Here is a 144,179-nt window from a genome sequence, read left to right as displayed (position 1 = left end):
GTAATAAATTAAATTTGGTTAATCGTGTGTAAAATATTAGTTAATAGAATTAATAATTTAGTTAATGAATGTCCAGACATAAAATATAATTTTAAATAATAAAATAAAGTTGATTAATTGAGTGTAAAATATTGGTTAATATAATTTATATTTTTAATTTTTTTAAATAATAAAATAAAGTTGATTAATTGAGTACAAAGTTGTAGAACCAGCCACATTGTTGTACAAGATTTTCCTCCACTACATCATTTGATGTTCTTATTTTAAAGCCATGCACATTTCCTTCATGTTGAACTTGTCTCTATGCTGCATATTATTCCAGATCTGCATCTGTTGGACAATCTCTCTTTGCTTTAAAATTGCCTTCATAATCCAAGAGCAGTTCAATTTCAAGTTCACTATCATCAATTGTTCTTTTTTGATATAGTACGGGTGAATCCATTTGATCCAAAGGTTGTTTATTCTCCCACTTAGATTCCACAATAGCTTCATCCTATTTACCTTGTTCCACACTTCCAGTGAAACAATATTCATCTCACCTTGTGTTTTTGGGGCACAAACCTAATTCCAAGCTATTTGAGATTTTCTGCTCGCAACATTCCTATAAGTCCACAAAAATGTCCTACAAAGGGTATCAATTTTGTGGATGACCTGCTTTGGAAGAGGGAAATATTGCATCCAATAATTTGTGATAGTAAATGTTACACTCTTGATAAGCTGAATTTTCCTTACATAACTCAGAAGTTTGGCACTCCAATGTGTGATGCTCAACACAATCTTTTCAATTAAGCTCATATAACGGTGAGTAGAAAGCTTTTTGCTTGTTAAGGGAACACCAAGATACCAGAAAGGGAGGGGCCTTTCTTGAAAGATATAAGCTGCTTGATGACTTCTTTTTCATGGTCTGCTACTCCTCCAAAATAAATTATGCATTTATTTGGATTAACTTTGAGGCTAGTGGACCTAGAGAACCCTGAATCAACTCATAGGCTAGGAAAATGTGGTCATGAATATGTTGCCCAGACACAAATGTTGCTTTGTTTTGATTCACAATTATACTTAGTGCTTTCCCCATCATTGTAGTGAGAATCTTTGAGATAACTTTGTAGATTGTGGTACAACATGATATTAATCTATAATCCTTTATAGCTTTTGCCTAAGAACTTTTAGGAATGAGAGACACCAGTGTGTAGTTGATTGCCCTATACATCCTCTATTTCACAAAATGTCCATAATTGCAACTATAACATCTTGTTTCACTGTGCTCCATGATGCTTTAAAGAATTTAGACCCATAACCATCCATTCCAGGTGCCTTCAAGTCTCCTATCTCTTTTAGAGCTTCCAAGATTTTTTTCCAGACACACGTACAATCAAATTCTCTCTCTTCTCATTAAGTATTAATACAAGGAACAAAAGCTGAAAGTGTCATGGTAAAAAAATACAACATCAAGAGTACTAATACATAAACTCCAATAGAACAATTCTAAGGAGCTTAAAACATAACATATGATATTCCACAGAAACATCCCTTAAGCCGACTAAGACATCTTACCCTTGCATTTGTCCTTCCTCGAGCAACCTGGAAAAGATTAAGAATATTGGGGTGAGGTTATTAAATCTAAGTTCATCCCCTATCTTATGGGTCCACTCAGCTCTACAAGATGCATACTCATATACGAATCAAACATTGATTTGAGGTTTCCTTACTTACCATTTCAGGAATGCACAAATAACACATAACATCGAATTGGAAGTCTCATGACTACCTAATTCAAAAATCACTAACTTATAACAAATTTAGCACCACACGCATGCATATTTGTACCCACAGATACCAGAGTAGTGTACGCCTCCTACTAGGCCATGCAAGTACATAGTCGATGAGTAACCAAGTACCTAGCGCCAAGAGAGCTGCACAAGCTTACCGCACAATGAGTCAGATGAGTAACCAAGTGATTTAAGCCTAAGTGTCTACACAAGCCCATCCGTGATGAGTAACAAAGTGTCATTACCTATGTGGAGACACGGCCCTATCAATCATTAATATGCGAGAGAGTATCTGCAAGTGAAAAATGCCTACATGACTGCACGAGCCCATCAGGTGATAGCTTTGATGAGTAACCAAGTGGTTTATGCCTAAGTGGCTACACAAGCCTTCCTGTGGCGAGTAACAAAGTGACATTGCCTATGTGGAGGCACGACCCCATCACACTGATACTCTAGATGAGTATCCAAGTGAGTAATATGCCTATTCAGGCCCCACGAGCCCACCTTATCGATAGCTCAGGTGTGTATCCGCAAGCGAATTACCACCTAGTAATATATGCCCACTATGTATTCTAGCATATCAAAGCAAATCATGTCCGAACAATCAACCGGAATAAATGGACAACATGGAAAGAAGTGGAAAGACACCATAATCTGCACTAAGTTTTAGTGCTCTAAGTTAGCTATACAACGCAAAATATGACACTCCATTCCGAGTTACGAAACTCAAGTTAGGAAGAAAATAGTGTTTGGACAAAATCTGCTTCATAATTCGAATCAAGTGTAAACTTTGGTTCGAATCAATTCAGTCAGTGGCGAATCAACGAGCCATTATTCGAATTAAGTGAAAACTTTGTTTCGAATCAAATTAACTAGGGGAGAGCCAATAGGCTATGATTCAAATCAATCTAGTCAGTGTTAAACCATGATCCAAATTAATTTAACCAATGGTGAATCAAAAATCCTTCTGATTCGAATCATAACTCCTCTGATTCGAATCAAACCTGCGAAATCCATATTTTTTTTTGCATATTTACATGCTTTTTTCAATCCAAACTCAAAGGGAAACACATGGAAATCAAGCCCTTATGAGGTTAACATATTAGAACAAGTCATGGATCAAACATACATCAACTTTTTAAGGCATTTTCAAGGAAATCCTCTCACAACCATTTACATGATTCATGATGAACTAATGGTGTATATCCCAATCAAAATTTGTGATACAACCCATTTCATTTCATACAAGCAATGACATATCATGAAAAATAACCAAATTATAACATGCATGTATAAATTAGGACACCTTTGAACAATAGAATCAAGTAGAATGACATGCTTTATGACGTATCTCACAAACCCTTCCCCACATCATGCAATCCCAACAATTCCCCCAAGGTCCTATCTAGGACTCACTTGGGTGATTAGAGGATAATGATGATTCTACAGCAGAATAGGGATCAAGATTGTGATGATTTTCTTTTGAAGCATGCAAGATGATAAAGCTTGGAGTTGGTTACTCTCCCTCTTGTTCCTTCCACGCTTTCTCCACTTCAAATATCTCAATTCTAGTTTTTGCTTGGGAATGATTGAGGAATACCACTTTACATAAGCTATAATTCATATTTAAGATGGGAAATGATAATAATGCCCTTTCTACCTAATTGGCCAAATTTCTAAAGAAGGGAAAACTTATAGAAATTAGTACCACTAGTCTCCCAGTTAATCACACTAGTAGATCATTAGTGCGTTAATTAGTTAGTAGTTGTAATGGGGTGTTACATTCTCCCTCCCTTAAATAGAATTCATCCTCTAATTCAAAAATTACCAGAAAATATGAGGATAAAGTTCACGCATCTCTTATTCAAGCTCCCACACGGCTTCATTGGGACGCGATTCCTCCCACAGAACCTTCACAAGAGGTATTTCCTTGTTCCTCAAGGTTCTACTAGCATATTCCAAGATGTGTTTGGGTTGTGATTGAAAAGAAAGGTCTAATTCCACTTCAACTGTGTCTGAAAGAATAGGATGTAAGGAATCAAACACAAACTTCTGAAGTTATGATACATGGAATATGTCATGTAACCAGGATAGTGAAGGCGGAAATGCTAAGTGATATGAAACCTCACCTATCTGACTCACAATCTAATAAGGTCCCACATATCCTGGACTGAGTTTGGACGTCTTAAACGGTCCTCTCAGCTTCAACCTTGGGGTAACTTTCAAAAATACATGGTATCCTTCTTCAAACTCTAAGGGGCTCATTCACTAGTCTACATAATTTTTCTGGCCATCTTGAGCTTTCTTTATCTTATCTCTAACCAACTTGATCTTTTCAATAGTCTCTTAGATTATCTCAGGTCCAAGAATTCCCTTCTCGCCTACTTCTGACCAGCACAAAGGTGATCGACATTTCCTACCGTATAAAGCTTCATATGGATCCATTCATATACTGGAATGGTAACTATTGTTATACGCAAACTCCACCAAAGGAAAATGATATTTCTAACTTCCTTAACTTTCTAGGATGCACTCCCTCAACATATCTTCAATAGTCTGGATGGTCCTTTCTGTTTGGCCATTAGATTGAGGGTGGTTAGCAGTACTCAAATTCAAACTTTTTTCCCATTTCCCTGTGGAATGCTTTCCAAAATCTTTAAGTAAACTTTAGATCTCTTCCCGATACATTGTTGGATGGTACACCATGCAACCACACAATCTTTGCCACAAAAAGCCTTGCAAGATTAACCACCTTATACATTCTCTTAACAAGTAAGAAATGGGTTGGCTTAGTCAATCTCTCCAAAATCAACAATATAGAATCATGCCCACTAAGAATACGGGGTAATCCAACTATGAATGTTATCCTACTTCCACACGGGTATCTCTAATGGTTGCGACATACCGCTTGGCCTCTGATGCTCCATTTTAACTTGTTGACAAACCACACACTGCACCATATACTGTGCAATGTCTCTCTTCATGCCGGACCACACAATGTTCTTCTTCAAGTCATGTTTCATCATCGTCGAACCAAGGTGAATGGAGAACTTACTCTTATGAGCTTCATCTAAGATTAATCTCTTCAACTCCATATCATCGGGTACACACATCCTTTTCTTGAAAATAAAAATTACATCAGATGCTTGAACGAAATCAGGAAGATCTCCATTGGATTATAACTCTGCATTTGATCACTGAGCTTACTGAATCATTTCTCGTAAATCATTCTTGACACTCAGGTTACTAATCAACACACCCATCGGTGTCCATTCAAACTAGAGATCTAGGTTCCTAAATTTCTCTATTAAGTCATATTCTAGCACCATTAGCTCTGCAACATGAATCTCTTTTCCACTCAAGGCATCTGCCACCTTGTTAGCCTTCCCAGGATGATACTTAAGCTCGAAGTCATAATCCTTAATATATTCCATCTATCTCCGCTGACGCATATTTAGTTCCTTCTGATGAAAGAGTTACTTCAAGCTCTTATGGTCGTTGAACATCTCAAAATGAACTCCATACAGATAGTGTCGTCACACCTTAAGTGAAAAAACAATGGCAACGAATTCAAGGTCATGGGTAGGATAGATCTCCTCGTGATATCTCAACTATTGTAATGCATAAGCTAAAAACTTCCCATCTTGCATCAACACTCCACCCAATCCCTTCTTTTAAGCATCATAGAAAACCCCGTAGGGTCCATTCGGATATGGAATTACCAACACTGGAGTAATAGTCAACTTCTTCTTCAACCTCTGAAAACTCTTTTAACATTTTGAGTCCAACTGAAGGAAACTTCCTTCCTTGTAAGTCTTGTTAACGGTAATGCCAACTTGGAAAATCCCATAATGAACCTTTGATAGTAACCTACAAACCCAGGAAATTCGAACTTCGGATGCATTCTTAGGCTGTTCCCGAATCACCATAACTTCCACTTTTGAGGGATCCACGACTACACCTCCTCTAGATATAACATGACCAAGAAAACTCACTTTGTACATCTAAAACTCACACTTACTAAAATTCACAAATAACTGCTTCTCTCGAAGGATAGATAACACAATCCTCAAGTGTTCGACGTGTTCTTCAGGAGTCTGGGAGTTAATTAAGATGGTGTCTATAAAGATCACCGCGAACTGGTCCAAATATGGTTGGCACACCCAATTCATGTAATCCATAAAGACGACAAGAACATTGGTTACTCCAAACGGAATAACTAGAAATTCATAATGGTCATACCGTGTCTTGAAAGTGGTCTTAGGTGTATCCAAAATTCTCACCCGAATCTGATGGTACCCTAACCTTAGAATAATCTTCGAGAGCACACAGGCTCTTTTAAACTGATCCAGGAGGTCATCAATTCATGGTAAAGGATAATAGTTCTTTATAGTAACCTTGATCAAATGGAGGTAGTCGATGCACAACCGCCAACTACCATTTTTCTTCTTAACTAACAAAATCGGAGCTCCCCACGAAGAAACATTGGGCCTAATGAAATGCTTTGCTAGCAGCTCTTCCAACTGGTTCTTCAATTCCCTTAACTCGATCAGAGACATTCGATATGAAGTGATAGAAATCAGAGCAGTTCCTAGAATAAGATCAATAGAGAATTCCACTTCCCTTTTTGGTGGGAGATAAGTGACATCCTCAGGAAAGACTTCGGGAAGTTTGCACAACAACGGGAATTTCTGACACATCCATCCTATCTTCCGAATCTGTGGTGAGAATTAAAATAAAGAGTTTCTCTTGTACAAACAGATAATTGAACATATTAATTGTACCTTCAATCAGTTTATCAATTGCATTAATTTGGGAAGTCTCTCAGCAGGAATAAATATGGCATTTTCCTTGTAACCGATATACACTGAATTTGCGGATAACCAATCCATTCCCAATAAGACGTCGATCTTCTCGAGGGGTAGGAAAATAAGATCAATTAAGAATTCATGGTCGTTAAAAGAAACGAAACACTTCCTACATATCAATTGAGCTTCAACAATGTCATCCGTAGCAGGAGAAATAACCATTGGGTTAAAAAGAGGAATAACTTTAAACCCAAGTCGGTGCACACACTGGTTAGAGATAAAAGAATGATTGGATCCATTTTTAACTAACACAAATAAAGGTTGATTGTTCACAAAACACGTACCAGCAACAAGACTGGTGTTACCCTTGGCCTTTCTGGCATCCAAGGTATAAACTCGACCCATAGCTTTTCCTGGAACACTCTAAACTAGAAAATCACTTTCCATGTGACCTGGAGCATCACATCAGTAACATCTCATTTGGCTTGGCCTGCAACTCCCATAATGCATTCTGTTACACTTATCGCACTGAGGTGGTTGGGTTGACTGATCATTATAAGTCTAGTTCCTCTTTAATGGAGAGTTTTAGGGTTTCTGATACTGACCTGATCTCCCTTGCTCCTTGTATCCTGGCCTGTTTTTCTCCCTTTCCTCACAGATCCTCTTCAAGCTATTCTCATCCACATATCATTTCCTTAAACATTCAACATAAGTGGTAAATTCCCTCTGAGACACACTGTGCACAATGTCTTCCCTTAGCAAAAAATCTTAAAAAGCCTAATTCACCCTCCTAGATTGCACTATATACTTATAATTTATATTAGAGTGGGTTAAATGAACTTGCTCCTAGATTCGGGTAAAAATTTCTTCCAATAATCATGTTTTTGTAGATGGTGGCAACAACAACAACAACAAAACTCCATGTCCCATTGGTGAATATTATGACTTCTGGAAAATTTGCATGCAAAGGTATCTAGAAGCACAAGGAGAATAAATATGGGATGATGTTGAAAATGCTTCATTCGTTCCTACAATGGTCATAAACAATGTTGAACAAGTAAAAGTGAAAGGCTCTTGGAACAATGAAGACAAGAAGAAAGCGTTGTATGATAAAAAGGCAAAGAACATTCTTGCATCTGCACTAGGTATGGATGTATTCTTTCATATTTCAAATTGTAAAACAACAAAAGAAATGTGGTATATTTTAGAAGTAACACATGAAGGTGCGGTAGAGATAAAGAGATCCAAACTTAACACTTTATCACGAGAATATAAATTGTTTAGAATGCAGATCAGTGAATCAATTCTTGATTTACAAAAGAGATTCTCACACTTGACAAATCATTTGATGGCCCTTGGATTTTTTTTTACAAATGATAATTTGAATCTAAAAGTCCTTGGATCGTTTACAAGGGTATTTCAACCAAAGGTGACGACAATATCAGAAAACAAAAGTCTCTCTAAAATATCTTTGGCTATATTATTCTGTAAACTTCAAGAACATGAGATATAACTTGAAAGGCTATAAAGGAATGTGAAGCTAGCGAAAATGTACCCGAACGTATCGCACGCTCGAACATACAACAAAGTCGCCATCAAACTTTATTTTTCCCCAAAGGGAAGGGAAAACATCGATAAAACACGGGGGAAAGAGATATGATGGGTGTAAGACCCCAATTTTGACCCTAAGATCCCTCATGCAATTTCATCATAAGCATTAGCATTGGGGTCATATCTTGGCATCCTCCTTACCCCTCCTCCATTGGGTTTGTTTTGGGAGAGATCACCAAGCACTTTGTGATTATATCATACTTGTATATTATCATTTTACTAACTAAAATACCAAAAATATGTCTTTGCATTTATCTAACTCTTTTATAGGTAGGGCATGATCTCATTGATTCATCACGTTCACATCTAGGGTTTGAGACCCTCATAAACAAAGAACACAACCAAGAATTGATTCAAGAATGGTTATAAGTATCATATATAGGTCCCAATGATCTCTACATGTTATATTGATCAAGTTTTCTTCAAGAGTTTGATGGTGATTTGCCTTGGAAACCCTAGTTTGACTAGGTATCTTGAGTAACTTCTCCAACAAGCTATCTCACCAATTGATCAAATTTCTCAAGGGAAAATTCAAATTTCATCATCTTATGCATATATTATCTACCATAAGCCAAGAAGGTCAAGAGAATTGAAAATTAGCAAGTTGGTTGATGGTGGTTGGCCAGATGGTTTCATCTAATTAAAACTGGGTCTCCCTAGACCCTATCTCCTACAATTTTCACGATATGAAAATTATTCCAAGATAAAACTTACTCTAAATTACATTATAAACAACTTTCATGTTTATACCTAGAGCTAGTTTTGCTTGGAAAATCATTTTCTACGTTGAAACATTATAGGTCATTTTGTCTAAACCCTAATTTGAAAGTCAACTTCCCAAGGCTATAACTTGCTCAATTTTTATGAGATGGAAGATTTACAAGTTGAAAAATAAAATTCAATGAGTATAATTCAACTTTGATGTTTGGAGTGGGAGCTAATTCAACTTTTTTGAGCATGTGATATGAGGCTACATTATAGGTCACTTTTGACCTATACCATTGATCAAGTGATTTTTCCAAACTTCAAAAATGCATAACTCTATCATTTCAAATCCAAATGACATGAAATTGGTGACAATTTTGAGGGTCTTTAAGAGATATACAACTTTTATGAAGACACTTTTCTCATTTGAAGCTCATGTAAACATTTAAGCAAGGTGAAATATTGAGACATATGGCTTGACACTTAGAAAAATTTTGATATGTCAAAAATTTCCAAACTTCCACCTCAAATTTCTCCAAGTTCCAAGCTCCAAATGAAAAAGTGTTGGACATGAAAGTTGTTCCTCTTGATCTCACCTTTCCAAAGAGCTCAAATTCATTCATTTTGGACAAGAAATGCATAGGCTGCGCATGGCTTAAACAGAGTGACATCACTTGGCATGGATCAAACTCCAAACATCAATGAGCATTTGCCTTGCAATCCAAGCTTACTTCAGAGCATCTGATGTTCATTTGTGGACCTCAAACAATCATTTCATGGGCCTATGCGCGCCCATGCACCATTACATCACCATTTGCCAAAATTGGAAAGTGAATGAGAGTGTGCAATTATCAACCATTTCAGCTATAAATAGAGCTTCAATTGCTCATAAATGAATAGACAATTGCGCCATCTTTGATCCCCCACTTCAAACCCTCAACTCTCAAAGGATAAGCCTGGAAAATTCTCTTGAATTTGATCTTGAATCTCCACTATTTTGGAATTCAATTCTCCAGGAATCCATATATTTTTAACCATTCAATCCTCTTCCTACAAACAAGTGGAGTGAGATCAAGCACAAGCAAGAGCAAGATCAACTGAATTCAGACCTCCATTGAAGGTATTTTCCAGAAATTTTAAACTCTTCGATTCTCTCAAATTCTTGCTCAATTCTATTGATTCTTTGGTTGTCTGAAGTCCTACCAATGTAGGCAAGAAGATTGAGTTGCTTTGAGGTCAAATCGGAGTAACTCAGTTCATGTACCTCAAATTTCAATTCCATGTATCTCTCAATATATTTGGAATTGGAGTGAATGAAGGTCAGATTCGAGCTCAGTGCCATTTTTTCTTCAAGATCATGTCCTTGTTTTTTTATTATGGTGATGGTTCATGGTGGACCAGTCCGGTGAGGTCCACCGGAGAAGATGACCGGAGCTCTGGCTCCGGCGATGACTTGGCTAACATCTGAACCACATGATCCGTCCCTCACGTTCTAATCCTGAGCGTTGGTGTTGATTACCACATTTGCCACGCGCTGACTAAGGTCCGTGGTGGATAGCGCGCTTGGGACCATCTGATCTGCCACCTCAATTAATGAGGGAGATCTGATGGTCCAGGTAATTTAGATTTTCTGAATTTTTATTTTAATTGCATTTTCTTCAATAATTCATATTAAATTCAATATTGATCCAAAAAATATGGGACTTTCACCAAAAAAATTCAAATATTTTTCTCTTTCATATTTTGAATTAAAATTATTTTTTGGATCATTATTAATATTTTTCATGAATTAATTGATTTTGAATTTGTTTTTAATTGCTTAAAAATATTTTTAAATGTCCAAAAATTATGAATTTTTTTCTCCAAGGTCCTTTGACCTTGTTTGACCTATGATAAATCTCATGGCCATTTCTTTGGTGTTTTGATGAGATTTTAGGAATTGGACAAAACATATTTGATTTAAATGCACTATTTTATTATTTTTAATTGAATAAATGCCAATTAAATTTTGTTGACCATTTGTATTGACTTGTATGAGCTTGCTTATTGTTGTTGGGCCTTGGTCAAGGTTGATTTGACTTTGTCAAGTTAATATCATTGGATTTAGGGGATTGATGGAATGTACATTCCATCTCCCAAAATGAATGAATGATATTAATTTGATAAAAGTCCTCCTTTGACCAATTTGTGATCTCATTCATCCCCTTCCCACTTCATCTCATTCCTTTTCTTAATTCATTTATTCCATTTGGCCTATGACATGTCAAAGTCCTAATGCTAGTTGATTGAAAAATTAACATGAGTATGGATGAGATTAGGCCACACCTTTTGCGTATTCTTTTTTGTGTGTGGTATGTTTCATGAGCATAATCCATTATACTATGTCTCTAACATGCATTAACACCAAAATTCTATTGCCCGACCTCAAATAGTTGTGACTTTTACATAAGTCCAATTACAATTGCTTAACATAGCGCTAATTTTTTGACATAAAAGGCATAAGCATTCTAGTTAGTGAGATTGTAAGTCTCCCCTCTTTCATGGTATTGTGTGGAAACTTGGCCTTCTTTCCTTCCTTTGGAAGATATTTTGGTTCAAGGATCCATGCTTGTGATAAGTGGATTGAGTGTTCTCCAAAGAATGTCTTGAAAAAGCAAAAGCAAAACAAAACTAACCTCTAACCTACTAACTATTGACTTTTAATTTCAAGCTTTACTTTAATGCAATTTACTTTTAGCACTTTATTTCATTTGCCATTGTTCATATCATTCTAATTGTTTATGTTAATGCAATTTTCACTTTGTCCATTTGGACCATATTGTGTGATATATTTTGTTTGTATATACTTTGATTGTTTATGTGGTCTTTGACCATTAATGTACATAATAATCATAAAAACCCTAAAAAAAACTTTTGAGTGGACTATTGGCTTGATCTTGGACAAATGGACTTAGAATCTAGGCAACCTCCCTAAGCTAAAGGACTTGGCCAATGCCAATTTGTTGAGAACCAAGTGCTTGCAATTTGAAATTCATCTGATACATCTTTGAAGACCTCTCTAGGACTCATCTGCAACATGATCATTGTGAAGCTGTTATTTTGAACCTATGACTTGTGGAATTCATCTGTTACATGGGCTATTTTAAAGAAGATCATGGAATGGATAAGCTTAGATAAGGCCGTCTTTATTTGATGCCTTTGCTCTTCAAGATAATATAATTGTGCATTTGTGTGTTGCTTGATTCTAAAAGTCCAAGGGAATTCTGGGTTTCTATTGACATTTTTGTCTATTGGACTGCTACCCACTTGGTCAGATCTTTTCAACTCTAAACTTTTAAATTTTGTGCATAGGATAGTCTCTTCATCTTCTCCCCATTTATTTAATTTCAAAATCTCTCCCTCCATTTTTAAAATCTTCTTTGTGTGAACTATTTTTGTTCTAAACTATGACCACTTTTGCAAAAAGATAGAAACTTTGGCCTTATGCCATTGCATTTTCAAACTCATTTTCTTAAATCAAATTTGTAAATAGACTTAACTATACTTGACTTAAACTTTCAAAAAGCCAAAAAAAGAACTAACTCATTTAAACCATTTTAGGCCTTTGTGCCTTTCAAATTTAAATTTTGTTAAAATCAATGCATCCATTTTGAAATTTGTATCACGAACTACAAGGTTTTGATCCCTCATTTTTATGTTGGTACGTAGGCACAAGTCTGAAGGTCTTGTCAAACACAAAAATATAATTAATGAATTCTTTCCTCATCCCCCCATTCTATTTGTTTGTAAACATCACTTTGTACAAAAATGCATATGCACACAAAAAGGGCTCCCTAGGAGTACCTAGGACACTTTGGGTGCTAACACCTTCCCTCTGTGTAACCAACCCCCTTACTTGTGATCTCTGATTTTTATTAGTTTTTCTTTGAAAACTTCTTACTTATTGGGTTTTGTTCGTACTTTTCCCTTTTCCCTTGGAAATAATAAAAACGCGGTGGCGACTCTTGTTAATTGATCTCTAGCTTGTCAATAGCTTGATGATCATGAATTTCCCGCTACAGAAATTAAGTGGCGACTCTGTTGGGGAGTAGTCTCCAATGGGTTTAGCCTACTTTTTGTGTGAATATATTTGTATATATGTATGTGTGATATAATCTGCTTGTTGTGCTTGGTGATCTCCGAGTGGTGAGATAAGTTCTAACCTGAACTTGAGTGCAATTAAGATAGGAGAATGGTATAGTCATGTTCGACTTGTGTGGAGTAGTCTTTAACAAGTTGGCTTGAGATCCATATGCTCAGTGGAGACTCCTTTGGATTTGGGAATATCCCATAAGTATTTGTGGTTAGGAATTACTATTTCTAATTGGGTCTGAGAAGCTTGGGACCTTAGAACATTTAACCCATCTTGGCCTATTTAGGACGTAGTGCGGAAACTGTTCAAGTGTAAACTTGATAACAATTGTTACACGATACTATACTTAGACGAGTTTCTCTTGAGAATATTATGGGTCGATGAGTCAGTCATCTTAACCTGTAATATCCGATAGATGAAATTAAGACTCTGGGAACTTTTTAGAACATGATCTACAGGTTTTTATCCTTAGTCCACTCCTTTGGGATGGTTCTTACCTAGACTCCATGCTCGTGACTTGCAACAAACTCTTGATTCTTAGTTGATCCAATCAAGTCTTGTCAATATCAATGGAACTTGGGTGTTGATAAGGTGAAAACCATAATCCACCAAAATGGATGATTGATCTTGACAATGACTTGATTCATCCCTTGACCTTTGTTTGCCTTGTGTATGATCCCTTATTTGTGATTGTTGCATTCATGCATTCATGTGCATCATAACATTCATCACACGAAATTTCAAGGAGCTAAGGTATGATTTGCAAATATTTTCAGACCATGGATTGTGGACGAAGGAACACTAAGAAGTATAGTTTCAGATGTCCCGACTTGAAAGAGTTAAGGAAGCTAGCATCTTTTGTATTAGATCCCTTGGACTTCAAACAACGTCATGGGAAGCTTCTGTCCATCTTGTCTGCTGATGTGGTTGAAGGACTTTTGAGTGTATTGATGCAGTTCTATGATCCTCTCTACCATTGTTTCACTTTCACAGATTTTCAGCTTGTGCCTACCTTGGAGGAGTATTCTCATTTTTTTGGGGATACCTGTTTCTAGTAGAGTGTCTTTTAGTGGATTGGAGGAGATTCCCCGGTCTAGTATTATTGCTTAAGCTCTTCACTTGAAGAAGTCTGAGATAGAGGCTCATTGGGTGAAGAAAGGAGGGTTATTTGGATTGCCATCTGTTTTCCTCATCAAGGAAGATACTACTTTTGCTCAAGTTGGTAGTGTGGACGCTTTTGAAGCTATCTTTGTGTTGCTCATCTATGGATTAGATTTGTTCCCTAACATTGACGGTTTTGTTGATGTTAACGCCATTAGACTTTTCTTGATTGGGAATCCTGTGCCTACTTTGTTGGGTAATATGTATTTCTCTTTGCATCTAAGGAATTCTAAGGGTGGTGGAACGATTGTATGCTGCATTCCTCTTCCGTACAAGTGGTTTATTTTGCACTTGCCTCAGACACCTACTTTTGTGGAGAACAAACAATGTCTAAGGTGGTCTTAGAGACTTATGTCTCTCACTAATGATGATATAGTTTGGTATTATCCGTCCTTAAGCAGTTTGGAGATTATTGATAGTTGTGGCGAATTCTCTAATGTGCCTCTCATTGGTACACAAGGAGGAATTAACTACAACCCTGCTTTGGATCGTCGTCAACTTGGGTTCCCCTTGAGAGACAAACCTAATAACATGTTGTTAGAAGGTCTTTTATATCAAGAGGGTAAATATCCCTAACATTTGAAGTAGAAGATTATGCATGCTTGGCATAATATGCATAGGAAAGGAAGATCCGAGCTTGGTCCACGCAATTGTGTAGCTTTGGAAGCTTACACTCTTTGGGTGAAGAAGATAGCTATGGAGTTAAAAAAGCCTTATCCTTGTGAAAGACCTATGTCTATGGTTGTGGTTGAGCCATTAACTCTCCCTAACCAAGACGTAGAGGAGTTGGAAGACACGCTCGCCAGGATGAAGCAAGAGAATGATATGTGGAAAGAACATTTCCATGCTTTGAGCAAGAAGAATGAAGAGTTGCAGTTGGAGTCTAAGGACAAAGATGCACTGATTGAGCTACTTGAAGACCGAGTGACGAAGAGACAGAGAGAGCCAGAGGTTTCATCTTCTAGCATGCCTCAGCCCTCTGTTGCTTGGAAGAAGATTGTTGACTAGCTTGTCCTCGAGAAGACTCAGATGAAGGCTTCTTTTGAGACCGAGATCTGTCGCATTCGAAGGAAGTACGCGCCTTCATCCAAATCTTCTGACATTGTTGTTAGGGATCCTTAGGATGACTAGTCTCCTTTTCTCTTGTATCTTTTTATTTTGGTTTCTGAAATTGTACTCAGTGTAATCCTTCCAATTTATATAAATGAAAAGAGAATTTTGGTCATATCAAATTGTTTCAATTACCATTTAAATATTATATATATTTGCAAATGATATAGTAAGTTCCTTGGAAATAAAAATAATCAAGCATTGCATTTCATGCATCATTTGCATAAGCAGGTTTTGCCAGGTGTCTGATTGACATTTCTTCTGTGTTGTAGCCAAGCTGACTCACCGGTACAATACCAGAGCCAATCATCTGAGAATTATGGAGCATTTAGAGCAGGAGAACAGAGAGCTGAAGGACGAGATCGCCCGACTGACTGCCATGATGGAGTCAGTTCTTGCTGCTCAAAGCCAAGCTTCTCCAACGCCTGTAACTCCTCCCGCGAGGACTGTTACTTCAGAAGTGGTTACCTCTAACGTGCCTGCTGCTACCGCCCACTTCGTGCCAAACCTGCCTGCCGGATTCCCGTGGGGAATGCCGCCCAATTTTGTGCCAGAAGGATTTGCGCCTACCTTTGCTTCCATGCCGGCATCTATCCCGGTCATGTTCGTGCCACCTCCAGTTGTGCACACTTTGCCTCGCGTAGAGGACACCATCTATCATTCCAAGCCGTCTGAGGGTCCGGATGTTTATGAGAAGATGGACGAAATGAAAGATCAATTTCTTGAGCCACACAAGGAATTGTAGACGCTGAGAGGTAAAGATCTGTTTGGGAAGAGTGCTGCCGAATTATGCTTGGTACCCAATGTCAAAATCCCGGTGAAATTCAAAGTGCTTGACTTTGAAAAATATACAGGGAACTCTTGTCCGCTCAGTCATCTTGTGATGTATGCCCGCAAGATGTCAACTCAGACAAATAATGACCAATTGCTTATTCACTACTTCCAGGATAGCCTGACTGGTGCTGCACTCCGTTGGTATATGGGGTTGGACAGTGCAAGCATCCGCACTTTCAATGACCTAGGAGAGGCTTTTGTGAAGAAATACAAGTACAATATGGACATGGCGCCGGATAGAGACCAATTGAGGTCTATGTCTCAGAAAGACAAGGAGACATTCAAAGAGTATGCGCAAAGATGGAGGGAGTTGGTTGCCCATATCACTCTTCCTCTAGAGGAGAAAGAGATGACAAAGATCTTCTTGAAAACCCTGAGTTCATTTTATTATGAACGCATGATTGCTAGTGGCTCCAGTGATTTTACCGAAATGGTAAATATAGGGATGAGACTTAAAGAGGGAGTCCGTGAAGGACGTTTGTCAAGAGATGCGGCGTCAACAAGTAAGAAGTATGGCAGTAGTTTCAACAAGAAGAAGTACAGTGAGACAAATGCAATTTCCAGTGGGAGGCAGAAGAGGCCTCAAATCAGAAGAAATCCACCACCCTGTCAACATCATCATCATCAAGTATCTTCCGTTATTCCGGTATTTTCTAATCAACAAGCAACACCAATTCAACAACAATATCAACATCAACAACAACAACCGCAACAAAGAACGAACACCTACAACAACAACAACAATATCAACAATCTTCATCAGCAGAATTTTGAGAGGAAGAAGGTCTCTTTTGACTCGATTCCTATGTCATATGCAGAGTTGTATCCCTCGTTAGTTCTCAAGAACTTGATCCAACCGAGGAATCCGCCACAGATCCCAGAACCACTTCCCTGGTGGTATAAGCCTGAGCTTCATTGTGCTTTTCACCAAGGAGCACCCGACCATGATATTGAAAACTGCTATCCATTGAAATATGAGGTTCAAAAGCTTATGAAGAGTGGTATGGTGTCCTTTGAGGACCACGCGCCGAATGTAAAAGCAAACCCTTTGCCCGCTCATGGGAACTCTTCAGTGAATATGGTGAACTGTTGTCCTGCTGAGTTCAAGGTTTTTGACGTCTGGTTTATCTGAAGATCTTTGGTGCAGATGCATAAGGATATCTGTTTGGTGAGTGACTGTGAACATGACCATGATGGTTGTGTTGTTTGTAGCGTGAACCCAAGAGGGTGTGTTGTAGTGAAAAGGGACATCCAGCGTCTGATGGATGAAGGCATGATCCAGATTATTCAATCTCGTCATGTAGATGATGATGTCAATGTCATAGTGCCCGTTTTCAAGCAACAAGAGTGATTGATAATTCAATATGATAGCAGCAACAAGAATGTCAGTCAAAGATCAATATCGTCGTTGGTAATACGGTTAGCGGGCCCAGTCCCGTATGCATCTGATAAGGCTGTACCGTACCATTATAATGCTACAATGATGAAGAATGGTCAAGAGGTCCCATTACCTACGACTAGTTCAGTAGTACGCATTGCTGATGTTACGAAGGTGACCCGCAGTGGTCGAGTGTTTGGGCCGGTGGTCCCAAAGGATACAATTGTTGGTAAGAAGGTGGAGATACCGAATGTAGATCCAGTTGGTTGTTCAAAAGATAAGTCTGGTGAATCCAGCAACTTGAAAGCCAATGATGATGATGAGGTACTCCGACTGATCAAAAGGAGTGAATTCAATGTGGTTGAGAAGCTGCTCTAGACCCCCTCGAAGATTTCTGTGTTATCTCTACTTTTGAATTCCGAAGCGCACAAAGAAGCACTACAGAGAGTTCTTGAACAAGCGTATGTGGAGCAAGATGTTACCGTGGATCAATTTGATCACATTGTGGCTAACATCACTTCATGCAATAATTTGAGCTTCTGTGATGAAGAACTCCCAAAGGAGGGCAGAAATCATAATTTGGCTTTGCATATTTCAATGAACTGTAAGGAGGATGCTTTGTCAAATGTGCTAGTCGACATCAGTTCGTCACTCAATGTGCTTCCAAAGTCAACTTTGTCGAAGTTATCTTACCAAGGAGCTCCCATGAGATATAGTGGAGTAATTGTCAAAGCCTTTGATGGGTCGCGCAAAACGGTTATTGGTGAAATGGACCTTCTAATTAAGATAGGTCCGAGTGATTTTCAGATTAATTTCCAAGTAATAGATATCCACTCGGCCTACAATTGCTTATTGGGAAGGCCATGGATTCACGAGGCAGGGGCTGTTACCTCCACTCTGCACCAGAAGCTCAAATTTGTCAAGAATGGCAAGCTAGTGATTGTGGGAGGAGAGAAGGCGTTGTTGGTTAGCCATCTGTCATCTTTCTCGTATGTGGAAGCTGGGGATGAGGTTGGAACTCCGTTCTAAGCCTTGTCTATTGCTGCTGAGAAGAGAGTTGGGGCACCTATGTCCTCGTTGAAAGATGCTCAGAAGATTGTTGAAGAAGGTCCTGTTGATCAGTGGGGGCGCATGGTAGAGGTCTCCGACAACAAAGGCAGAACTGGTTTGGAGTTCCAGAAAGGCTCGTCAGCTGTTAGGTCTGAAGATATGCAACTTAGCTTCTGTAGCGGAGGGTTCATTCATGACAATGAACAACACTTAGCTGTTGTGCTAGAGGATAGCGAAGAGGAAGACTGCACCAACTTTGTAACGCATGGAAGGACATGCAACAATTGGACTGTCGTTGATATTCCTGTTATTTTGCATCAATCTAAGTAATTGCTTCATATTCTTAAATCCTTCTCCTATGCCTAAGGGAGAAGTGAACATTGTTTGGGCATTTTAAATTGATCATCAATAAAATTAATTCTATTCATCCACATCTTTGATGTTTATTTTTACTTTTTTGCTTTATTATGAAAATGGTAATCACAAAAAAAACATAAATAAACAATATAATTGTCCATCTGCATAATATTTGGTCACAAATTCACTTCTCTAAAATCAAAATATCAAATCATTATGCAGGTTGGTTTCTAACCCCATTGAATACAATAATCCTTCTCCTTCTCCAAATTTTGAATTCTCTGTGTTTGAGGCCGAGGAGGAAAGTGATGTAGAAATGAGTGATGAATTGTCTCGTCTTCTTGAGCAAGATGAAAAGATTATTCATCCGTTTGAAGAACAAATTGAGCTAGTCAACTTGGGTTCCGAAGATGATGTGAAGGAAGTCAAGATTGGGTCTCGACTGTGTCCAGATGCTAAGAAGGGGTTGATTGATCTTCTTCGAGAATATTCAGATGTGTTTGCTTGGTCCTATCAAGACATGCCTGGGTTGGTTTTCTGAGATTGTGGAGCATAGATTGCCGTTGAAGCTAGAATGCCCGCCAGTCAAGCAGAAGTTGAGAAGAACGCATCCTGATATGGCTGTGAAGATCAAAGAGGAAGTTCAGAAGCAAATTGATGTCGGTTTCCTTGTAACTGCTGAGTACCCGCAATGGGTAGCCAATATTGTGCTTGTGCCGAAGAAAGATGGAAAAGTCCGCATGTGTGTTGACTATAGAGATTTGAATAAAGCCAGTCCGAAAGATGATTTCCCTCTACCACACATTGATATGTTGGTAGACAATATTGCTAAATTCAAAGTATTTTCATTTATGGATGGATTTTCCGGATATAATCAGATCAAGATGGCACCCGAAGATATGTAGAAAACCATATTCATTACACCCTGGGGAACATTCTATTATATAGTGATGCCTTTCGGTCTAAATAATGTTGGTGCAACTTACCAGAGAGCAATGACTACTCTTTTTCATGATATGATGCATAAAGAGATTGAAGTTTATGTCGATGACATGATTGTTAAATCCATTGATGAAGAGGAACATGTCGAGCATTTTTTGAAGCTATTTCAGCGTTTGAGGAAGTATAAACTCCGTTTGAATCCCAATAAATGTAGTTTTGGTGTTCGTTCTGGTAAGCTGTTGGGCTTTATTGTTAGCGAGAAGGTATTGAAGTTGATCCTGCCAAGGTCAAAGTAATACAAGAGATGCCTGCGCCCAAAACTAAGAAGCAAGTCAGAGGTTTTCTCGACCGCTTGAATTACATTTCCAAATTCATTTCCCACATGGCTGCCACATGTGCGCCTATATTCAAGCTTCTTCGGAAAGATCAATCTTGTGATTGGATCGAAGACTGCCAGAAAGAATTTGATAGTATCAAGGAATATTTGCTTGAAAATCCGGTTTTGTCTCCACCTGTTGAAGGAGACCGTTGATCATATATTTGATTGTGCTAGAAGATAGTATGGGTTGTGTTCTTAGTCAGCAAGATGAGACTGGGAAGAAAGAATTTGCAATTTACTACCTCAGTAAGAAGTTCACCGACTGTGAGACTCGGTATTCAATGCTTGAGAAGACTTGTTGCGCATTGGCTTGGGCTGCTAAGTGTCTGCATCAATATATGTTGAATCATACCACTTGGTTGATATCCAAAATGGATCCAATCAAGTATATATTTGAGAAGCATGCTTTAACTGGGAGGATTACCCGTTGGCAGATGTTGTTATCAGAGTAAGATGTCGAATACCGATCTCAGAAAGCAATCAAAGGTAGTATCTTGGTTGACCATTTGGCTCACCAACCAATTGAAGATTACTAGTCATTACAATATGATTTTCCTGATGAAGAGATTTTGTACTTGAAAATGAAAGATTGTGATGAACCATTGCTTGAAGAAGGGTGTAATACCCCAAAACTTACCCTTCATTTTTCATGGAAAGCATGGGATTATTGTTTCACCTCATTAGCATCATAATAGGTCATACTCATTGCATACTGCATCAGTGACTTGGGAAATCATGGTTTGATTGATCACTCCTTACCAGAAGGAGCCCACACAAGGCAAGACTGAGAATTGAACTTCATTCTCCAAATATACAAGTCTCAAGGTGTTCCATATGTCTTATTATGGTCCTCAGTTCATCAGTGGAAGATTAAGAGCTCTCAGAGGGTGCATATGGATTTAATCAGGAAATTAAGGTTTCAGGGCCATCTGTAACAGGCGATGTTTGATTGGAAGTAGAGGGGCTCATTCATGTCATGATTATATAGGCATATTGGCCTAGGAAGTTTCACAATTATCACAGAAAGGTCCATTGGCAATCAGTGCAATCAGTTCCTAGTCATTTTTGCCCTAAAACTAGGTTTTGGTATAAAATCGGTTTATTTCTGATTCCTTGGATGAAACTCATTTCCATGGCCCTCCATATGTCCACAAGGGTCTACATACAAAAAATCAGCTCTTTATTTGAGCTAGAGGTGCTTCAATTGATCAATGGAATCGGGAATCAGACAGTTTGAGAAAAGTCAATTGTGGGGCCAGAAAAGTCAACTCCTGACATTTTGAAAGTGGAATCTCAAAATTCATGCCTAAGGGAGCCTACATGTGAAATTTGATCAAGGTTAGATCATGGATTCATCATTTAATCAGGAGTTGGAAAAGTTACTAAATTTGGAAATAGTTGACTTTCCATTTAAGGCAAGTTTTTATGGTTTTTGCACCCACTTTAAGCCTATATTCCATCAAGATGCAAGCTCCATTTTAAAATTTCTCCAACATGAAAGTTGTTACTCTTGTTCCAAGGTTTCTAGAGATATAAAGTTTGTTTCATTTGGATTAAAATTGAGAAAGTTATGCTTGGTCAAAGTAAGACTTTATTTTAGGACACTTAAAAAATTTTCTAAGTCCAAAATTTGCAAAATTTGTCAAGACTTATGGGCCAAATTTCTTGCACTTCAAGGCATCTTTTGAAAACACTTTCTTCATGACAGTTGTACCTTGATATGTCCTCTTTCACACCGTTTTGGAACCACCCCATTTGGATCATTGGCTAGGAAGATACACTCATCTAAAGTTGGTATCATAGGCTGAATTTTTTGACAGCATTTAGGCCAAACTGGCCCAACCCTTTTGCAGCTATGGGACCCGAACTTTATGGCCATTTTTCACCTCTTTTCACTCATCATTTCAATTTGTGTTCAACATGAAAGATGTTAAGCTCCATGCCCTCTTTCTACTGTTTGCATTGCCTTGCCATTTGGACATGTATTCATCAAGTTACAAAGCCTTAAAGTCACCTAGTTGGTTTGTTTTTATGCTGCACAAGAAAAACCAAGTCAGACCACAAAACCAACCAACATACTTTTTACCTCATTTGGTCATGCACTTTAATTTTCACTCACTTAAGCTTTGCCATATTTAGAGTTTCATTTCACACCTCACCTTTTGTGGCATTTTGCTCATGAACCAAAACCACACACTTAAGCCCATTAAGAGCACTTTAACCCACCATATTTAAAGGGCATAAACCCTAATCTGAAGAGAAGCTAATGCCATTTTCGAGTTAAGGTTGAAGGCTGCTATTTTCTAAGAGCAAAGCAACTTGGCAAGTTCAAGATCCATTCCTCACTTTCCATTTCTCAAGCACAAGCACCAAGAGCATTTTCCTTTTCTATCTTCTCCACTACCAAGAAGCAGTGGACTGTTTTCCACTAGGTAACCTCCTTATCCAAACCCTCTGTGGCCATGAATATCTTGCTTGCTCATTATTGTTTTTCATGCTTACCATGTTTATGCTTACTATTGTTTTCATGCTATGGCCATGCTTGTATCATGTTGTTTTTCCATGTAAATAATGTGTCATGTTTGTCTATGAAGCCCTCACCAAGAGGCATTGTGATTGAGCTTGATTTTGTAACATTGAATTTTTGCCGTATCCTTGCATGAGCCTACCTTGTTGTTCGCTTTTCTCTATGCTAGAGCCATTATTTTTCATAAAACAAATCACCATTGTGTTCTACATGTTCCAAACTCAAACTTTGATTTTTACATCATCTCATTTGGAGCCCTGAGTTGTGAGATATGTTGGCTGGAAGTTGGAAGAAATTTCATTCGCATTTACGTTTTTGCATGCATGGCTGTTGGCTTTTTTTGTGCTTGCATGAGAGAGGGCGACGTGGCAGCCTGCAGTCCGCCAGATCATGCGCGCCGGTTCGATGCCAGCCGTGCATTTTGTTTTTGTCATTTAGTTGGTTTAATGAGCTTGACCGGTTGGCATATAGTTACATGATTTAATTTGAATGATACATTTTATTTGGCTGTCACACATTTAAATATTCCGCCTGGGCTGGGCTTAGCGCCCCATTTGCTTCTTACACCTCCATTCGCCTGGCCCACTGTTATTACATTGTTATTTTCATTTATTTTTTAAATTCATTTTATTTTTCTGTTTTCATTTTAATTAATAAAAATATTTTATTTATTTATAAAAATATCAAAAAATATTTTTTACTTTCCTTATTGTCTTATTTAATTTATTTTAATTTTTATTTTCGTTGTTATTTAATGCTAATATTTTATTTCAATTATTTGTTTCAAATAGGCCATTTTAACACACTTTTTTTCATTTATTTTATTTTCATGACTTAAAATTATTTTTAGATTCTGATTTTTGGGATGAGGGTTGACCAATGTCTCATGGTCAACCTGAAATTTTATTGGAATTTTATTTTCCATTTTCAATTTATTTTGGATTTATTTTTGACCTAGTTTGCTTGGTTGACTTTTCATTTGACTTCTGTTTTATTTCAATTAATTTATTCACTAATTTTCATTATTTTAAAAATCTTTTTGGGGGATGATGATGTCCTGACCCCACCTCTTTTAATTTATTTTTTCATAGTTTATTGAATTAATTTACTATTTATTTGATAATTTTCAAGTTGACTTAACTTTTCAGTTGACTTTTCTATGATTGATGTTTGACTAAGGGATTGCTTAGGGCAATTGAAGAGATCTTTTGATCCTCCCTTGTTCATCTCATATGACATATATTAGAGGCCTCTCATCTTGATTTTATTTGATCCTTGCATCATTTCTCGATTAAATTATTCATTGATTCTTTGTGTGCATAATTTCACTTGTCTTATTCATCTGATATTTTTTACACTTGTTTCTTTCATCCATGCCTTTATTGTTTGATTGTTTAACATGTTTATACTTCTCATACATTGTTTAATGCTTCATTATTTCATTCTTTGATTATTTAATTTGATCATATACTTGTTTATATATCTTATTGTTTGATTAATTATTGCCTAATTGTATGGTGAATGAGGCACATATTTTTATTGTATGATTGCCATGAACAATCCCCATTCATAACAAATGTACCCCTCTCCCATGAAGTGTATAATGTTTATTCTTTCATTCTTCATTCAACTGTTAATACAAGAAATAAAATGAACATCCGATAACCATTTCAAATAAGATCAAAACCTCGATCCAACATCGAGTAATCATTTTCAAAACTTAACAGAACCAGCACGTATTCATCCATCCTTTTGTAAGTCGATTGCTTCATGCATCGCCATTTCTCTTGTAAGTCGATTGCTTCAGGCATCGCCATCTACCTGTAAGTCGATTGCTTCATGCATCACCATCTACCCTTATCCCTCACTCCTTTCCTTGCTCCATTCGTCGATTCTTGTTCCGTTTAGGTAGCACCCATTAGGTAGAACCCTTTGTATGATAACATAGGTAGTATTCCCTCATTCTTTTGTATGATAACATAGGTAGTATTCCCTCATTCTTTTGTATGATAACATAGGTAGGATTCCCTCATTCTTTGTATGATAACATAGGTAGAATTCCCATATTCTTTTGTATGATAACATAGGTAGAATTCCCTTATTCTTTGCATGCTAACATTAGGTATATATTCCCATTTGTAAATCCTAACACTTAGGTTCACATTTCATGACAACTCTAGGGCAGAGCTTCCCCATTCTTTTAGACCTTCGGTGCGTCTCCGATCCTGTGGCATGTACTCCGTTCTATTGCAAAGAGGTAACTGCCTAAGACTCGATTCAGTGAGGTACGACACCTGCTGCTAGGACGTGAACACATTGCCCACTCTCCTTTGACACAACTGGTGTCCTCCTTTGTAAGTCCATGTTTAGATGGCAATCCCTATGTAGCCGAACTACGGCAACTCTGATTCTCATGTTCAGATGAGATACGTAGGCACAAGATGCGATGTCTTGCCGAGTTTATTTTTGACTGATGACTAACAACTAATCCTTGTTTGCTTTCGCCCTTGTTGCGATTCTTTTCTCTCGCCCTCGTTGCGATCGAGACCTTCCCTTTCTCTTGCCCTAGTTGCAATCGAGACCCTTGTTCTCGTAGTTAATCTGAACTATGTTTTGCTCTGATTCTCATTCCAAATGAGATACGTAGGCATAAGACGCGATGTCTTAGCGAGCACACTTCTCTTTAACCCATAGGTAGCAGAGCTACGAAGACTCTGATTCTCATATTCAGATGAGATACGTATGCAGTGGATGCGACATCTGTGCGAGTCATTTTCTTTTAACGCTCTCTTTTAGTAAATAGTACATTAGATATTACACACACCCTTTAGACAAGAACAACAAGAGTGGATCCCGTAGAGTACTACGGATGCGTAGGGGTGCTAATACCTTCCCTTCGTATAATCGACTCCCGAACCCAAGATTGGTTGCGAGACCTTGTCTTTTCCTTTCCTTTCTCCAGGTTTACTTCGAGCGTTTCCTTTCCCTCCTTTGGGATAAATAACGCACGGTGGCGACTCTTCTGTTATCTCTTTTTTGCCGATTGTTTTTTCGCATACTATATTTTTTAGGCTACGACAGCTGGTGACTCTGCTGGGGACCCGGTTTCCCTAAGCGAGTCCCTCCTAGCTTTTGTAGGCTTCTTGTTTATTGGGTGTTTATTCTTTTGTACAGTATTTATTTACCTGCTTTACCTTATTGCATTCATGTACATACGTTTGTTGTATCTGTGGGTTCTGTGGGTTGGTTGTTTGTTGGGGTGGGATGTTCTATGAGAGATAAGCCCACTACCCAAGCTTAAGTGTACACACAGGTTTTAGAGTGGATAGTCATGAGGCTTGCGTGGCATGTTGCTACGTTAAGTCGTTCATGAGACCCACATCCAGACGAGGTTTCTTTTGGATATATTCTGTCCTATGGGTGTTCCATAACGACAGATGTTCCTCTAGAAATCGTCGACTCTGGTGACCATTTCCCGAGAACTCAGTCGAGGCCTCTCCTCCGAGACGCGTTTATGTTAGCTCTGGTGGGCGCATTCTCGCTGCTCAACCCGAGGACCCCGAGACTGAGAACTTGCTTTAGGATATCCTGTTGAGGGGAGTCAGTGGAGGTCTTTTATCTCGTAATAATGCAAAACCTTCAGTGGTAAACGTATTATTCGACTGAAGGGCTGAAGCTGACAAACTTCTGTTCTTAGAACCTACCAGTGAGGGGCGGGCTAAATTCAGGAAACCTTAACTTTCAACCAACCCGGTTTTCTGGAGCAGAATTTTGATCTTGTATTATATTCCTCAGTGGGTTTGTCTTCAGACAGTGCAACCCGACAGATGTCAAGCAGATACAACAGTCCTGATTTCCACGTCACTGCATTGCATCACATCATTTTGCATTCATATCATTTAATACATGTTTATCTATTTATAGGGGTTTACATCTTCTTCTTGATTCTGGTCGGGGTTCCCTGGTTCTCCTGAGATGGATATTGGCAGAAAGAGACATGTCGCTTACAAGTTTCCTGTGGTTTGTTTGGATCCCATTCAGCAGCTGATGAAGTTAATGGATCATGATTCGCTAGAAGGATTCCGAAAGGAGTATGGGTTGATTCTAAGTTTCATCACGGTTCTCTCCAAAGATCAACACGATGCTCTCTTTACACTGCTGCAGTTCTATGACCCTCCATTGAGGTGTTTCACGTTCCCAGATTATATTTTGGTCCCTACTTTGGAGGAGGTTGCTAATTTTCTCAGAGTGCCTATCAAGCCGCAGTTGCTATTCTACAGTTCCGACTTTCTGCCCGATCTCAGCATGGTTGCTTCAACCACATATTTGGGGAAATCAGTCTTGAAGTCTAATATGTGTCAGAAGGGAGGAGTCAGTGGTTTTCATTTGAGTTTCTTAGTGGGAGAAGCCAAGAAGAAGCTTGAAGATGGTGATCAGAGGGGTTTCAATGCTGTGTTGGCTCTTTGTGTGTATGGAATTGTCCTGTTCCCTAATGTTGCAAAATTTGTGGACGTAGACGCAATACGCCTATTCGTGTTGGGTAATCCAGTGCCGACCTTTCTGGGAGACTTCTTTTATTCAGTGCATTACAGGAATGAGAATAGAAAAGGAGGATTGGTGAATTGTTGTGCACCCTTGTTTTATAAGTGGTTCAGTTCTCACCTACCCAAGTCAAGAGCGTTCGTTGATCTCAAGGACTCGTTGAGTTGGTCGAAGAGACTGATGGGGATAAGAGCTAAAGGTATTTCATGGTGGTCAGACCAGAACTTGCTTCGGGCGGATATTATTCACAGTTGTGGGAACTTCCCGAATGTACCGTTGGTAGGAAGAAGAGGAGGAATCAACTACAATCCTTCTCTAGCAGTCAGACAGATCGGATATGCTTTAAGAACTCCACCTTTGAAAAAAGATGTGGAAGAATCTCTGTTTTTCCATTCTTCATCTGATTTGACTGTATCCCGTAAGGTAGTTGAGGCCTGGCTCAAGGTGATCAAGAGAGGAAGAACTGTGCTTGGAAAAGGAGATTGCAGGACTTACCCTCAATATGAAGATTGGCTTCAGGGAAGAGTTGAAGAGTTTGGTCTACCGTTTCCTATCGAAGAACCTTTGTATCCACCAACTCCTGAACAGTCAATAACGGTGAGCCGAGAGGAGTATGACAAATTGAAGAATGCCATGGAGGAGCTTCAAACTGAAAACTCAGAGTTGAGTGCGAAATTGCAAGACTGTACACATCTGTACCATGAGGTGGAGTATCAGAAGGGGGAAGCTGTCAGATTGCAAGAGGAAGCAGAGAAGAAATTAGATGTGGAGGTGGACTTCTTCAGGAAGACAGACAAAGCCTTGGGATCATCCAGTTCTGAGTTGAGACGAGTCAAGCATCAGTTAATGGACGCTCATGGTAAGTTAGCTGGGTGGCAAGAGCAGTGGGATGCGTTTTCAGCTTCTAGGAAGGCAAGAGAGGAGGAGATGGTGGCCGAATTGACTGGTCAGATGGAGAGATTGAAGACTTTGCTGAAGGAGAAGAACAATGAGCTCCTGTGCGCCCGTTCAACCAATGGCTACATCATAGATCAACTCAACAAGGCTCAAGAACAGATTGAAGAACTCAAGGTGCTGGCAGGTTTGAAGAAGTCTAGACTTGAAGAGGTATTCGGAGAGGATGATGGGAGTTATTACATAGAGCACATCAACAAACTGGATGGGGTTATTCACAAGAGGAATCTTCTTATCCGGCGTTTGACAGAATCTCCAGATCATCCCGACACGGTGGCGTTACTGGCTGAAGTGAGGAGCAGTCCTTATGGGTTGTATACAGGAGGCTGATTCCTGATTTTTGTTCCTCTCTTTACTTATTGTCTTATTGCTTTGTAGTGATGATCCACAGGCTTGTTGTGGAGATCCTCCTTTGATGTACTGTTGGCTAAGGCCCTTCTCTTTGGATTCATTTATATGATGGTTTTCCTTTATTGCATCTTGGTCTCCGAAGTTTATCCATGGCTCGGTCTTCTTGCACTTTCATCTGATGTGAGACTGGAATCAAGGGGGTAGAATACCTTTGGAACTGATAAACATGTCATTGCATTTACATATTCATTTGCATGTCTTGCATAACAGGTACCACCACGGTGTTCTCATATTATTTGGTGTTCTACTAGCAGGATAGCTGATTCAGGAATCCACCGGTACGGTACCCGCAGAAACCAACAGAGAGCTATGGAGGGCCTACAAGCAGAACTCGCCGAGATGAGGATCCGCATGAACCAATTCATGGATGTGGTTCAGGGAGTAGGTCAAGGACAGCAAGAGCTCAGACATATGATGCAAAGGAATCCCTCCACTACTCAACCAGAGATGTTGACTGATCCTCCAGCTGGAGAGGTTAACGGACCCAGTGGACCGGGGCCTACCCCGATCCCACATGTCAACTCCGGTCAACAGCCCGTCCATGATGATCAGGACGATCAGTTCACCCAGATGCAGGAAGACTTTGGCATGGGCCATGGCATGGACCCCATGTTTAGAAGGTTAGAGGAGAGGCTGAAGGCAGTGGAAGGACAGAATCCTCTGGGAGTAGACGTTGCTGACTTGGGATTGGTCCCAGGCGTGAGGGTGCCACCGAAATTCAAAGTCCCAGTCTTTGACAAATACAATGGAAGCTCTTGCCCAAAGACTCATGTGCAAGCCTACTTTCATAAAATGGTTGCATACTCTGACGATGAAAAGTTGCTTATGTACTTTTTCCAGGATAGCCTAGCTGGGGCATCCCTGGAATGGGACATGAGGCTGGACAGAGCCCACATCCGTTGCTGGAGGGATTTGGCTGAGGCTTTCGTGAAGTAATACCAATACAACGCAGATATGCCTCCAGACAGAACCCAACTTCATAATCTGTCTCTTAAAAGCAATGAGTGCTTCAGGGAATACGCTCAACGTTGGAGGGAGACAGCTTCCTATGTTCAACCTCCTATGTTGGAGAAGGAAATGGCTAACATGTTCATGAACACTCTTCCCGGACCTTACTTGGAGCGCCTGGTGGGTTGCAATGCCTCCAACTTTGCTGATGTAGTCTTTACCGGTGAGAGGGTGGAGAACTACCTGAAGACATGCAAGATCCAGAGTGGAGGTGGATCTTCATCAGGGGTGAAGAAGCCGTTTATTGGAGGACAGAAGCAGAGAGAGGGGGGTGTGAATTCTTTGTCTTCATATCAAAGCAGGGGTATCAGAAGGAACAATTTTCAGAACTACCATCAACAATCCTATGTTGCGGCTGTGACCATTCTGGCTGCAGCACCAGTGCAACAATAACAACCGCAACGTCAACAAGCTCAATACCAGCAACAACAACAGGGTAACATACCCGCTTATCACCTCAGGAGATTTTGGTGAACCAACTAGAAGGGATCGTTGCCAATGTTCATGCAAGCAACGGGTTGGGTTTTACTGATTCTAACTTAACACCAGCTGGACGCAATCATAACAAGGCTTTGCACATCTCGATGGAATGCAGAGACACTGTGTTATCACATGTTCTGGTGGATACGGGCTCTTCTCTCAATGTGCTACCCAAGAGAGCCCTGTCAAGGTTAGAAGTAGAAGATTTGGTCTTGAAGCCTTCAGATCTTATTGTGAGAGCCTTCGATGGTTCTAAGAGGTCGGTGTTCGGAGAGGTAGAATTGCCAATTCAGATTGGATCACAAACCTTCAACACCGTCTTCTATGTGATGGATATCAGTCCCTCGTACAGCTGTCTGCTGGGTCGTCCTTGGATCCACAATGCTGGGGCAGTCTCCTCAACTCTGCATCAAAAGATCAAATTCCCAGTCAATGGAAGAATTATCACCGTCTGTGGTGAGGAGGACATTCTGGTCAGTAACCTGTCTACATTCAAGTATGTAGAGGTAGAAGGTGAATTTCATGAGACCCTATGTCAGGCTTTTGAGGCAGTTCAGATCAAGGACGCAGCTCCGGTGGAAGAGGTCAAAGCGGGTGCCTCTATCTCGTCCTTCAAGTAGGCGCAGGCCTTGGTAGACTCAGGTGTTGCCCCCGGTTGGGGACGTCTGTTGGAGTTACCAATGAAAGGAGACAAGTTTGGGATTGGGTATCAGCCAGCTCTGACTTCTACAACTTCAACGCCTCAGTGTCGCATCCGCGAAAAACAACCGGCGGGCTAAAAACAAAACAACACAGAGCCGCCACCGTGCGTTATTTATCCCAAAAGAGGGAAAGGAAACGCTCGAAGTAAACCTGGAAAAGACATGGTCTCGCGACCAAAGAGAATGGGATCGGGAGTCGGTTACGCAAGGGGAAGGTATTAGCACCCCTCATGTCCGTCGTACTCGACGGGATCCACGCTCAAGCGATAGAAAAAGGTTGCTAAAACAAACATCACACACGCACACTGAAGACAACACAGGTGGAGGAAAAGGGGAGAGGGCTCGCTAGGATATCGCATCCTATGCCTACGTATCTCATCTGGAATGAGAATCAGAGCTACCGTAGTTCGGCTCACGCACGCCGAAACAAAACAAAACACAAAAAGGCGAACATGGAACCCGAACGCCAATCGCTGGACTTACATCAGCTTCCGAACCAAACAAACCCACACTGGAAACCAGATGCCACTTGATGGACTTATACCGGACTCCAAGCACACAACAAAAGGATACGGAATGCCAATGGCTGGGCTTACATCCATCTCCTAACACAAACAACAAGAAGGACAAACAACAGGTTACTAAGGAGTCTGGCACTCGAGCCTAGCAACTGTCAAGCAAACAAACACAAAAACGAAAAGGGTGCCCGGAGAGATCTCGTACGATCTCCTGCCTACGTACCTCATCTGGTATGAGGATCAGGGCAACGTAGTTCCCCTTAATAGGGGAGAAACTTTCTCCTAACCAGAGACTGGGAAATGACCAACTAGAAGGGAGACTGACTCGAGCCTAATAGTTATCATGTATTCCACAATGGTCCTAGGTTGAGTTTTCTATCTATCTTGCACAGGCAACAAGCTAATCCTAACCAGGCAAAGCAAAGCATGCAAGCATAATCAAAACAAAGCAAACATTCACAATTAGCACACACTATATACAGACAAAGTGGGCTCACACAAGGGTTAGGCTGCAAAAGCAAGCCAACTGTATCAGGGTGATGTTAGCTCTTAACCCTAACATTGAGAGTCAGGGTGAAGCAGATGAAATAGGAGGTGAGGGGTGTGCCTCACAGCTCTTATCCCTGGCCAGGGAGAGCTTTGACAAAGGAAGTGTGGGTTCAGAAAGTGGGAACCCTTCTACACTTATGACTGACTCAACTGTACAACTGTACAAGGATCTTGGGTTAATACCCACAATGCATTAACACCAGTTGTGTGAGCAGGGGGATGACACACTGAATAGTAGGAGATGGACTACACATCTCTTTTATCTACCAATTGCTTTATCAAAGGTCTTTTCCTGCTTGGCACAAAAAGTAAACAATCACAAGCATTGCCTCTTAAGGAGGACTTCAGACAGGTGCCTGACCAAATAACAGGCCAGGTCTTCCAGACTACATGAAGTTAGTGAGTTCTACCTCAATTGGTTAAGCAACCAAGCAACAGCAAAAGCAAGTTCACAATGAACTATAGCAACTAATGTACCTGAAAATAATCTAATTCAGTCAGTACACAACTCAAACAGTCAAACAGACAATTACAAGTCAACAGTTAACTGTACACAAGCAATAAGCAAGCAACAAGTGCAAGAACAAGCTCAACTCAAATGACTTAGAAGCCACCTACAAAACAAACTCAAGATTAGTTCAACATTGACCAATTGGTCAACTCAATCCATGTGAATCAACTCCTCAATGCCATATGCTTTTTGTCCTGAAAACACAACTCAAACATGAGAAGCAAACCCCTAGGACAAGGCCTAGGGTCAAAGAGGGAGAAATAATTCAAAACAGAACATGAAAATTTGCACAAATCAAATTAAATCAAATTATAACATCATCCAATTGGTCTCACATTCATATCACTCACCAAGATCATTTCATGAAGCATTTAAGGCAAAGTGTGCAATTTCAAAGCTCATTGGACCAAACATAATGAATCAATCCAAACTCAATCAAAAACAAATCAATAAATCTCCAGAAAATTCATGGCTAAACAGCACTCATTAAAGGATCATCACACCAAATTTCAAGCCATTTGGACAAGTGGAAGCAAGTCAATTAAAATCCCTAAGTCAAGGCATGTTCAAACAAGCTCACACAAGGCACAAAATCATGCATCAACTTCAAGCAAGCACAAAACAGAATAGGAACATGATAAATGCACCAAACCAAAACCATGGCAAACTTCAAGATGTCTAGATTGATCAGCTCGCTGCTACAGTAGTGGACCTGGACACGTGGTCCACTACATGAACCAATAACAACAAACGCCATGCAGCGAGCGAAAATAAAGATCAAATGGCTTGTTTGCCATGGTTTTGGTTTGGTTCATTTATCATGTTCCTATTCTGTTTTGTGCTTGCTTGAAGTTGATGCATGATTTTGTGCCTTGTGTGAGCTTGTTTGAACATGCCTTGACTTAGGTATTTTAATTGACTTGCTTCCACTTGTCTAAATGGCTTGAAATTTGGTGTGATGATCCTTTAATGAGTGCTGTTTAGCCATGATTTTTCTGGAGATTTATTGATTTGTTTTTGATTGAGTTTGGATTGATTCATTATGTTTGGTCCAATGAGCTTTGAAATTGCACACTTTGCCTTAAATGCTTCATGAAATGATCTTGGTGAGTGATATGAATGTGAGACCAATTGGATGATGTTCTAATTTGATTGAATTTGATTTGTGCAAATTTTCATGTTCTGTTTTGAATTATTTCTCCCTCTTTGACCCTAGGCCTTGTCCTAGGGGTTTGCTTCTCATGTTTGAGTTGTGTTTTCAGGACAAAAAGCATATGGCATTGAGGAGTTGATTCACATGGCTTGAGTTGACCAATTGGTCAATGTTGAACTAATCTTGAGTTTGTTTTGTAGGTGGCTTATAAGTCATTTGAGTTGAGCTTGTGCTTGCACTTGTTGCTTGCTTATTGCTTGTGTACAGTTAACTGTTGACTTGTAATTGTCTGTTTGACTGTTTGAGCTGTGTACTGACTGAATTAGATTGTTTTCAGGTACATTAGTTGCTATAGTTCATTGTGAACTTGCTTTTGCTGTTGCTTGGTTGCTTAACCAATTGAGGTAGAACTCATTAACTTCATGTAGTCTGGAAGACCTGGCCTGTTATTTGGTTAGACACCTGTCTGAAGTCCTCCTTAAGAGGCAATGCTTGTGATTATTTACTTTTTGTGCCAAGCAGGAAAAGACCTTTGATAAGGCAATTGGTAGATAAAAGAGATGTGTAGTCCATCTCCTACTATTCAGTGTGTCATCCCCCTGCTCACACAACTGGTGTTGATGCATTGTGGGTATTAACCCAAGATCCTTGTACAGTTGTACAGTTGAGTCAGTCATAAGTGTAGAAGGGTTCCCACTTTCTGAACCCACACTTCCTTTGTCAAAGCTCTCCCTGGCCAGGGATAAGAGCTGTGAGGCACACCCCTCACCTCCTATTTCATCTGCTTCACCCTGACTCTCAATGCTAGGGTTAAGAGCTAACATCACCCTGATACAGTTGGCTTGCTTTTGCAGCCTAACCCTTGTGTGAGCCCACTTTGTCTGTATATAGTGTATACTAATTGTGAATGATTGCTTTGTTTTGATTATGCTTGCATGCTTTGCTTTGCCTGGTTAGGATTAGCTTGCTGCCTGTGCAAGATAGATAGAAAACTCAACCTAGGACCATTGTGGAATACATGATAACTATTAGGCTCGAGTCAGTCTCCCTTCTAGTTGGTCATTTCCCAGTCTCTGGTTAGGAGAAAGTTTCTCCCCTGTTAAGGGGAACTACGTTGCCCTGATCCTCATACCAGATGAGGTACGTAGGCAGGAGGTCGTACGAGATCTCTCCGGGCACCCTTTTTCTTTTTGTGTGTGTTCGCTTGACAGTTGCTAGGCTCGAGTTCTCGACTCCTTAGTAACTTGTTTTGCTTGTTTCTTCTTGTGTGTGTTAGGAGATGGATGTAAGCCCAGCGATTGGCATTCCGTATCCTTTTGTTGTGTGCTTGGAGTCCGATATAAGTCCATCAAGTGGCATCTGGTTTCCAGTGTGGGTTTGTTTGGTCCGGAAGCTGATGTAAGTCCAGCGATTGGCGTTCGGGTTCCATGTTTGCCTTTTTGTGTTTTGTTTCGGCGTGCGTGAGCCGAACTACGGTTGCTCTGATTCTCATTCCAGATGAGATACGTAGGCATAGGATGCGATGTCCTAGCGAGCCCTTTCCCCTCTTTTCCACCTGTGTTGTTTTCAGTGTGTGTGTGTGGTGTTTGTTTTAGCAACCTTTTCCTATCTTTTGAGCGTGGATCCCGTCGAGTACGACAGATGTGTAGGGGTGCTAATACCTTCCCTTCGCATAACCGACTCCCGATCCCATTCTCTTTGGTCACGAGACCATGCTTTTCCCAGGTTTACTTCGAGCGTTTCCTTTCCCTCTTTTGGGATAAATAACACACGGTGGCGGCTCTGTGTTGTTTTGTTTTAGCCCGCCGGTTATTTTTCGCGGATGCGACAGCTGGCGACTCTGCTGGGGATGTGGAAGTTGACCTCATGCTGGTCCATCTTCCCTAAGCGAGTCTCTCCTAGCGTTCTAGGATAGTTTAGGTTGCTTGTGCTTTATTTATTGCATTTATTATTCTGATTGTGCATATATTTGCATAAATATTTGCATGCATCATACTATCATGTTGTTGTCCTCTGTACAGGTGGTTCCTCTGTCTTGGGGTGGGAGTTCTGAGTGGGGCTAAAACCCAGGCCCGAGTATACACCTAGGATTAGTGTGGTCTCATGTTGCCTCCTTCATGTTAGGTCAACATGTGTTTGGCAACTTGACATACCACAAGTCGGACGAGGTTCTTTTGAGGGAGCTTTTCCTTTGTGGAGTCTCCACTTTGGTTGAGTTACCTCATCTGAGCTATTGATTTTAGTGACCGATCTTTCCTGGATCTTTGGTTTAGACGATCTTAAGAGAGCTACAACGGCACACCCGAAAGGGCAAACCCGTTGAGTATCTTTGCCCGATTGTCGAGACTATTATCCGCCTTTAGGATAACCTGATTAGAATTTACCTGTGAGGGGAGGGTGATTCTTACAGATGCATGTTCAGATGGTGACTTTGACGGTGACTAATGGTTCCGTGGATCAGAGTCCTATTTATAAGTCGGATTTATGGATTTATTTCCGAGACGCCGGAGTGTTGTCCGTGTTATTTATCAGTGGGGATTCGTTTATTTCAGGATTCCCCGGGCCGATTCAGAGGTTGTTGTGATTATCTGCTCAGAGATTGTTTGATGATGATGGTGATGTATCTTTCAGTTTCGTTTATTTCGGAACCCTTGGGTTGGATTTGTGGTTACATTTTCCTTCAGATGGTTATGATCAGTTCAGAGATCAGGGTTTCGGAGCAACAGATGTTCAGATGACTTGGAGGATGGCACAATGCATTGCATTCATTCATCAGCATCATCACATTTTGCATTTACTTGCATCTAACACATGTTTATCCATATGCAGGGACATTTTTGATTGAGATCCTGGTTGAGAGATTTCTTTGCTCGGATATGAGGACCGGTTTGAAGGACGATGTCGTCTACAGTTTCTTTGACCCAGAGATCAGTGTGTTGAAGGATATGATAGCATTGATTACACCCGACCATGTGGGGATGTTCAGAGAGGTATACGGTGGTATTCTGAAGTTGGTTTTCAGGCTCACAGACAGTGACAGGAGCGTCATTCATACTCTTCTCCAGTTCTATGACCCGGGTTTGAGATGTTTTGTGTTCCCGGATTACTTATTGGGACCTCTGATGGAGGACTATGCTAGCATCTTGGGTATTCAGATCCGAGATTAGATTCCTTTCTGTGCCATTAGGGGAGAGCCTGACATCCGTGAGATTTCTCGTGCTCTTTATTTGAGCCCGGAGATGATCAAAGGGGGTTTGAAGGAGAAAGGAAAATGACCCGGTTTTCATTTGAGTTTCTTGGAAGCTAAGGCCAAGGAACATGCTGCTTTGGGTAATTGGAAGACCGTCTGTGCCTTGATTGCTGTGAGCATTTATGAGACCATTCTGTTTCCTAATCAGAAGAGCTTTGTGGATCATAATGCTATCAGGTTGTTCATACGGAGGAACCCTATTCCTACTCTGATTGGAGATGTCTACTACTCGGTTCATAACAGGAATGAGAAGCGGCGTGGTGGTTTGATCCGGTGTTGTGCTCAGATGCTATTCAAGTGGTTTATGGGGTATTTGCCTTCCCGAGGTACTTTTGCTTCTCTTGATCCGACGGTTAAGTGGTCAGTCAGGTTGATGGGTTTGCGGGCCGCTGATATAGCTTGGACTCATAATGGTATGGCAGGACGAGATTTCATATGTAGTTGTGGGAGTCTTCCCAATGTACCTCTTGTAGGAGTTCAGGGTTGCATCAACTACAACCCGGTGCTTCTCAGGAGACAGATGGGGTTTGCCGTGGAGGGTCCTCCTCTTGGACGAGAGATTCAGGAGTCCTTCTATTTCCCGATTGAGGGCAATCAGGCCAGGCCGAGGCAAGTGTTGGATGAGTGGCGTGACATTCAGAGAAAGGGCAAAGTTCCTTATGGCAAGGTCAATAGCCGGTATTTTCCTCTATTTGATGATTGGCTTCGGAAGAGGATAGAGATCACACATCTGCCATTTCCGGGAGGTGATCCTTGGTGTCCTATGATTGAGGGTCCGCGTTCTTCCGTCAGTATGGAAGAATTCCTCGAGATGAAGAGAGCCAGAGATCAGTTGATGGCGGAGAAGACTGAATTGGAGATGAGTGTTGCTCGGATTCAGATGGCTAATCAGGAGATCAGAGGGAGGATGGAAGATCAGGATAAGCGACATGCCCTGGAAGTGAAACGCTTTGAGATGGACACTGCTTACTATGGGAAGGTCAGCCAAGCGTTAGCGTCATCCACAAGGGAGCACGACATCACTAAAGAGAAGCTAGCCAGAGCTGCAAAGGTCATTGAAGATGAGAGAGGAGGCAAATTCTTGTGAGAGATCAGAGAGATGCTAGAGCCAGAGTCCTTGTTGCAGAATGGGAAGCGGAGAAAGCGAAGATTATCACCGAGAGAGATCATTACATTGCTGAGAGAGATCACTACTTCAGGCAGATGAAGATTCACCAGAAGGAGGTGGGGAGATTACAGCAAGAGAACACCGAGCTCAGGTTCGCCGCAGAGTTTGCGAAGTTGGTTGATGATATAGGGCCTTCGGTGGGACCTTCATCAGGCTAGACCTTTCTTATTTGTGTGGATTACCGTCAGGCCTGTTGACGGAATTCGTTTACTTGTATTTCCTTCCTGTTTCTGGAGAATTGTATTTGATTTGTGTCAGCTTTGATGTATGACTATGGCGCTTATTGTGCACTTTTGATATGCATGGTTATTTTCATTCAATGATTGATCTTCAAGCTTTATTTGCTTTACCGTATGCACTCACACAGCACACACATGGTTGGGGGTATTTTGCTAAATCATATATCTCTGATCTGTATGATGAAATCAAATGATGAAATGTCAGAATATTGCTGCCGGGTTATTATTTGTCTCAATGAAGCCAGGATCGAGAGACAAAGTGTTCCTCATGAGGATAAACACTGCATTTATGCCTGATCATTATAACGTGTTTTTATTTTGCAGGTATCAGTTCTAACGTGCTTAATTGTTACAGGAATCATTGCTCGTGCTCGTAGAGTTGTACCTTTGCACTCAACACGCCCTCACAGATATTTCACCAGACGCAACACTCCAAGGCTGATGGATCTCCCGAATGCAGATGTTCTCGAGTTGAAGGACAAAATGAATGAGCTGATCAACATCATGCAGGGTTTTGCAGTTGGTCAGAAAGCTTTGGCTGACAAAGTTGAGAAGCTCGAGCGGGCTTCAGCTGCTAATAGTGGTGTTAACCTGGATGGTGTCTCCAACCAGGGGCCGGGTGGTTCTAGAGAGGGCGGAAAAAGAACAACTGTGGTAGTGAATAACAATGCTGGTGGTTTTGGTGCTGCTGCAGGTGGTCAACCCGGTCAGATGGGCCATAACATGAAAGATAGTCTATTCCCGCCATTCTTTGGAGTTGAGGATGATAGGGAGGAAGACAGAGAAGCTGATCAGTTCTCTATGCACAACGAGCCGTTTGGGCAATATGGTGTCCAGCCACCTAACAAAGAGATCCAGTTGCTGGCAGAGAAGATCAGGGCTCTCGAGAGTTATGCCACTCCTGGGGTTGTGAATATGTCAAACATGGGGCTGGTCGAGGGGATTGTGATCCCACAGAAGTTCAAGGCGCCCGCGTTTGATAAGTACAATGGGAGTTCCTGCCCGGAAACTCACCTTCAAGCCTTCGTCCGTAAGATCTCTGCATACACTATGGACCAAAAGCTGTGGATGTACTTCTTCTAGGACAGTCTGTCTGGAGGATCCTTGGAATGGTACACCAAGCTGAAATCTTCTGACATCAAGAGCTGGCAGGATCTTGGTGACGCATTCTTTAAACAGTATCAGTTCAACGCTGATATGGCTCCCAGTCGTACCCAGCTGCAGGGTATGTCTCAGAAGTCAAACGAGGGGTTTAAAGAGTACGCGCAGAGATGGAGGGAACTGGCTGCCAGAGTGCAACCTCCATTGGTGGACAGAGAGATGTCTGATTTGTTCATGGGTACCTTGCAGGGGGCATTTGCTGAGAGAATGATGGGTTGTCCAGTGACCAATTTTGCAGACATTGTTGTGGCCGGGGAAAGGATTGAGAGTTGACTGAAGCTCGGAAAGATTCAGGGTAACGCTTCGTCATCAGGATCGAAGAAGCCCTTCGGTAACGGCCAGAGGAAGAAAGAGGGTGATACGAGTGCTGTATACGCCCAAAGAGGACAAAGTATGGATCGTTACTATCAGCACACTGCTGCGGTAACTATTCCTGCTGATAATCAGCCTGCACAACAGCAACGGCAACAACCGCAACAGCAGCGTCAAGCATTTCAGCAAGGGCCACAGAGGGCTGAATACCAAGTCAGGGGAAGAATGAACGACCGACAGTTCGACAGGCCACCTGTGACCTATTCATTCCTATTGAAAAAGCTGAAGGACTTGGGGTTGGTACAAATGAGAACTCTGGCACCTTTGAGACCTGATCAGAGGCCAGCCAATTACGATGAGAATGCAAAATGTGAATTTCATTCAGGTGCGCCCGAACATAACATAGAGAACTGCAAGGCTTTCAAGCATGTGGTTCAAGACCTGGTGGATTCAAAGGCGATCAACTTTGCACCGTCTCCCAATGTGAATGCTAATCCCATGCTCGTGCATGGTCAAAGGGGGGTGAATGCTATCTCTGAGGAGAACAGGATTGGGCTGTCGAGTGTTGATCAGTTGAAGACTCCTTTGGCTGAGGTCAAGAGGCAGTTGTTGTTAAATGGGGTTTATCCGGGCTGTGGTGATGATTGTGTTGCGTGCACTACTATTGAGGGGTGTACACTGTTGAAGGAAACTGTTCAGAGACTGATGAACGACGGAAGTATTCAGGTTGAGAAGGCTGGTTTGGGGAAAGATGAGGTCTCCACCATAACGATTTACTTCGACCCGGTTGATTTGTCAGCTCTGGCGGAGGCGGCTCTAGTTACCATCACGGTACCTGGGCCAATTCCGTATGACAAAGATGATACCGTGCCGTGGCATTATGGTGGGGAAGTCTATTGCAATGGAGAGAAGGTAGAGGATCAAGCTGCAGGTGAAACCACCGTTTCAAAGGTGGATAATGCCGGTCCCAGCGGTTTCACTTGCAGTGGAAAACTGTTTGCTCCTGATACGTTGAGGGGAGGAGAAGGAGAGAAAGAGAAAAAAGAAAAGACCGAGGCTTTAGCCAGGGCAAAAGGAAAACGAGCAGTGGTTAATGAAGGTACTCCCGTAGTGACACCGGCGCCTGTGGGGTCCGAGAAAGAACTTGATGATGATGCAGAAGAATTCTTAAGAATCATCAAGAAGTCTGAGTACAAGCTTGTGGACCATCTGCAGCAGACTCCTTCCAAGATCTCGATCTTGTCGTTATTGCTGAGCTCTGAGGGGCATAGAGAGGCTCTGTTGAAAATTTTGAAGAAAACCTATGTTCCTCAAGAGATAACAATCAACTAGTTGGAGACGGTAGTGTCTAATGTGCATGCCAGCCATGGGCTGGGTTTTACCGACATGGATCTGACTGTGGATGGGAGGAATCATAACCGGGCTTTACACATTGCAATGGAATGTAAAGGAGCCGTGCTTTCGCATGTGCTGGTTGATACTGGCTCCTCATTAAATGTGTTGCCGAAGAAAGCCTTGGCCAAGCTGAATTGTGAAGGTTTGATCCTGACACTCACAGACCTGATAGTAAGGGCGTTTGATGGGTCGAAGCGGGCTGTGTTCGGAGAGGTTGAACTCCCGGTGAAGATAGGCCCAGAGGTGTTTAAGTCTGTTTTCTACGTCATGGATATTCAGTCGGCATACAGTTGCCTGTTGGGTCGCCCATGGATCCATGTTGCTGGGGCAGTAACGTCGACTTTGCACCAAAAGCTGAAATATATATGGGAAGGACAGGTTGTCACCGTCTGCGGAGAAGAGGATATCTTTGTCAGCCATCTTTCATCTTTCAAATACGTTGAAATGGACGGTGAGATATGGGAGACGCCGAGTCAAGCATTTGAAACTGTTAAAGTGGAGAATGCGCTATTTGCAAAAGAAGAAGAAAAACCGTCCATATCTTCGTATAGGCAGGCCGCTGAGGTGGTGAAGAATGGAGAGGCTCCTGGTTGGGGGAAGATGATGGACATCTCCGCCAAGAAAGACCGCTTCGGAGTGGGGTATCAGCCGAGCAGAGGCTCGTTTGGACAAGGCAGAGGACGCCGTACGTCTGTCACATTCACCAGTGCCGGAATGCTGGATCCAGATCACATCTGTATGGTGGGTGATGAAGCTGATAATGACTGCGAATTGGATCAATGGATAAAGCCGGGCGCACCAGGGATGGGAATCCAGAACTGGAAGGCTGAAAAGATCATCACGGTCACTCTACTCGAAGAGTAATGATTTCTGTTTTTCAATTTTATGTGCATGAAAGCCATGCGTGTTGCCCGACACGTAATGGTTCATTATAAGGGCCACCTCATGTTTCATTTTGCAATTTCTTGCATCATTAATAAAAGGATGTTTTTCAGTTAAAAGCGGTGTTCCCTGTTTTTCATTTATTTTTGCAGTTTAAAAATAAAGCAAAAAAGTAAAAATGGCAATGTTTTCATTTTCTTTTCAATTTGTCTCGCTCCGGTTCTAAAGCAATGCATGAATCCACATTCATGCAGATGCGATCACTCTCCGGATCTCATTGATAACAATCCTGTTACACCCTCATATGACTTCGACAATCCGATCTATCAGGCCGAAGAAGAAGGCGAAGAAGATTGTGAACTGCCAGGGGAGTTAGCCAGGTTGTTGAAACAAGAGAAGAAGGTGATTCAGCCGCACGAAGAGCAGGTTGAAATTGTGAATCTGGGTACCGACGAGGTCATAAAGAAGTGAAAATCGGGGCTGCTTTGGAGGAAAGTGTCAAGGGCAGAATGGTGGCATTGTTGAAAGAGTATGTCGACATCTTTGCCTGGTCTTATCAAGATATGCCAGGGTTGGATACCGATATTGTTGTGCACAAGCTACCGTTGAGAGCAGATTGTCCTCCAGTGAAGCAGAAGTTGCGCAGAACTCGACCTGACATGGCGATGAAGATTAAAGAGGAGGTGCAAAAGCAGTGGGATGCTGGTTTCCTTGCTGTCACCAATTATCCACCTTGGGTCGCGAACATTGTGCCAGTCCCGAAGAAAGATGGGAAGGTGAGAATGTGTGTGGACTACCGAGATCTGAACAGAGCTAGTCCGAAAGATGATTTTCCCTTACCTCACATTGATGTGTTGGTAGATAATACAGCTCAATTCTCGGTGTATTCCTTCATGGATGGTTTTTCTGGCTATAATCAAATCAAAATGTCGCCAGATGATATGGAGAAAACAACGTTCATCACACCGTGGGGCACTTTTTGTTACAAGGTGATGCCATTCGGTCTCAAGAACGCCGGTGCTACTTATCAGAGAGCCATGGTGACTTTGTTTCATGATATGATTCATCATGAAATCGAATGCTATGTTGATGACATGATAGCAAAGTCCCAAACAGAAGAGGGGCATTTGGTAGATCTGGCCAAGTTGTTCGATCGGCTGAGACAGTTCAGACTGAGGTTGAATCCGAATAAGTGCACTTTCGGAGTGCGGTCCGGTAAATTGCTGGGGTTCATTGTAAGCGAGAAGGGAATCGAGGTTGATCCTGCTAAAGTAAAAGCAATAAGAGAAATTCCTGAACCGAGAACAGAGAAGGAGGTTCGTGGCTTCTTAGGTAGATTGAACTACATTTCACGGTTCATATCTCATCTAACAGCCACGTGTGAATCAATATTCAAATTGTTGAGAAAAGATCAAACGGTCAGGTGGAATAATGATTGCCAAGCGGCATTTGAAAAAATAAAAGAGTATTTGCAGGAGCCTCCGATTCTGATGCCTCCTGTGGAGGGAAGACCGTTAATTCTGTACTTGACAGTCCTTGAGGGGTCTATGGGGTGTGTATTGGGGCAGCATGACGAGTCTGGTCGAAAAGAGCATGCCATATACTACCTTAGCAAAACGTTTACCGACTGTGAAACAAGATATTCACTGCTCGAGAAAACTTGTTGTGCTTTGGTCTGGGCTGCTCGCCGACTGAGGCAGTATATGCTGGTTCATACCACTTTATTGATTTCCAAGATGGATCCAATCAAGTACATTTTTGAGAAGCCAGCATTGACCGGACGGGTTGCGAGGTGGCAAATAATTTTGACAGAATATGATATACAGTATACCTCTCAGAAAGCAATCAAGGGGAGTGTATTGTCTGATTACCTCGCTCAGCAACCCATTGAGGATTATCAACCAATGAAATTTGAATTCCCTGATGAGGACATCATGTTTCTCAAATCGAAAGATTGCGAGGAACCGATCCCGGAGGAGGGGCCTGACCCTGAATCCGAATGGATTCTGATGTTTGATGGGGCCGTTAACGTGAATGGTAGCGGAGTTGGTGCTATTTCGTTTACGCCAAAAGGATCCCACATTCCTTTTGCTGCCCGGCTAACATTTGAGTGCACCAACAACGTGGCTGAATATGAAGCTTGCATTCTGGGGATTGAAGAGGCGATTGATTTGAGGATCAAGAACCTTGTTATATATGGAGATTCAGCTCTGGTTGTAAATCAAGTTAACGGAAAATGGTATACGCATCAATCTCATTTAGTTCCATACCGGGATTATACGAGGAGATTGTTGACGTTTTTCACCAAGGTGGAGATGCATCATGTGCCTAGAGAGGAGAACCCTTTGGCAGATGCTTTGGCTACTCTGGCCGCCTTGATTAAGGTGCAGTGGTGGAATCAGTTCCCTAGTGTTGAGGTAGGACGTCTGGATAGACCGGCTTATGTGTTTGCTGTTGATACAACGCCTGATGATGAGAAGCCGTGGTATTACGATATCAAGCGCTATCTGGAAACCCAAGAGTATCCTGAGGGAGCATCGAAGAAGGACCGAAAGACTCTGCGGAGGTTGGCCATGGTGTTCTACTTGAATAAGGATGGGGTTCTGTACAAGAGGAATTTTGATTGGGTCTTGCTCAGATGTGTTGATGATAGAGAAGCAAGCCAATTGATGAAAGAGGTTCACGAGGGATCGTTCGGTACCCATGCCAGTGGGAATGCAATGGTAAAGAAGCTGCTGAGGGCAGGTTATTATTGGATGACCATGGAGGCCCAATGTTTCAATTTCGTGCGAAAGTGTCATAAATGCCAGATTTATGCTGACAAGGTGCACGTGCCTCCAAATCCATTAAGCTTAATGTCGTCCCCATGGCCGTTTTCTATGTGGGGCATTGATATGATTGGGAAGATTGAGCCTACGGCTTTGAATGGGCACAGGTTCATATTAGTGGCTATTGATTACTTCACCAAGTGGGTGGAAGCAGCCTCTTATACGAATGTGACGAAGCAGGTCGTTGCCCGATTTCTCAAGAGAGACATCATTTGTAGATATGGGGTTCCCGAAAGAATCATTACTGATAATGGTTCTAATTTGAACAACAAGATGATGGCAGAACTGTGTCGGGAATTCAAGATTGAGCATCACAATTCTTCTCCTTATCGTCCGAAGATGAATGGGGCGGTTGAGGCAGCCAATAAGAATATTAAGAAGATTGTGCAGAAAATGGTGGTGACGTATAAGGACTGGCATGAGATGTTTCCGTTTGCATTACATGGGTATCGAACGTCGGTGCGTACATCTACTGGGGCAACGCCTTTCTCGTTGGTATATGGAATGGATGTTGTGCTACCGGTTGAGGTTCAAATTCCCTCTTTGAGAGTCCTGATGGACGTGAAGTTGCAAGAGGCTGAATGGGTAAGGACCCGGTACGAAGAGTTGAGCCTGATCGAAGAGAAAAGGCTGGCGGCCATCTGTCATGGGCAGTTATATCAGCAGCGAATGAAACGTGCTTTTGACCGAAAGGTACGACCTCGGGTATATCACGTAGGTGATATGGTGCTGAAAAGGATCCTTCCTCCTCAAAACGATCGAAGGGGCAAATGGACACCCAATTATGAAGGTCCATTTGTGGTCAAGAAGGTTTTCTCTGGCGGAGCCTTGTTGCTAACGACCATGGATGGCGAAGATTTTCCATCCCCTGTGAATGCGGACGCAGTTAAAAAATACTTCGTATAAAGAGACCCGCTGGACGAAAAGAATAAAATAGTCCAGGCAAAAATGGGCATCCCGGCGAACCAAAAAAAGAGAAAGAAAAGGTTCGAGCAAAAATTAGGGATAAAATGAAAAATGTACACCCGGCAAGTCGAAAACCTGAAAAGGCGACTTGGGCAAAAAGGGGTATCCCAGTGGACTGAAAACCCGAAAGGGCGGTCCAGGCAAAAGAGGGATTGAAACGAACAACTGCGTCTAGCATGATCGTTTGCGCTTTGGTTAAGGCATCATGGATAATACCCGGTAGGGATCAATCAGAAGCGTCTTGTTCAGAAGGTAGAAAGCACGGAGAGTCTGAGGACATATGGGGTGTAACTGAGTTGGAACTCGATGAGATCACGGGTTTCACATTGCCATTAGGATAGATTTTTCCTTTTGTGCGCAATTACCTCTTTTCAGGAATTGCTTCCTTTGTATTGCTCAATTTTGAGCCACACTTTTTCAATCAATAAAATGCATATTCAGTCAAATAATTTTGTTTTTGTTTTCATTACCGCTTTGATTGCAAAAACATCCATTTATTGTGATAAAGAATCTTTGCATTTTAAGACATACAGGTCCCTTCCAATGCATGCTTATAAGATTGAAAGCTTGAGATCTTATTCGGAAGGTTGAGTGACCCAAGTGTTGAAATCTTGACACGCCTGGGGCACGGTTTTATCTAACGATCTCTTTTGCAGGTGCTGTTAGATATTTTTCACTCACTTGCAGGTTGTGATGTGGAAGCTTTTGACAAAACAGTCCCCACGGAGTCCAATCAGGGACGAATGAATAGAAGAACGGTGAAAAGACGACGACGAGACGTACGACGATCCTTGGAATTAATCAAGAAGACTCTTCAAAGTCTAAAGATTGAAAAGTCTGTATAAATCCCAGGATTTCGCTCCCCGTCGAGCGCGGAGCAGTTGGAAATACAAGGTGATGAATCAGAAAAGTCCAGACGAGTCTGGGAGTTCTCAAAATTGGAAAGCTGATAGTGGATTTGGATGATGAATGCCATGGTTCGACGAGTCGACGGGTGTTCGGTACTAGACTTTCCTCATCTCCCCAAGCAGAGTCGGAAGGACTAATTCCCCAGCAGATCCAAGGACTATGGCTTCCCTAGCAGGGTCAGGATGGTTATCCCCATCAGGTTTTAGATCAATGCTTCCCCAGTCGCTAGGCCTGAAGGTTGCTATTTCCCGGCGGAGGTATCTGTGGGTGGAGGTTTTCCCTAGCAGAGTCGGGAGTGTTGTATCCCCAGCAAGTCCGAAACCGTTGTTTTCCCCACTGTCGCATTACGCGAAAAACCGGCGGGAAAACAAGAACAACAGAGCCGCCACCGTGCGTTATTTATCCCAAAAGAGGGAAAGGAAACGCTCAGAGTAAACCTGGAAAAAGCATGGTCTCGCGACCAAAGAGAATGGGATTGGGAGTCGGTTATGCGAAGGGAAGGTATTAGCACCCCTACGCATCCGTCGTACTCGACGGGATCCACGCACTATAGGAAGGAAATTGGTTGCTAAAACACTGCTCAAATAAACATCTATACAGGCTGAAGGAGACACAAGAAAACAGACTGAAACGGACTCGGCAGGATATCGCATCCTGGGCCTACTTAGTCTATCAAGCATAGACATCAGAGTCTAAGTAGTTCGGACCGGGGAAACGACACATGCTCGCTAGGATATCGCATCCTATGCATACGTATCTCCTTTGGACGAAGGAGAATCAGAGCATTCGTAGCTCGGCTAACACGCACACAAACAAACACAGGCAAAGGCAAACGTGGAGCCTGAATGCCAATCACTGGGCTTACATCAGCATCCGAACCAAAACACACGCACACTGGAACCCGAATGCCACTCGATGGACTTACATCAGCTTCCAAGCACACAACAACACAAAAAAAGACACAGGCAGAAGAAAGGTCTCGATTGCAACTAGGGCAAGAGAAAAGAATTAGTGTTAGTTGTTAGTCAAACTCGACAAGACATCGCATCTCGTGCCTACGTATCTCATCTGGACATGAGAATCAGAGTTGCCGTAGTTCGGCTAAACTATTCCTGTTGGTTTGTGTTTTTTAGGTGGACAACGTCACTACGCAATCTACGGGATGCTCGACCATTGGAGACTTACTCACCTGTAGTAGAAGGAGTTGACGTATCCTTAAGAGGGGATAATGTTTGTTTGTGTTTTAGGAAAGCTCAAGCAAGAAAGGAAGTCCTATACGAAGGAACCGTGCTACCTTAATTGACACGCAAACGAGACTACGCGGAGTCTAGCAAACCTAGGGGATACAATCACACCATACAAACATATACAGCATGAAATAAACACACCAACAAGGGGCTCAAACATCAAGGCTAGGCTTTAGTCGAGGGGTCATATCAACCTCAACAAACAAGCCTCTGTATCGGGGTAAGGTTAGCTCTTAACCTTGCCATTGAGGGGCTAAGGTGAAGCTGATGAAAGGTGAGTGAAGATGAGACTTCACAGCTCTTATCCCTGGTCAGGGAGAGCTTCAGACAAAGGAGCGTGGGTCCAGAATGTGGGAACCCTTCTACGCTCAAGACTCTGACTCGATTGTACACTGTACAAGATCTTGGGCTTGTGTCCCAATGCATCAACACAGTAGTGTGAGCAGAGGGACGACTCAACAGAATAGCGGGAGATAGATTGCATATCTCTGATATCCGCCAATTGCCTCATAGAGGTCTTTACCTGCTTGGGGACAAAAGTAAACAATCACAAACATTGCCTCTTAAGGAGGACTTCAGACAGGTGCCTGGCCAAGTAACAGGCCAGGTCTTCCAGACTACATGGAGTAAGGAAATCATACCTCAAGTGGTTTAAAAACCAAGCAGCAGCAAGCAAGTTCTTTAAAGAACTGTAAGCGACTAAATGTACCTGAAATCAATCAAGTATCATCAGTACTCAGACAGACAAACAGTAAACATCAAATGTTAATCTATATAGACAACACAAGTTAATGCACACAAGTGCAAGCTATGAGCCCAAGCTCAAGCTTCAATCCCTACAACACAAAACATGTTAGTGGACAACATCAAACAAACTCAATTCAAATTGCCTTGAAGCAATCTCCTTAAGCATTGTGCATTTCATTCTGAAAAGTCAAACCAAATGTGAGAAACAAGACCACTAGGCCAAGCCTAGGGTCCAAAGGGGATAAAAAATCCTAAACAGCAAATACAAACCAACCAAAATCACATTCAAACAAATCAAAAGCAAATGCAATTGGTCCCATGCTCCTACCATTCACCATTATCATTTCATGCACAATTTAACATCAATCATGCAATTTGCAACTTCAAATGACCAAACAGAACTATCTCACTCAAAAGCACACCAAAACAATTCAATTAATTCCACATAAATTCACACCTAAACAGGACACATTCAATGTACTACATGTCAATTTTCATGCCATTTGGACAACAGGAAGTAGGTCAATGAAAATCATAAAATCAGCAGCAATCCAAACAAGTCAACACATGGTAGCAAAATGAGCATCAACTTCGATCAAATGCCAAGCAGTGAAAACAATTAAGAAATGGATGGGACCAAAGCCAAACTACACCTAAACATGTTATGAATCACTCCATCAAATTTCACATTCATATGATATGGTATGAGCATTCAACAACACATGTAAAGTTTGTTAAACAAGAAACAACCCAAAGATGCTAAATAGCAATCAAAAATCCAAATCAATTAGAAAATGGACCAATTAAATCCACAAAAAATCATGTTGAAAGTTAACATACATATTGTATCTCATGCAAAAAATCAGAGCCATAGGCCTAGGGGAAGCATGGTAAATTAATTCATGAACTCAGCATATCATAATGTGACACATATTGTCACACTCAAAAATAAAAAATCATATCTACAAATCCAGAGATCCAAAAATTACAAATGATACACCAAAATCTCCAGAAATGTGTCAAGAATCATCATATGAAATTTCATTAATTTTGGATAATGTATGAGTATTTGGTGATTAAAATGGCAAAACATACAATTATGTCACACATGTCAAAGATCAATATACCATTCAAAAAATTTTACCAAGCACAACATGAACTATCATACCTAAAAAAAAGTAGATAAAATTTGGAAACTAACAAAAAAAATCCCACCTAATTTGGACTAATATTGAATTTTTTATGAATTTTTTAAGTTTGTTAAATTATTGAAATGTTATTTTAATGTTATACGAATTAATTATGGATTAATTGAATTAATGTTGATATGGATTAAATAACAGCAATAGCAGTAACGTGAGTATGCAGCCAGGCTGGTCCAAAACACACGGTGGCTTTTTTAATGTGCTGGCAGCGCTCCATTGGCTACGCTCGGCGGGAAAACACATTTTCGAATTGGCAATGCAGGAAAGCGAATCAAACGCAGGATTTTCAGAATTTCCTGAAGCTTTTCACGTGTTCTTCGAGTTCGTCACCTTCGGCTGCGGCTTCGAACTTTTTCAACGAAAATGCACAAGCGAGATACCGTTGGAAAGGTCTAAACACGTACATTCCAAATATGCAAACGAAAATGTCCAGAAACTCGTGTACAAAGCGAATCGAACGAAAATAGTTTTTGCATCCAAACTTCAATTTGTGATATCTCTCTCAAATCTTAACTAAAATCAAAACTACAAGAAGCATGGTACTCTACAATGAACGCTCTACAAGAAACACATCACAATTTTGAGAATCGTTAGAGTCGAATTCCAACCTTAGTTCGAGTGCAGTTCCGGATTTGTGCTTGTTTTGCTTCAATTCACGAAAACAGATGATGTATGTTGATTAGGAAGATGATTGGTACAGCTTTGGTAGCTCAACAATACTCCAGGAGCTCGAATTCTTGATTTGCCATTGATGAACGATCTTGGACAGTTGGAGTTTTTGATAGTTTTGAGCTCCAATTTGCTTCAACAGTTCTTGATTAACACCTGCAAATGAGAACTACACCAAGAAGTTGCACGAAAATTGATGAATTATTGATGAATTTGAGAAAAAAAGTTTATGAACAATGGAGAAAAAGTGAGAGAATTGAGAGAGTTTTTTGTGATTTTCTGTTTGGATCTTGAAAAAATGATTAGTGATTAAGCAATACAGTTATAATTAACTATTTATACCAAGGCTTAATCCAAAATTAATTAAGATTAGCAAAATTGGAAGATTAGTGTAATATGCATTTTCACCACTTTTGGTCCAATATGCCCTTGGTTAATGCAGCTGGTTTTTCTCTCCAAACTTGGTTCCAACAGGTCACAAATGACATTTAGAATGTGTTGCAAAAAGCCTCATTTCAAAATTCCAAATATTTCTCAAATTGAACCATTTTGCCCTTGGATTTTAATTAGTGCACTTGAAAAATGGCCTTTTTGTGTGAATGCTTTTTATGAAAGTACACATTAAATGTGATTTGCTCAAAGAAAAACCATCCAATTTGGCCACTCCATGTGAAAGTTATGGCACTTTGATTTCGGGCATTTTTGGAAAGTGACTGGACCATATCTTGCTAACCACACATGGGAATTTCAAGTTCTTGGACTTTTTGGAATGGTGAGATTAAGATCTTCAACTTTCATGTTGGACAAAATTCCATTTGAAGCTTGTATGATGAAGTTATTTTGAGGAGAAAAAGTTTCCATTTTGGGCAGCTGAAATTACAGGTCACCTTCTATTTTTGGAAACTTTCTGTCTGACCTCCAAATCTTCAACCTTGGTCTTTGATATGTCAAATGAGACTTATATGGATATGAAGGAGGCCTTTCAAACCATCTCACACCTTCCAATCCGTAAAATCAGGCACAGTTGACCACAGTTGACTTTCTAGGGTTTCTGGTTGACTGAACAATGACTGATGCCTTCTGAGCATCCAATCTTTGGCCAAACCACTTCAAAATGATCTTTGGACCATACGAGCTTGATAAATCAACCCTAGGGCCTTGTCTCAATGGAAATGGCACTTGCTTGCTTGATTGACTGATTCTCCTGATCAGTTTGACCTAATTTGTCAGTGGGCTTGCACTTGGGCAAATGGCTATGCAATGTTATGCAATGAACTATGTTATGTTAATGACCTAATCATGAAAATGAATGTACAAAAGGTAGGGTGCAAATTTGAGGTGCTACACCCACAGAGTGCATTGGTGGTTACTTCCCCAGCGATTTCCCCAAGCGGATCGGGTGCAGAGGAGGTTTATCCCCAGCAAGGGTTGCTTTTTCCCAGCAGCAGCACTATTCCCCATCAGGTTGGAAATCGGAGTGTTGGCGAGTTCCTCAGCAGAGTGTCTCGAGCTCCCCAGAAGAGTCCCTTGAGGGGGATACTTTTTATACATTCATCATGTAGAATAAGCATAGCATATTGCATAATAAATCGCGTAGCATTTCCATGATTATGGAGCATTACGTTGAAAAAAAGTCATGCATCATTGCAAGCATAGGCTAGTCTCAAGCCGTGGTTACCGTTTGGGATGCGGTTTTGCCAGTGGGTGAAGATGCTACTCAAGCCGTGGTTACCGTTTGAGGAGTGGTTTCATTAGTTGGAAAACCATCAGCATTGCAAGTATCAGTTACTCGAGCCGTGGTTACCGCTTGAGGTTTGGTTTCGCCGGAGGGTGAAGATGTTACTCTGAGGAGTTTAACATCATGATGCCAGATCAGCAATGTTCTCCAGTAGTGCGATACTGGAGGAAACTTTTCCGTCGGGCGGAGATGGAAATGAAATCAAAGGACGTTACACGATCAGCGCGACAATTGGGGTCCAAATGGAGAAAGGGAAATGTTGAGACATTTTCTGGAGAGTGGGGTTCAAATAGAGATTGGAGTTGAAGAGTATATCCGGGATGAGGTCCTCAGGATTATCTTCTATTCATGTGTCACCTTAGACTTTGGCTGAGGCCAATGGAGGTCGTTATGGGTGTCTTCTGAGGAAGAGATGCACATGTTACCTTCCTTTTGTGAAGGTGTACCCTCTGATATGTCGCCCTCAGAGTGGTGTTTGGTGTTATTTCCGACATTGCCAGCGGAATTATCACAAGAAAGCGGAGAACGGGGTTCAAACGGAGAAAGGGAAATGTTGAGGCATTTTCTGGAGAGCGGGGTTCAAATGGAGAAAGGGAGACACGAGATGTTTTCTGGAGAACGGGGTTCACAATGGCGATCGCGAGCTATCGTCAGGCGACTGGGGTTCAAATGGAGAATGGGGTTCATTATTTTGGCAAACAGGATGTCGGGGTTCAAATGCAGTGATCCGGGATCATTTGCGCGAAGGAAAATTTCGGGGTTCAAGAAAACGAAAAAAGAGAAAATTTTCGGGGTTCAAAAAAAAGCAAAAAAAAAAGTAATAATAATCCCCAGCGGATGTGTGGTGTTCAGGCCATGGTTATCCCTGCGTTACCATTTATTTTGGTATCCAGGTCGACGTTCTTGTTTCGGTATTCAGGCCGACTTTCTCCGTACCAGACGGATTCTTTCTTTCAAGATTGTTTCTTTGCCGATTCTGACAGGTGTCGCATTACGCGAAAAACCGGCGGGAAAACAAGAACAACAGAGCCGCCACCGTGCGTTATTTATCCCAAAAGAGGGAAAGGAAACGCTCAGAGTAAACCTGGAAAAAGCATGGTCTCGCGACCAAAGAGAATGGGATCGGGAGTCGGTTATGCGAAGGGAAGGTATTAGCACCCCTACGCATCCGTCGTACTCGACGGGATCCACGCACAATAGGAAGGAAAATGGTTGCTAAAACACTGCTCAAACACACACACACACACTGGCTGAAAGAGACACAAGAAAACAGACTGAAACCGACTCGGCAGGATGTCGCATCCTGGGCCTACTTAGTCTATCAAACATAGACCTCAGAGTCTAAGTAGTTCGGACTGGGGAAACGACACATGCTCGCTAGGATATCGCATCCTATGCATACGTATCTCCTTTGGACGAAGGAGAAGCAGAGCATTCGTAGCTCGACTGACACGCACACAAACAAACACTGGCAAAGGCAAACGTGGAGCCTGAATGCCAATCACTGGACTTACATCAGCATCCAAACCAACAAACACACACAGGAAACCAACTGCCAATCGCTGAACTTACGTCGGACTCCAACCAGAAAAGGATAAACAACTCACACAAACAAAAACAAAAAAGGCGCCCGGAGAGATCTGCTCATCTCCTGCCTACGTACCTCATCTGGTATGAGGATCAGGGCGGCGTAGTTCCCCTACGGAGGGAAAAAGGATTAGCCTAACCCGATAACAGAGGGAGACACAACTAGGGAGACTACGACTCGAGCCTAGATGTTATCATGCAAATTCATCCCTAAGTCAAGGTTTCTAGCTAACTTGCACAGGAAGCAAGCCTATCCTAAACATGACTTGCACAGGAAGCAAGCCACACCTAACCTAACTTGCACAGGAAGCAAGCTAAACTAAACCTAACTTGCACAGGAAGCAAGTCAAATAAACACACAAGCACAAGTAGCACACACTATACACAAGCAATGGGCTCACACAAAGGTTAGGCATTGAAGCCAACTGGAATAGGGTTAATGGTGCTCTTAACCTTGACATTGAGAGCCAAGGTGAAGCGGATGAAAGGTGAGTGAAGATAAGACTTCACAGCTCTTATCCCTGGCCTGGGAGAGCTTAAGACAAGAATGTGTGGGTTCAGAAAGGAGGAACCCTTCTACACATTTGAAACTGACTCAACTGTACAATTGTACAAGATCTTGGGTTTGTATCTACAATGCATCAACACAGTGGTGTGTGCAAAGCAGATGACACACAGAATAGCAGGGGATAGATTGCATATCCCTTGGGTTCTGCCAATTGCCTCTTCACTTAGGAGGTCTTTGACTCTATACAAGGACAAATGTAAACAGTCACAAACATTGCCTCTTAAGGAGGACTTCAGACAGTTGCCTGGCCAAGTATCAGGCCAGGTCTTCCAGACTACATGAAGATAAGAAAGTTATACCTCAATGCAAATTGCTCTTAAGCAAAGCAAAGCAAAGTTCTCAAAGAACTATAAGCAACTAAAGGTACCTGAAACCAGTCAGACAACATCAGTATTCAATTCAAAGTTAAATCAAAATGAGATAGAAATCAACAGTCAACATAATCAGTTAAATGTGCAATGCACAAGGCTCAAGCATATGAGCCAAGCAACCTACAAAACAAACAAGTTAGTCATGATAATCAATCAAGCTCAACCAATTTGTATAAGTTTCTTTGGGCAATTACTTCTTAACCTGAAAAAATGAACTCAAACATGAGCAACAAGACCACTAGGACAAGCCTAGGGTCAAAAGGGGATGAGAAAGTCAAAACAGCAAGTGGAATCCAATCAAAATCATATTCAAACAATCAAGAAACAAACTCAATTGGTTTCACATTCATATCAATCATCATCATCATTTCACAGGCAAATTAGGTCAGGGCATGGCATATAGAAGCTCAAAGAAGTCAACAGCAAGACTCAACTCAAAACCAATCATAAACAATTCAATAAATTCTCAAATAATTCATGATCAAACATCATCCATAACATGATAAGCACACCAAATTTTAGCTCAATTGGATCATGGGAAGTAGGGAAATGAAAATCAGAAAGGCAGGGCAAGTTCAAACATGCTCAAAGAAGTCAACCAAACATGCACCAATTTCAATAAATCATAAACCAGTGACAACATATGAGAAATGAATGGGACTAAAACCATGATAAACCTTAAGATGTCTACTAATCACAGGTCAAATTTCATGTCCATCCAATAATGTATGAGAATTTCACAAAGCATATGGCATCAAGTGTCACAAAAGTCAACATTTTGGTCAAACAGGGGAGAAAATTCCAAACAATTAGGAAATGCCATCAATAATTCCATAAAAAATCACATGTAAGCTAGACATCCACAAGTGTGTTCATGCAAAAAATCAGACCAAATTGAGTTCATTAGGCATGGTAAATAAAATCATGAAGTTGGACATCAATGGTGTGACACAAATTGTCACACCCTAATTCAAAAAATCATAACTCACAAACCAGCAATGATAAATTCACAAACTCTACACCAAAATCACCATGAATGTGTCTAGTTTGAGCACAAAAAATTTGAGAGTCATTGGATAAGGCATCATCATTTCACAATTGATTTGGCAAAGTATACAAAAAATGGTCAACATGAACAAACCCTAGCACAATTAAAAATTCACTCATGCAAAAAATCTGGAAAAATCATGATAAAAAACTAGAGATCAAGAGGAGTAATTTGCAAAAAGTCCCATGAATTTTGGATCAAAAATGAGTGCTCTATGATTTTTGGAAGATTGGTCACAAAATGAAATAAAAATTAAGAATTAAAATGATTTAATGGAATAAATGGCACGACCGGTGGCAAAAGCGTAAATATGGGAGTCACTAAGTGAAACTCTGCGTTTCACTTAGTGACGTGTTGGCCAACGACTCGCTCATGGCTATGGAACAGTAATCCTCCATGCAAAACAGAAAAACAAACATGGCAAACGCGTTCTGGGTTCAGCATTAGGGTTCGTGGCTACTGTTCACCATGTTCATCAATGGTGATGAACAAAAATCCCAGAAATGGGAATTGAACACACTAATCAACTCATCTAAACATGTACAAGCACAATCCAGCCTTAATTTCTATCAAATCGTGCTACACAGTATGAATCATTCAAAAACAAATTTGACCATCAAACTTTAGATCCATGTAACTCACTCATTATGCAACCATTTTACACGATTTAAGTTTCATTGTAACCAGCAAAGCAAGCTCTACACAAAGCATAACAACATTTTGAGAATGGAGGGATTCGAAAATTTACCAAGTTGGAAGCACAGTCGTGATTTGATGGCTGTTAGGTCGTGTATGCTCGAAACAGATGCACATGAAGGTTCTAGGAGGTGAATGGAAGTAGGAATTTAACTCAACAACCTTGCTTCTAGCTGCAACCAAGATCTGCCATGAATGAAGCTTACTGGAACAGTGTTGGAAAATGCTCTTACAGTCGTGTTCTTGTGCTTGCAAAAGCTTGATAAATGTTGGTGAATGATGGAACATACAACAGGGCACGAGCTTCTTTGGAGTTTTTAGCAAGAAAGTTCCAAAATGAAGAATTGAATATTTGAGAGAAAAGTGAGTTTTGGTCTGTTTGTGAAGAGTGGCTAGGGCTTCAATTTACATAGGGTGTATGAATATGCACGAATTGGGCCTTGGATAACTTCTAAACATCATTTCTGAACTATTCCAAGTGGTACCAATCATTGGAAATGTTTATTTTGAAAGTCCAATTTTTCACTTCACTTAATTAATTCATGCTACTTTGAAAATGGCCATTTTGATTGGTAAACTTTTGATGAATTGTGATGACAAATTTGGAAAGAGGGCATCAAATATGACTTGTAGCAAAAAACCCCACCCAATTTGGCCAAATGGTTTGGAAGATATGCCACTTTGAAGTTCAAAACTTTTTGAGAATGATTTGATCATAACTTGCCAACCATAAATGGGAATTGAGTGTTCTTGGACTTTTTGGAAAGGCAAGAACAAGATATTCAACTTTCATGTTGGGCAAAAATTCATTTGAAGCTTGTATCATGATGTAATTTTGAGGATCAAGACTTTCCATTTTTGGCAAATTCCAATTACAGGTCAACTTTCTATTTTTGGAAATTTCTTGTTTGACTTCAAATTCTTCAATGTGGATGCTTGACATGTTATATGAGGCTTATATGGGCATGAATGAGACCTCTCAAACCAATTCCCACCATCAAATCACTGATTAAATGCACAGTTGACCAACAGTTGACTTTCTAGGGTTTCTGGTGGACTGCACACTGACTGATGACTTCTGAGCAATCAAACCTTGACCAAATCACTTCAAAAGGACCCCTAGGTCATGTGAACATGTTGGACCAACCCTAGGGCCTTGTCTCATTGGAAATTGTACTTGCTTGCTTGACTGACTGATCTCCTGACCAGTTTGACCTAATTCTTCTGAATGGCTTGCACTTGGGCAAAAGGGACAATGCAATGTTATGCAGTGGACCATGTTAATGCTAGGACCTAATATGAGAATGTATGTACAAGAGGTAGGTGCAAATTTGAGGTGCTACAACAGGCACTGTTAATTATTTTCCCATCAGAGTGCAAATTGTTCGTCTGTTCTTGGTATTCAATCACTCTTCACCCTGATCATCTGAAAGTCGAGGCTATTCATATTGACAGCTTCACAGTGGATTGAATAGGGGCAGTTGTAACACCTCAAAATTTGCCCTCCTCTCTTGGGACTAGCTTAGCATATTGCATATCATTTTTAGGTCATTAGTCATTGCATCTTTGCATATCATATGGCAACATTGGGCAAGTCATCCTCCTAGGTCTTGATCAGAAGATAAAGAGGTTAAGATATTCAAGCTGAGGGTCCTATTGGATTGATCATTAGCCATCTGAGGGTTTGTGATTCAAATTAGGGTTTCTTGGTTCTTCAAGGAGATTGATCATTATCTTGGTTGAGATGGTACATCATCATCATCATGGTCTTGTCATCACCAAGAGGTTCATTATGCTTGATCAGATACCTTGAGATTAGGGTTTTGACCACTGGTCAACCCTAATCATCTGCATTGTGCCAATCAGGGCTTGTCAAGGAGATGAGGTCTTTATTGAGATGGGGGATCATCATATGGTTTCATTGAGCTTATGGAAGCTAGGGTTTCATGTTTGAGCCATTTCATCAGGAGTTTGAGGCTCAAGATCATCAGTGCATAGCCAATTCATCTATCAGTCATCAAAAGTCAACCACAAGTCAAAAGATGGATTTAGAGGTGGGAGAGGGTTAGAGACACTTCATTCATGTCCAAACAAGTTTCATTTGACATTTCAAACATCAACAATGAAGAAAATAAAGTCAGATGAAAACTTTCCAAAAATAGAAAGTGACTTGTAATTCAAAATTGCCAAAAATGGAAAGGTTTTCTCCTCAAAATTACATGTCCAAAAATGCTTCAAATGAAATTTTGTCCAACATGAAAGTTGTATATCTTGCTCTCACCTTTCCAAAAAGTCCAAGAACATGAATTTCTCATGTGTGGTTGGCAAGTTATGATCAAATCATTGTCAAGAAAAGTTGAATTTCAAAAGTGCATAACTTTCACACCAAAAGGCCAAATGAAGTGGGACTTTTTGGAGCAAGTTTCTTTTGATCTCTTCTATCCAATTCATGCATCACATTTCATTAAAACTCATCACAAAAAAAAGTGCATTTTCCACTTGAACTTATTTTGAAAATTGGAGGGAAAAAGTCATTTTGCAAATTAGGCATGGCATTCACTCAATTCCACTTGCATTTGCCTCTGCATCACATTTCCAATTGAATTGAAACAGGAAAATGCACTGTTACATTGGTTTTATGCACTTGAGGGTGAAATGCTAAAATGCACCAAAACTTCCAATTCACTTAATCTTTAGCATTAACACTAAACATGATTAGCAACATGCTTAACATCACATATAAAAGCTAAATCACAATTGTTTCATTGCTAATCATAACAAAATTTGGAAATTGAGATCTAGATCCAAAACTTTTTCATTTTTCTCTCAACTTTCTTCATCAATTTTCTTCATTCTTTTTGCCTTGCCTTCGATCTATTCATCATCTACATGCATACTTGAAGTGGATTGAAGCAAAATCTTGGAGAAATCTTGGAGAATCATGGACTGTTGCAAGGGAACTCATCCATGGCAGTTCGAGTTTTCATCAAGATCAAGCACTGTTGAGCTAAAGCCTTGCATTCATTCATCTTCCTTATCATCATTGAGCATCTGTTTTGATCTTCCAGGCCTTGAAACAAGCTAATCAACTTCTGCCATCTCTTGAAGGTAAGATTTCGAACCTCACAATTCGTGCAATTAGGATATGTGTTTGATAGATCTTTTCATGTGGAGTAAACTGCAATTGGAATCATTGATTTTCATGCTGAAACAAGGAAGTTATATGGATTAGAAGATTCATGTGCAAAAATGTTTCTCTTCGAATCTTTTAAATTAGGAAGAGTTAGGTTAAATTAGTGTTAGTTTGTTAATGTACGTGGAAGGACGGTTCTAATGGTATAAGGTTTGTTGATTTTGGTGAAGAATTGTTCTTGAGCCTAGGGTTTGTGATGAACACGCTATGAATGTTTGAATTTTCGCTCCAGAACCTTGTTTGATCTTTATTTTCGCTCGCTGCATGGCGTTTGTTGTTATTGGTTCATGTAGTGGACCACGTGTCCAGGTCCACTACTGTAGCGCGTGCAGCATTTCAAAAGCGCTCTCCCTTCGATCCTTGGCGAAGGCAATTCCATTTTTACCTTTTGCATTTTTTCTTCATATATGCTATACATACTTTACCATGCCATTCTACATTTTTTTATTTTTTCACTCACTTACAAATTCCATAACTTCAAAAATAATAAACCAAATGAGATGAGATTTTTTGTGCCATGATCCTTGCCATGTCTACTATTTTATGGTGATTTTTATTAAAATTTTGTACGTGTGGATTTTTGTTTTGGCTAGGGAATGTTCATACATGTGGTTACTTGCACCTTGCTCACCATTTTGATTGTGAAATAATGATGCTTGATCCAAAATTCTTGAAATTTTGCATGTGTAAAATAGACATCTCAATGAACATTTTCGTATAGAGTTTGTGATTTTTGCTTTCCTGGTTTGTGAGATATGAGCTGATCAATCTAGGTGTGACAATGTGTGTCACACCATTTCTTGTCCAACTTGTGGATTTTCATTACCATGCCATATGAACTTGAATTGATGTGAATTTTTGCATGTTGACTCTTTTGGATTATAGGTTCACTTTTGAATATTTGTGGAATTTTGGGATTCATTTCCAATTTGTTTGAGAATTTCTCTTCTGTTTGACCAATTGTGGACTTTTTATGAGTCATGATCTTAAATGATTTGTGAAATTCTTGATATGTATCACATGGACTTGAAATTTTGTGGAGTGATTCTAGACATCTTGAAGTTTGCCATGGTTTTGGTTTGGTGCATTTATCATGTTCCTATTCTGTTTTGTGCTTGCTTGAAGTTGATGCATGATTTTGTGCCTTGTGTGAGCTTGTTGAACATGCCTTGACTTAGGGATTTTAATTGACTTGCTTCTACATGTCCAAATGGCTTGAAATTTGGTGTGATGATCCTTTAATGAGTGCTGTTTAGCCATGATTTTTCTGGAGATTTATTGATTTGTTTTTGATTGAGTTTGGATTGATTCATTATGTTTGGTCCAATGAGCTTTGAAATTGCACACTTTGCCTTAAATGCTTCATGAAATGATCTTGGTGAGTGATATGAATGTGAGACCAATTGGATGATGTTCTAATTTGATTGAATTTGATTTGTGCAAATTTTCATGTTCTGTTTTGAATTATTTCTCCCTCTTTGACCCTAGGCCTTGTTCTAGAGGTTTGCTTCTCATGTTTGAGTTGTGTTTTGAGGACAAAAGGAGTTGATTCACATGGTTTGAGTTGACCAATTGGTCAATGTTGAACTAATCTTGAGTTTGTTTTGTAGGTGGCTTCTAAGTCATTTGAGTTGAGCTTGTGCTTGCACTTGTTGCTTGCTTATTGCTTGTGTACAGTTAACTGTTGACTTGTAATTGTCTGTTTGACTGTTTGAGCTGTGTACTGACTGAATTAGATTGTTTTCAGGTACATTAGTTGCTATAGTTCATTGTGAACTTGCTTTTGCTGTTGCTTGGTTGCTTAACCAATTGAGGTAGAACTCACTAACTTCATGTAGTCTGGAAGACCTGGCCTGTTATTTGGTCAGGCACCTGTCTGAAGTCCTCCTTAAGAGGCAATGCTTGTGATTGTTTACTTTTTGTGCCAAGCAGGAAAAGACCTTTGATAAGGCAATTAGTAGATAAAAGAGATGTGTAGTCCATCTCCTACTATTCAGTGTGTCATCCCCCTGCTCACACAACTGGTGTTAATGCATTGTGGGTATTAACCCAAGATCCTTGTACAGTTGTACAGTTGAGTCAGTCATAAGTGTAGAAGGGTTCCCACTTTCTGAACCCACACTTCCTTTGTCAAAGCTCTCCCTGGCCAGGGATAAGAGCTGTGAGGCACACCCCTCACCTCCTATTTCATCTGCTTCACCCTGACTCTCAATGTTAGGGTTAAGAGCTAACATCACCCTGATACAGTTGGCTTGCTTTTGCAGCCTAACCCTTGTGTGAGCCCACTTTGTCTGTATATAGTGTGTGCTAATTGTGAATGTTTGCTTTGTTTTGATTATGCTTGCATGCTTTGCTTTGCCTGGTTAGGATTAGCTTGTTGCCTGTGCAAGATAGATAGAAAACTCAACCTAGGACCATTGTGGAATACATGATAACTATTAGGCTCGAGTCAGTCTCCCTTCTAGTTGGTCATTTCCCAGTCTCTGGTTAGGAGAAAGTTTCTCCCCTGTTAAGGGGAACTACGTTGCCCTGATCCTCATACCAGATGAGGTACGTAGGCAGGAGGTCGTACGAGATCTCTCCGGGCACCCTTTTTCTTTTTGTGTGTGTTCGCTTGACAGTTGCTAGGCTCGAGTTCCCGACTCCTTAGTAACTTGTTTTGCTTGTTTCTTCTTGTGTGTGTTAGGAGATGGATGTAAGCCCAACGATTGGTATTCCGTATCCTTTTGTTGTGTGCTTGGAGTCCGGTATAAGTCCATCAAGTGGCATCTGGTTTCCAGTGTGGGTTTGTTTGGTCCGGAAGCTGATGTAAGTCCAGCGATTGGCGTTCGGGTTCCATGTTTGCCTTTTTGTGTTTTGTTTCGGCGTGCGTGAGCCGAACTACGGTTGCTCTGATTCTCATTCCAGATGAGATACGTAGGCATAGGATGCGATGTCCTAGCGAGCCCTTTCCCCTCTTTTCCACCTGTGTTGTTTTCAGTGTGTGTGTGTGGTGTTTGTTTTAGCAACCTTTTCCTATCTTTTGAGCGTGGATCCCGTCGAGTACGACGGATGCGTAGGGGTGCTAATACCTTCCCTTCGCATAACCGACTCCCGATCCCATTCTCTTTGGTCGCGAGACCATGCTTTTCCCAGGTTTACTTCGAGCGTTTCCTTTCCCTCTTTTGGGATAAATAACGCACGGTGGCGGCTCTGTGTTGTTTTGTTTTAGCCCGCCGGTTGTTTTTCGCGGATGCGACACTCAGACTCGTCAGGGGCCGATTACTTTCTCCAGCGCTGGCGTCATTCAGTATGGCCAGATCTCTGCAATCAACGATGAAGACGGGGATAGTGATTGCGACATCAACAATTGGGTGCGTCCGAGGATCCCGGGTGAAGTCATCAACAATTGGTCTTCTGAAGAGATTGTCCAAGTCACTCTTCTTGAAGAGTAATTTTTCCTGTTTGTTCATGCATGTCCAAGTCTTACGTTCCGCCCAGGGCGTAATGACTCAATGTAGGGCTCATCTATGTGAATACCTGCATTATTTATCATAAATGAAGGACGTCTTTTTGCATTCAAATTTTTTGTTCACTGTCTTTCTATTTTTGCAGTTTTTCAAAATTCAAAAATCAAAAAATATTTGGCAATGTTTTGTTTAGTTTTCACTCACTGTTCACACTCATAAGCACATACCATCACTCATGCAGATGCACGTCACCGGATCCTATTGATAACTATTCTGCTATGGCTCGTTTCGACTTTGAAAATCCAATCTTTCAAGTTGAAGAAGAGGGTGATGAAGACTGTGAACTCCCTGAAGAACTTGCCAGGCTGCTAAAACAGGAGGAAAGGGTCATTCAACCGCATCAAGAGTCTACTGAAGTGATTAATCTTGGCACCGAGGATGTCAAGAAAGAAATCAAGATAGGGGCTGCTTTGGAAGATGATGTAAAGAAGGGGTTGATTGAACTGCTGCGAGAGTATGTCGACGTCTTCGCTTGATCTTATCAGGACATGCCAGGGCTTGACACAAACATTGTGGTACACCGCTTGCCTCTCAAAGAAGGTTGTCCTCCGGTCAAGCAGAAGCTCAGAAGAACAAGACCAGAGATGGTTGTCAAGATAAAAGAAGAAGTGCAGAAACAGTTAGATGCAGGATTTCTAGCAGTTACAAATTATCCTCCATGGGTTGCAAACATCGTTCCCGTATCCAAGAAGGATGGAAAGGTACGGATGTGTGTGGACTACCGTGATCTGAACAGAGCTAGTCCCAAAGATGATTTCCCATTACCTCACATCGATGTTTTGGTGGATAACACAGCTCAGTTCTCGGTATTCTCCTTCATGGATGGTTTTTCTGGCTATAATCAAATCAAGATGGCACCAGAAGACATGGAGAAGACAACTTTCATAACACCATGGGGCACCTTCTGCTACAAGGTGATGTCGTTTGGACTGAAGAATGCTGGGGCAACATATCAACGAGCTATGGTAACTATTTTCCATGATATGATTCATCATGAGATCGAGGTTTATGTTGATGATATGATTGCCAAATCTCAGACGGAAGAAGAACATTTGGTGAATCTGCGGAAACTGTTTGAGCGCTTGAGGAAATTCAAGCTGAGGCTTAATCCAAACAAGTGCACTTTCGGGAGGTTGAACTACATTGCAAGGTTCATCTCTCACCTAACAGCCACGTGTGAGCCAATTTTCAAGTTGCTAAGAAAGGATCAGGCTATCAGGTGGAATGATGATTGTCAAAGGGCTTTCGAGAAGATAAAAGAGTATTTGCAGAATCCTCCTATCCTCATGCCTCCAGTCCCAGGGAGACCGCTGATTATGTATTTGACAGTACTTGACAAATTCCATGGGTTGTGTCCTCGGTCAACACGACGAGACAGGTAGGAAAGAGCATGCCATCTACTACCTAAGTAAGAAATTCACAGACTGCGAGTCGAGATACTCAATGCTTGAAAAGATATGTTGTGCACTTGCATGGGCTGCTAAGCGATTGAGACAATACATGCTGACTCACACAACCTTACTGATCTCCAAGATGGATCCAGTCAAGTACATATTCGAGAAACCATCTCTCACCAGAAGGGTTGCTCGTTGGCAAATGGTACTGACAGAGTATGACATCCAGTATACATCCCAGAAAGCCATCAAGGGGAGTATTCTGTCAGACTATCTTGCTCAACAACCGATTGAAGACTATGAGCCGATGAAGTTTGATTTCCCAGATGAAGACATCATGTTCCTCAAGATGAAAGACTTTGAAGAGCCAGTTGTTGATGAGGGACCTGATCCAGATGAGAAGTGGACTTTAACGTTTGATGGGGCCGTCAATGCCAGAGGAAGTGGAATTGGTGCTGTCATTACCACTCCGAAAGGCGCTCACATGCCTTTCACCGCTCGTCTGACTTTCGAGTGCACCAACAGTGAAGCTGAGTATGAAGCTTGTATCTTGGGAATTGAGCAAGCCATTGATTTGAGAATCAAGACTCTGGACATATTCGGAGATTCAGCTCTGGTGATCAATCAAGTGAATGGTGATTGGAACACTCTCCAGCCTACTCTGGTCCCCTACAGAGATTACACGAGAAGACTGTTGACTTTCTTCACAACAGTAAAGCTGTATCATATACCTCGTGATGAGAACCAGATGGAAGATGCTCTTGCTACTCTATCCTCCATGATCAAGGTGATTCGGTGGAACCATGCTCCCAGGATCGACGTTATACGCCTTGACAGGGCTGCGTATGTGTTTGCTGCTGAACTAGTAGTTGATGACAAGCCCTGGTATCACGACACCAAGTGCTTTCTGAAGAATCAAGAGTACCCTGAAGGGGCATCCAACAATGACAAAAAGACTTTGAGAAGATTGGCAGGCAGTTTCTTCTTGAACAAAGACGGTATGCTGTATAAAAGGAACTTCGACATGGTTTTGCTCAAATGTGTGGATAGACACAAAGCGAACATGTTGATGCAAGAAGTTCATGAAGGCTCCTTCGGTACTCATGCCGGTGGACATGCAATGGCCAAGAAATTATTGAGAGCGGGTTATTACTGGATGACCATGGAATCTGATTGTTTCAAATACGCTCGGAAGTGTCATAAATGCCAGATTTATGCTGATAAGGTGCATGTGCCGCCAAATCCTCTGAATGTGATGTCTTCACCGTGGTCGTTTGCTATGTGGGGCATTGATATGATTGGAAAGATTGAGCCGACTGCTTCCAATGGGCATCGCTTCATCCTTGTTGCCATCGACTATTTCACCAAGTGGGTCGAAGCAGCATCATTTGCGAATGTCACCAGACATGTGGTTGCCCGATTCATTAAGAAAGAAATCATTTGTCGTTATGGGGTTCCCGAAAGAATCATTACTGATAATGGTTCCAATCTCAATAACAAAATGATGAAGGAGTTGTGCCAGAACTTCAACATTCAGCATCAAAATTCTTCCTCTTATCGTCCCAAGATCAACAACAGCAAATAAGAACATAAAGAAGATTGTGCAGAAGATGGTTGTTACGTACAAATATTGGCATGGGATGCTACCCTTCGTCTTGCATGGGTACCGTACTTCAGTGCGTACATCGACCGGGGCAACCCCGTACTCCCTTGTGTATGGTATGGAAGCAGTCCTACCTGTTGAAGTGGAGATTCCTTCTCTAAGAGTCCTGTTGGATGTCAAGTTAGACGAAGCTGAATGGATTTGAACAAGGTTCAATGAGTTGAGTCTTATCGAAGAGAAGCGAATGGCAGCCATTTGTCATGGGCAGTTGTATCAGAGTCGGATGAAGAGAGCCTTTGATTGGAAAGTGCATCCTCGGTGTTTCCAAGTTAGAGATTTGGTGTTGAAAAGGATTCTTCCTCCTCAGACAGATCACAGGGGCAAGTGGACTCCTAACTATGACGGACCATATATTGTCACTAAGATTTTTGATGGTGGAGCCTTAATGCTTTCAACTATGGATGGTGAAGACTTCACTTCCTTTGTGAATTCAAACGTAGTTAAAAAATACTTCGCATAAAATAGACCCGCTGGACAATAAAAGGAATAGTCCAGGAAAAAAATGGGCATCCCGGCAAACCAAGAAAATGAAATAGGTTCGGGCAAAAGTTAGGGATTAAAAATGAAAAGATTGTACACCCGGTAAGTTGAAAACCTGAAAAGGCAACTTAGGCAAAAATGGGTATCCCGGTGGATTGAAAACCCGAAAGGGCGATCCAGGCAAAAGTTAGGGATTAACCGAATGACTGCGTTATGAGTAGTTCTGAATCCCATCTCGTATCGATGACTAGAAACTTTCAAAGGATAGGAAACAGTCCAATCACCTTTTTCAGAAAGCTGATCATCTGAAGGATCTTGAAGACGAGCGAGTCATAGCAGAATTGGAACCCGATAGAAATCCATTTCACATTGCCATTAGATTAATTTCTGTTTTTTTATCTTTTGTGCGATGACCTCTTTCCAGGGATTGCTTCCTGATGTAAATCCCTATTTAGAGGCCATTCAATCAATAAAATCATGATATTCAGTATATCTCTGTTTTCATTTTCATTTTACTGTTTTGTTTGCAAAAAGGACGTCCGAATTTTTGATAAACATTGCATCATGAAACATAAGAGCTTTACAGGTACATGCTTGATAAACATTTAAAATTGCTGTAAATTTTAAGTACTTTGGATCGTCTATTCAAGACAGGTACACTCGGGGCATTTCCTTAAGGTTCCCGGCAGATGATCGCGATTGTTTTTCCTCAACAGTTGGAATTTGGTATCTTATCCCTGCAGAGTTGGTCCAAGCATTGGATTCTTCAATCCCCAACAGGCTTTCTCGCTACTGTGCTCCCCCAAGCGGTTGTTTCAGACTATACACTCCCCAGTAGAGTTGACAGTGCCAGACTGTATATCCCCAGCTGAGTTGATAGTTCCAGACTGTATCTTCCCAGCAGAAGCGGATGCTCCTCAGAGTTCAATGCCAGATCGATGACCTCGACGCTAGACCCGTGGTCTCTTTCCTTGAAGCAGAATCTCGGTACCGTATCAGTGTTTTCTTCCCCTGCTGAGTTGTCTCTCTCGCAGATTTTGGTTGCCAGAACCACTGTCACTTTCCTCAGCAGTAAGCTCTCAGTGCCAGTCTCCCCCCAGTCAGAGTCTCGGTATTTTGTTATGGCCAGAACACCGCATGGCCGGTCATTTCCCCACAGAGTTCATTGTGCTGTGTATCTCCAACAGCATCGCATGGGTCAAGAAGATTGTGATCATTTCCCCTGCAGAATTCCTTGCCTCGACTTGGCATTCTCCCCAGCATTTCGCATCCCTGCATGAAGAATCATATTGCATTGCATCCTCCCAAATCGCGTAGCATTTCCATTTTCATGGAGCATTACGCCATCGAAAAATTCAAACATACGCATGTGAAGCATAAAACATTCTCGGTATCCCAAGTGATAAACCAGAAGCTTGTTTCCAGTACTCAGACTGAAGGTTATTCATGACTTATTATCCCCAGCATGGGTCGTTGGCCTACGTGCCGCCTCAATTATCATTCTCCTTATTTCTGCCGATACTGACAGGCATGAAAAGTTTTCCGGTATTCAGACCGAAGTGGCATTCAGGCCAATCTTCCGATATTCAGATCGAAGAAGTTTTTGACGTTCAGGGCGACGCAATTTATGGCATTCAGGCCAATTTTCCGGTATTCAGACCGAAGTGGCATTCAGGCCAATTTTCCGATATTCAGATCGAAGAAGTTTCCGACACTCAGGTCGAAGCAACTTGTGGCATTCGGGCCAGTTTTCCGGTACTCAGACCGAAGTGGCATTCAGGCCAATTTCCCGGTGTTCAGACCGATGTTAATAATCTCAAGTTTTCCGGAACTCAGACCGAAGTGGCATTCAGGCCAATTTCCTAGTGTTCAGACCAATATTAATAATATCATATTTTCCGGTACTCAGACCGAAGTGGCATTCAGGCCAATGTTAATAATCTCATATTTTCCGATACTCGGATCGAAGTCATTTCCGGTATTCAGACTGGTGATTGGCATTCAGGCCATAGTTTTTTCTCTGTTACCATTTATTTTGGTATTCAGACCACCTTTCTTTTTCGGTGTTCAGACCGACTCTCGCTGTACCAGACGGATTCTTTTTCAAGACCACCTCTTTTCCTATTCTGACAGGCATTGTTACTTCACTTCACTTCAGTGTAAATTTCTGGGTTTTTATTGTATTCAATCCCTTGATACCTCGAAAGTACGAAAGCTGTTGCTATCTTCCTTTCAGGTCTCTAGTTGATTGAATAGGGGCAACTGTAATACCCCAAAATTTACCCTTCATTTTTCATGGAAAGCATGGGATTATTGTTTCACCTCATTAGCATCATAATAGGTCATACTCATTGCATACTGCATCAGTGACTTGGGAAATCAGGATTTGATTGATCACTCCTTACCAGAAGGAGCCCACACAAGGCAAGACTGAGAATTGAACTTCATTCTCCAAATATACAAGTCTCAAGGTGTTCCATATGTCTTATTATGGTCCTCAGTTCATCAGTGGAAGATTAAGAGCTCTCAGAGGGTGCATCTGGATTTAATCAGGAAATTAAGGTTTCAGGGCCATCTACAACAGGCGATGTTTGATTGGAAGTAGAGGGGCTCATTCATGTCATGATTATAGAGGCATCTTGGCCTAGGAAGATTCACAATTATCACAGAAAGATCCATTGGCAATCAGTGCAACCAGTTCCTAGTCATTTTTGCCCTAAAACTAGGTTTTGGTATAAAATCGGTTTATTTCTGATTCCTTGGATGAAACTCATTTCCATGGCCCTCCATATGTCCACAAGGGTCTACATACAAAAAATCAGCTCTTTATTTGAGCTAGAGGTGCTTCAATTGATCAATGGAATCGGGAATCGGACAGTTTGGGAAAAGTCAACTGTGGGGCCAGAAAAGTCAACTCCTGACATTTTGAAAATGGAATCTCAAAATTCATGCCTAAGGGAGCCTACATGTGAAATTTGATCAAGGTTGGATCATGGATTCATCATTTAATCAGGAGTTGGAAAAGTTACTAAATTTGGAAATAGTTGACTTTCCATTTAAGGCAAGTTTTTATGGTTTTTGCACCCACTTTAAGCATATATTCCATCAAGATGCAAGCTCCATTTGAAACTTTCTCCAACATAAAAATTTTCTACTCTTGTTCCAAGCTTTCTAAAGATATAAAGTTTGTTTCATTTGGATTAAAATTGAGAAAGTTATGCTTGGTCAAAGTAAGACTTCAATGTGCTTCCAAAGTCAACTTTGTCGAAGTTATCTTACCAAGGAGCTCCCATGAGATATAGTGGAGTAATTTTCAAAACCTTTTATGGGTCGCGCAAAACGGTTATTGGTGAAGTGGACCTTCCAATTAAGATAGGTCCGAGTGATTTTCAGATTAATTTCCAAGTAATAGATATCCGCTCGGCCTACAGTTGCTTATTGGGAAGGCCAAGGATTCACGAGACAGGGGCTGTTACCTCCACTCTGCACCAGAAGCTCAAATTTGTCAAGAATGGCAAGCTAGTGATTGTGGGAGGAGAGAAGGCGCTGTTGGTTAGCCATCTGTCATCTTTCTCGTATGTGGAAGCTGGGGATGAGGTTGGAACTTCGTTATAAGCCTTGTCTATTGCTGCTGAGAAGAGAGTTGGGGCACCTGTGTCCTCGTTGAAAGATGCTCAGAAGATTGTTGAAGAAGGTCCTATTGATCAGTGGGGGCGCATGGTAGAGGTCTCCGACAACAAAGGCAGAACTGGTTTGGAGTTCCAGAAAGGCTCGTCAGCTGTTAGGTCTGAAGATATGCAACTTAGCTTCCGTAACGGAGGGTTCATTCATGACAATGAACAACACTTAGCTGTTGTGCTAGAGGATAGCGAAGAGGAAGACTGCACCAACTTTGTAACGCATGGAAGGACATACAACAATTGGATTGTCTTTGATATTCCTGTTATTTTGCATCAATCTAAGTAATTACTTCATATTTTAAAATCCTTCTCCTATGCCTAAGGGAGAAGTGAACATTGTTTGGGCATTTTAAATTGATCATCAATAAAATTAATTCTATTCATCCACATCTTTGATGTTTATTTTTACTTTTTTGCTTTATTCTGAAAATGGTAATCACAAAAAAAAAAACATAAATAAACAATATAATTGTCCATCTGCATAATATTTTGTCACAAATTCACTTCTCTAAAATCAAAATATCAAATCATTATGCAGGTTGGTTTCTAACCCCATTGAATACAATGATCCTTCTCCTTCTCCAAATTTTGAATTTCCTGTGTTTGAGGCCGAGGAGGAAAGTGACGTAGAAGTGAGTGATGAATTGTCTCATCTTCTTGAGCAAGATGAAAAGATTATTCAGCCGTTTGAAGAACAAATTGAGCTAGTCAACTTGGGTTCCGAAGATGATGTGAAGGAAGTCAAGATTGGGTCTCGACTGTGTCCAGATGCTAAGAAGGGGTTGATTGATCTTCTTCGAGAATATTCAGATGTGTTTGCTTGGTCCTATCAAGACATGCCTGGGTTGGTTTTCTGAGATTGTGGAGCATAGATTGCCGTTGAAGCTAGAATGCCCGCCAGTCAAGCAGAAGTTGAGAAGAACGCATCCTGATATGGCTGTGAAGATCAAAGAGGAAGTTCAGAAGCAAATTGATGTCGGTTTCCTTGTAACTGCTGAGTACCCGCAATGGGTAGCCAATATTGTGCTTGTGCCGAAGAAAGATGGAAAAGTCCGCATGTGTGTTGACTATAGAGATTTGAATAAAGCCAGTCTGAAAGATGATTTCCCTCTACCACACATTGATATGTTGGTAGACAATACTGCTAAATTCAAAGTCTTTTCATTTATGGATGGATTTTCCGGATATAATCAGATCAAGATGGCACCCGAAGATATGTAGAAAACCATATTCATTACACCCTGGGGAACATTCTGTTATAGAGTGATGCCTTTCGGTCTAAAGAATGTTGGTGCAACTTACCAGAGAGCAATGACTACTCTTTTTCATGATATGATGCATAAAGAGATTGAAGTTTATGTCGATGACATGATTGTTAAATCCATTGATGAAGAGGAACATGTCGAGCATTTGTTGAAGCTATTTCAGCGTTTGAGGAAGTATAAACTCCGCTTGAATCCCAATAAATGTAGTTTTGGTGTTCGTTCTGGTAAGCTGTTGGGCTTTATTGTTAGCGAGAAGGGTATTGAAGTTGATTCTGCCAAGGTCAAAGCAATACAAGAGATGCCTGCGCCCAAAACTAAGAAGCAAGTCAGAGGTTTTCTCGGCCGCTTGAATTTCATTTCCAAATTCATTTCCCACATGGCTGCCACATGTGCGCCTATATTCAAGCTTCTTCGGAAAGATTAATCTTGTGATTGGATCGAAGACTGCCAGAAAGCATTTGATAGTATCAAGGAATATTTGCTTGAAAATCCGATTTTGTCTCCACCTGTTGAAGGAGACCGTTGATCATGTATTTGACTGTGCTAGAAGATAGTATGGGTTGTGTTCTTAGTCAGCAAGATGAGACTGGGAAGAAAGAATTTGCAATTTACTACCTCAGTAAGAAGTTCACCAACGGTGAGACTCGGTATTCAATGCTTGAGAAGACTTGTTGCGCATTGGCTTAGGCTGCTAAGTGTCTGCATCAATATATGTTGAATCATACCACTTGGTTGATATCCAAAATGGATCCAATCAAGTGTATATTTGAGAATCCTGCTTTAACTGGGAGGATTGCCCGTTGGCAGATGCTGTTATCAGAGTATGATGTCGAATACCGATCTCAGAAAGCAATCAAAGGTAGTATCTTGGTTGACCATTTGGCTCACCAACCAATTGAAGATTACTAGTCATTACAATATGATTTTCCTGATGAAGAGATTTTGTACTTGAAAATGAAAGATTGTGATGAACCATTGCTTGAAGAAGGGTGTAATACCCCAAAACTTACCCTTCATTTTTCATGGAAAGCATGGGATTATTGTTTCACCTCATTAGCATCATAATAGGTCATACTCATTGCATACTACATCAGTGACTTGGGAAATCAGGGTTTGATTGATCACTCCTTACCAGAAGGAGCCCACACAAGGCAAGACTGAGAATTGAACTTCATTCTCCAAATATACAAGTCTCAAGGTGTTCCATATGTCTTATTATGGTCCTCAGTTCATCAGTGGAAGATTAAGAGCTCTCAGAGGGTGCATATGGATTTAATCAAGAAATTAAGGTTTCAAGGCAATCTGCAACAGGCGATGTTTGATTGGAAGTAGAGGGGCTCATTCATTTCTTGATTATATAGGCATATTGGCCTAGGAAGATTCACAATTATCACAGAAAGATCCATTGGCAATCAGTGCAATCAGTTCCTAGTCATTTTTGCCCTAAAACTAGGTTTTGGTATAAAATCGGTTTATTTCTGATTCCTTGGATGAAAATCATTTCCATGGACCTCCATATGTCCACAAGGGTCTACATACAAAAAACCAGCTCTTTATTTGAGCTAGAGGTGCTTCAATTGGTCAATGGAATCGGGAATCGGACAGTTTGGGAAAAGTCAACTGTGGGGCCAGAAAAGTCAACTCCTGACATTTTGAAAGTGGAATCTCAAAATTCATGCCTAATGGAGCCTACATGTGAAATTTGATCAAGGTTGGATCATGGATTCATCATTTAATCAGGAGTTGGAAAAGTTACTAAATTTGGAAATAGTTGACTTTCCATTTAAGGCAAGTTTTTATGGTTTTTGCACCCACTTTAAGCCTATATTCCATCAAGATGCAAGCTCCATTTGAAACTTTCTCCAACATGAAAGTTGTTACTCTTATTCCAAGCTTTCTAAAGATATAAAGTTTGTTTCATTTGGATTAAAATTGAGAAAGTTATGCTTGGTCAAAGTAAGACTTTATTTTAGGACACTTAAAAAAATTTCTAAGTCCAAAATTTGCAAAATTTGTCAAGACTTATGGGCCAGTTTTCTTGCACTTCAAGGCATCTTTTGAAAACACTTTCTTCATGACAGTTGTACCTTGATATGTCCTCTTTCACACCGTTTTGGAACCACCCCATTTGGATCATTGGCTAGGAAGATACACTCATCTAAAGTTGGTATCATAGGCTGAATTTTTTGACAGCATTTAGGCCAAACTGGCCCAACCCTTTTGCAGCTATGGGACCCGAACTTTATGGCCATTTTCACCTCTTTCCACTCATCATTTCAATTTGTGTTCAACATGAAAGATGTTAAGCTCCATGCCCTCTTTCCACTGTTTGCATTGCCTTGCCATTTGGACATGTATTCATCAAGTTACAAAGCCTTAAAGTCACCTAGTTGGTTTGTTTTTATGCTGCACAAGAAAAACCAAGTCAGACCACAAAACCAACCAACACACTTTTTACCTCATTTGGTCATGCACTTTAATGTTCACTCACTTAAGCTTTGCCATATTTAGAGTTTCATTTCACACCTCACCTTTTGTGGCATTTTGCTCATGAACCAAAACCACACACTTAAGCCCATTAAGAGCACTTTAGCCCACCATATTTAAAGGGCATAAACCCTAATCTGAAGAGAAGCTAATGCCATTTTCGAGTTAAGGTTGAAGGCTGCTATTTTCTAAGAGCAAAGCAACTTGGCAAGTTCAAGATCCATTCCTCACTTTCCATTTCTCAAGCACAAGCACCAAGAGCATTTTCCTTTTCTATCTTCTCCACTACCAAGAAGCAGTGGACTGTTTTCCACTAGGTAACCTCCTTATCCAAACCCTCCGTGGCCATGAATATCTTGCTTGCTCATTATTGTTTTTCATGCTTACCATGTTTATGCTTACTATTGTTTTCATGCTATGGCCATGCTTGTATCATGTTGTTTTTCCATGTAAATAATGTGTCATGTTTGTCTATGAAGCCCTCACCAAGAGGCATTGTGATTGAGCTTGATTTTGTAACATTGAATTTTTGCCGTATCCTTGCATGAGCCTACCTTGTTGTTCGCTTTTCTCTATGCTAGAGCCATTATTTTTCATAAAACAAAGCACCATTGTGTTCTACATGTTCCAAACTCAAACTTTGATTTTTACATCATCTCATTTGGAGCCCTGAGTTGTGAGATATGTTGGCTGGAAGTTGGAAGAAATTTCATTCGCATTTACGTTTTTGCATGCATGGCTGTTGGCTTTTTTTGTGCTTGCATGAGAGAGGGCGACGTGGCAGCCTGCAGTCCGCCAGATCATGCGCGCCGGTTCGATCCCAGCCGTGCATTTTGTTTTTGTCATTTAGTTGGTTTAATGAGCTTGACCGGTTGGCATATAGTTACATGATTTAATTTGAATGATACATTTTATTTGGCTGTCACACATTTAAATAATCCGCCTGGGCTGGGCTTAGCGCCCCATTTGCTTCTTACACCTCCATTCGCCTGGCCCACTGTTATTACATTGTTATTTTCATTTATTTTTTAAATTCATTTTATTTTTCTGTTTTCATTTTAATTAATAAAAATATTTTATTTATTTATAAAAATATCAAAAAATATTTTTTACTTTCCTTATTGTCTTATTTAATTTATTTTAATTTTTATTTTCGTTGTTATTTAATGCTAATATTTTATTTCAATTATTTGTTTCAAATAGGCCATTTTAACACACTTTTTTTCATTTATTTTATTTTCATGACTTAAAATTATTTTTAGATTCTGATTTTTGGGATGAGGGTTGACCAATGTCTCATGGTCAACCTGACCTTTTATTGGAATTTTATTTTCCATTTTCAATTTATTTTGGATTTATTTTTGACCTAGTTTGCTTGGTTGACTTTTCATTTGACTTCTGTTTTATTTCAATTAATTTATTCACTAATTTTCATTATTTTTAAAATCTTTTTGGGGGATGATGATGTCCTGACCCCACTTCTTTTAATTTATTTTTCATAATTTATTGCATTAATTTACTATTTATTTGATAATTTTCAAGTTGACTTGACTTTTCAGTTGACTTTTCTATGATTGATGTTTGACTAAGGGATTGCTTAGGGCAATTGAAGAGATCTTTTGATCCTCCGTTGTTCATCTCATATGACATATATTAGAGGCCTCTCATCTTGATTTTATTTGATCCTTGCATCATTTCTCGATTAAATTATTCATTGATTCTTTGTGTGCATAATTTCACTTGTCTTATTCATCTGATATTTTTTACACTTGTTTCTTTCATCCATGCCTTTATTGTTTGATTGTTTAACATGTTTATATTTCTCATACATTGTTTAATGCTTCATTATTTCATTCTTTGATTATTTAATTTGATCATATACTTGTTTATATATCTTATTGTTTGATTAATTGTTGCCTAATTGTATGGTGAATGAGGCACATATTTTTATTGTATGATTGCCATGAACAATCCCCATTCATAACAAATGTACCCCTCTCCCATGAAGTGTATAATGTTTATTCTTTCATTCTTCATTCAACTGTTAATACAAGAAATAAAATGAACATCCGATAACCATTTCAAATAAGATCAAAACATCGATCCAACGTCGAGTAATCATTTTCAAAACTTAACAGAACCAGCACGTATTCATCCATCCTTTTGTAAGTCGATTGCTTCATGCATCGCCATTTCTCTTGTAAGTCGATTGCTTCAGGTATCACCATCTACTTGTAAGTCGATTTCTTCATGCATCACCATCTACCCTTATCCCTCACTCCTTTCCTTGCTCCATTCGTCGATTCTTGTTCCGTTTAGGTAGCACCCATTAGGTAGAACCCTTTGTATGATAACATAGGTAGTATTCCCTCATTCTTTTGTATGATAACATAGGTAGTATTCCCTCATTCTTTTGTATGATAACATAGATAGGATTCCCTCATTCTTTGTATGATAACATAGGTAGAATTCCCATATTCTTTTGTATGATAACATAGGTAGAATTTGTAACACCCCTTTTTCTACCCCAAATTATTTAGCACATAATCAGAGTAAATAAGCACGCATATAAAGAAAAGGGCGTCACATCGACGTTTTCGAAACTTAAAACTTTCAAAAACCAACAATACACCTGGTCATTCAAAATAACACATTTCACTCATCATGAATATTCAAGCAATATGCGTTCGCAGCGGAAAATAAAGAATACTCATGTATTTCATAATATGATCCATGTCCCATACCATGATCACCTCTCAATAATCACTTCAAATAAAATAAAACAATTAAAGACATAAAGCATATCAAAATAAGATATGAGTTCAATACCACTAATCTACCCAGTGTTACATGACCAGAGCATTGACTCATTACCTAAATTCAAACTAAATACGGAAACTCTCCAGCTATTCTTGAGCAAGCTACCGTCCACCTACTCCAGCAATACTACTCTGTAGTATCTACACGATACCCATGTAAAGGTAACATTCAAACAGAAAGGGTGAGAATTCAAAATCATTATGAAATAGCATAATAAGGCACAATGAATTAAAACACAATTTAAGAATTCATCACACTTGGTATCATCACTCAATAATATTAATCAACAATCATCTCACATATTTCAAACGCACATCGCCTTCACATCAATACATGCATTCAATGATCACATAAGTATAGACGACTCAATGCAAGACAATGTGACTCCATGCATGTGGTACCTCAATGTGAACTCAAAGTTTCACCGCTTTCCGATTCAATATCTAGAATCCAAGCCACGCTTCCGATCCGGACAAGACCAAAGCCCTACGTCTGTTTCCAATTAAGGATCACCGCTTAATACTACGCCTAATCCCAATTAAGGATTAACGTCTACTACGTCTGTTTCCTGTAAGACCCCAATTTTGGCCCTAAGATCCCTCATGGCCCATATCATATCATATCATGGCCTCAAGGATCATTGCATGCCTTTGCTTCCCTCCTAGTGGGTGGGTACCTTGTGAGTGTGGTTCTTGATCACCAAGCATGTATTGCATTTGTGTATCATTGCTTTTCATCTGTCTATTAACCAAAGGTACAAAAATATTGTCATCTAACCATGTTACTTGCAGATGAAGCAAACTAGGTCAAACAGTCAAATCAGCCATTGAGCAATAGATGGTGGCCATTCTTGAAGAATTTGGGCACCATGATCATTCATCAAGAGTTCATATGAGTTGTGACATCATTTTGAATCAAGATATCAAGTGATTAGGGTTTGGAATTCATCAGAACTTGGTTAAGTCAAGCAAAACCCTAGCAAAGTCAACTGAAGTCAACCTTGGTCAACTGTGCATTTAATCAGTGATTTGATGGTGGATATTGGTTTGAGAGGTCTCATTCATGTCCATATAAGCCTCATATAACATGTCAAACATCCACAGTGAAGAATTTGAAGTCAGACAAGAAGTTGCCAAAAATAGAAAGTTGACCTATAATTGGATTTTGCCAAAAATGGAAACTTCTTCTCCTCAAAATTACTTCATCATACAAGCTTCAAATGATTTTTTGCCCAACATGAAAGTTGAAGATCTTGTTCTTCCATTTCCAAAAAGTCCAAGAACACTCATTTCTCATGTGTGGTTGGCAAGTTATGATCAAATCATTCTCAAGAATTTTTGAACTTCAAAGTGGCATATCATCCAAACCATTTGACCAAATTGAGTGAGGTTTTTTGCTACAAGTCATATTTGATGTGCTCTATCCAAATCTTTCATCACAATTTACCAAAACTCAACCAATCAAAATGGCATTTTTTAGTTGACTTGAATTAAAAAGGAAAGGTAAAAAAGTTGACTTTCAAAATAACCATTTGCAACAATTTCTACCAATTGAACTTGACTAAAAATTGCATTTTGGATGCGCTTTGGGCCCAAATTCGCAGCTGTAGAACCATACACCTTGCCATTTGAGTAAATTCCACCAATTAGCAAAAACACTCCAATTAGCAAATTGTGATTACACTTCCATTAACCAACTTAAACAAACACTAAACAACATATATATATTTCATTTCCTGCTGAAAAGCCCTAGCACACAACACAAAAAACCAGATCAAAATATCAATTTCTCTCAAGCTCTCATTTTGCTCATTTGAAACTTTTTCTGAAAATCTTCAAAGAGCACAAGCCTTGGTTGATTGTTTCATCATATTCCATCCTTTTGGAAGCTTTAGCAAGTGTTATTTCTCAACTGTAAGCAAGGAATCGTGGCTGTTCCATTGAAGCATTTCCATGGCAGATTTCGATTGAAGCTTCCTCGAGGGTTGTTGAGCTAAAAGCCTTTGTTCATTCATCATCTGGGACATCAAGCAACATCTTTTCAGCCTTTCGAGACCAAACAAGATCTATTTCATCACTGTGCTTCCAAGTTGGTAAGATTTCGAATCCCTCATTTTTCAAAATCATGCTATGCCTTATGAAGATCTTGCCATGCTGAATATGATGAACTTTAAATCATTGAAAATGGTCGAGTATTGTAGAAGTTATGTTGAAATGAAATTTGAGGTGTGAATGTGTTTCTGCTCGATTCATCCTTGTTAGCTTGATTTGGTGTTAATTATTGTTGGATTTGTGATGTACACTGCAAGAGGAACACATTGATATGTTGCTTTTTGATTTTGGTTGCCAAAAAGTTTTGCTGCAAAATTGGAAATGATGAACATGAGTACTGTAGCGATGAACCCTAATTTCAAACCCAGAATGTTGTTTTGATCGTGTTTCTGGCTTTCCTTGCATGTTTACACTGTTACATCGCCATGAGACCACTTGCTGCACGCCACCTCACTAAGTGAAACGCGGCGTTTCACTTAGTGAGTCCAGTTATTACCAAATTGCCATCGCCGGTTTAATTATTTAATTAAATCATTTTCTTTTGCAATTTTATTTCATTTTCATGACCAACTTAGAAAAATCATAAGTCCTTCATTTCTTATCCAATTTTGGTGGGATTTTTTGCAAAATGTTTCTATTGATCTCTAGTTTTTTATCATGATTTTTCCAGATTTTTTGCATGTATGGATTTTAAAATGTGCTAGGGTTTGTCATATGTGTCCATTTTGTGTATGTCTCACCAAATTGATTGTGAAATGATGATACATTATCCAATGCTTCCCAAATTTTTTGTGCTCAAACTAGACATGCTCATGGTGATTTTGGTGTAGAGTTTGTGAATTTATCATTGCTGGTTTGTGAGTTATGATTTTTTGATTAGGGGTGTGACAATTTGTGTCACACCATGCATGTCCAACTTCATGATTTTAATTTCCATGCCTATTGAACACAAATTGGTTTGTATTTTTGCATGAACATACTTGTGGATGTCTAGTTTACATGTGAATTTTTCTGGAATTTTGGATTGCATTTCCTATTTGATTGATAATTTCTCCCCTGTTTGACCAAATGGTTGACTTTTTGTGACACATGTTCTTATATGATTTGTGAAATCTTCATGCTTAATTGGATGGACTTGAAATTTGACATGTGATTTGTAGACATCTTAAGCTTTGTCATGGTTTTAGTCCCATTCATTTCTCATATGTTGTCACTGATTTATGATTTATTGAAGTTGGTGTATGTTTGGTTGACTTCTTTGAGCTTGCTTGAACTTGCTTTGACTTTCTGATTTTTCATTGACCAACTTCCCTTTATCCAAATGAGCTGAAATTTGGTATGCTTGTCATGTTATGGTTGATGTTTGATCATGAATTATTTGAGAATTTATTGAGATGTTTGAGATTGGATTTGAGCTAAATCATTCTGTTGACTTCTTTGAGCTTCTATATGCCATGCTTTGACCTAATTTGCTTATGAAATGATGATGATGAATGATATGATCATGGAACCACTTGGGTTTGCTTCTTGATTGTTTGAACTTGATTTTGGACACTTGTCACTTGCTGTTTTGACTTTCTTATCTCTTTTTGACCCTAGGCTTGTCCTAGTGGTCATGTTGCTCATGTTTAAGTTTGTTGTTTCAGGTTAAGCAACAAATGTTTCAAAGAGGTCATTACAAATTGAATGAGCTTGATTGATTATCATGAACTAACTTGTTTGTTTTGTAGGTTGCTTGGCTCACATGCTTTGAGCTTTGTGCATTGCACATTTAACTGATTGTGTTGACTGTTGATCTCTATCTCATTTTGATTTAACTTTGAATTGTATACTAATGTTGTCTGACTGGTTTCAGGTACCTTTAGTTGCTTAGTTCTTTAAGAACTTGCTTTGCTTTGCTTAAATAGCAATTTGCATTGAGGTATAACTTCTTATCTTCATGTAGTCTGGAAGACCTGGCCTGTTACTTGGCCAGGCAACTGTCTGAAGTCCTCCTTAAGAGGCAATGTTTGTGCTTGTTTACTTTTGTCCCAAGCAGGAAAAGTCCTTCAAATAAGGCAATTGGTAGAATCCAAGAGATATGTAACCTATCTCCTACTATTCTGTGTGTCACTCACCTTGCTCACACCACATGTGTTGATGCATAGTGAGTAAAAGCCCAAGATCTATAGAGTCTAACTTGTGGAGAGAGTTCCATCTTTCTGAACTCCCACACCTTCTGATATTCAAAAACTCTCCCTGACCAGGGATAAGAGTAATGAGGCACACCCCTCATATCCTTTCATCTGCTTCACCTTAGCCCCTCAATGGCAAGGTTAAGAGCACCATTAACCCTATTCCAGTTGGCTTCAATGCCTAACCCTTTTGTATGAGCCTGATTGTTTGGTTATAGTGTGTGCTGAATGCCTCTGATTGATTGATTGTTTACTTCATATGCACATGTTTGCTTGTATGCTTTGTGCATTTATCATCATTAATTGCTCATTGATGCATGATCATTTCCTCTGTCTTTGTGACATATCTTTGTTTGCCCATTGAGGATAATTGTAAGACCATTCATTGGCCATTGTTCCTATGATATGGAAGTGAGTATAAGACCATTTCATTGGCCACTCATCTTATCTTTGCTTGATGCATTTGTTTGATTTATGTGAGGATGCAATTGTAAGTCCGTGTAATTTGGCATTTGTTTTCCTATGATCATATGTTGGAGGTTAGAGTAAGCCCAGATAGATTGGCATCTGACATCCAAGTGTTTGCTTCCTTTGTTGGAGATTGGTATAAGCCCAGATAGATTGGCATCCGGTATCCACTTTTTATTTCTTTGTTAAGGAGATTGGTATAAGTCCATAGAGTGGCCTCTGATATCCAGTTCTGTTTTAGGAGATTGGTATAAGTCCAGTAATTGGCATCCGGTATCCGCTTTTGTTGACTTTTTTTCCTTTGCTTTACTTGATTGTCATTGCTCATTGTCTATTCCAAAGGACACACTTGAGTCATCTTCCATATGATTTCAAGAGGTGAACCTTCTAGGAAGTTTTACACTCCATCCTCATCCATTCATCCATTTTGTCCTAAACCTTTTCACACATTGCTTTCAAAACTTGAGATAAATATTGTGCAAACATCTTCATGCTTTTAAATTAAAAACCTGGACCCCAAGTCCTTGACTTTTTCAAACTCCATTTTCATAACACTTTTTTTGAATTAATCTTAATCATACTTTGACCCCTTTTTGTGAATAATCATAATCAATTAACTTCACCCATTCAATGTTTTCGTGGCTTTGTCCATTCTTGTTAAGTTTTCATACATTAGCCGTAGGTTTGATTTATCCTAGTTGGTTGATGTTAATCTCACCTATTTGTCCTTAGTTGATTGAATTGTAAGTCTTCCTTGCTTATTATAGGGTTAACCCCTCACTAGCAAGTTGAAGCTGTTCTCACATGGTGGACCTGTTGTTTGTATAAGGTTGAGTTTTCTCCCGTGGATAACGTAAGACCTTAGGGCTTGTGTTTAAAATTGAATCCACTAACTTTTGGAAATCTTTTAGCCGAACTACGGCGTTTTGATCCTTACCTTTGATGGAAGGTACGTAGGCAACGGGTTCATCCGTTCGAACACAAAAACAATAAAAATTATATATTCTTTTCTCATCATCCCAATCATGTTTGCACAATACTTATGTCATAACAAATAACAATTTAGTACAACAAGTGTGAAAAGGGCTCCCTAGGAGTACCTAGGACGTAGTGGGTGCCTAACACCTTCCCATTGCGTAATTTACCCCTTACCCAGACTCTCTGATCTTTTTATTAGTTTTCTACGCGTAAAACTTCTTAGGCTTTTGTTCGCTTTTTAGCCAATCCTTTGGATAAATAAAAGTACGGTGGCGACTCGAATTCATTGTATGCTTTGCTTATGGTTTAATCAATAAATCATATAGCGACGAATACACCGCTACAGAAAAGTGGCGACTCTGCTGGGGACACCGATCCTTGGTGGTATTGCCTACTTTTCACCCTTGTTGTGTGCTATATTGTTATTTGTTATATGACATATTTTTGTACCATTTGGGATGACTGTATTGATTGTAATGTTTGAATTGCTTGATATACAATTGCTGTTTGCTTTGGTGATCTGTGAGATGAGTTCTATACCCGAACTCGAGTGCACTCTAGGATAGGAGAATGGCATAGTCTTGTTGACTGGTGTGGAGTATTCCTTAGCCAGTTGACTTGCGAGTCCATTCACTTGGTGGAGGTCATGTTGGATTAATAATGTCACACAAGTTATTTGTGGTTAGGCATTATTCTTTCAATCATGTGCCGCAGAAGCCAAGGACCGTAGTTTACCAAACCCATCTTGGCCTTTTTTAGGATGTAGTGCGGAGGTCGTTCAGATGTAAGTTCTGATGCGATTGTCACGCGATACTACACTCATAAGAGTTTCTCTTGATATTTTTTTTGGAATACGAGTATTCGTTCCTCCGATAATATTCGAAAGATGGAACGATGATTATGGGAACCTCTGGTAGAACATGTCCGGCAGGTTTAAACCCTAGTACACTCCCTTTGGGTGGTTCTTAACCGAGACTCCATGCTCGTGACTCTCAACAAACCCGTGATTCGTGGTTGAGTCGTTCAGACAACCTTAATATCAATGGAACCTGGGTGTTGATCAGGTATAAAACCTAAATCCCCCAAAACGGATGGTTGATATTAAGGATGTTTGAGCCGGTTCATGTACCGTTAATATCAATGGAACTTGGGTGTCGATAAGGTGAAAACCTAAATCCACCAAAATGGATGATTGATATTAGGGGTACAATGAGCTTTCCCATGACCTTTGTTTGGTGTGCTTTGCTTGATCCTTGAGTGTGATTGTTGCATTCATGCATTCATGCATTCATCTGCACTTCATGTCATCAGAAAAAGAAAATTTTCAAGGAACTTAAAAGGGTTTATTTGCAAAATTTTCAGACATGGAAAGACCAAAAAGGCATACAAAGAAGTACAGCTTTAGACAGCCCGATGTAAAAGAGTTAAGGAATCTGACATCGTATGTATTAGATCCCTTGGGTTTCAAAGCTCGCTATGGGAAGCTTCTACCTCTGCTGACTACTCAGGTTGACGAAGGGTTGATGAGTACTCTGGCTCAGTTTTACGATCCCCTGTATCATTGCTTCTCTTTTCCGGATTTCCAGTTGTTGCCAACCTTGGAGGATTATTCTCATCTCATTGGGATTCCGATTCTGGATCAAGTGCCGTTCGGTGGCCTAGAGAGTATTCCGACTGCTCGAGAGATTTCCAGCTTGTTGCACATAGATGAAGATCTGATTAGAGCTAATCTGACTACCAAAGGCGGAATTCAGGGTTTTCCTTCCGAGTTCCTCATTGATCAAGCTACCTTTTATGGGAAGGCCATGAGTGAGGATGCCTTTGAGGCTTTGTTTGTGCTGCTCATCTATGGATTGGTGTTGTTTCCCAACTTCGACAAGTTCGTGGACATGAACGCTATTAGGATCTTCTCAGTTCTTAATCCAGTTCCGACTTTGTTGGGCGATGCTTATGTCTCTTTGCACTCCAGGAATGCGAAGGGCGGAGGAGTTATCGTCTGCTGTCTACCCCTGTTGTACAAGTGGTTTATTTCGCACTTGCCGCAGACAGTTGCTTTCAAGGAGAACAAGGGATGTCTACGGTGGTCTCAGAGACTCATGTCTCTCACCAATGATGATATCACTTGGTATGATCGCGTGTATGATACCATCCAGATCATCGACTATTATGGTGAATTCCCTAATGTGCCTCTTCTTGGCACGTGTGGTGGAATCAGCTACAATCCTATTCTTGCACGACGTCAGCTTGGGTTCCCCCTAAAGGATAAACCTAATAACATTCTGTTAGAAGGTGTGTTCTTTCTGGAGGGTAAAGATCCCCAAGGCTTGAAAGCCAGATTTGTCCGTGCTTGGCGCAGTATTCGCAAGAAGAGTAGGAACGAGTTGGGTCCAAAGAACTGCATTGCTTTGGAACCATATACCTCTTGGGTCAGACAGAGAGCTGCCACTTACTTGATGCCGTATGATCATCCGAGACCTACACCGTTGGATGTGGCTGGGCCTTCAACCCTCCCTACCCAACGTGTAGAGGAGTTGAGAGAAGAAGACCTTTCACGTGCTTGGATCCGTGAAAGAGAAGAATTGCTTCAGCAGCTTAAGGAGAAGGACGCTATGATTGAGTTCCTCGAGCATCGAGTGATCGACGATCCGAACGACACTTGGACCTCTCTGCTTCCTCAGTCTTCCAAATTCTGGAAAAGGAGGTATGATCGACTTGCAAAGGAGAAAGCAGACATGGAGGCGGCCTATGAGAGAGAGATCAAGAAGCTGTGTACTTCTCGTCTTCCAGCATCCCGAGCTTCTAGGGATCCATAGGATGTTTATTTCCCTTTTCTCTTTGTAATGATTAAAAATGCTGTACTTCTTTGTCTTGATATTTTGAATGAAATATTTTCCATGAGAAATTAAAATGCTTTAACTATTCAAAATATTGCAAACAATACCCTAAGGGTTCCTTGAAAATAAACAAAGCATTTGCACAAGCATTTCATGCATCATTTTTGCATAAGCAGGTACCCTTTTGTTTCTGGTCTTCTGGTCCTAACTGTGTTCTTCATTTATTTTGAAGACAAGCTGACTCACCGGTATTATACGCGAGTCAATTCTGCGAGAGTTATGGAGCAGTTAGAGCAAGAGAATATAGAATTGAAGGAAGAGGTCGTCAGACTTGGCGCTTTGATGGAGCAACTCCTCGCTGCTCAGAATCAACCTGCTCAATCGCCTGCAACTCCTGCTCAAAGGACAGTCATCTCAAAAGTAGCCACTTCGACTGTGCCAGTCAGTGCTCATGTGCCCAATGCTATGCCGCCCGGGTTCCCTTGGGGGATGCCCCCAGGCTTCATGCCAGATATTCCTGCGCCAACCTTTGCTCACATGCCGGCATCTAGCCCGGTCCCTGTTCTCGCTCCTCCTGTCGTGCATACCATGCCAAGGGTAGACGACACTATCTATCACTCCGAGCCATCTGAGGGCTCAGACGTTCATGAAAAGATGGACGCCATGAACGACCAATTCCTCGAGCTGAGAAAGGAATTGAGGACTCTTCGAGGTAAAGACTTATTCGGCAAGTCTGCTGCCGAGTTGTGCCTTGTGCCAGGTGTGAAGATACCAGTTAAGTTCAAAGTACCTGACTTTGAAAAGTATAAAGGGAACACCTGCCCACTCGCACACCTGGTCATGTACGCCAGGAAGATGTCTACCCAGACTGATAATGATCAACTTCGGATTCATTATTTCCAAGACAGTCTGTCTGGTGCCGCGCTCAGATGGTACATGAGTTTAGACAGTGCCAACATCAGATCCTTCAATGACCTTGGCGAAGCTTTCGTCAAGCAATATAAGTACAACGTCGATATGGCGCCTGATCGAGATCAACTCAGGTCCATGTCGCAGAAGGACAAGGAAACTTTTAAGGAGTACGCCCAGAGGTGGCGAGAGCTGGCCGCTCAAATCACTCCACCGCTTGAGGAGAAGGAAATGACCAAGATCTTTCTGAAGACTCTTGGCTCATTTTATTATGAGCGGATGGTAGCAAGCGCTCCCTCTGATTTCACCGAGATGGTGAACATGGGGATGCGTCTTGAAGAAGGTGTCCGTGAAGGACGACTGGCAAAGGATGATGGTTCTTCTTCTAAACGATATGGGGCATTTAAGAGGAAAGAAGGGGAAGCGCATGCTGTGCAATCCCATCCCAAGCATAGAAGACCCTCTGCTCAGAGGAAGCCCGCACGTCGTGCCGGTCATCAGCACCAGGTGGCTCATATAGCACTTGTCTTTAAAGACAATGCTCAGCAACATCAGCAATATTAGCATCAGCAACAATATCAACAACCTCAGTATCAGCAACAACATCGTCCACAGCAACAGGCCTACCAGCCTCGTGGCAGTACAACCAATCAAGCTAACGTGAATTATGATAGGAAGAAGATCAGCTTTGATCCAATTCCTATGACATATGCAGAGCTTTATCCTTCCTTGTTGGAAAGGAAATTGGTTTCTCCCAGGGATCCTCCTGCCATTCCTGCAAATCCACAATGGTGGTATAAACCGGATCAGCATTGTGTCTACCATTCTGGTGCCCCAGGCCATAACATCGAGAAATGTTATCCACTCAAGACTAAGGTTCAAGACCTTATGAGATGTGGAATTTTGAGCTTCGAAGATTCGGGCCCAAATGTCACCAAGAACCCATTGCCTGCGCATGGGAAATCAGTTAATATGGTTCAGGAATGCCTTGGGAAGTACAAGGTCAGATATGTAAGCCACATCAGGCAGTCGTTGGTTGAATTACACCGTCTGCTGTGTCAGTACAGCTACTTGGAGCATAACCACGACAAGTGCCGCGTCTGCTCGGTTAATCGCTTGGGTTGCGATCAAGTACGAAGAGAACTCCAAAAGTTGTTGGATGAGGGTACCATTGAGATTCTGCAGAATCGCAATGTTGATGAAGACGAGCCTGAAGTGAATGTGATTTCACTAGTGCTCAAGCTGCCTGAGCCTGTTGTTATCCGCTATGATAGCAGCAAGCCGAAGGCTTCCCCTTCCTTGGTCATTAAACCTGCAGGCCCTGTGCCCTATTCATCTGACAAAGCCGTACCATTCAGATACAACCCTGTTGCTGTGCAAGATGGGGTAGAAGTGCCTTTACCTTCAACTTCCGTGACCAATGTCGCTGATGTGAGTGGGTTGACCCGAAGTGGTCGTGTGTTTTCTGCGCCTTCTAAGGCCGTTGCTTCTGATACGGTTGAGCGTCCGGTTGGGACCGCTGTGAATGTTCAGAATCAGGCACGTGATGTTGCCAAACCATCCTCCTCTGTACAAAAAACTCTCGTTTCTTCAGTTGGCCCGAGTGGCATTGTAGATGAAGAATCTGATGAGATGCTGAGGCTCATCAGGAAGAGTGAGTACAACGTTGTAGACCAGCTTCTACAAATGCCATCCAAGATTTCCATTCTTTCTCTGCTGCTGAATTCAGAACCCCATAGGGAGGCTCTGCAGAAAGTCTTGGATCTGGCGTATGTTGATCACGACGTCACCCTTGAGCAATTTGATAGTATTGTTGCAAACATCACCGCTTGCAACACTTTGAGCTTTTGTGATGCTGATCTCCCTGAGGAGGGAAGAGACCACAACATGGCTTTACATATCTCCATGAATTGCCAATCTGATGCAATGTCCAATGTGCTGGTGGACACTGGATCTTCTCTAAATGTATTGCCAAAATCCACACTCTCTAGATTGTCGTATCAAGGTCCTCATATGAGGCAGAGTGGGGTTGTTGTGAAAGCATTCGATGGGTCGCGTAAGACCGTGATTGGGGAGGTTGATCTCCCAATCAAAATTGGACCAAGTGATTTCCAAGTTACTTTCCAAGTAATGGATATCCACCCATCTTATAGCTGTCTCTTGGGCAGACCATGGATTCACGAGGCTGACGCCGTGACATCCACCCTACACCAGAAGTTGAAATTTGTCAAAAATAAGAAACTGGTTGTGGTAGGGGGAGAAAAGGCTCTCCTGGTTAGCCACCTGTCTTCTTTCTCGTACATTGACGCAGAGGATGAAGTTGGAACTCCATTCCAAGCTTTATCTATTGATGAACCAATCGAGAAGAAGTCTCCTTCATTCACTTCCTACCGTGATGCGAAGCTGGCCATTGAATGTGGTGCAGTTGCTGGTCTAGGGAAGGTGATTGAACTTGAAGATAATAGATCCCTGGCTGGCATTGGCTACTGTTCTGGGGCATGTAATGAGCAAGGTTTGTTCACAAATGGAGGATTCGTCCATGCTGATCAACCTGAGGAGGAAGCTGCTGCTATGTTGGAAGAAGATGCAGAAGATGTGAAAAGCTTCGTTATTCCTGGTGGTGTCTGCCACAATTGGGTCGCTGTAGATGTTCCTACAGTCATCCATAGATCAGAGTAATTGTTCACTTTGTTTGAAACCCTTCTCCCATGCCAAAAGGAGAAGTGATGACATTGTTGGCAAAGCATATATACAATGATGTTTTCATTCAATTAATGCATTGTTAAACATTTGTTTTTCCTTTGTTTTCACTTTTTGCTTTTGCATGAAATCAGTGATCACAAAAAACCCATAAAAACAAGAATAAAAGCAATCTTTTTCATCTGCATAATGGTTTGCTTGTCTAAATTCTGAAGTTTTTCATTAACCAAAATCATTATGCAGGGATTTCTAAACCCATTGAACATAATGATCTAACGCCATCTCCCAATCTTGAATTCTTTGTATTTGAGGCAGAGGAAGATGATGTTGAAGGGGATTCCTGATGAGATTTCCTATCCTTCTTGGGCACGAAAAGGAGCTCATTCAGCTGTATCATGAGAATCAGCAAAGCAGTCAAACTGGGGCATTGCAAATGCAATCAAAAAAAAAAGAAGGAAAAAAGAGAAGAGGGTGAAAAAGATGAAAAATCAAAAATCAGGAAAAAATTTTCAAAATTTTTCAAAAGAAAAAAGAAAAGCATACCCTCAAGTCCCTAGTTGACTGATGCTGAATGGGTTCAGAGTCGCTATGACCAATTGAATTTGATTGAAGAGAAGAGATTGACTGCCATGTGTCATGGTCAGTTATATCAGCAGAGAATGAAGAAAGCATTCGACAAGAAGGTCAAGCCTCGTGTGTTCCGAGAAGGTGACCTCGTGCTCAAGAAAGTTTTGTCTTTTGCGCCCGACTCAAGGGGCAAGTGGACTCCAAACTACGAGGGTCCATATGTTGTTAAGAGAGCCTTTTCAGGCGGAGCATTGATGCTTACAACGATGGATGGGGAGGATTTCACTCGTCCTGTGAATTCAGATGCAGTCAAGAAATACTTTGCCTAAAAAAAAAGTATATGCAAATGAAAAAACAAAATAGCTCGCTAAGTTGAAAACCCGAAAGGGCGGCTTAGGCAAAAATGAGCGTCTCGGTGGAGAACCCGCAAGGGTAATCCAGGCAAAAATTAGAGACTTGAAAAAATGTATATTTGCATCCCGCTAGATTGAGTACCTCACCCCGGGGCAATCTAGGCAAAAATTAGGGATTTGGCAAGTAACTGCATCCTGACAAGACTTTCTGTTCCACAGCTGTCATTTCGTCAGAGGATTCTCGATTCGTCGTCAAACTGAAGCTTCGAATACATCGAGATTCAAATTGGTAGAGAAAGGATCATTATGTTCAATGTAGCCCTCTTCCAATATGTATCTGTAGAAGCAAGCTTCAATCCAAGAAGTATTTTGATGAAGACAACATGCATCAATGCAAAAAGAGAAGAGCTACAAAGATATTTCAAGCATCAAGTTTTCAAAGCCGCTTATGCATTTGATCAAGCCCGTGCGCAAGATTGTTGATTCACTTCTTAGGTATATCTAACTCACTCTTAGATTAGTATACAAGTGTTCAACAATCATGATCCGCATTTGCATCTTTTAACATAACCATTTGTTAACACATTGAAATGCAAGACACAATTTTCTTAAAGTATTTTTCTGCATTTCAACAGTGTTAACCGGTTAACCATATGGGTTAACCGGTTAACAGTCAAATTTTCTGAAATCCTGTGTTAACGTTGTATGCGTTAACCGGTTAACCCATATGGTTAACCGGTTAACACTGTTCGTTGCAGTGAAAATGTTTTTGAAAAAGTATATATTTTCATCAATGTTCATGAGGAAAATAATACCTCTTTGAAAAGGTGTTTTGGCAATATAAATTCTTGAATTTTCAAAATGAATTTTCACCTCCAAGAATTTTCATACAAACTTCAAATAATCACTCTTTCATATTTTCCTTCAATACTTTTTTAAAAGTGTTCATAATAAAAGTTTCATCTCATTCTATTTTTTGAACACTTGTATATTATCTTTTGAGTGAATTATTTATCTAAGGAGAAGATCAATCGAGAGAAGATTGATAATACTACACTTTGTTAAAATCATTCATAGGAATTATTTCTATTTGACTTGTGATCCAGGATTGTTGGACACAAGGGTTGGTGTTGAAGAGGATTGTTCTTCATACACTTGTTTATCTATAGGTTAGATAGTAGGCATCACCGTTTGTGTGAATAGGCTGTACCATATTCTAACTATAGTGAAATCTCTTTCGTGTGGAAAGGGGAGTGGATGTACCTTCGGATTGTGAAGGGAACCACTATAATTTCCGGTGTCTTTTACTTTCCGCAATTTATTTTTCCGCACTTAAACGAAAATAACCAAAAACCGGAAACAAGATCGAAGAATTTTTTAACCACCTAATTCACCCCCCCTCTTAGGCGCATTTACAACTTACAATATCACTAATTTCAAATTTGTACAGATCTATGGAGTCTTGCCATTTGCAGGCTACCATTCCATCAAATCAATTTGAGTTTTTATCCAATTATTTGCACTCTTATTTGTTTCAATTCAACAAATGTTTTGCATGTTTTAAATTGATAAAATGTCATTGTTTTAAACAAATCAAATTTTTCAAAAAAAAAACTTTGTTTTAAATGAAGTGAACATTCACAATATTGAAAGGATACTCAAGAATATCTCTGTGCTCTCCCGAGGGTGGCATGATCTCCAACAGGTAAGACATTTGTTCATATTCCTGGTTTGGTTGTATCTTCTTTCTTCAGATCTTTGTTGGGGTTGTTCCTCAAACAGAGTTGTTGTTGGGGTTGTTCCCCAAGCAGAGCGTTGTTGAAGACTTCGTTTTCTCCAGCAGCAATCTTCCCTAGCATGGATGTCTCCTTATGGAAGTTTCGGCGGTTGATAGTTTGTCATCTTGGTGCCCAGTCACTTTCTCCAGTGGGTCGATATCCCCAGACTTTATTTGTCTCCTCAGCACATTCGCGAGCAGAGTTGTTGTCACTCTCCCCAGTGCAGGTGCCAGCAGAGTTGTCTGTTTCCTCAGCATGGTCGCTTTCTTTTTAAAAGACTCGGTAAGTCAGCGGTTTGATACCCGGTACTTTACCCTTTCCCCGGCGAAGTCGTCCGTAGAATTGTTGCTATCTCTCCATCAGAGCTTTTCTCCTTAGAAGAGCAGGATTTATTTTCCTACTCGGTGGTTGATTGGGTTGATATCCCAGTATTTTCATCCATCTTTTCCTCAGCATAGTCTGCAGAGTGGTTGTTGAGGCAGTTTTGCCTGTTGAATACTCCTTCAAATCCCCAATATGGTCGGATGACGGCTCTAGCATCCAGAGAACGGATTGATTTCCTGACTGTTTGTGATCCCCAGTAGAGTGGCTCCTATTGCAGAATCTACTTGTTGTGATCAGTTTGCTATGTGTATTCTCCCCAAGTAGAGTGGCTTGTTGCAGAATCTACTTGTGTGGTACATTCTCCCTCAGTGGGTTGTCCCCCAACGGAGTTATGTGGAGTTGCTTCTACAGCAGTTCGTGTTTATGCAACACACTTTTTGTTTCTCAGTTGACACTGGGATCCCCTGCAGATATCTTGGGTTTTCTCTTGTTCTCCAACAGATTCGTCCTGGTGGCTGTCTTTGCCCGTTGTGACTTTCTGTACCCTGATTGGGTTGTTTCCTGATATCTCTGACCCTCTGCTTCTTCAGCAGTACTCGCAGATCTTTGCTTCTCAGCATATAGATCTCCGCAGATTAGCTCTCCAGTTGGCTTTTCCTCTAGAAGTATAATACCGGGCGTTTGATTCCTGGACTTGGTTGTGTTAGAATTGTCTGTTTTGTCAGCATTCATCAAACATAAATCACGCATATTCATGCATATTCATAAAACATTCAGATATTCATGTTGCATTGTTCGCCATATATCTTTTGTTGTTTGTTCCCTGCTATGGTGATACAGATCTTCTTTATAGATCTCCCCTAGCAAATGTCGGGTGTTAAAATCTCTCCATATAGAGTCAGCCCAATAAGCAGAGAATGTTTGTCTTCCCTTCTGCAGTTCCCCACTGAGATATATCCTCGTGGATGATGGTTTCTTCCGTTTCCTCCCAACACATATATTGGGATGGATTTCCTTACTTGAGTTACATTCTCATTAGGACATATCTTGATTCAGTCTGTCTTTTCGGATTATTCCCGAATGGGCTATTTGTCAAATGTCTTGTGCTCCCCAGTGGGTTGTTCCACAGCGGATTAGTTTTGATTTTCTACCTAACAGTCGGTAGTTGTAAATCCTATTTTCCTGCTCTCCAGCAGTTTGTGGTTTGTTATAAGCCCTATTTTGGTTTCCCGTGCGGATTTGTAATTTGTTTTATCCCCACGCGGAGTTGTTGGTCTTCTACCCCGTATTCGGTAGATGTAAACCCTAATTTCGTGGTTATTCCCACCAGAGTATGGCTATTACCCCGTATTCGGTAGTTGTAAGTCCTATCTCTTTTCCCCTTACAGAGTAACCTTTGTGGTTCATCCTGATTATAAGTGGATTTCTGTTGTTGTGGTTTTATCCCTAACAGAGTTGGTGTCTCCCTGTGGTGATTTCTATCCCCAGTTGAGTCTTTTGGTCTTCTACCCCGTATTCGGTAGTTGTAAATCCCAGTGTTGATGTTTCTCCCCAGCGGAGTTTGTGCCTTGTGGTACAGTTGGATAATTGCCGGATGCTAGCAATTTTATCCCCAGCGGGTCCCTTCACCGTTTGTCAGTGATTGCGTTCCCCGGATAGTTGATTGTCATCAATATATCCCTAGCTTGTCGTTATGGATAATTGTTGTTTATGCAATTCATCCCCGGATCATTGATTCTCACCAGTGATTCCTCATCAGATCGCCTTTCATTTACCCTCTTGTTGGTAATGTCTGTTGCTCCTTTTGATTGGTCATTATTATATACCTAGTTTGGTATCCCGATGCCTTTCTTTTCGGTTGATTTATCCTTTATTAACCCTCATACCGGTTGTGGATAATCTTCCATGCGAGTATGTTATTCACGGTCTTCCGGTAATGAATAATATATCTCATGCACTCTTCAGTCGAAGCCTTTCGTGTTTCCTTGATCGAGTAAGATTCGTTACTTCCCTTTGCGGAGTCGAATATTTGTTTTGTTGGATAATTGCCGGATGCTTGCAATTTATCCCTTTGAGTTGTCTTTCGTTTACCCGGATGCTTGGTATCGATTGTCTCTCTTTTTGGTTAGTCACCTATTATATGCTTCGGTATCTCTGGTGTCTTTTCCTTTCGAGTATATTATTCACGGTCTGCCGGTAATGAATAATATGTCTCATGCGCTCTTTAGTTGGAATCCTTTGTTGATTTTCCCCAGCTGAGCAAGATTCGTATTCTTTGTAGAATCGAATATCCATCCCTTAACCAGTTTGTGTTTTGGATGATGAGTGTTTTGGCATATATACCAATCCACGTTTTCGGTAGATCACCTATTATATGCTTCGGTATCTCTGGTGTTTCTTACCATGCGAGTTTGTTATCTACGTTCTGACGGTATTGATTCTCACCAGTGATTCCTCATCAGATCGCCTTTCATTTACCCTCTTGTTGGTAATGTCTGTTGCTCCTTTTGATTGGTCATCATTATATACCTAGTTTGGTATCCCGATGCCTTTCTTTTCGGTTGATTTATCCTTTATTAACCCTCATACCGGTTGTGGATAATCTTCCATGCGAGTATGTTATTCACGGTCTGCCGGTAATGAATAATATATCTCATGCACTCTTCAGTCGAAGCCTTTCGTGTTTCCTTGATCGAGTAAGATTCGTTACTTCCCTTTGCGGAGTCGAATATTTGTTTTGTTGGATAATTGCCGGATGCTTGCAATTTATCCCTTTGAGTTGTCTTTCGTTTACCCGGATGCTTGGTATCGATTGTCTCTCTTTTTGGTTAGTCACCTATTATATGCTTCGGTATCTCTGGTGTCTTTTCCTTTCGAGTATATTATTCACGGTCTGCCGGTAATGAATAATATGTCTCATGCGCTCTTTAGTTGGAATCCTTTGTTGATTTTCCCCAGCTGAGCAAGATTTGTATTCTTTGTAGAATCGAATATCCATCCCTTAACCAGTTTGTGTTTTGGATGATGAGTGTTTTGGCATATATACCAATCCACGTTTTCGGTAGATCACCTATTATATGCTTCGGTATCTCTGGTGTTTCTTACCATGCGAGTTTGTTATCTACGTTCTGACGGTAATAGATAATATATCTCATGCGAGTATTCTTATCCACGGTCTGCCGGTAATGGATATTATATCTCATGCACTCTTTGGGTTTGTGTCCCCAGTTGAGTAAGGTTCGTTTTCCCGTTGTGGTTTCGAATGACCATCCTGTAAGTCGATTTGGTTTTTCAAGCCCTCCTTTCGGATGATGAGTGTTTTGGCATATATACCAATTCACGCTTTGGTCGGTCACCTATTATATACTTCGGTATCCCTGGTGTTTCCTTCCTTTCTGCTCCCTATTATGACCTCGGTCCCCCTGCGGAGTCAGATTTTCCTGAGTTTATGTACCTTTTTCAGGTCTTTCTCAGATGCTTGGTTGATTGATATCTCTCACCCTTATACCGGTCTTAGATATTCATTCTTCCCGAGTTTGTTGCCCTTATACCGGTAACATCTCATTCTTTGGTGCTTCCTCAGTGGAGTTTCCTGTTGCTTCTTCCCAGGAGTCAGCTTGTGTCCCTCCAATGGATGTTCTTCCTTTGGAATTTTCTTTTCCCAGTGTGAGTCCTTCATTCTCCAGTAAGGTCTCCAGTCTGATTTTTGTTACCCTAATCAGAGTCGTGTCTTGTTCACGCTGTGTCAGTTTTATTTTTCCCCAACTTGAAGTCGTGTCCTGCTCACGCATTCTTTTTCTTTTACTATCCCCAATAAGAGTCTTGTTAGAGTCTCTGTTCCTGGTGAGTGTATTACTCCGACAGATCGTCTTTTCTTCTGTGTGAATCATATTCCCCACAGAGTTTGTGTCTTTTGCATACATACATTTGCATCATGAGGTCTCTTAGGGACCAAAATTTGTCTCATTACTGTTATTTAAGCCCATTCTACCGCGTCGAGATGAAGATTTCTAAACTTCACTTCTCCGGCTAGAATGACCTTAAATAGGAGCATCTGTAAGACCCCAATTTTGGCCCTAAGATCCCTCATGGCCCATATCATATCATATCATGGCCTCAAGGATCATTGCATGCCTTTGCTTCCCTCCTAGTGGGTGGGTACCTTGTGAGTGTGGTTCTTGATCACCAAGCATGTATTGCATTTGTGTATCATTGCTTTTCATCTGTCTATTAACCAAAGGTACAAAAATATTGTCATCTAACCATGTTACTTGCAGATGAAGCAAACTAGGTCAAACAGTCAAATCAGCCATTGAGCAATAGATGGTGGCCATTCTTGAAGAATTTGGGCACCATGATCATTCATCAAGAGTTCATATAAGTTGTGACATCATTTTGAATCAAGATATCAAGTGATTAGGGTTTGGAATTCATCAGAACTTGGTTCAGTCAAGCAAAACCCTAGCAAAGTCAACTGAAGTCAACCTTGGTCAACTGTGCATTTAATCAGTGATTTGATGGTGGGAATTGGTTTGAGAGGTCTCATTCATGTCCATATAAGCCTCATATAACATGTCAAACATCCACAGTGAAGAATTTGAAGTCAGACAAGAAGTTGCCAAAAATAGAAAGTTGACCTGTAATTGGATTTTGCCAAAAATGGAAACTTCTTCTCCTCAAAATTACTTCATCAGACAAGCATCAAATGATTTTTTGCCCAACATGAAAGTTGAAGATCTTGTTCTCCCATTTCCAAAAAGTCCAAGAACACTCATTTCTCATGTGTGGTTGGCAAGTTATGATCAAATCATTCTCAAGAATTTTTGAACTTCAAAGTGGCATATCTTCCAAACCATTTGACCAAATTGAGTGAGGTTTTTTGCTACAAGTCATATTTGATGTGCTCTATCCAAATCTTTCATCACAATTTACCAAAACTCAACCAATCAAAATGGCATTTTTTAGTTGACTTGAATTAAAAAGGAAAGGTAAAAAAGTTGACTTTCAAAATAACCATTTGCAACAATTTCTACCAATTGAACTTGACTAAAAATTGCATTTTGGATGCGCTTTGGGCCCAAATTCGCAGCTGTAGAACCATACACCTTGCCATTTGAGTAAATTCCACCAATTAGCAAAAACACTCCAATTAGCAAATTGTGATTACACTTCCATTAACCAACTTAAACAAACACTAAACAACATATATATATTTCATTTCCTGCTGAAAAGCCCTAGCACACAACACAAAAAACCAGATCAAAATATCAATTTCTCTCAAGCTCTCATTTTGCTCATTTGAAACTTTTTCTGAAAATCTTCAAAGAGCACAAGCCTTGGTTGATTGTTTCATCATATTCCATCCTTTTGGAAGCTTTAGCAAGTGTTATTTCTCAACTGTAAGCAAGGAATCGTGGCTGTTCCATTGAAGCATTTCCATGGCAGATTTCGATTGAAGCTTCCTCGAGGGTTGTTGAGCTAAAAGCCTTTGTTCATTCATCATCTGGGACATCAAGCAACATCTTTTCAGCCTTTCGAGACCAAACAAGATCTATTTCATCACTGTGCTTCCAAGTTGGTAAGATTTCGAATCCCTCATTTTTCAAAATCATGCTATGCCTTATGAAGATCTTGCCATGCTGAATATGATGAACTTTAAATCATTGAAAATGGTCGAGTATTGTAGAAGTTATGTTGAAATGAAATTTGAGGTGTGAATGTGTTTCTGCTCGATTCATCCTTGTTAGCTTGATTTGGTGTTAATTATTGTTGGATTTGTGATGTACACTGCAAGAGGAACACATTGATATGTTGCTTTTTGATTTTGGTTGCCAAAAAGTTTTGCTGCAAAATTGGAAATGATGAACATGAGTACTGTAGCGATGAACCCTAATTTCAAACCCAGAATGTTGTTTTGATCGTGTTTCTGGCTTTCCTTGCATGTTTACACTGTTACATCGCCATGAGACCACTTGCTGCACGCCACCTCACTAAGTGAAACGCGGCGTTTCACTTAGTGAGTCCAGTTATTACCAAATTGCCATCGCCGGTTTAATTATTTAATTAAATCATTTTCTTTTGCAATTTTATTTCATTTTCATGACCAACTTAGAAAAATCATAAGTCCTTCATTTCTTATCCAATTTTGGTGGGATTTTTTGCAAAATGTTTCTCTTGATCTCTAGTTTTTTATCATGATTTTTCCAGATTTTTTGCATGTATGGATTTTAAAATGTGCTAGGGTTTGTCATATGTGTCCATTTTGTGTATGTCTCACCAAATTGATTGTGAAATGATGATACATTATCCAATGCTTCCCAAATTTTTTGTGCTCAAACTAGACATGCTCATGGTGATTTTGGTGTAGAGTTTGTGAATTTATCATTGCTGGTTTGTGAGTTATGATTTTTTGATTAGGGGTGTGACAATTTGTGTCACACCATGCATGTCCAACTTCATGATTTTAATTTCCATGCCTATTGAACACAAATTGGTTTGTATTTTTGCATGAACATACTTGTGGATGTCTAGTTTACATGTGAATTTTTCTGGAATTTTGGATTGCATTTCCTATTTGATTGATAATTTCTCCCCTGTTTGACCAAATGGTTGACTTTTTGTGACACATGTTCTTATATGATTTGTGAAATCTTCATGCTTAATTGGATGGACTTGAAATTTGACATGTGATTTGTAGACATCTTAAGCTTTGTCATGGTTTTAGTCCCATTCATTTCTCATATGTTGTCACTGATTTATGATTTATTGAAGTTGGTGTATGTTTGGTTGACTTCTTTGAGCTTGCTTGAACTTGCTTTGACTTTCTGATTTTTCATTGACCAACTTCCCTTTATCCAAATGAGCTGAAATTTGGTATGCTTGTCATGTTATGGTTGATGTTTGATCATGAATTATTTGAGAATTTATTGAGATGTTTGAGATTGGATTTGAGCTAAATCATTCTGTTGACTTCTTTGAGCTTCTATATGCCATGCTTTGACCTAATTTGCTTATGAAATGATGATGATGAATGATATGATCATGGAACCACTTGGGTTTGCTTCTTGATTGTTTGAACTTGATTTTGGACACTTGTCACTTGCTGTTTTGACTTTCTTATCTCTTTTTGACCCTAGGCTTGTCCTAGTGGTCATGTTGCTCATGTTTAAGTTTGTTGTTTCAGGTTAAGCAACAAATGTTTCAAAGAGGTCATTACAAATTGAATGAGCTTGATTGATTATCATGAACTAACTTGTTTGTTTTGTAGGTTGCTTGGCTCACATGCTTTGAGCTTTGTGCATTGCACATTTAACTGATTGTGTTGACTGTTGATCTCTATCTCATTTTGATTTAACTTTGAATTGTATACTAATGTTGTCTGACTGGTTTCAGGTACCTTTAGTTGCTTAGTTCTTTAAGAACTTGCTTTGCTTTGCTTAAATAGAAATTTGCATTGAGGTATAACTTCTTATCTTCATGTAGTCTGGAAGACCTGGCCTGTTACTTGGCCAGGCAACTGTCTGAAGTCCTCCTTAAGAGGCAATGTTTGTGCTTGTTTACTTTTGTCCCAAGCAGGAAAAGTCCTTCAAATAAGGCAATTGGTAGAATCCAAGAGATATGTAACCTATCTCCTACTATTCTGTGTGTCACTCACCTTGCTCACACCACATGTGTTGATGCATAGTGAGTAAAAGCCCAAGATCTATAGAGTCTAACTTGTGGAGAGAGTTCCATCTTTCTGAACTCCCACACCTTCTGATATTCAAAAACTCTCCCTGACCAGGGATAAGAGTAATGAGGCACACCCCTCATATCCTTTCATCTGCTTCACCTTAGCCCCTCAATGGCAAGGTTAAGAGCACCATTAACCCTATTCCAGTTGGCTTCAATGCCTAACCCTTTTGTATGAGCCTGATTGTTTGGTTATAGTGTGTGCTGAATGCCTCTGATTGATTGATTGTTTACTTCATATGCACATGTTTGCTTGTATGCTTTGTGCATTTATCATCATTAATTGCTCATTGATGCATGATCATTTCCTCTGTCTTTGTGACATATCTTTGTTTGCCCATTGAGGACAATTGTAAGACCATTCATTGGCCATTGTTCCTATGATATGGAAGTGAGTATAAGACCATTTCATTGGCCACTCATCTTCTCTTTGCTTGATGCAATTGTAAGTCCGTGTAATTTGGCATTTGTTTTCCTATGATCATATGTTGGAGGTTAGAGTAAGCCCAGATAGATTGGCATCTGACATCCAAGTGTTTGCTTCCTTTGTTGGAGATTGGTATAAGCCCAGATAGATTGGCATTCGGTATCCACTTTTTATTTCTTTGTTAAGGAGATTGGTATAAGTCCATAGAGTGGCCTCTGATATCCGGTTCTGTTTTAGGAGATTGGTATAAGTCCAGTAATTGGCATCCGGTATCCGCTTTTGTTGACTTTTTTTCCTTTGCTTTACTTGATTGTCATTGCTCATTGTCTATTCCAAAGGACACACTTGAGTCATCTTCCATATGATTTCAAGAGGTGAACCTTCTAGGAAGTTTTACACTCCATCCTCATCCATTCATCCATTTTGTCCTAAACCTTTTCACACATTGCTTTCAAAACTTGAGATAAATATTGTGCAAACATCTTCATGCTTTTAAATTAAAAACCTGGACCCCAAGTCCTTGACTTTTTCAAACTCCATTTTCATAACACTTTTTTTGAATTAATCTTAATCATACTTTGACCCCTTTTTGTGAATAATCATAATCAATTAACTTCACCCATTCAATGTTTTCGTGGCTTTGTCCATTCTTGTTAAGTTTTCATACATTAGCCGTAGGTTTGATTTATCCTAGTTGGTTGATGTTAATCTCACCTATTTGTCCTTAGTTGATTGAATTGTAAGTCTTCCTTGCTTATTATAGGGTTAACCCCTCACTAGCAAGTTGAAGCTGTTCTCACATGGTGGACCTGTTGTTTGTATAAGGTTGAGTTTTCTCCCGTGGATAACGTAAGACCTTAGGGCTTGTGTTTAAAATTGAATCCACTAACTTTTGGAAATCTTTTAGCCGAACTACGGTGTTTTGATCCTTACCTTTGATGGAAGGTACGTAGGCAACGGGTTCATCCGTTCGAACACAAAAACAATAAAAATTGTATATTCTTTTCTCATCATCCCAATCATGTTTGCACAATACTTATGTCATAACAAATAACAATTTATTACAACAAGTGTGAAAAGGGCTCCCTAGGAGTACCTAGGACGTAGTGGGTGCCTAACACCTTCCCATTGCGTAATTTACCCCTTACCCAGACTCTCTGATCTTTTTATTAGTTTTCTACACGTAAAACTTCTTAGGCTTTTGTTCGCTTTTTAGCCAATCCTTTGGATAAATAAAAGTGCGGTGGCGACTCGAATTCATTGTATGCTTTGCTTATGGTTTAATCAATAAATCATATAGCGACGAATACACCGCTACATTTCCAATGAAGGATCACCGCTTAAATACTACGCCTAATCCCACTTAAGGATTAACGTCTGCTACGTCTGTTTCCAATGAAGGATCACCGCTTAACCACTTCCATAATGAAGTCAACCATGCTATGAATGAATGCACACATACCAACACATATGCAATTAAGACCATCTATATACCGTCTTAACATCCCACATATCACCATGGCTCATAATTGGTACATATACACATTCATCACAACACATCAATTACGATTACATACACACATCCATAACCATAAATCGTTCATAATTCAATAATGGTATACATACACATTCATACAATATATTATTCACCAATATAGGCCAATCATCAAATATGTACACATAGATTTCATTCCAAAACGCACACAATATTTAAATATCAATTTTTCACTTTTCAAACAGTGTTAACCGGTTAACGCCCTGGGTTAATCGGTTAACGCAAAACAGAATGCGCTTCTTGGCAATTTTTAACAGTGTTAACCGGTTAACACCCTGGGTTAACCGGTTAACGCAAAACAGAATGCTGTTCCTGCGCTAACACGAAACAGAATGCAGATTTCCCCGCATTTTTCATCGTTGGAGGACTTCCGGACCTCCGATTTCGATTCCGTAAAAAGCTACACGTTCAGAAAATTATGACTCATCCAATTATATATTCATTCACAGTTTTAGCATAATTTAATCATCACAATTCAAGAGTATTTATCAAGACCTAATAATTCCAAACAATGCCAATTAAGGATTTCAACCTAAAACATGTTCCTACCCATTGACCAATCATACTAACCCATAATAATAAGGATGTCCCCCCTTACCTTGTCAATTTGATGGATACCTTGACTCCTCTCGCTTTTCCTCTCCTCTTTCTCTATTGCCTTCAGTGCTCAAGTGAATTCTAATTCTCACTTCCTTCACTCTTACTATTTATAATAGTATTCTAGTTGGGCTTAAATCATCTAATTTAATCACTAGGCCTAATAATACCTAATATTTAAATACCTCTATTTAAATTTAAATAATTAACCACTCACTATGCAATCAATTTATTTAATTAATTCAATTATTTACTTATTTCTTATATCCACTAGATAATGAATTAATACACCAATTAATTAATTAACACTCCACATAATTAAATTAAAATTATAATGATAATAGTATAATAATTCAATACTTAAAAAAATGGGTTGTTACAACTCTCCCCCACTTAAAAGATTTTCGTCCTCGAAAATTTACCTCAAACGAACAACTCCGGATATGATTCCCTCATCTTATCCTCGAGTTCCCACGTAATATTTCCATTGGCGACTCCGCCCCATATCACTTTTACCACAGCAATCTCCTTACCCCGAAGCTTCTTCACTTCACGATCTTCAATCCGCACAGGTGATGTATCAACCGTCAAATTATCCCGTACTTGCACATCATCTACTGGAACAACATGCGATGGATCAGCAATGTACTTCCTCAATTGAGAAACATGGAATACATCGTGAAGATTAGAAAGTGATGATGGTAATGCAATCCGATATGCCACTTCACCTATCCTCTCGGAAATCTGATAAGGACCAATGAAACGTGGCGTCAACTTACGCGACTTCAAAGCTCTACCAACACCCGTTATTGGCGTAACTCGAAGAAACACATGCTCGTCTTTCTCAAACTCAAGAGTTTTCCTCCTCTTATCATGATAACTCTTTTGACGACTCTGAGAAGCCTTCATCTTCCCTTGAATCATCTTAATCTTATCTGTAGTCTCTTGAATCAACTCGGGTCCAACCACAGCACTCTCTCCCGATTCGTACCAACATAAAGGAGTTCTACACCTTCTGCCATAAAGGGCCTCAAACGGTGCCATTCCAATACTCGAATGGAAACTGTTATTATATGTAAACTCGATTAAAGGCAAGAAACTATCCCAATTTCCTCCTTGTTCCAAAACACAAGACCTCAAAAGATCTTCAAGTGACTGAATAGTCCTCTCCGTTTGACCATCAGTTTGCGGATGATATGCGGAACTCAAACGCAACTTCGTACCCAAAGCACTTTGCAAACCTTCCCAAAATCTCGAAGTGAACCTCGGATCTCTATCCGAAACAATACTCGACGGTATACCATGCAAACACACAATCCTCTCGATATACAACTTAGCCAGTCTCTCCATCGAATAATCCATTCTCATCGGAATAAAATGAGCACACTTCGTCAGCCTGTCCACAACGACCCAAATCACCTCACAATTACTCGACGTTCTTGGTAAGCCCGAAACAAAATCCATAGAGATACTATCCCACTTCCACTCGGGAATAGATAACGATTGCATCAAACCAGACGGCTTTTGATGTTCAATCTCTGACTTTTGACAAGTCAAACATGAATACACAAATTCCGCCACATCCTTCTTCATACCTTGCCACCAAAACATCTTCCTCAAGTCTTGATACATCTTAGTAGCACCAGGATGAATACTCAGACCACTTCTATTCCCTTCCTCAAGAATCCTCTTTCTCAAATCCATACCATTCGGAACACACACTCGATCACGACACCTCATGATACCATTCTCATCAATCCAAAAGTCACCACCTTTACCTTGGTTAATCAATGTCATAACATCGACTAACTTCAAATCTGGCCTCTGACCTTCTCTAATCTCGTCAAGAATGTCACACGTAAGCTTCAACGTCCCAAGCTTAACACACGAAGACGTCGCTTCACAAACCAAACTCAAATCCCTAAATTGCTCCAACAATTCAAACTCTCGCATCATCAACATAGACATATGCAATGACTTCCTACTCAATGTTGTCGCATTACGCGAAAAACCGGCGGGAGAACGAAACAACAGAGCCGCCACCGTGCGTTATTTATCCCAAAAGTGTTAGACTATGGCACGGATCTAGAAGGGGGGGTTGAATAGATCCCAATTAAAAACTTGAGTCGGTGCTACCAATTTAAAAGAGAATTGGTTTTAAAAATTGTTTTAAGTGCGGAAGCAGCCGAGGAAAATTTTAGTCTAAAACGAACCGTTATTGGAAAACTGGATATGCGTTAAGCTAATGGATTATAGATAAAAAGAAATGCTAATCACTACACTATTTGCACACTCAATTGATATATTTCACTAACTAGCAAGCCTAGTTCCAATGATCCAAAATACCAAGTTAAACTGAATGCAAGCTTAAGACAACTTTGGCTTATGCAAATTCACAAACACTTGGTGTGCATACACTCCAAGAGATATTTGAGTTGAGTAAGTAATTCAAATTTATCTAGTACAATAAACAATTGTACTTTGTATTCAAACAGGAGTTTTAGTTTCTTACTCAACTTATATCAACGTTTGGTAAAATTGCTTAAACTAAAATCACTTAATTTTTAAGCTGAAAACAGATTATGCAGAAAATTAAAGAAGACAGAGATTTGATGAGGCAGTTCCCCCGCCGTCCTCGCTTCGGGGTACGTCTGCCCTCAATTCTAAAAATAGAATTGAGATGATTAATTGGATATCACCTGTGAAATTTAATCGTTTATACAAGGATTACAAAGCATGTAAACAGCAGAACTTCTAATGTGTTGAATGATGCTTCCTATCCTTGCTCCTTGATTCAAGATGAATCAAGACCTTCGATCGTTGTTGCTAGACCTCCGATTCCAGCCCCTTTGTTGAAGAATCTTCCGTTCTTCAAACCCTCGGCCCGGCTGATCTCAAACACAACGAGTCGAACCCGAATCCTTCACTTCAATGCCACCAAATCCGCTACTAGACTGATGAAGACTTCCTCTTCTCAATCACCTTCGCTCGGCTGAATATTGATGAACTATTCGTCCAAAAACCCCCAAACACAAACCCGTATTGGAGGACAAAACCCTAACGGTTTTATTCAAGAAAGAACCTGCCACAAGCTTCAACCCGAACTGGATTCTTCGATCACAGCTTCGAACCTTATCACCTTTAATCGATCACGAACCACATCAAGAGTAATTGTTTGCAGATGATGTATTGTGAAATGTTGAAGATGAAGATGATGAGTCTTGGACACCTTTTTCACTCTTTCTTGTTTCCTTGAACACTTGAACTCAAATTGGCAAATGTTAGTTAACAAAAGTGTTTTAACTTGTATATATATAGTAACTGACAAACAAACCAAAAATAACAGACTTTCAAACAGTGGAAATAACTCAGAAAACTGAGTTTACGCACGAGCGGTCGACCATAGGTCGGCGTGCGCTGAGCCGTGAGTGATGCGCCGACCCCTATGGTCGACCCATGGTTCCATGCGCTGACCCAGGATAACTTCATTAAGCCATGCGCTGACTTCTGGTCGACTCAAGGAATTTTTGCGCTAACCCGTGAGTTATGCGCCGACCCTTATGGTCGACGCAAAGGAGCATGCGCTGACCAATCTCAGTTCTGCTGAGCTTTGCGCTGACCCGTGAGCTTTGAGCTGACCCCTATGGTCGACTCAAGGCCTTCAAATCTACATAAACTGTGTTTTGTGATTTTCATGCATTTCGTCATGATCACACTTTGTCCACATATGTTTTTGATCATTATAATAGGTTTAGACAAACGTAGGAAAGGATACGATAGGTGATGTGTTGCATTTGTTTGTAGACGTGGAATCGACAATGTCTATTCATCTATGATGGTCATTTGTCATCATCGAAACTTGCGATCGTATGTTGTCTGACACTTTGCCCTTACAAAAAGAGGGAAAGGAAACGCTCGAAGTAAACCTGGAAAAGACATGGTCTCGCGACCAAAGAAAGATGAGATCGGAGTCGGTTATGCGAAGGGAAGGTATTAGCACCCCTACGCATCCGTCGTACTCGACGGGATCCACGCACAAAAAGAAAGGATAAGGTTGCTAAAAACTGCTCAGACATCACACAAGGCTGGAAGGAAACACCGAAAGACAAAAGAAACGGGACTCGGCAGGATATCGCATCCTAGGCCTACGTAGTCTGTCAGTCACAGACATCAGAGTCGACGTAGTTCGGGACGGGGGAAACGTGCTCGCTAGGATGTCGCATCCTATGCATACGTATCTTCTCTGACCAGAGAAGAATCAGAGCACTCGTAGCTCGGCTAACGCACGCCAAACAAAACACAAATGGGAAACCGACTGCCAATCGATGGACTTACGTCAGACTCCACACAAACAGGCAGACATGGAAACCGAATGCCAATCGCTGGACTTACATCAGACTCCAAACCAACAAACACACACAGGAAACCGACTGCCAATCGTTGGACTTACGTCAGACTCCAACAAGCAAACAAGACACAGGAAACCGACTGCCAATCGCTGGACTTATGTCGGACTCCAACACACACAAAGGGTTGAAAAAGAAAAAGGGCGCCCGGAGAGATCAGCTCATCTCCTGCCTACGTACCTCATCTGGTATGAGGATCAGGGCGACGTAGTTCCCCTAAACAGGGAAAGAACTTCTAGCCTAACCAGATACAAAGGGAGACACAAACTACTAGGGAGACTACGACTCGAGCCTAGAAGTTGTCATGCATACAATCCCTATGTTAAGGTTTCTATCTAACTTGCACAGGAAGCAAGCTAACCTAAACACAACACAATTAATCAAAAGCACAAAAGCAAGCACACACACTATATGCAAACAGATGGGCTCATACAAGGCTAGGCTTTAGTCAAGGGGTCATGTCAACCTCAACAAACAAGCCACTGGAATGGGGTATGATTAGCTCTTAACCCTAACATTGAGAGTTAGGGTGAAGCAGATGAAATGGAGATGAGGGTAAGACCTCACAGCTCTTATCCCTGGCCTGGGAGAGCTTCAGACAAATGAAAGTGTGGGAGTTCAGAATGTAGGAACTCTTCTCCACAAATGACTGACACAACAAAGATCTTGGGTTATTATCCACAATGCATCAACACAATGGTGTGAGCAAGGTGAATGACACAACTGAATAGCAGGGGATGGATTACACATCCCTTTTATCTGCCAATTGCCTCTTAAGAGGTCTTTACCTGCTTGGCACAAATTTAAACATTCACAAGCATTGCCTCTTAAGGAGGGCTTCAGACAGGTGCCTGCCCACATAACAGGACAGGTCTTCCAGACTACATGAAGTCAGAAGAATTATACCTCAGTGGTTAAGCAACCAAGCTAGCAAAGCAAGTTCAAAAGAACTCTAAGCAACTTAGGTACATGTGGAAAATCTAAACCAATCAGTTCAACTGTACAGACAAACAACCAATAGGCAATAACAAACAGACAGACAATATTCACAATGTGCAAGCCACAAGGCAAACTCAAATGAGTTAGCATCAACCTACAAAACACACAAGTGTTAGTAATCAAGAGCAAACATCAATGCTCAAATGAGGAAGCATCATCAACTATGGACTTGGATGTTTAAACCTGAAATCAAAGCCCACATGTAAGCCACAAACCACTAGGTCAAAGCCTAGGGTCAAAGATAAATCAAAAATCCAAAACAGAACATGAAATTTAACATGAATCATCTTCATTCAATCAAGAACAAATCTCAAAAAGTCCCACATCAAAATCATTAATCATATTCATTTCATGAGCAAAACATGGCAAGGTATGCAAATGGTGATCACATTGAGACATCAGAAGAAACAAATGCACATCAAATCAAAAATGACTCAAATAATCTTGACAGAATTCATGAGTAAACAGGACATATAACATGATCATCACACAAAAAATTAGAGGCATTGGACATCATTAGGCATGGCAATCACATAGCATAAAACAGACAACCAAATGTGTGACACAAATTGTCACGCCAAGTTAGCATAATCATAAAACAGAGATGGATCATGGGAAAAATCTCAAACCAAAGCCAAAACATCACTCAACATGTCTAGAAATCACACACAAAATTTCAGAAGTATTGGATCATTTTTGAGCATTTTATGATGAATGGAACAAGGCAGGGTCAAACATGCATACATGTGCAATTACCCTAGGACAAATCATTTTTTAAGCCAGGAACAACTTGCAATTTAATGATCATAAAAAAGTAGACAGAATGAGGATCATGATGCAAAAAATTGGAGGTCATTTGGATTAATTTTCATTTTTAAATGATTTTTTGAAGTTCATGAAATTTGAAAAATGATTTTTGATGCCAAGGCATGAAAATGAGGGAGGGAAAGAAATAAAGCAATGCAGTTTGAAATATTCTCTCGCCCGGATTCGAACCAACGGACAATTTGAATTCCCTAGCGCGCGCTTCCAAACGACATCGTTTGGTTCCTAACCCTAAACTTGGCGCGCTGTTTGAAATTTCGTAGCTAATTAAGCCTTTCGTAGCTAATCCGCAGCCAAACCCTAGCGAAACCTGGAAATGTATGGTGTTCATGCATGGACGATGAAGATCATGAAGATCTTCATCTGGAAATTTCCAGATTTCAAAAATATGTCCAGAAATCCCTAATTTCTACACCAATCGGTTCGCCATGCCACATACATCAAAGATCAAGCAACGATTCATGCAAAAACAACATCACAAGCACGGATCGAAGAGAAAAAGATTTGACATCAAAATTTCAATTGCACATAACTAACTCAAAACAGCACCAAATCACTCCAAATTTTCATCAGCATTATCACCAATCAATGAACTACAAGAATATCACAACCTTTTGCAAAATAAAAGAGATCGAAAACTCACCTTCTTGATGAGCAGAACTGGAATTGGCTCGTTTCAATGCTTGTGAAGGTCCAGGAATCTTCTATGATGCTTGTGGATGTGATTGGTGATGAATTAGAAGCTCCAATGCACACGAATTTAGCTCAATCTTCAGCTGCCATGGATGCTTCAATCTTTGCACATAGCTCAATATGCCACTATTTCCTCTGCTTCCACGTCCAAATCCTCTCAACAGTGCCTCAGGATGATGAATGGATCAATAGAAAGTACTTTTGTTTGAAGAATTTTGGAAAAAGTTTGAGAGAAAATTTTGAGAATTTTTGTGATTCTAGATCTGAAAATGTGTTAATGATCAAAAACAGTTAGGGTTAAGTATATATATGCTATGCTAATGAGGTTTTAATCATGTTTAAGCCAAAGCCAAAGGTGATTAACAAGTTGGAAGGTGTTTGTGCAAAAATGAGTTTTCACCTCACATTCATGCCATGCACGTGAACAGTGCATATTTCTGGCCCAAAATGCCTTAAAATGAGTCCATGCCCATGTTGGAATTGGTTTGGTATGCTCATGATCAATCAAAAATGAGTTTATGAAAATTTTCCCAAAAATCTTCATGAATGAACCAATGATCATGCAATGAGATTTCATGCCATGTAATGATATGCTTGGAAAATACATGTTATAAGGATCAAAATGCAAAAAGAACCACTCAATTTGGAGTTTTGGTTTGAAAGTTATGTCCATTTGAAGTTTGAAACACACTTTGCCATGATTGGACCATATCTCTTCAACCACACATGAGAAATTCATGATCTTGGACTTTTTGGAAATGGGAGAGAAAGATCATCAACTTTCATATTGGACAAAATTTCATTTGAAGCTTTCTTGATGATGTAATCTTGAGTTGAAGTTGGTCTAAAATCTTTCCATTTTTGGAAAGTTCAAATTACAGGTCACCTGCTATTTTTGGAAAGTCTTGATTTGACTTCAAATTCTTCAATGTTGATGTTTGAAATGTCAATTGAGACTTGTTTGAACATGAATGAGTCATCTCTAACCACTTCCCACCTCCAAATCCATAGTTGACTGTGCAGTTGACTTCTGTTGACTTTTGTGGACCTCAGATGATTTGCACATGGACTGATGAGTTCTGAGCCTTTAACACTTGGCCAAACTACCTCAAAATTATCCTTGAATCATGTGAACTCATGGGAATCACCCTAGGGCTTTGATCTCATGGAAAATGCTCTTGTTTCCTTGCACAGCTGAATCACCTAACTAGTCTTGCCTGATGAGATGTAATGAACTATGCAATGACAATGCAATGTTAATGTGATGTTAATGACCTAAAAATGACATGTATATACAAATGGGAGGTGCAAATTTGAGGTGTTACATCTGCCCCTATTCAATCAACTGAGAACCTGAACGGATGAGAGCAACGATTGTCAGACCTTCAAGGTAAACAGGGATTGAATACCAAAGAACCGTAGAAATTTGCACTCTGCGGGGATCCAAGAAAGGAAAATTCACCAAGGGCAACTTCCACTGGGATCTGATACTTATCACTGAACCAGTCAAGATGTTTACCCAAGACTCCAGTGGGGATTTGGATTTTTTCAGAAAAAAGGAACCACATCCAGACATCGAAAGATGATGAATGGGAATAGAAATCACAACTAGACGCCAACGGACGACTAGGAAAAACTCGACGTTTATCGACACCAACGGAGAGGTGACCAGACATCAGCGGATGAATAGGAAAGGATATAACTATACGTCAACGGACGAATAGGAAAAACTCAACGTTTATCGAAACCAACGGAGAGGTAACCAGACATCAACGGATGAAGGGGAAAGGATATAACTATACGTCAACGGACGAATAGGAAAAACTCAACGTTTATCGAAACCAACGGAGAGGTAACCAGACATCAACGGATGACCTGGGAAGACTCGACCAAACATCAACGGATGCAAGGGAGGAACTCGACGTTTATCGACACCAACGGAGAAGGTGACCAGACATCAACGGATGAATGGGAAAGGATATAACTATACGTCAACGGACGAATAGGAAAAACTCAACGTTTATCGAAACCAACGGAGAGGTAACCAGACATCAATGGATGACCTGGGAAGACTCGACCAAACATCAATGGATGCACGGGAGGAACTCGACGTTTATCGACACCAACGGAGAAGGTGACCAGACATCAACGGATGAATGGGAAAGAATATAACTATACGTCAATGGACGAATAGGAAAAACTCAACGTTTATCGAAACCAACGGAGAGGTAACCAGACATCAACGGATGACCTGGGAAGACTCGACCAAACATCAACGGATGCAAGGGAGGAACTCGACGTTTATCAACACCAACGGAGAAGGTGACCAGACATCAACGGATGAATGGGAAAGAGATACAACTAGACGTCAACGGACGACTAGGAAAAACTCAACGTTTATCGACACCAACGGAGAGGTGACCAGACATCAACGGATGAATGGAAAAAGACTCAATGTTTACCGACATCGAAAGATGATGTTTACCAACACCAAAAAAAAAAGGATGACCAGACCTTTACCGATGACTGGAGTGAGACTCGATGTTTACCGACACCGAAACAATGGCGTGTACCGACACCAAAAAAAAGAACACACCCGGGTGCTGACATGACACTTACTGGTATCACAGGGATGACATCTTCACTGCGTCAAGGCAAAGCCAAACACTTACCGTGGATCTCACTGGGGAGAAACAAGCTTTCCTTTCACGGACGAGGAAATAAACCTCTGGGAAATTACCACTCTTGAATGCTATCTGTCAAGAGCAACTGTAGCAAATGTGTCGTACAGATGTTGAACAACGATCCGCCTCTGCCGGGGATATGGTCTGATTAGGTTTAACACATGAATGCATATGTTTGAATTTTTCTATGGCGTAATGCTCCATATTGAATGGAAATGCTACACGATTTGAGGATCCAATGATTACTACATGCAAGATGCAAAATGATGAAAACTCCTGTTGAGGAGCCAACGGATTGCTCTACTGAGCACACAAATCTGAATAGATCCTCCAACTCTGTGGGGAGACTCTGTCTGGGGAATATGCCTACTTCTCACTCATGCTGGGGAACAGTACTGCTGCTGGGGAAAGAATAGATCCCACCGGGGACAACATTCACCAAATGCATTCCACTCGGGGACTCTGCTAGGGAAACAACTAATGCTCGCATCTGCTGAGGACGTCTGCCAATCCACAGGTAGGATAGACTCTACTAGGGATAATTTCCACCGAACCTGATCCACTTGGGGATTTGCTGGAGAAAACCATCAACACAACCCTCTGCTAAGGAGATCTGCTAGGGGAACACCTTCACGACCCTGATGGGGAAACACATCCACAACCCTGCTGGGGAAAGGCATAGCTCTGTTGGGGAAGTAACATACCAGACCATGCTGGGGTAGACATCCGCAACCCTTCCGGGGAAAAGCGTTCACGACCATGCTGGGGATAGCAGTACTTCAAACCAGACTGCTGGGGACTAAAACTACTCCGCTGACACCTCCGTTGGGGATACAATATCCTCCCGACTTGGTGGGGATTAACGATCTTCAAACTAGCTGGGGACAAACCCACTTCCAGGCCTGCTGGGGATAGAATAACCTTTGATCCTGCTACTGAGGGACACACTATCCACAGACGCCTCTGTAGGGAAAATGGTTCTAATAGCTTTCAGACTGGCTTGGGGAAGCTAGCACTTCCAAGCATGTTGGGGACACATCCTCAATCCTTAGGAACAATCTACCCACCGATATTTCCACTAGGGATATGGCAACCTTCAGGCTCACTAAGGAGACACCGACCTCGAATCTGCTAGGGAGATAACACTCTCAAACCCACTGGGGAGATACAGCTTATTTGACACGGAACACCTGTTGATTCGTCGAACACCGGCATTCATCATCCAACCATATTGTCGACTTTCCACTTTTGAGAACTCCCAGACTCGTCTGGACTTTTCTGATTCATCACCTTGTATTCCCGGCTTCTCCGTACTCCACGGAGATCGAACTCCTGGGATTCATACAAACTTTCCAGTCCTCAGACTTTGAAGAGTCTTCTTGATTAACCCTCCAGGATCGTCGCACGTTTCTCGCTGTCTTCGTCGTTCCTCTATCCCTTGCCCCTGATTGGATTCCACGGGGATCTTTTCGTCAAAAAGCTTCACATCACAACCTGCAAGTGAATGAAGATATCTAACAGCACTTGCACAAGAGATCGTTAGATAAAAGCGTGCCCTAGGCGTGCCAACATTTCAACACCTAGGTCACTCAAACTTCCGAATAAGATTTCCAGATTTCAATCTTATAAGCATGCATCGGAAGGAACCTCTATGTTTCAAAATGCAAATATTCTTGCCAAAAATAAACGGATATTTTCGCAATCAAAGCGGTAATGAAGACAAAAACAAAATTTATTTGACTGAACATGCATTTTATTGACTGAAACCAAAAAGGTGGCTCAGAACCGAGCAACACACAGGAAGCAAGCCCTGAAAAGAGGTGATTGCGCACAAAAGGAAAAATCTACCCTAATGGCAATGTGAAACTGTGATCTCATCGGGCTTCAACTCGGTTACACCCCATATGTCCTCAAGACTTTCCGCACTTTCTGTCTTCTGAACAAGACGCTTCCAATCGATCTCTGTCGGGGATTATCCAAGTCGTATCCAAATCTCAAACGATCATGCTAGACGCAGTTGTTCGTTTCATTCCCTCTTTTGCCTGGACCGCCCTTTCGGGTTTTCAGTCCACCGGGATACCCTTTTTTGCCCAAGTCGCCCTTGTGGGGTTTTCGACTTGCCAGGTGTACGGTTTTTTTCTTTTTATTCCTAATTTTTGCCCGAACCTTTTCATTCTTTTTTTTTCGGTTCGCCGGGATGCCCATTTTTTGCCTGGACTCTTTTATTCTTTTTGTCCAGCGGGTCAATTTTACGAAGTATCTTCTAACTGCATCCGCATTCACAAGGGATGGGAAATCCTCGTCATCCGTGGTCGTCACCAACAAGGCTCTGTCAGAGAAAACCTTCTTGACCACGAATGGACCTTCATAATTGTGTGTCCACTTGCCCCTACAATCGTTGAGGAGGAAGGATCCTTTTCAATACCAGCTCTCCCACGTGGTACGCACGAGGTCGCACTTTTCGGTCAACAACACGCTTCATTCACTGGGTACAACTGCCCCATGACAAGTAACTGCCAGCCTCTTTTCCTCAGTCAGGCTCAACGCGTCATACTGAGTCCTTATCCACTCAGCCTTCTCTAATTTCTCATCCATCAGGACTCTCCACAATGGGATCTAGACTTCAGTAGGTAATTCCACTTCTATCCCATACACGAGCGAGCGCGGCGTTGTCCCAGTAGACGTACGCACCGAAGATCGATGCCCAGGATACAAGCTTCGTACTCAGCCACCATTGTTGGTGCATTCAAATGTTATTCGGGCCACAAAAGGAATGTGGGATCTTGTCGGTGTAACCAAAACAACACTAACTCATCCACATTAACCTCCCCCCATCAGACATCAGAATCCGTTCGGATTTAGGGTCAGGCCCCTCCTCCGGGATCGGTTCCTCACAATCTTTCGATTTGAGCACAACGAGATGTCCTCATCAGGGAACTCAAACTTCCTTGGTTGATAATCCTCAATGGGTTGCGGGGCGATGTAATCGGACAATACACTCCCCTCGATTGCTTTCTGAGAGGTATACTGAATATCGTATTCAGTCAACATCATTTGCCCTCTCGCAACCCGTCCTGTCCCTGCTGACTTCCCAAACATATACTTGATCAGATCCATCTTGGAAATCCACGAAGTGGTATGAACCAGCATATATTGTTTCAGTCGGCGAGCAGCCTATGCCAAAGTACAACAAGTTTTCTCAAGCAGTGAATGTATTGTTTCACAGTCGGTAAACTCTTTGCTAAGGTAAATTGCATGCTCTTTTCGACCAGACTCGTTATGCTGACCCAGTACACACCTCATAGACCCCTCGAGGGCTATCAAGTACCAGACTAATAATTATTCCTTCCACGGGAGGCATCAGAATGAGAGGTTCCTGCAACTTATTCTTTTATCTTTCAATGCCCCTTGGCAATCATTATTCCACCTGACCGTTTGATCTCTTTTTTCCAACAGTTTGAATGGGTTCCCACGTGGCTGTCAGATGAGATATGAACCGTGAAATGTAGTTCAATCTATCTAAGAAACCATGAACCTTCTTTTCTGTTCTCGGTTCAGGCATTTCTGGTATTGCTTTTTCTTCTTTATCTCCTTTTTTTTTACAGGATCGGCCTTGATTCCTCTTATCCGCTCACAATAAACCTCGGCAGTTTACCGGACAGCACTCCACAAGTGCACTGATTCGGACTCAACCTTAGTCAGAGTTGTCTCAACCGGCCAAACAACTTGTCCTGGTCTACCGGATGCCCTTCTTTCTGCTCAGGACTTTGCTATCATGTCATCAACATAGCATTTGATTCCATGATGAATCATATCATGAAACAAAGTCACTCTGATACGTGGCACCGACCTTCTTGAGACTGAATAGCAACACCTTATAACAAGAAGGTGCCCCTTGGTATGATGGACGTTGTTTTCTCCAGATCATCTGGCGACAGTTTGACCTGACTACAGCCAGCAAAGCCATCCCTGAAGGAGAACACCGAAAACTGAGCTGTACTATCAACTAATACATCAATGTGACATACTGGGGATTCCTCTTTCGAACCAGCTCTGTTCACACCTCGGTAGTCCACACACGTTTTCACCCTCTCATCCTTTTCCGGCACCGGCTCCTGCTCCTCTGGAGGACAATCTTCTCTTAATGGTAGCTTGTGTACCGCGATGTCAGTATCCGACCCTGGCATATCCTGGTACAACCAGGCGAAGACATCAATACACCCTTTCAACAGGGCTACCATTCTGCTCTCGGCTCGCCTCTGAAGCGGCCCCAATTTTCACTTCCTTTCTGACCTCGGCAGTGCCTGGAATAACAATCTTGAATCGCTCCTCGTGTGGTTAAATCACCTTCTCCTCTTATTTCAACAACCTGGCTAATTCCAGCAGATCACAATCTTCTTCGCCTTCTTCTTCGGCATGATGGAGCGGATCGTCGAAGTCATACAGAGGCGTAACCGAATTGTTATCAATGAGATCAGGAGAATAGTCTCTTTTGAGGTCGGAACAAGATGAATCAAAAGGAAAGAAAAATGAAAACAAACATTGCCATTTTTGTTTTTGTTTTTTTTTTGCAAAAATAAATGAAAGACAGGGAACACCACTTTTAATCACAAAAACATCCATTTATTAATGATGCAAAATGTTGCACAATGAAACACATGAGATGGCCCTTACAATGGACCATTACGTTTCGGGCAAAACGTATGGCTTTCATGCAAACAGAATTGAAAAAACAGAAATACTACTCTTCATGATGAGTGACAGTGATGATCTTTGAGGCCTTCTAGTTCCCTGGTACGCACGACTTTATCCACGACTCAAGCTCACGGTCACTGTCAATCTCTTCACCCACGGCATAGGCATGACCTGGATCCAGCATTCCAGCACTGACGAATGTGAACGGTGGACGACGTCCTCTGTTTTGTCTAGACGAGTCTTGATCTGGCTGATAGCCAACCCCGAACATATCCGCTTTCACCACAATGTCTATGATCTTTCCCCAGCCTAAGGCTTCTCCGTTCTTCACCACTTCCATGGCCTGTTTGTAAGAAGAAATGGACAGCTTCTTCTCTTTCTCAACACAGATGGTCTTCTCCACCTTACCAGTTTCAACTGCCTGACTTGGTGTTTCAAAATTTTCACCGTCCATTTCTACTTCCATCATCCTCTGGACCGTTTCCTTCATCACTACACACCCCTTTGTGGCGACAGCCGCACAACAGTTATCAACACTAGGGAAAGCTCCTCTCTTCATCAGATGTTTTGGGACCACAGACACTGAAGTTTTTAACTGATTCCCCTCAGTCACCTCTGTTCCTCTCTTGTCCTTTGACATCACCTTCACCCCCACGGGACATGGCATTGGCACGGGGTTAACATTATCATTCAGTATTTGTGCCAAACTGATAGCCTTAGAGTCCACAATATCTTGGACGACATGCTTAAAAGCTCTACAACCCTCAATGTTGTGTCCGGGTGCCCCAGAATGGAACTCGCACCTGGCATTCTCATCGTAGTTTGCAGGCCTCCGATGCAGTTCTGCAGGTACCAATATCCTTGGCCGAACTAACCCAAGATCCCTCAACCTCTTGAACAGAAGGGTATAAGTCACGGGTGGCTTATCAAACTGACGATCTGTCCCCTTCTTCACTTGGCCTTTAGCTTTCTGTGCTTTCTGTTGAGGTAGCGGTTGTTGTTGTTGTACAGGTGGATTACCAACAGGAGTGGTTACAGTGGCGGCATAAGGGTGGTAACGATCCTTACCGCGTTCTTTCTTGGCCTGCACACTACCTGATTCAACCTCCTTCTTGAGCTGACCATTGCCAGAGGGCTTCTTTACTACGGATGACGGAGTCTTTCCTTGAACTTTCTCCGTTATCATCCAGCTTTCAATCTTCTCCAACCTCTCAACAATTGCTTTCTGTCCCAAGGCAAGCCCTTGCACGACACTGAACAACTCCCTCATCATCCCTTTCAATTCGAGAATATCGGCGTTGGATGGATCCATTAGCTTGGACTTGTTGGGTCTGGCTGGATATCTGAACGGAAGAGCTATGCGCACCGGTTAGATACTGACACCTACAAAACAGAAAACAGGTTAATATGACTCACACATGCAATGTCTATCCGTATGAGGCATTGTCCTTTGATTCGGGCTTCATTGAGACGGATAATATTTCATCAACAACATTCTGACATTCGGATGTCTCTCGACCAGAATCTCAATCAAAAAAATGGACCCTGAATACGGATAGACATGGGTTAAATGCAGATGAATGCGAAATGGGAATGATGCAAATGCATGCAGGCAGGTCACTGTGCCATCTTCCAAGTCGTCTGAGGATCAACTGTACTGGACCGGTCTCTGAACTAATTACAATCATCTGAGGGCCCGAGTAACCATAAATCCAACTTGGGGAGTTCCGAAATAAACGGAACCGGGGAATATATCACTATCATCAAGGAAATCCACTGAATGGATGACAACCAGATCCTCTGAACAAGTATCCTCAAATTCAACCCGGGGATCCGAAATAAACGGAACCCGCTGATAGATATCACGGACAGAACTCCGGCGTTAGAGATAGATATCCATAAGTTCATCTGAACCATAGTCACCATCAGTACATGCAAATGATTCAATCCCGCCCCACTCACGGGTGTCATCTAGGCCAGGGTAAGGTCAAGAGAAACGCAGGATAAACAACCCTTTCAAAGAATATCATCATGTACACACCAGATGTATGCACCGATAATACCCCATCAGGATCTGAACTGCTCGTGATATCAAGTTCCGCTAAGTGGCGCAATACCACCCGCTTCCCATGAATCACTCTATCCTAGGTGTCCTAGAGTTCACTCATAGCCTGGGTATTGGGCCTTTTACCTCTTGTAACTCCCACCCCATAGAGAGATAAACAACCAGCCAACACAGATGAAAATATGATGAATGCAAACATAAATGAATGAATGCAATAAATGAAACAACAAAAGCAACCAAACCCTATCCTAGAGAGCGCTAGGAGAGACTCGCTTAGGGAAGATGGACCAATAAGAGGTCAACTTCTCTTCTATCCCCAACAGAGTCGCCAGCTGTCGCATTACGCGAAAAACCGGCGGGAGAACGAAACAACAGAGCCGCCACCGTGCGTTATTTATCCCAAAAGAGGGAAAGGAAACGCTCGAAGTAAACCTGGAAAAGACATGGTCTCGCGACCAGAGAAAGATGGGATCGGGAGTCGGTTATGCGAAGGGAAGGTATTAGCACCCCTACGCATTCGTCGTACTCGACGGGATCCACGCACAAAAAGAAAGGATAAGGTTGCTAAAAACTGCTCAGACATCACACAAGGCTGGAAGGAAACACCGAAAGACAAAAGAAACGGGACTCGGCAGGATATCGCATCCTGGGCCTACGTAGTCTGTCAGTCACAGACATCAGAGTCGACGTAGTTCGGGACGGGGGAAACATGCTCGCTAGGATGTCGCATCCTATGCATACGTATCTTCTCTGACCGGAGAAGAATCAGAGCACTCGTAGCTCGGCTAACGCACGCCAAACAAAACACAAACGGGAAACCGACTGCCAATCGATGGACTTACGTCAGACTCCACACAAACAGGCAGACATGGAAACCGAATGCCAATCGCTGGACTTACATCAGACTCCGAACCAACAAACACACACACAGGAAACTGACTACCAATCGCTGAACTTACGTAAGACTCCAACAAGCAAACAAGACACAGGAAACCGACTGCCAATCGCTGGACTTATGTCGGACTCCAACACCCACAAATGGTTGAAAAAGAAAAAGGGCGCCCGGAGATATCAGCTCATCTCCTGCCTACGTACCTCATCTGGTATGAGGATCAGGGCGACGTAGTTCCCCTAAACAGGGAAAGAACTTCTAGCCTAACCAGATACAAAGGGAGACACAAACTACTAGGGAGACTACGACTCGAGCCTAGAAGTTGTCATGCATACAATCCCTATGTTAAGGTTTCTATCTAACTTGCACAGGAAGCAAGCTAACCTAAACACAACACAATTAATCAAAAGCACAAAAGCAAGCACACACACTATATGCAAACAGATGGGCTCATACAAGGCTAGGCTTTAGTCAAGGGGTCATGTCAACCTCAACAAACAAGCCACTGGAATGGGGTATGATTAGCTCTTAACCCTAACATTGAGAGTTAGGGTGAAGCAGATGAAATGGAGATGAGGGTAAGACCTCACAGCTCTTATCCCTGGCCTGGGAGAGCTTCAGACAAATGAAAGTGTGGGAGTTCAGAATGTAGGAACTCTTCTCCACAAATGACTGACACAACAAAGATCTTGGGTTATTATCCACAATGCATCAACACAATGGTGTGAGCAAGGTGAATGACACAACTGAATAGCAGGGGATGGATTACACATCCCTTTTATCTGCCAATTGCCTCTTAAGAGGTCTTTACCTGCTTGGCACAAATTTAAACATTCACAAGCATTGCCTCTTAAGGAGGGCTTCAGACAGGTGCCTGCCCACATAACAGGACAGGTCTTCCAGACTACATGAAGTCAGAAGAATTATACCTCAGTGGTTAAGCAACCAAGCTAGCAAAGCAAGTTCAAAAGAACTCTAAGCAACTTAGGTACATGTGGAAAATCTAAACCAATCAGTTCAACTGTACAGACAAACAACCAATAGGCAATAACAAACAGACAGACAATATTCACAATGTGCAAGCCACAAGGCAAACTCAAATGAGTTAGCATCAACCTACAAAACACACAAGTGTTAGTAATCAAGAGCAAACATCAATGCTCAAATGAGGAAGCATCATCAACTATGGACTTGGATGTTTAAACCTGAAATCAAAGCCCACATGTAAGCCACAAACCACTAGGTCAAAGCCTAGGGTCAAAGATAAATCAAAAATCCAAAACAGAACATGAAATTTAACATGAATCATCTTCATTCAATCAAGAACAAATCTCAAAAAGTCTCACATCAAAATCATTAATCATATTCATTTCATGAGCAAAACATGGCAAGGTATGCAAATGGTGATCACATTGAGACATCAGAAGAAACAAATGCACATCAAATCAAAAATGACTCAAATAATCTTGACAGAATTCATGAGTAAACAGGACATATAACATGATCATCACACAAAAAATTAGAGGCATTGGACATCATTAGGCATGGCAATCACATAGCATAAAACAGACAACCAAATGTGTGACACAAATTGTCACGCCAAGTTAGCATAATCATAAAACAGAGATGGATCATGGGAAAAATCTCAAACCAAAGCCAAAACATCACTCAACATGTCTAGAAATCACACACAAAATTTCAGAAGTATTGGATCATTTTTTAGCATTTTATGATGAATGGAACAAGGCAGGGTCAAACATGCATACATGTGCAATCACCCTAGGACAAATCATTTTTTAAGCCAGGAACAACTTGCAATTTAATGATCATAAAAAAGTAGACAGAATGAGGATCATGATGCAAAAAATTGGAGGTCATTTGGATTAATTTTCATTTTTAAATGATTTTTTGAAGTTCATGAAATTTGAAAAATGATTTTTCGAGCCAAGGCATGAAAATGAGGGAGGGAAAGAAATAAAGCAATGCAGTTTGAAATATTCTCTCGCCCGGATTCGAACCAACGGACAATTTGAATTCCCTAGCGCGCGCTTCCAAACGACAGCGTTTGGTTCCTAACCCTAAACTTGGCGCTCTGTTTGAAATTTCGTAGCTAATTAAGCCTTTCGTAGCTAATCTGCAGCCAAACCCTAGCGAAACCTGGAAATGTATGGTGTTCATGCATGGACGATGAAGATCATGAAGATCTTCATCTGGAAATTTCCAGATTTCAAAAATATGTCCAGAAATCCCTAATTTCTACACCAATCGGTTCGCCATGCCACATACATCAAAGATCAAGCAACGATTCATGCAAAAACAACATCACAAGCACGGATCGAAGAGAAAAAGATTTGACATCAAAATTTCAATTGCACATAACTAACTCAAAACAGCACCAAATCACTCCAAATTTTCATCAGCATTATCACCAATCAATGAACTACAAGAATATCACAACCTTTTGCAAAATAAAAGAGATCGAAAACTCACCTTCTTGATGAGCAGAACTGGAATTGGCTCGTTTCAATGCTTGTGAAGGTCCAGGAATCTTCTATGATGCTTGTGGATGTGATTGGTGATGAATTAGAAGCTCCAATGCACACGAATTTAGCTCAATCTTCAGCTGCCATGGATGCTTCAATCTTTGCACATAGCTCAATATGCCACTATTTCCTCTGCTTCCACGTCCAAATCCTCTCAACAGTGCCTCAGGATGATGAATGGATCAATAGAAAGTACTTTTGTTTGAAGAATTTTGGAAAAAGTTTGAGAGAAAATTTTGAGAATTTTTGTGATTCTAGATCTGAAAATGTGTTAATGATCAAAAACAGTTAGGGTTAAGTATATATATGCTATGCTAATGAGGTTTTAATCATGTTTAAGCCAAAGCCAAAGGTGATTAACAAGTTGGAAGGTGTTTGTGCAAAAATGAGTTTTCACCTCACATTCATGCCATGCACGTGAACAGTGCATATTTTTGGCCCAAAATGCCTTAAAATGAGTCCATGCCCATGTTGGAATTGGTTTGGTATGCTCATGATCAATCAAAAATGAGTTTATGAAATTTTTCCCAAAAATCTTCATGAATGAACCAATGATCATGCAATGAGATTTCATGCCATGTAATGATATGCTTGGAAAATACATGTTATAAGGATCAAAATGCAAAAAGAACCACTCAATTTGGAGTTTTGGTTTGAAAGTTATGTCCATTTGAAGTTTGAAACACACTTTGCCATGATTGGACCATATCTCCTCAACCACACATGAGAAATTCATGATCTTGGACTTTTTGGAAATAGGAGAGAAAGATCTTCAACTTTCATGTTGGACAAAATTTCATTTGAAGCTTTTCTGATGATGTAATCTAGAGTTGAAGTTGGTCTAAAATCTTTCCATTTTTGGAAAGTTCAAATTACAGGTCACCTGCTATTTTTGGAAAGTCTTGATCTGACTTCAAATTCTTCAATGTTGATGTTTGAAATGTCAATTGAGACTTGTTTGAACATGAATGAGTCATCTCTAACCACTTCCCACCTCCAAATCCATAGTTGACTGTGCAGTTGACTTCTGTTGACTTTTGTGGGCCTCAGATGATTTGCACATGGACTGATGAGTTATGAGCCTTCAACACTTGGCCAAACTACCTCAAAATGATCCTTGAATCATGTGAACTCATGGTAATCACCCTAGGGCTTTGATCTCATGGAAAATGCTCTTGTTGCCTTGCACAGCTGAATCACCTAACCAATCTTGCCTGATGAGATGTAATGAACTATGCAATGACAATGCAATGTTAATGTGATGTTAATGACCTAAAAATGAGATGTATATACAAATGGGAGGTGCAAATTTGAGGTGCTACAAATGCGTCGGCTACAACATTCGCCTTCCCAGGATGATAATTCAAGCCAAAATCATAATCCTTCAAGAATTCCAACCATCTCCTTTGCCTCATATTCAATTCTTTCTGATCGAACAAGTACTTCAAACTCTTGTGATCACTAAACACCTCAAACCTCGATCCAAACAAGTAATGTCTCCAAAGCTTCAACACAAACACAACGGCGGCCAACTCTAAATCATGTGTCGGATAATTCTTCTCATGAACCTTGAGTTGCCTTGAAGCATAAGCTACCACTTGCCCCTTTTGCATCAGAACACCTCCCAAACCCAACAAAGAAGCATCACAATACACAATGAAGGTTTCTAACGGATCCGGTAAAATCAAAATAGGAGCCGTAGTCAATCTTCTCTTAAGCTCTTGAAAATTCGCTTCACACTGCGAAGTCCAAATGAAAGCTTGACCCTTCCTAGTCAACTGCGTCAACGGTAACGACAACTTAGAAAATCCCTCAATGAACTTCCTATAATAACCAGCCAAACCAAGGAAACTTCGAATCTCAGCAACAGACTTAGGAGCTTCCCACTGAGATACAGCTTCGATCTTCGTAGGATCCACAGAAATCCCACCGCTCGAAATCACATGACCAAGAAAACTTACTTCACTCAACCAAAATTCACATTTAGAGAGTTTAGCAAACAACTTCCTCTCTTTCAACACCGATAACACGACTTTCAAATGCTCTGCATGCTCCTCTTCGCCCTTGGAATAAATCAATATATCATCGATGAACACAACTACAAACTTATCCAGATAATCATGAAAGATTCTATTCATATACTCCATAAATACACCAGGTGCATTCGTCACCCCAAAAGGCATCACGGAGTACTCGTAGTGACCGTACCTTGTCCTAAAAGCAGTCTTCTGAATATCCTCAGCCTTTACACGAATCTGATGATACCCAGACCTCAAATCACTTTTGCTAAACACACAAGCTCCAACCAGCTGATCCATCAGATCGTCAATCCTCGGAAGTGGATATTTGTTCTTAATCGTCACTTTATTCAGTTGTCTATAATCAACACATAATCTCATAGAACCTTCTTTCTTCTTGACCAATAGCACAGGTGCACCCCACGGCAATACACTAGGACGAATGAACTTCTTCTCGAGTAAGTCTTCAAGTTGACTCTTCAACTCTTTCAACTCAGAAGCGGACATTCGATAGGGAGCCATCGATACAGGACTAGTTCCAGGAACTAAATCAATCGAAAACTCAACCTCACGTTCCAGCGGTAAATCACTTATATCTTCCGGAAATACCTCCGCAAATTCACAAACTATTGGCAGTTCTTCGATCGTCCTCTTCTCCCGAATATCCAAAGTTGCCAACAACATAAACAACTCGGCACCATCTTGCACCGATTCATCAACTTGCTTAGCAGACACACACCAATCTTCCTTAGCATCAACCTCAGGAAAAATAACCGTCTTCTCGAAACAGTTGATATACACCCGGTTAACTTTTAACCAATTCATACCCAAAATCACGTCGAGTTGCTCTAACGGAAGACAAACTAAATCAATTCCAAAATCCCTACCAAATATACTCAACGGACAATTCAAACACACATAGGAAGTAGAAACAGAACCCATAGCAGGTGTATCAATAATCATACTTCTACGCATATCAGATAATATGAGATTCAGCCTCTTAGCACAATCCAAAGAAATGAAAGAATGTGTTGCACCGGTATCAATAATGGCAATCAAAGGTGTACCATTAATAAAGCACGTACCTTGGATTAGTCTATCATCGGTAGTGGTCTCCGCACCAAACAGTGCAAACACCTTTCCCTTCACTTGCTCCTTCTTCGGCTTATCACATTGCGAACTAATGTGACCTTTCTCACCACAGTTGAAACAAGTTACGTTCGAACCAACCCTACACTAGCTTGCTCTGTGACCCATCCTGCCACAATTGAAACACTTCCCAGAATCTCTACTACACTCCGTAGCACGATGGCCTTCCACACCATATTTGAAGCACTTAAGTGGAATAGAAGATACTCCCCCACTTGGCTTCTTGCCAACGCTAGATTGTCTCCTCTTGTCATCATATGGTTTTCCCCGATCTTGGTTTTTCCCCTTCAGACTCTTGTAGACAAAAGCTCTCTCCCTACTATCCTCGTCATAAATCCGGCTCTTGTTAACCAATTCTGTAAAGCGAGTAATCTGTTGGTAACCAATGGCCTTCTTGATATCATGTCTCAAGCCATTCACAAACTTCAAACATTTAGATCTCTCATCATTAGCAGTATTGTAATGAGGACAATACTTGATAAGCTCCTAAAATCTAGCAGCATAATCAGCAACGGTACCATTTCCTTGCTTCAATTCAAGGAACTCCACCTCTTTCTTCCCACGACAATCGTCTGGGAAATAGTTCTCCAAGAAGGTATCACGGAAAAGAGTCCAAGTAACTTCAATGTTGTCTTCTTCGAACCTCTGAAGAGTGTTATTCCACCAATCTTCAGCTTCCTTCTCAAGCATATGGGTACCAAACTGCACTTTCTGAGCATCATTACAGTTCATGACTCTGAAGATCTTCTCAATTGCTTTCAGCCAAGCTTGAGCTTTCTCAGGTGCATGCTCACCCTCAAAGATAGGAGGATTGTTCCGCTGGAATCTCCCCAAAGCACGAAACTCATCATCATCTCCCTTTTGGTTACCGACATTCGCATTCGCTTGATGGACATTCGCTTGATGGATCTGACCCATGGATTCAGCCAGCATCCTCAGCGCCTCAGCAATGGCATCGTCATTCCTGCCTGCAACCATTGTCCTAACCACAGTTTGTATCGATCGTGTCAGATACACAAATCAAATACCACGGAAAACCTACTACTATTGACCAACTGGTCAACCAGGCTCTGATACCACTTATGTAACACCCCTTTTTCTACCCCAAATTATTTAGCACATAATCAGAGTAAATAAGCACGCATATAAAGAAAAGGGCGTCACATCGACGTTTTCGAAACTTAAAACTTTCAAAAACCAACAATACACCTGGTCATTCAAAATAACACATTTCACTCATCATGAATATTCAAGCAATATGCGTTCGCAGCGGAAAATAAAGAATACTCATGTATTTCATAATATGATCCATGTCCCATACCATGATCACCTCTCAATAATCACTTCAAATAAAATAAAACAATTAATGACATAAAGCATATCAAAATAAGATATGAGTTCAATACCACTAATCTACCCAATGTTACATGACCAGAGCATTGACTCATTACCTAAATTCAAACTAAATACGGAAACTCTCCAGCTATTCTTGAGCAAGCTACCGTCCACCTACTCCAGCAATACTACTCTGTAGTATCTGCACGATACCCATGTAAAGGTAACATTCAAACAGAAAGGGTGAGAATTCAAAATCATTATGAAATAGCATAATAAGGCACAATGAATTAAAACATAATTTAAGAATTCATCACACTTGGTATCATTACGTCAATAATATTAATCAACAATCATCTCACATATTTCAAACGTACATCGCCTTCACATCAATACATGCATTCAATGATCACATAACTATAGACGACTCAATGCAAGACAATGTGACTCCATGCATGTGGTACCTCAATGTGAACTCAAAGTTTCACCGATTTCCGATTCAATATCTAGAATCCAAGCCACGCTTCCGATTCGGACAAGACCAAAGCCCTACGTCTGTTTCCAATTAAGGATCACCGCTTAATACTACGCCTAATCCCAATTAAGGATTAACGTCTGCTACGTCTGTTTCCAATGAAGGATCACCGCTTAAATACTACGCCTAATCCCACTTAAGGATTAACGTCTGCTACGTCTGTTTCCAATGAAGGATCACCGCTTAACCACTTCCACAATGAAGTCAACCATGATATGAATGAATGCACACATACCAACACATATGCAATTAAGACCATCTATATGCCGTCTTAACATCCCACATATCACCATGACTCATAATTGGTACATATACACATTCATCACAACACATCAATTACGATTACATACACACATCCATAACCATAAATCGTTCATAATTCAATAATGGTATACATACACATTCATACAATATATTATTCACCAATATAGGCCAATCATCAAATATGTACACATAGATTTCATTCCAAAACGCACACAACATTTAAATATCAATTTTTCACTTTTCAAACAGTGTTAACCGGTTAACGCCCTGGGTTAATCGGTTAACGCAAAACAGAATGCGCTTCTTGGCAATTTTTAACAGTGTTAACCGGTTAACACCCTGGGTTAACCGGTTAACGCAAGACAGAATGTAATTTTTTTCAATATTATAACAGTGTTAACCGGTTAACGCCCTGGGTTAACCGGTTAACGCAAAACAGAATGTTGTTCCTGCGCTAACACGAAACAGAATGCAGATTTCCCCGCATTTTTCATCGTTGGAGGACTTTCGGACCTCCGATTTCGATTCCGTAAAAAGCTACACGTTCAGAAAATTATGACTCATCCAATTATATATTCATTCACAGTTTTAGCATAATTTAATCATCACAATTCAAGAATATTTATCAAGACCTAATAATTCCAAACAATGCCAATTAAGGATTTCAACCTAAAACATGTTCCTACCCATTGACCAATCATACTAACCCATAATAATAATGATTTCCCCCCTTACCTTGTCAATTTGATGGAAACCTTGACTCCTCTCGCTTTTCCTCTCCTCTTTCTCTATTGCCTTCAGTGCTCAAGTGAATTCTAATTCTCACTTCCTTCACTCTTACTATTTATAATAGTATTCTAGTTGGGCTTAAATCATCTAATTTAATCACTAGGCCCAATAATACCTAATATTTAAATACCTCTATTTAAATTTAAATAATTAACCACTCACTATGCAATCAATTTAATTAATTAATTCAATTATTTACTTATTTCTTATATCCACTAGATAATGAATTAATACACCAATTAATTAATTAACACTCCACATAATTAAATTAAAATTATAATAATAATAGTATAATAATTCAATACTAAAAAAAATGGGTTGTTACAGAATTCCCTTATTCTTTGTATGCTAACATTAGGTATATATTCCCATTTGTAAATCCTAACACTTAGGTTCACATTGCATGACAACTCTAGGGCAGAGCTTCCCCATTCTTTTAGACCTTCCGTGCGTCTCCGATCCTGTGGCATGTACTCCATTCTATTGCAAAGAGGTAACTGCTTAAGACTCGATTCAGCGAGCTACGACACCTGCTGCTAGGACGTGAACACATTGCCCACTCTCCTTTGACACAACTGGTGTCCTCCTTTGTAAGTCCATGTTCAGATGGCAATCCCTATGTAGCCGAACTACGGCAACTCTGATTCTCATGTTCAGATGAGATACGTAGGCACAAGATGCGATGTCTTGCCGAGTTTCTTTTTGACTGACGACTAACAACTAATCCTTGTCTGCTTTCGCCCTTGTTGCGATTCTTTTCTCTCGCCCTCGTTGCGATCGAGACCTTCCCTTTCTCTTGCCCTAGTTGCAATCGAGACCCTTGTTCTCGTAGTTAGTCTGAACTACGTTTTGCTCTGATTCTCATTCCAAATGAGATACGTAGGCATAAGACGCGATGTCTTAGCGAGCACACTTCTCTTTAACCCATAGGTAGCCGAGCTACGAAGACTCTGATTCTCATATTCAGATGAGATACGTATGCAGTGGATGCGACATCCGTGCGAGTCATTTTCTTTTAACCCTCTCTTTTAGTAAATAGTACATTAGATATTACACACACCCTTTAGACAAGAACAACAAGAGTGGATCCCGTAGAGTACTACGGATGCGTAGGGGTGCTAATACCTTCCCTTCGCATAATCGACTCCCGAACCCAAGATTTGGTTGCGAGACCTTGTCTTTTCCTTTCCTTTCTCCAGGTTTACTTAGAGCGTTTCCTTTCCCTCCTTTGGGATAAATAACGCACGGTGGCGACTCTTATGTCATCTCTTTTTCGCCGGTTGTTTTTTCGCATACTATATTTTTTAGGATGCGACAATGGGCCAGAACCTGGTTCCCGTTGGGGCATGGTATTTGATGGAGCTGTTAATCAATATGGAAATGGCACTGGGGCAGTGATCATTACTCCTCAAGGCACGCATCTACCGTTTACAGCTAGATTGACTTTCAAGTGTACAAACAACATGGCAGAATATGAAGCTCGCATTATGGGGCTTGAAGAGGCCATGAATCTCAGAATCAAGTATTTGGATGTCTTCGGTGATTTGCCTTTGGTTGTGAATCAGATCAAAGGAGAATGGGAGACAAATCAACCCGGTTTAATACCATATAGAGATTATGCAAGGAGGATTTCAACTTTCTTTATAAAGGTTGAGTTTTATCATATCCCTCGAGATGAGAACCGGATGGTAGATGCTCTTGCAACATTGGCATCAATAATTGTAGTGAATAATTGGAATGAAGTTCCCAATTTATCTGTGATGCATCTTGATAGGCCACCTCATGTGTTTGCTGTTGAAAAGGTCAAAGACGAGAAGCCGTGGTATTACGACATTAAATGTTTCCTCCAAAGTCAGATTTACCGGCCTGGGGCATCTTTGAAAGATAAGAAGACTTTGAGAAGATTAGCCGGTAATTTCTACTTGAATGGTGATATACTGTACAAGAGAAACTTCGACATGGTTTTGCTCAGATGTGTAGATAGACACAAAGCAGACTTGTTGATGACTGAAGTGCATGAAGATTCCTTTGGTACTCATTCCAATGGACATGCGATGGCAAAGAAGATGTTGCGAGCAGGTTACTATTGGCTGACAATGGAATCTGACTGTTGCAAATTTGTGAAGAAGTGCCACAAGTGTCAAATATATGCTGATAAGATTCATGTTCCTTCGACACTTTTGAATGTTATCACTTCCCCATTGACATTCTCCATGTGGGGAATTGATATGATTGGGATGATTGAGCCCAAAGCTTCGAATGGACATCGTTTCATTTTAGTGGCAATTGACTACTTCACAAAATGGGTTGAAGCGGCATCGTACGCAAATGTAACCAAGCAAGTTGTTGTAAGGTTTATCAAGAATCAAATCATATGTCGTTATGGTGTGCCAAGTAAGATCATTACTGACAATGGATCGGACTTGAATAACAATATGGTGGAAACTCTTTGCAAAGACTTCAAGATTGCACATCGTAATTCTTCTCCCTATAGACCCAAGATGAATGGGGTTGTTGAAGCTGCGAATAAGAACATCAAGAAGATTATCCAGAAGATGGTTGTCACGTATAAGGATTGGTATGAGATGCTCCCTTTTGCTTTGCATGAGTATCGTACATCCGTCTGCACTTCAACAGGGGCAACCCATTTCTCTCTTGTATATGGTCTGGAAGCAGTGCTCCCCGTAGAGGTTGAGATTCCTTCGTTGTGTGTGCTCATGGAAGCCAAGTTGACTGAAGCTGAATGGTTTCAAACCAGGTTTGACCAGTTGAATTTGATTGAAGAGAAGAGATTGACGGTCATGTGTCATGGTCAGTTATATCAGCAGAGAATGAAGAAAGCTTTTGCTAAGAAAGTCAAACCTCGAGTATTCAGAGAAGGTGACCTTGTGCTCAAGAAGATTTTGACGTTCAAGCCAGATTCCAAAGGAAAATGGACTCCCAATTATGAAGGCCCATATGTTGTTAAGAGAGCTTTTTCAGGCGGTGCCCTGATTCTTACTACTATGGATGGTGAAGATTTCACTTGTCCAGTGAACGCAGATGCAGTCAAGAAATACTTCGCCTAAAAAAATAAAAAATAAAAAAAGAGAAAAGAAAAAGAACACCTCTTTAAGTTGAAACCCGAAGGGGCGGCTTAGGCAAAAATGAGTGTCTCGGTGGATTGAAAACCCGAAAGGGCGATCCAGGAAAAAATTAGAGACATAAAAACAGAAAGAAATTTCCCGATGAGTTGAGTACCCCACCTTGGCGCAACTTATGCAAAAATTAGGGATTATGGCAAGTAACTGCATTCTGCTGATCTTCAGTGATTTTGAAAACTTGTTTGAGCACAAGGGTTGACATTAGTTCATCATCCCAGCAGCGGTCAAGAGCACAGTGGATATCAAGATTTGGTAGAAGGATTAAGGATCATTTGTATTCAATGTACCTCTTTTCCATGAAAATTACCATTTTCAACTTTGTAAAATCTACGGAGTCTTGTCATTTACAGACTACCATCCTATTAAATAAAGTTGAGCCTTTATCCAAAAAAATTATGCTCTTATTTACTTCAGCCAATAGTTTTAAATTTTATTATGATCATTTTGAAATTAAAATTTTTAAATAAAAATCAAGTTTTCTTTAAAATATAAAAGCAAAAAAATTTCCAAAGCAAGTAACAGTAATATCAACAGCATTTCAATGGATAACAAGTCCTTAAGTGTGAAGCATCTGTGGTTCCCCATGCAGTGACTCTTTGGGTATCCCTAGACACTAGTGTTGATTCATTTCCTCAATGGAATACCGTTATCCCCAACTGATAGATTCAGTTCCCCGGTGGAGTGTTTGATCCCTAGTGGAACTTCTTTATCCCCAGCAGAGTTGGTTGATTCAGATACCCTGTGGCATATCCTTGTCCCCAACAGAATTTCGGCCTTCCCCGGCAGAGTTTGTACATCCCTAGCGAAGTTCGTATCTCCTCAGTAGGGTTGATCTTCAGAGATTGATTGATCTTCCCCAGTAGATTGCATTTGCTCCCAGTCAGAGTTTCCTCCTGGTTTCTGAGCAGCTTTTGTTGATTATTTTCTCTGTAGGATTGTCTCCCATTTTTATGGTGTTGACCTAAAATTCCCCACAGATTTGGATGTTCTATCCTCACCAAATCTCCTCTTTCCCTAGCTAGGGTTGAGCCATTGGGATATTGATCTCTTTGTTCTCCGACAATTGTCTCCATATTTTGTGGATTGACCAAGGATTGTACCGGTGGTTCAATTTCTTTGCGACACCTCTGTATCCTTTGTGATCGTTTTGTCAGCATAATCATCATATATACATATACATATACATTCATATAATTTCATGAATTGCATATCCTGCATCTTCATATTTGATTTGTTTGAGATTCTCATTCTCTGTTATGGCGGTACTTTATCCCCATACCAAATCTGGTGTCTGTCCTCCTTCAATTGTAGAGTGTCAGCCCTTTAAGCAGAAAGACTTTAACCTTTCTCTGTTTCCCCACTGAGTTTGTTTCCTCGTGGATGATTGTTATTTCAGTTTCCTCTCCAGTGAATTTTCTGGATGTAATTACTCCCCTTGAGTTATGTCCACATTGGGTTGAGTCTTGATTGACCGTTTTCTTTCTAGCTCTTACCTAGATAGATGTTTTGGTCCCCTAAGAGTCTATTACCCAGTAACTGGTAATATTCTTCTTAGTTTGCAGTTTGTTACTTCTTGCCCAATACTCGGCAAAAGTACCCTTTTTTCTCCTCAGTGGAGTCCCCTGGAAGTATATCCTTGATATGTTCATCCTAACCGATGACGGATATCTTTCTTTCCCCCGCAGAAGTCTATCCTTGATATGTTCACTTTAACCAATGACATATATTCTCTTCTTTGGTATTCTACCCAGTAAAAAGGTAGTTGTAATCCCTATTTTGTTCCTCAGAGAGTTAATCCTTGATATGTTCATCTTAACCGAGGACGGGTTTTCTTCTCCTTGTGGTCTTCTACCCAGTAACCGGTAGTTGTAAATCCTACTTTTTCCCCTGAGCGGAGTCTATCCTTGATATGTTCACTTTAACCGGTGACAAATTCTCTCTTCTTTGGTATTCTATCCAGTAGATGTAATCCCTATTTGTGCTCCCCTTTTCAGAGTCTATCCTTGATATGTTCATCCTAACCGATGACGGATTTTCTCTTTGATTGGTCTTCTACCCAGTAGCCGGTAGTTGTAAATCCTACTTTGTCCCCTCGCAGAGTTAATCCTTGATATGTTCATCCTAACCAGTGACGGATTTTCTCTCTGACGGTTTTCTATCCAGATTTCGATAGATGTAATTACTACCCTTTTGTTCAGTTGGTATATCCTTGATATGTTCATCTTAACCGATGATGGGTATCCTTCTTGACATTTCCAGGCAAGTCTATCCTTGATATGTTCATCTTAACCGGTGACGGATTTTCTTCCCTGTCGAGTTTATCCTTGATATGTTCATCCTAACCGATGACGGATATTCTCATCCTTGGTCTTCTGCCTAGTAACAGGTAGTTGTAAACCCTATTTTTATACAGTTTGTCCCCAGCAAGGCTATTCTTACCCAGTAACCGATAATGAATACTCCCTCTTGGCGGTCCTCAGGGAGTCATCCTTGATATGTTCATCCTAATCGATGACGGATGTTTCTCTCTATCAGATCTTTATTATCTCCTTACCCAGTAACAGGTAGTAGATAATAAATTTCTGCTCCTCCTGTGTTGAAGTTTATTTCTCCCTGGTTGAGTTGAGTGTGCATTTCCTTAGTGAAATCGTTTTCCCCTGCGCGAGTTAGGTACTTTAGTTTTATCCTGACTTACTCGTATCCCTGACAGATGTCTTTGTTTCCCCGGTTGAGTCTTTCCATTTTGTGTGGAATCCCTCGAGTCCCATAGTAGTTTTAAGTCGTGGTCTGGCCTACGCATAACTCCTTTATCCCCCCAGAGTATCTGTCTCCCCAGCGAGTTTTCCTTATGGAATGCATTATGCTCCTGCGGATTTTCGGTCTCTCTGATTTCTTTTTTCCTTTGTGGCAATATTTCCCCACAGAGCATTAACTTTTGCATTTACATCATATGAGGTCTCGTAGGGACCAAAATTTGTTTCTATATGTTGTTATTTAAGCCCATTCTACTGAGTCGACATGAAGATTTTAACCTTCGCCTCCTCAGTTAGAATGTCCTTAAATAGGGGCAGCTGTAAGACTCCAATTTTGACCATAAGATCCCTCATGCAATTCCATCGTAAGCATTATCATTGGGATCATATCTTGGCATCCTCCTTACCCCTCCTCCATTGGGTTTGTTTTGGGAGAGATCACCAAGCACTTTGTGATTATATCATACTTGTATATTATCATTTTACTAACTAAAATACCAAAAATATGTCTTTGCATTTATCTAACTCTTTTGTAGGTAGGGCATGATCTCATTGATTCATCACGTTCACATCTAGGGTTTGAGACCCTCATGAACAAAGAACACAACCAAGAATTGATTCAAGAATGGTTATAAGTATCATATATGGGTCCCAATGATCTCTACATGTTATATTGATCAAGTTTTCTTCAAGAGTTTGAGGGTGATTTGCCTTGGAAACCCTAGTTTGACTGGGTATCTTGAGTAACTTCTCCAACAAGCTATCTCACCAATTGATCAAATTTCTCAAGGGACACTTCAAATTTCATCATATTATGCATATATGATCTACCATGAGCCAAGAAAGTCAAGAGAATTGGAAATTAGCAAGTTGGTTGATGGTGGTTGGCCAGATGGTTTCATCTAATCAAAACTGGGTCTCCCTAGACCCTATCTCCTACAATTTTCACCATATGAAAATGATCCCAAGAGAAAACGTACTCTAAATGACATTATAAACAACTTTCATGCTTATACCTAGAGCTAGTTTTTCTTGGAAAATCATTTTCTATGTTGAAACATTATAGGTCATTTTGTTTAAACCCTAATTTGAAAGTCAACTTCCCAAGGCCATAACTTGCTCAATTTTTATGATATGAAAGATTTATAAGTTTAAAAATCAAATTTAATTAGTCTAATTCAACTTTTATGTTTGGAGTGGGAGTTAATTCAACTTTTTTGAGCATGTGATATGAGGCTACATTATAGATCACTTTTGACCTATACCAGTGATCAAGTGATTTTTTCAAACTTCAAAAAATCATAACTCTATCATTTCCAATCCAAATGACATGAAATTGGTGACCATTTTTAAGGTATTTAATAGATCTACAACTTTGATGAATACACTTTTCTCATTTGAAGCTCATGTAAAAAGTTAAGCAAGGTGGAATATTGCGACATATGGCTTGACACTTAGAAAAATATTGATATGTCAAAATTTTCCAAACTTCCACCTCAAATTTCTCCAAGTTCCAAGCTCCAAACTTCACTACAACAAACAAGACCTTAGACAGCGCTTTTTTTAGCCTTAGACAGCGCTTTAAAGCGCTGTCTAAACCTCCGCTGCTAAAGGTTTAGACAGCGCTTTATTAAATCTTAAAAGCGCTGTCTAAGCCCCCCCCCCCCCCTTAGACAGCGCTTTGGCCAAAAGCGCTTTATAAGACCCTCTTATTTTAAAAATTTTAGGTATACCTTAGACAGCGCTTTTGAAAAGCGCTGTCTAAGCCCCACCCCCTTAGACAGCGCTTTGGCCAAAAGCGCTTTCTAAGACCCTCCTATTTTAATTTTTTTAGGTATACCTTAGACAGCGCTTTTGCCTAAAGCGCTTTCTAATCCCCCCCTTAGACAGCGCTTTTTACAAAAGCGCTGTCTAAGGTATACGAAATTTTTTGAAGCTTTTGTTTTAATATTACACAAGTTTTTATTATTATTCAAATATAGAAAATTATATAAAAATAATTTTAAATTGCGGTCCACAACGATAAATATAACTCCCGTGTAAAAGATGTTAAGGTCACCGCATAACCGACGCTGTTTCAACCGAAATCTTTATAAATATAAAAGTTGAGAGTATGTTTATTTACCACAAACATGGCAATTTGAGTGGAAGAGCCCAATGCAACACCTAAGGAAATGTCCTGCAATCATGAAATCAGTTTAGCTTCACTAGAATAATTTTTTTTTCTTTCAATTCAACAACTTTATAGCTTGGAAAATATGAATTTAATCATATCTTAGATGAAAGGATTAAGCATAGAATTGATTATAAGTCTGTAAATTCTCACCAGCTTGTTCTTGAAAGCAAAAATGATTGCTCCTGCATGTTCAGCCGCATTGCCAACTATCGGAAGCAAGATTATGCTGAGAAAGCTCACAGATAAACCCCATGAATCTGATGCATCCTGTTAAGAATCATTTATAAGCTATTTTCATATAACCTATAAGCTGTTATTATAAGCTATTCTGAAGAGTTTATGAAAATAAGTTGAAACATTACTATAAGCTCTATCAAACTGTCTTACAAGTACTTATATCAGTAGATATAATCAATTCAAACAAATCCATAGTACATAACTGCTTATATAATAAACACTTATTCAACAAGTGCTTAATTGAGCTTTCAAAATTAGATCTAAACAATTTAGTTGAATTACCTCAATTGTATCCACCACATATTCAGACAACCAAGCAATGAACACAGTCATTCCAGCCAACCAAGCAAATCCACTCCAGAATCCAATCACAGCCTCTTCTTCCGCTCCATTGTTCTCACCTTCCCCTTCCCCTTCCTGTTCAACAAAGTGCATAACAAATCACAATCGCAACAATTTTAACAATTCAACATTCTCATATACACCTCAATCAAGAAAACATACATCTTCCGCTTCAAATAATTGCCTATGCGTCCATAACTGAAAGATCAAGTAAGCAAAATACGCAACCAGCATAACAATGCTAGAAGCTCTCGACAAATACAGCGAAGGCTTTACGGTGAGTTCAGCCGAAGCAGCGCTGTACGTGAATAGCAACGGAAGCAAATGGCATAACAACGCCAATAGCAACATCAGCGAGTTCACATCCGCTTGTCTCTGCAAAATTATCAACATTAAAAATTCCCGTAATATAAAACAAAAAAACTTCGAAATTGATTTTTAAAGACTTACTCTGTCATATTTCTGCTCCTCTCCAATATTCGCAATTCCACCGCAAAGTAGAGAAGTTCCGAGAACAAGAAGAAGATTCGAAAGCACGGACCCTAAGAGAGAATACTTCACAACAGCAATTTTGTTGGTGGTAAGAGCAAATATTGCAATAATAAGTTCAGTTACATTCCCACATGTTGCATTAAGAAGTCCTCCAACTGTAACATTACACATTATATATAAAACTTTCAATTAGTTCCAATAATCAAACAGTAACTAAATTAGTACTAATGAAGAGTTTTATATACCTGTTGGACCAGTGAAAATGGCAATTTGTCTGCAACATTCACCAAAACATAGAAATTTAAACAAGAATTAGCAATTAATTAGTACTAATCAAACAGTTAAAGATGCAATGAAGTTGATTAGATTCCTTACTCTGTGAGAAAGCTCACACGTTCAGCGAGTGGAGTGAGGCCAAGTAAGCTCAATATGAAAATTATGGAAGGGTTGGCAACTAACTCAACTGCTATAGTTAGCCTCTTAAGTTGTTCGGTTGAAAGACCGTTCACGCCAGGCAAACCAACCAAAGAGTTTCTCAATGGATTGAGCTCCACTAGTTCCATTACTTCCTCAATGAACATCTACAACCATTTATCAGATATCTCGATTAATGAATCAAGTATAAAAGAAAATCGCAAAGTGTCCCAAGCTTTAAATACGAACCTTTCTTGTATTGTAATCAACTTCGGCTGGTAAGCGAAGCCATGCCGAGTAGAGCAATGACTCATGGACAGTAACATGAGGAGAATGGATGTCATTTTGCTCACAATAACCAGAGATTCGAGCAAACGTTTCTTGTTTTTTAGGGTAGCCAGAAATTTTGATGCTCCCGTCGATATAACCACCGGTTTTCCTACCAGCCAAAACATCCATTAAAGTAGTTTTTCCAGCTCCACTAACTCCCATCAACGCTGTGAGAACACCAGGCCTAAATGCACCACTAACACCCTTCAAAAGCACCAACCTATCCTCCATTACTCCTTGAATCTTCATTTCCTGCCAAATAGAATCTCAAGAGTCAAGGTTCAGAAAGAACCAAATCTTAAATTTTTTAACAAACTTTGAAATTTTCTTACCTGTGGCATGTCGACAGAATACACAACTTCGTCGAAGGTTATCGAATGTGGTTCGAAAGGAAGAACCATTCCTCTTTTCTGTCTGCGGCTAGAGGATTCTCCTGAACTTGCTGCATAACAATTGCAAGTTTGTTAAGGTTCTAAAGACATTATGAGTTGCGTTTTCACGAGTGGTATGATAACAATAGATCACCTATACGCGGTAATTCAACTTCTTGGTGTGTGCCATTTGTTGTGCTGTCTTCTGATTCTTCATTTATAGTTGCTTGTGCCTTATCAAATGCTGTAAAAATCATTCATCTTTGTTAATGAAATATTTTCACTAACATAAGAAATTTAAATAACCAAATATGAAGATAGATACTCACGATTGAGATGCGTGAGAGCCACGGTGAATATAATGTTATAAAGAAACATAAATCCTACTAATGCACCAACCCCTATCCAATACCAATATGCGTCTGTGAAGAATCCGCGAGATTCCAAAACTTGAATTCCTAGTGTTTTATTCGAATTTGGTGTAAACTACAATCAATGAGAAAACGAATTAGGCCTGCGAGTTAACTAAAAGTTCTAAAGTTGCAAGTTTAAGAAATTACATGGTTCCAACTATCTCCGAGGAATTCATTCACCATTATAGCATTTTGTCCATACATCAAAGGTGAAATCCAGTAACCCCAAATCCACCAGCTTTTGATATCCTCTGCATCATAATATCATCGCCAACGAAATCGAAAGAAACATTAATATGGAGTTCCATTATATGATAAAATGAAGCTTGTAAATTATGTTATTTAAACTCACTTCTGGACATAATGAAGCCACCTAATGTAAGAAGTGTGAGAAGTGCAAAGGACCCGAACGTGTTGGCGACAATCATATTTCTACCGAGTGCTGCAATAGCGCGAAATAGTCCAGAAGCCACTTGGTTTATCAATAGTAGCAGAAGATACTGCTTTAATAATCTGCACGAAAGCTGCATAATTTTCAACTCATTAAAGTTTTGTTTGGATAAACAATTTAATTAAGTGCTTCTTGGATAAGTGCTTGTTATATTACTAGTTCTCATTTTCGCAATACCTTGAGTACATAATCAGTTACCACACTTTCCTGTTGGCCTCCAGTTGATACTGCCTGTATATCCAAAGTCAATTTAATGTCATTCCTCCGACATAAGCTTCCGCCTCAACAGTTAGCCGCTCGTATCGAACTTCGATTGTCGGAACCTCAATCCCAACTCTATAAAAAAAACCACAAAGATAGCAAATGGTGAGAAAAATATTGGATCTATATTCTCTTATGTTATTTCGGTCGAAAACGAAACCAAACATCTTAATAGTTTTACCTATCAATTCTTTCCTTTAGCTTCAACAAAAACTTCTCATTACCCTCTTCAGCCACATTGATCAACCTATCCAAAAGTTTCTGTCTTTCTTGAAATCCAAGATCAGTTAATATATCAATCTCATTGGCAACACCGCGTGATGTCGCTAACAACCCTTTCCTCAAACGGTTGTAAGTAGGGAGTTTTTCAAGTGCAGCTCATTTAAGAGCTTCTTCATCATCTTCTAGTTCTCTTCGCGACGAAAAAGCCTCTATTCCACTGTTTCTCCAACCTAGTAGAAGAAGAACTTCTCGCGCGGAAACTCGTACTCGCTCCGTATATATCACTTCCTTCCATTGCTCCAACTCAACACTTACACTAGTATAATAAAAAGATAACAACTTTTGCAACTTAAGCTTAAACCAAACAAAACCCAGAAGGCTTTCTGCAAACTGATATGACAGACACCAGAAAACAATGCTATTTGTAGAAACTGAGATATGAAAACTATTAATATATGATTAGTGTAGTCATGATTCACACACTCTAGGGGAAACAAAATAACCCTCATAAAATTCATCTATCATTATTTTATTTCAATTAAAAAAAAGCATACCACAAAAATAAAAAGATAGATCTAAAATCTTATACAGAAAAGTTCAGTAACCCATTCCGAAATTGTATCAACTACCCAATTAAAAAAAAAACCTAAATTGAAGAAACGTCACCGTTTAAACGAAGATCATTATCGCAATCGAATCCGCATCCACACTGAGGGCATTCAAGGAAATTCTCAGCCCCAAAACTAGCAGAAGTAATACCCACAGAAAAATCAATATCATCACCACTCCTAGAAACCTCCACAATACTGAGCCACAAAATCACAATCTTGACGGAAATACCCTTGAGTTTATAAAGCTTATTCTCAGAAATCACGCCAGAGATAGTAGACTTGTAACTAAGCGTGTAACTTTCAATAGTGAAACTACAACTTTTTTCGAAGAACACTGAAAATTGCCCCGTTTCTCTGTTCAACGTGTACCCAATCGCGCCTTTCGGAAGAAGACCCATCGGGAAACCGTATTCCATGAGAAGATCATAAGCTGATAGATTGTTCTGTTGAATCAATGCATGCGATGATGTTGATGACGACGACGACGACAACGATGGTGATGATAGTGTTAGAGAGATTAACAAAATCAACATCAATTTAATTGAACACATCGTAGCGAAATCGAAAGTTGATTTTGATTTGTAAATTTGGTTAAAGGGGCACTTTAGAAGAGTTCAACTTTTGGGTTGTTTTTGTTTTTGTTGTTTGAAGATGCGGTGGATATCAAGGTGGAGATTCTTCTTATGTTTATGCTTTTTAATTGAAAGACTTTAAACAGCGCTTTCTCAAAAGCGCTGACTAAGGTCTATATTTAAAAGCGCTTTCTAAAAGCGCTGTCTAAGGGGGGGTCTTAGACAGCGTTTTCTAAAAGCGCTGTCTAAGACCCCCCTTAGACAGCGCTTTCATTATTTTTTAAGAACATTTTCCGTGTTTTATTTTTATTTTAACCTTAGACAGCGCTTTCTTTTAAAAGCGCTGTCTAAGATGCGCTGTTAAAAAACCTTTTTGGCGTAGTGAAATGAAAAGTGTTGGACATGAAAGTTGTTTCTCTTGATCTCACCTTTCCAAAGAGCTCAAATTCATTCATTTTGGACAAGAAATGCATAGGCTGCGCATGGCTTAAACAGAGTGACATCACTTGGCATGGATCAAACTTCAAACATCAATGAGCATTTGCCTTGCAATCCAAGCTTACTTCAGAGCATCTGATGTTCATTTGTGGACCTCAAACAATCATTTCATGGGCCTATGCGCGCCCATGCACCATTACATCACCATTTTCCAAAATTGGAAAGTGAATGAGAGTGTGAAATTATCAACCATTTCAGCTATAAATAGAGCTTCAATTGCTCAGAAATGAATAGACAATCGCGCCAGCTTTGATCCCCCACTTCAAACCCTCAATTCTTAAAGGATAAGCCTGAAAAATTCTCTTGAATTTGAGCTTGAATCTCCACTATTTTGGAATTCAATTCTCCAGGAATCCATAGCTTTTTAACCATTCAATCCTCTTCCTGCAAACAAGTGGAGTGAGATCAAGCACAAGCAAGAGCAAGATCAACTGAATTTAGACCTCCATTGAAGGTATTTTCCAGAAATTTTAAACTCTTCGATTCTCTCAAATTCTTGCTCAATTCTATTGATTCTTTGATTGTCTGAAGTCCTACCAATGTAGGCAAGAAGATTGAGTTGCTTTGAGGTCAAATCGGAGCAACTCAGTTCATGTACCTCAAATTTCAATTCCATGTATCTCTCAATATATTTGGAATTGGAGTGAATGGAGTTCAGATTCGAGCTCAGTGCCATTTTTTCTTCAAGATCATGTCCTTGTTTTTTATTATGGTGATGGTTCATGGTGGACCAGTCCGGTGAGGTCCACCGGAGAAGATGACCGGAGCTCTGGCTCCGGCGATGACTTGGCTAGCATCTGAACCACATGATCCGTCCCTCACGTTCTAATCCTGAGCGTTGGTGTTGATTACCACATTTGCCACGCGCTGACTAAGGTCCATGGTGGATAGCGCGCTTGGGACCATCTGATATGCCACCTCAATTAATGAGGGAGATCTGATGGTCCACGTAATTTAGATTTTCTGAATTTTTATTTTAATTGCATTTTCTTCAATAATTCATATTAAATTCAATATTGATTCAAAAAATATGGGACTTTCACCAAAAAAAATCAAATATTTTTCTCTTTCATATTCTGAATTAAAATTATTTTTTGGATCATTATTAATATTTTACATGAATTAATTGATTTTGCATTTGTTTTTAATTGCTTAAAAATATTTTTAAATGTCCAAAAAATATGAAATTTTTACTCCAAGGTACTTTGACCTTGTTTGACTTATGATAAATCCCATGGCCATTTCTTTGGTGTTTTGATGAGATTTTAGGAATTGGACAAAACATATTTGATTTAAATGCACTATTTTACTATTTTTAATTGAATAGATGCCAATTAAATTTTGTTGACCATTTGTATTGACTTGTATGAGCTTGCTTATTGTTGTTGGGCCTTGGTCAAGGCTGATTTGACTTTGTCAAGTTAATATCATTGGATTTAGGGGATTGATGGAATGTACATTCCATCTCCCAAAATGAATGAATGGTATTAATTTGGTAAAAGTCCTCATTTGACCAATTTGTGATCTCATTCATCCCCTTCCCACTTCATCTCATTCCTCTTCTTAATTCATTCATTCCATTTGGCCTACGACATCTCAAAGTCCTAATGCTAGTTGATTGAAAAATTAACATGAGTATGAATGAGATTAGGCCACACCTTTTGCATATTCTTTTTTGTGTGTGGCATGTTTCATGAGCATAGTCCATTATACTATGTCTCTAACATGCATTAACACCAAAATTCTATTGTCCGGCCTCAAATAGTTGTAACTTCTACATAAGTCTAATTACGATTGCTTAACATAGCGCTAAATTTTTGACATAAAAGGCATAAACATTCTAGTTAGTGAGATTGTAAGTCTCCCCTCTTTCATGGTATTGTGTGGAAACTTGGCCTTCTTTCCTTCCTTTGGAAGATGTTTTGGTTCAAGGTTCCATGCTTGTGATAAGTGGGTTGAGTGTTCTCCAAAGAATGTCTTGAAAAAGCAAAACCAAAACAAAACTAACCTCTAACCAACTAACTATTGACTTTTAATTTCAAGCTTTACTTTAATGCAATTTACTTTTAGCACTTTATTTCATTTGCCATTGTTCATATCATCCTAATTGTTTATGTTAATCCAATTTTTACTTTGTCCATTTGGACCATATTGTGTGATATATTTTGTTTGTATATACTTTGATTGTTTGTGTGGTCTTTGACCATTAATGTACATAATAATCATAAAAACCCTAAAAAAAATTGAGTGGATTGTTGGCTTGATCTTGGACAAATGGACTTAGAATCTAGGCAACCTCCTTAAGCTAAAGGACTTGGCCAATGCCAATTTGTTGAGAACCAAGTGCTTGCAATTTGAAATTCATCTGATACATCTTTGAAGACCTCTTTAGGATTCATCTGCAACATGATCATTGTGAAGCTGTTATTTTGAACCTGTGACTTGTGGAATTCATCTGTTACATGGCTATTTTGAAGAAGATCATGGA

General features: G+C 40.4%; 2 protein-coding genes across 4 annotated transcripts; both read right to left on the bottom strand.

Moving 5' to 3' along the window:
• Positions 1 to 77,091: 77,091 nt before the first annotated feature.
• Positions 77,092 to 140,357, bottom strand: LOC127087560 (vacuolar cation/proton exchanger 3). Of its 3 annotated transcripts, none has more exons than XM_051028461.1 (16): positions 139,970 to 140,357; positions 139,705 to 139,863; positions 139,429 to 139,600; positions 139,224 to 139,327; positions 138,993 to 139,149; positions 138,818 to 138,907; positions 138,625 to 138,734; positions 138,212 to 138,544; positions 137,924 to 138,129; positions 137,794 to 137,822; positions 137,507 to 137,703; positions 137,219 to 137,431; positions 136,997 to 137,131; positions 136,628 to 136,744; positions 136,427 to 136,480; positions 77,092 to 77,207 (listed from the first exon to the last, which is right to left on the bottom strand). In XM_051028461.1, the coding sequence occupies exons 3-16, from the start codon at positions 139,502 to 139,504 to the stop codon at positions 77,169 to 77,171; spliced, it is 1,860 nt and encodes a 619-aa protein (XP_050884418.1). In that variant the 5' UTR covers positions 139,505 to 139,600; positions 139,705 to 139,863; positions 139,970 to 140,357; the 3' UTR covers positions 77,092 to 77,168. The 3 variants fall into 3 exon arrangements, with proteins under 3 accessions (XP_050884418.1, XP_050884417.1, XP_050884419.1); XM_051028460.1 differs by lacking the exon at positions 77,092 to 77,207 and adding an exon at positions 126,699 to 127,019; XM_051028462.1 differs by lacking the exons at positions 77,092 to 77,207; positions 138,993 to 139,149; positions 139,224 to 139,327 and adding an exon at positions 126,699 to 127,019.
• Positions 140,358 to 140,509: 152 nt separating this feature from the next.
• On the bottom strand, positions 140,510 to 141,320 carry LOC127087561 (uncharacterized). The gene has a single exon (XM_051028463.1). It carries the CDS (start codon positions 141,170 to 141,172, stop codon positions 140,657 to 140,659), a length of 516 nt encoding a protein of 171 aa, XP_050884420.1. The 5' UTR covers positions 141,173 to 141,320; the 3' UTR covers positions 140,510 to 140,656.
• Positions 141,321 to 144,179: the final 2,859 nt, after the last annotated feature.

This window comes from Lathyrus oleraceus, chromosome 5 (assembly GCF_024323335.1).
Source record: "Lathyrus oleraceus cultivar Zhongwan6 chromosome 5, CAAS_Psat_ZW6_1.0, whole genome shotgun sequence".
Classification (NCBI taxonomy): Eukaryota; Viridiplantae; Streptophyta; class Magnoliopsida; order Fabales; family Fabaceae; genus Lathyrus; species Lathyrus oleraceus.
Note: the sequence above shows the minus strand (reverse complement) of the source record. Positions and strands in the feature narration are given on the sequence as shown.

Bases quoted from the DNA above. Each gene is read 5' to 3' on its own strand.
- LOC127087560 (XM_051028461.1), bottom strand. From the start codon at position 139,504: ATGATTGTCGCCAACACGTTCGGGTCCTTTGCACTTCTCACACTTCTT. The intron at 137,432-137,506 runs GTAAGTCTTTAA...ATAATTTTGCAG, and splicing joins AGGAGCAGAAATATGACAGA to AGACAAGCGGATGTGAACTC. The intron at 77,208-136,426 runs GTAAATAAACAT...GGTATCGTGTAG, and splicing joins CTCAAATTGCCATGTTTGTG to ATACTACAGAGTAGTATTGC.
- LOC127087561 (XM_051028463.1), bottom strand. From the start codon at position 141,172: ATGTGTTCAATTAAATTGATGTTGATTTTGTTAATCTCTCTAACACTA.